Here is a 124,377-nt window from a genome sequence, read left to right as displayed (position 1 = left end):
GTGAATGCTGTGTGCGCATGCCTGGTTAAGCTCCGCTGGGAATTCATCAGCGTCCTGTCGCCCTTCTTACTGTCCTGACTTCTTCGGTGTCCCCAGCTTGGCACTTGGCAGGAGATTCTCGCTACTCAAGACAAGCTGAAACCAAGGACATGCCTGGAATTGCAGCTATCTGGGGAGTGAACATGTGGGAATCACAGTTCGAAGCCAGCCCAGGTAGGAAAGTCCTTGGGACCCCTTCAAACAGCTCACCACCCAAAGGCCAGATGTGCAGATGCGGCTCAAGCAGTAGGGTGTTAGAAGTGAGAAACATAGTATCTAAGAGACAGCACCCAAGCCCCGAGTTCAAATCCCAGGGCACATACTCAATAAAAGGAACAGATGAAGTCAGTGTTTTTCTCTGTCTTGTGGAGGAAGGGTGACTTCTCTAGATGTCTCCTAGGGCACTCTTCATTAGACACTCTGAAGGATTCTCCAGTAACAGTTTAAGGGAAATGCACCTGGGACATTAAAGTTGTAGCCATGGGGTGAAGATCACAGTCCACCCCAGGTAGCACAGGCTGTAGTCCATACCTACGGCCTTTATTGGCAGAAGTGGAGGCGCTGGTGGAGTGGACAGGAAGGGCATCATGCACACATGAGCTTTCCAAATGATCTCCTCACCAAAGAACCTCCCGGTGATAGGATGGGAGAAATACAGGGTGCATTCTTCAGATCTAAGTCACAGAAGAGCAACGCCTCCTCCTTTGTAGATGGATTCCAATCAACTACTCAGAAAAAAGCCAGAAGTGGTGCGGTAGAGTGCTAGCACAAAGAGACTCAGGGACAAAGTCCAGACCCTGAGTTCAAGGCCCAGGACTGGCCACAAAAATAGTGTGAGGGAGAAGGGAATACAGATGTTGATCATGGGATTGCTGGTTTGATTCAGAGAAACAAGTCAATGGGCCAAACTCTGGCTGTTATAAAAGATTAGAGCAGCAGACTGGATCAAAAAACAAGATCCACTCATTTGTTGTCTCTAATAAACTCATAGTCAAAGATCAATGCAAATCTGAGTGGAGGGGTGGAAAAGAATCTTCCATGCAAACATATCCTGTAAGAAAGGCAGGAGTCTCCACACTGTTATCTGATAAAAAGAGAGTTCATATGAAAATCAGAAGAGACAAGAAGGACATTGCATCTAAATTAAGGGAATTATCTATGAAGAAGACAGTACAGTGGTGAATATATATTCACCAAACACAAAGCACTTAAATATAGTAAACACTCACAGATTTATAGATGTTAGACCCTAACACTCTCGTTCAGATTTCCCAAGCCTATTTGAAGCTCTACACCTCGACCTACACTTGTTACCTTAGTTTTATTTGTTGGAAAAGGAAAGGTGATTTTTTTTTCTTTTTGGTCAGTCATGGGGCTTGAACTCTGGGCCTGGGCGCTGTCCCTCAGCTCTTCAGCTCAAGGCGAGCACTCTACCACTTGAGCCACAGTGCCACTTTCAGTTTTCTGAGTGGCTTATTGGAGATAAGAGTCTCATAGACTTTCCTGCCTGGGCTGGCTTTGAACCGTGTTTCTCAGATCTCAGCCTCCTGAGTAGCTAGGATGACAGGTGTGAGCCACCGGCGCCAGGCTGGAGAGGTGATTTTCTCCAGGGCTAATTCAAAAATGTGACAGTCAGTTCTCAGCCTCCCGAGTCAGTAACTAGGAGCCACCAGTACCTAGTTTCATGATCGCAGTGTTAAGCAACTTGAGAACTGTCACCCAAAGCGTGGAGAAGATTGAAATCTCCAGTCAGTCTTGGTCTCAACTCCTGCTGTGTGGAAAAATAGGGTTGTTGTTTGAACTGGTACCAAATAGGAATCCATTCCACATACCACCAGCCCTTTCCCTCCCCGAATTCCCTGGGCAAGAGGAAGGGGAAACTACCGTACATCAACTGGACAAAATTCCAAATACCATGACATCATGACACCATAAGAAAGGCTCCTGACATCTCTTCCGGTGAGTAAACCCCAAGTCCAGAAACCCTAATAAGTGATGTAAACAACTTCTTTAATCATTCTTCAATTAACAGTGATTCCCTCCCCCCTCAATTTCAGTCTTAGCCTCCAGGAGTATATAGTAATTTGATTTTTTTCAGGAGTAGTTAGGAAAATAGACTTTTTCAGGAAGGAATCTGTCTAAGGAACCTCAGTGGGTACATATGCCCGCAATCTTCCATGTTCCAGAACCAGGGCACGTGTGTCCTGATCCCCCCTTCTGATCCCCCATATCCTGGCTGCTCGAGGCTGCAGGCCCTTAGCTCAGCACCCCAGCTGAGGGCAGGTAAGGGGTGCGGGCCTCTGGTGCTGTGGGCTGACCCTCCCCTCTTCTCCTTTCCCCCCAGAAGCTACGGGGGGTGGTGTGGGGGGAGATGGGAGCTGCTGGTGGGGGGGTGAGCTTGGGCCAGGGAGGAGCTGGGGTTCCGTGTGCCCTCCACCCTGTGGCTGACTGGGGTGGTGGTTTTGCGGGGTGTGGGGTGCAGGTAGAGCCCCGTGCTCCCGGGACCTGTTCCCTGGAGACTTTGGGGTCACCGCCCTCCCCCCCCCCCCCGTGTCTTAGCCACCCACGCTCCCAGGGCCTGGTCCCCCGGTGATCGTGGCCACCCGTGGATCCCTGGGGCCTGGGGCACTGACACCCCGCTCACAAATGTCCCCTGTCCCTCCCTCCCCCCCATCCAGGCTCAGGTTCAAGCCCATGCCACCCCCTGTGGCGGGCAGCCCACCTGCAGAGATCTGGGCCCAGTGGCCACGTGGGAAGGGCGGCGCGGCGGGGAGAGGAGGACAGGAGGACAAGGATGGGGGTCTTTAATTGCGGTCCAAAGGCTGGGTGCGTGGATGGGCAGGAGGCTGCAGACCTCGCTCCCCGCCCCCCCCCGTGGCCCCGTGGTGCCAACTTGAGGCCGCCGCGCTCAGGGCCGCTGCTTCCTTCTCCTTCTCCTCCTCCTGGGCTGCTGCTGCCGGCCTCCCCTCAGCAGGCCGCCTCCCCGCTGGCCTGCGCCTCCTTCAGGTCGTCCGCTACCTGCTGCGCCTGCTGCGGAGAAACGCAGGGTGAGTGGGCACCCCAAATGCCCTCCCCGTCATGTCCCTCCCCCCACATCCACCCTCCATCTCCTTTTTCTGCCTCTTTCCTGGGGCCCCAAACCAGCCATCCCAGATGACCTGTCACCCCGAGGAGCCCCTGTGTGTCATCTGAACGGAGTAGCCATGACCTAGGGCACTGCGGGTGGCCATGGGAAAGCCTGCCTGGCCCCCCCAAACCTTGTCAGCCAGGCCTGACCTAGCCTCGGGCTCCCCACCTCATGTCAGATGTCTATGTCTAGTTGAGTGGCTTTCATGCAAGCCATACGATCTCCTTTGAACAACACCTGAAATACGGGCTGGGAAGGTGGCTCAGGGGTAGCGTGCTCGCCTAGCATGCATGGAGCCCTGGATTCCATTCCTCAGCACCACAGACACAGAAAAAGCCAGAAGTCACGCTCTGGTTCAAGTGGTACAGCGCTAGCCTTGAACAAAAAGCAGCTCAGGGACAGTGCCCTAGGCCCTGAGTTCAAGCCCCACAACCAACAGAAAAAGAAGATTCTCTCTGGTAAACAAACTCATTTGCTCCCAAACACACTCTGAGATAACGGAGCTGTACCACACTGCCCAGATCTCAAAGGGAAAAAGGCGGGAAGTTAGCCACGAGGATCTGAATTCACTAGGACGGAGGCATCCAACTGACCTGGCTTTCTGTTTGCTCGGCCAGCATTCTTCCCAGCCTCCTCACAGACTCTCCTGTCATTTTTGTTTGTTTGTTTGTTAGTCGTGGGGCCTGACCTCTGGGCCTGGGCACTGTCCCTTAGCTCTTCAGCTCAAGGCTAGTGCTCTACCATTTGAGCCACAGCGCCACTTCCGGCTTTTTTCTTATGTGGTACTGAGGAATCGAACCCAGGGCCTTGTGCATGCAAGGCAAGCGCTCTACCGCTGAGCCACCTTCCCAGCTCTCTCCTGTCATTTGTAAATGCCAGCACCAAAGACACCTGGTTAAAAGGTGCAGAGAAGCAGCTGAAATCCTAGACTAAAGCTCAGTCCTCGGCATCCTGGGAAACACAAGACAATAAGCTACCCCAAAAGCCAGCAGCTCAGAGAGATGTGAAGAAAGTCACTCTTCAGCCAAAAAAAAAAAAAAAGCTGGAAGTGGCGCTGTGGCTCAAGCAGTAGAGCACCAGGCTTGAGCAAAAGCAGCGCCCAGCCTCTGAGTTCAAGCCCCAGGACTGGCACACAAAACAGGATTGTAGAATTGTATAATGGGGACGTGCCGTCGTTTATTTAACCTGTCTCCTACAGAGAAAGTTCACTGCCTCCAGATGTTTGCTAAGTGAACGTTCCAGAGACTGTGTTTTGGTATGATGCAAATGCAAGCGTCACCTTTGCAAAAGCAGTCTGGGGCTGCGGGGTGATTTCAACAGCACTTCAGAAAGATGGCAACTAATTTACACCTCTGCCCAATCCTTGATGATAAAGAAGGCCATTTCCCACACCCAGTCACAGCTAGCTAGTGCCATTTTCCACACATGAGTAAAACGTGGGCGGTTCTGGGTGCTTGAATTCCCGTTTTCTTAAGTGCGAGTCATCGTGTGTTAGTTTTAATTGTTGGGTTGTCACTTTCCTGCCACAGTCCTCAGATCTTAAGCCTCCCGAGTCGCTGGGATCACAGGCCTGAGCCACCGGTGCCTGGCCCTCTAATCTTCAAAGTAAGAACACACCGGCCTCAGCGGTGACTTGGATTTCTTAGTTCTTCCTTCACAGGGGGGCTGCGTGGTTAAGGTAACCAGCAGAGCTTCCCACTCTGTCGATTGTGGGGCTTGAACTCAGGGCCTGGGCGCTGTCCCTCAGCTATTCAGCTCAAGGCAAGCGCTCTACCACTTGAGCCACAGCACCACTTCTGCTTTTCTGGTGGTTCATTGGAGATTAAGAGTCTCACTGACTTTCCTGCCTGGGCTGGCTTTGAACCACGACCCTCAGCTCTCAGCCTCCTGAGTAGCTGGGACTGCTTGGATGTTTTTGCTTACTTTATTCCTTGAAGCCGGGTTGCTCGTTATCGTTCAGGCTTGGGTGTGTGTGCACGCACATGCACAGGTGTGCCAGGTGGTGGGGAAGGGAATGGAGGGGCCGGGCTGGCCATCCTCAGCCCCGTCGGCTCTTACCTGCTGCTTGAGGGCCTCCAGAGACTCGAACTCCAGTCTGGCCAGCTTCATCTGGATGTGGCGGGGTTTGTCAGGGATGGCAAAGGCCAGGATGAACTTTAAGGCCAGGAGTGCGTGCTGAAAACAAGAAAGGCCACACGTCACTAAGAAACCCTGGGGACTCTCCCTCCAAACCTTCCTCTTCATAGCCTCTGTGGACATCCAGCGCCACCCACGCGGGTGAGCTACAGGAATCCACGTCACTGTGGCCCAGTCCGCCCCTGGTGGCTGTCTCTGCTTTCCTCTTTGGAGTTATAACCACAAACGGACACCCTGTACACTATGCTACTGCCAGTCCATTATAGACAAATCTAGCTCCTTCCACATTGTTCCCCAAGTTTTCGTCTTCTACCAGTGCCTTAATGAACAAGTTGACTGCAATCTGTGTGTGTGTGTGAGAGAGAGCGAGAGAGCGAGAGAGCGAGAGAGAGAGAGAGAGAGAGAGAGAGAGAGAGAGAGAGAGAGAGAGAGAGAGAGAGAGAAATAGAAACCTGAGGCTTGAACTCAGGGCCTGGGTGCTGTCCCTGATTATCTTTGTGCTCAAGGTGAGCGTTCTACCACTGTGTCACCTTGTTTTCTGGTGGTTTATTGGAGGTAAGAGTCTCACAGGGACTTTTCTGCCCAGGCTGGCTTTGAACCATGATCCTCAGATCTCAGCCTCCTGAGTTATAGGATGACAGGTGTGAGCCACCGGTGCCCTGCTCAGTTATGGGCTTTTTAAATATGACTGCATAAAAGTATAGCACTAAATAACATGACATTTGTAATTTAAAATACAAATGAACAGACAGGCACCAGTGGCTCACGCCTGTCATCCTAGCTTCTCAGGAGGCTGAGATCTGAGGATCGCGGTTCAAAGCCAGCTCGGGCAAGAAAGTCCGTGAGACTCTTATATCCAAGGAACCACCAGAAAACCGGAAGTGGTGCTGTGGCTCAAGTGGTAGAGCGCTCGCCTCAAGCTGAAGAGCTGAGGGACAGTGCCCAGGCCCAGAGTTCAAGCCCCACGACTGACAAAAAAAAGAAAAGAAAAGAAAAGAAAAAAAATTTGTTCCACTCAATAATCAAGTCGAGGCCAGCTAGGGCAAAAAAAGATGAGACTCCATGTCTAAGGAACCAGCAAAATGCCAGACTTGGAAGCATGGCTCAAGTGTTAAAGCGCCAGTTGAGCAAGCTGAGCAAGACTGAGACCCTGAGTACAAACCCTAATACTGACAAAAATATGTTTATTAATTCATGCGGATCTTATGTTGGCCTAGTACATATCCAATATCCCTGGAACCTAAATGAGTTGTGTACAAAAATACTCTACTATTCGTAAGGGAGTAAAATAAAAAGGTTTTGATGTAACAGACTTATTTAAAACCCATTAAATTTACATAAAAACTCCCAGCAATAGTCTTAAGTTGGTAATTATTGTGCATTATATATATATATATATATATATATATATATATATATATATATATATATATATATAGCTGAAAAAGTATCTTTAGAGATATTAGGACATAATCAAATTCCATTTCAGTATAATTATACTGTTCTCAAGGTACCAAAAAAATCTTCCTCGTGTTTATCCCATTCCATACTTTTATTAACATGAAGAAGGTAGTATAACTTTAATTAATTTGACACATTAGTAAACCCTTCACAGGTAACACTTAAAGTGCCAGGAAAGAAACTTCGTGAAAGTGTAGCTTTAAGACATACAAGAGAAAGTCAATGCTGAGAGTCAATCCAATACAATAATGGAGTGGAGTACACGCAAAATATAAAGTACCATAGTTCCAATGTAATTTATTTGTTCCTTGCAGCTGTTTAGTTTTTACTACTGTTCCAGCAACAAATATTGTCTTAATATATATTCTAATATATAGTTATATATAGTGTATATACTAAATATTAGTGTGTATATGTGTATATATCTAGATATATATATATAGATAGATAGATAGATAGATATAGATAGATAGATATACATATAGATATAGATATAGAGACAGAGAAAACGCCAGGAAAATGTTTGAATGGTGACCTGGCTCTAGACTGACATTTCCAATTCCATTTAGCTCTGAGTCTGCACATCCTCTTCCATATTAAATTAATGTCTAACATCCAAATGCCTCGCTCTGTCTGAAAAGCATCATTATGAACAAGAGAGTCTTTCTTGACATGTGCGTCGGGAGTGAGGATGGACAGAGTTGGCTGGAGGAAGGGGTGTTCATTTGTTTTCTGTTCGTGTCTGATTCTTTTTATTTTTTGTGTTGGTCATGGGGCCTGAACTCTGGGCCTGGGCGCTGGTCCCTTAGCTCTTCAGCTTAAGGCGAATGCTCTACCACTTGAGCCACAGAACTACTTCTGGTTTTCTGGTGGTTCCTTGGAGATAAGACTTTCATGGACTTTCCTGCCTGGGCTGGCTTTGAACCGTGATCCTTGGATCTCAGCCTCCTGAGTAGCTAGGATGACAGGCGTGAGCCACAGGCGCCCAGCTCCTGTCTGCTTCTTAAACGAGCTGGAGAGAGGCGTTATTATTCTCTTCAGGGTCAGAGTTTTCTGTGCCCTTCTTCCACAAAAATAGGCCTCAGCCTCTACTAGCCATACCCCGTCTGTGCACCTCCTCATGAGCTCAGGGTCCTGGGCACTGGGACAATATGACTCCTGCTCTCAAATACCGGAGGCCTAAGTATTGGGGCAGAAGATACAATGGCGGGAAGGAGCCCAGAGCAGGACCCCAAAGACGAAGTGGGGGGAAAGTGCCACTGCCAGCTGTGCCATGCCTCCAGCCTTGTTTTTTGCCGGTTACTGTTGAGACGGGGTCTTGCTTTCTGCCAAGTTATGCATGAGCCTGGTAGGCTTGAAAGCTTTTTCTGCCACGACTGGCACAGAACTATGGTCCACCTGATTACAGTCTCGCCAGGAGCTAGGATTACAGGTATGAGCCACCGGTGCCCAGCACAAAACAGATTACATATAAAAGCTGATGAATATTTGAAATTTGTTAACTTAGCAGAGCACCAGTAGCTCAAGCCCATAATCCTAGCTACTGTGGAGGCTAAGATCTGAGTTTCCCAGTTCAAAGCCAAGCCTGGCCAGGAAAAGTCTGTGAGACTTACATCTCCAATGAACCACCAGAAAACCAAAAGTGGTGCTGTGGCTCAATGTGGGTAGAGCGCTTGCCTTGAGCTGAAGAGCTCAGGGACAGCACCCAGGTCCTGAGTTCAAGCCCCACTGACACACACACACACACACACATACATACACACACACACAAATGTGACATTTAAACATAAACATAGCACCAAACAGAGGTATGAGCTGTAAGTGAACTGTCAGGCACAGGCAGTTGAGGGAGAAGAAAGCGGAGTTCAGGATCTTCTTGTCTGCCATTTGGGGCAAGATCTCCCAAGATGCAGCGTGAAGGAGTTGTTGCAGGATGACCAGCAGTAGTTCTGGTCGGCCACAGGGCTAGTGCTCTGTTTCTCTTTAAGCTCTTCCAGTAAAAGTCTCTGTAATCACATCCGCAGAGCACTTCGCAATTAGATTGCAAAGTCGTATCTGCGTTGCTTCTTGATCCACTGGGACTATCAATCACACATAACCAAACGGATGCCCTCAAGAGATGGCACAGACAGATGATCCAATTTACTCCTGGTATCCTGCCGTGAGACAGGACCCGGTCCTGACCGGAAGGCGGCCAGCTTTCTGCTAGCTACTCCAGACCTTTGCTGACCGATCTAACGGAGCCAGGAGTAGAATGGGTTGGTCCTTCGTTCACCTTCAAAAGCTTCACCTAACTAGCATTTGGGATGGTTAACCTTGGGTGTCAACCTGATCGGCCCTGGGGGTGCACACCTGCGGTATCACAGGGGAGGCGGAGCCAGGAGGACAAGTCCATGGATCACACAGAGATGCCGGGTCAGATGGAGCTATAGGACGACCCTGTCTCAAGAATAATAATCGTATAAACAAGGGCTAGGCACTCGGGGCTCACGCCTGTCAACCCAGCTACTCAGGAGGCTGAGATCTGAGGACCACAGTTCAAAACCAGCCTGGGCAGAGAAGTCTGTGACTTTTATCTCCAATTAACTACTCTGAAAAAAAGCCAGAAGTGGTGCTGTGGCTCAAGCGGTAGTATGCTAGCTTTAAGAAAGCAAAAGCAGCTGGGCACCGGTGGCTCATGCCTGTCATCCTAGCTACTCAGGCTGAGATCTGAGGATCGCAGTTCAAAGCCAGCCTGGGCAGGAAAATCTGTGAGACTCTTTTCTCCCATTAACCACCAGAAAACCAGAAGTAGGGCTGTGGCTCAAGCAGTAGAGCGCTAGCCTTGAGCTGAAGAGCTGAGGGACAGCGCCTAGGCCCAGAGTTCAAATCCCACAAAAGAAAAAAAAAAAAAAGAAAAGCAGTTCAGCAACAGCACCCGGGCCCTGTTGAGTTCTCAGAACTGGCCCAAAATAACAATAACAACAATAATAATAGTAGTAGCAGTAGTCATAAAACTAAATCCCAAGAAAGTTTTAGGAAGTATTTCTGTCACTCAGTCCTCTTAAGTCCTTTGACACCCCTCCCCTCCCCTCCCCCATCCCCACCCCATTTCCAAGTGCTTCTGTGACCTCCAGCAGGCCCAGCCAGAGACCCCAGGGCCTCACCACCTTCTCCCCCCAGGACCCTGTGCAGTGTCGATGTGTGATGGGGAGGGAGGGGGGGAAGAGGACAGGCAAAAGGGAACGTGGACTTCTAGCAATTTCCCGCAAGAAGTCACAGATGAGTTTTTCCACTCACCCAACATCCCCCTTGGGAGCTCCGTCCTTCTCAGTTTTTTCCCATGTTCCTTTGGCCTGGGTGTGATCAGAGCAACTTGGGGATCTTCTACACAGACAGACAGGGCCCACTCCCTGTCCCCCCTTTCAGTGACTAGAAATCGACAGTCACTCAGATCTCCCTAGCCTCCTTCCTCCGAATGCAGGCTGAAGGAGGAGTCCCTGCTCTTTGTACTAAAACCTGCATATGTAGTGTTAGTAATTCAACTCTGGGGGAAAAAAAAGTGTGCATCTACAACTCACTAGTATAGGTGAGTAGATTCATTCAGCACAGGTGCTGCTCAGCTATGACTCTGTCTTGAAGACAAAGCGAAATGACAGATTTCCCAGAACAACCAAGGCCTGACCTTCCCAGGGTGTCACCAGATCCAGTTTAAACGTTCTTTAAAGGACTGGTTCTGGCTACTTTCTATTCCCAGACTTCAGCAAGACCGATGTCATTTGATTATTAGCTTGTTAAGTTATTCCAGCCTTTTATAAACACGCTAGATGGGTTTGTTTTTCCTTGTTATTTTAAAACATGGAATGAGAAGTCACTGTCTTGTATGTCTACTTTTTTTCTTTTTTGTCAGTTGTAGGACTTGAACTCAGGGCCTGGGTGCTGCCCCTGAGCTTTTCTGCTCAAGGCAAGTGCTCTACCACTTTGAGCCACAGCGCCACTAAGTTTTCTGAGTGGTTTATTGGAGATAAGAGTCTCACGGACTTTCCTGCCTGGGCTGGCTTTGAACTACAATCCTCAGATCTCAGCTTCCTGAGTAGCTGGGATGACAGGCGGGAGCCACCGGTGCCTGGCTGTGTTATGTCTGCTTTTTAATTGGTATGCGAATACACAGAGCAGGTCTGAAAAGTGAAAATATAATGTAAGGTCTTCATAATTCTGCTGTTTCCATGGTAATTAGAAACGTCTAAGGCGCTGACAGCATCGTCAAAGCCCCGTGGTGTCTTACCCAATAAACAAGAAGTGATCAAGGGTCACCACAGACATGACCCCCGGTCGGCCCCCTGTCCACTCATCTGACAACCGCCTGAGATCTGTCGCCGGGGCCTCGCCACCAGGACAGAAGGAGAATCACAAGCGGTGAGTATGCCTATGTGGACATTCACAGGGAAGAGGCCTCTTGACATAGAAGCCACATGAGCGGATAAGCGAACGTGGAGAGCAAATACTGGCTTTGCCTTAAACTCCTCTGATTTAATGGGCTTTGAAAACCCTTTCCTAAGGATTTAGAAATCCCCGCTAACAGCAGCCAGGGTCTCTGGCTGGTCATTCTGGCCAGGCTTGGAACTGATCTCACATGAAATAGGAAAATACAGGCAGCCACTGACATAATAACACGGTGATCGGGGCCACGGGTTTCATCACCCCGAAGATCTCCCTCATCTTACACCCGCCAAAATGAATTCCAGTGCACTTTATTTACTGTGTTTGGGCAGGAAAGGATAAATAAAGCAAAACAGCTGCCTGACCCCTAACCCTCAGTCACGCCCTCCTCCTCTTAGCCACACCCACTGAGCTCAGCCCCAGCCACCTGGCTAATGGGAAGTTGAAAGCAGTTCAGCCACGCCCCCCTTATTAGCCATACCTGCCCAATCCCCAACCCTCGGCCACGCCCTCATCCTTAGCCACACCCACCGCCACGCCTCCAGAGCTCAGCCCCAGCCCCTCCCCCCACAACCTGTCCCCCCCAGTTCAATAGAAAGTCACTTACCCCCCTCTTTTAATCTGTAATAAACCTACCAACAAGGCTGCTCTGTGCTTTGTGTGGCAGGTGGTTGAAAGACTTGCTGGGACAGACACCAGACATTTCTCTCAACCTGCTATTCGTTCCTAAATCACGACACACTCTCTTCTCTTGAAAAGGTCGTGGCTGGCACCATCTTACATATGCATTCCTTTACATATCTCTAAATGGACCACCATCCTTCTCGTTTATACTTAAAAAAAAAAAAAGCCCACCAACCTAGCAAACTCACTCAGTTGTGCTTGTGAATCGTGACTGCTGAATAGGCTTATTTATTCCCACACCCCCCCACAGGCGTGTACGAGAAACCCAAATCACTGGACTTTGGGGCCAAGGGAACAGCAGTGGGATTTGATTGACAAGGTGCCTTTTGAATCTGGAATCACGCGAATGAATTCCAAATTCAAAGAACACATACATAACATTTAAATCGCGAAGATAATTTATTCCTGTCAGGGAAAGCCTTTCTAGTTGCCACATGCTGTCAGGAAACAAGAAGGCAACATGGTCAGGAGACAGCACCATACACAGACAAGCAAGGAGAATGAGGCCAATGACTGCTACCTGCTTACAAGGCGTAGAGAGAACCATATCTCTAATAAAACCAAGTTACAGCGGACACCCTGCTGGTTCCGGCCTGTCATCCTAGCGACTCAGGAGGCTCAGATCTGAGGATCACAATTCAAAGCCAGCCCTGGCTTTGAGTCCGTGAGACTCTTACTCCAATGAACCACCAGAAACTTGGAAGTGGCGCTGTGGCTCAAGTGGTAGAGCGCTAGCCTTGAGCTGAAGAGCTGAGGGACCGCGCCCAGGCCATGAATTCAAGCCCCGTAACTGACAAAAACAAAAAACAACAACCCCAAAACCTCCCACTAAGTTATATATATGAGACAAAGGAGCTGAAAAGAAATGCTTTGGTATAATTTTCAGGACTCTGTGCATGTTTGATGACAAGGAATTTACCAACCCCAACAACACATCTACCAATGAGGACATGAGCTGGGCAGACTGGCAGGGGACCGAGTCAGAAGCGGAGACAGCACACAGGCCCTGCTCCAAACACCAGAGGAGAGCTCCGATCTGAGGCCGCGAACAGGTACATCTTACAAACACAAACACACACTTGTGAAAACGTGGAATTGGTCTTTGGTTTTGGTTGGAAGATAAGAGTTTTTAACTAATAATATGTAAACTAAAATTTTCTTCGAGCATATTTAGCCCTCAGAAGCTTTCCTTTCTCTTCCTACTTAGCAACCTTTAGAAGGGCATATACTTCATTTTAATAACACTAGAACATTCTAGTAACATTCTAGTTGGGACGGGCAACCCATGTTATTTTTCTTAATTGGGAAGGATGGAGATTGGCGACATTCACCTTTTTACTTTAGCGGGGGCCTTGGAGTCCAAGTTTCCAATTTAATCCATTTTTGCATCATGGTACCTGTCTTGGGGTATGAATTCTGGGGCTGGGTGCTGTCCCTGAGCTTTTCTTTGCTCAAGGCAAGCGCTCTACCACTTGAGCCATAGTGCCACTTCCAGCTTTTTGAGGGTGCTTAACTGGATATCAGAGTCTCGAGGACTTTCTTGCCTGGCCTGGCTTCAAACCTGATCCTCAGACCTCAGCCTTCTAAGTAGCCAGGATTACAGGCGTGAGCCACTGGTACCCAATTCTGCTCAAGCTTTTTAGTAATAACGGGTGGGAAGAGAATTACAACAAAACGGAACAATCACAACTAGAAAGATGATGCACTGGTCCACCTGGTACCATTTCACCTAATTAGGATATGTATGTGTTACTTAGCCAAGAAATCAAAGGCAATTGGGCTTCGGGACAGGCTGTGTCAGTGCAGCAACAGCTAAGTGTCTCCAGAAGAGGGCGCTGGCTGACAAGGAGTCTGGGATCTTGTCAGTGTGAGAAAAACCTTCCTGAGGCAAAGGGTTAACCTGCAGGGGAAGGGGGAGAGTGGAGGAGGAGATCAGGCTAAAAAGCCAGCAGAAACATCTGCCTGCATGCAGGCTCAGCTCTCTCTAAAAGGGGAAGTGTGAGCTATCTCCTGGTTTCTCTAGAAACTCAGAGGGAGGGCTTTAAATGAAACGAATTTAAATTCTCTGGGTCACCACAATAGCCCACAAGTAGCAATTACATTAGGCAAAGAAAATGGAGGCTGCCCACTTTGGAAAGCAGTATGGAGGCTTCTCAAAAGACTCCACATGGAGCTCCCCTAAGACCCAGCAACTCCACTTTTGGCATTTACCCCCAACAATCACAAACCAGGCCATACCAAAGCTACCAGCACAACCATGTTTATCGCAGCATTAGTCACCATAGCTAAGATATGAAACCAACCCAGATGCCCCTCAGTAGATGAATGGATCAAGAAAATGTGATTGGAATTCCATCAGAAAGAATGACACTGCCCCCTTTGCTAGGAAATGGAAAGACTTGTAAAAAAACATTTATTAAGTGAAGTAAGCCAGGTCCAAAGAAACATAGGTCTCATATTTGCAATAACTAGTATATGTCTAGGATAAGCAGAAAAGGTCAAAAGTTATGTATATATGACCATGTAAGATGATGCCAAAAGAAATAAACCCCAAGATAGGGACACAAGAGGTCTTATCTTTGTTGCTGTTGTTTTTAATGTACTTACAATGTACTATGTGATTTTTTTTTTGGTTTCTTTTGTACATTCTTCCCCCATGGAACAACCTATTTTCACTGTAGTTTATTCCAGTGCCCTGCATCTTGTATATACATTTTTCTAATTTGGGGAGGGGAAGGGAAATAACAAAATGCTGAAACAAGGATACAGGTTGACCCATTGTAACAATGAGATGTACAAGACATGTTGAAAACAAACTTTACAATTTGGGGGGGGGGAGGAGTTGGGGAGGTGGGGAGGAAAGGGATGGTAGGGGAAAAACAAAGGAGGGGGTAACAATGCTCGTTAGGAAATGGACTCATTACCTTACTCATGTAACTGTAACCCCTCTGTACAGTTTCTTTACAATAATATATATATATATATATTAAAAAGAAAATGAAGGTTGGAGCTGTTAAGAGGACAAAATGGAAACGGATGTGGTAGTTTTACTGGGGACACAGAGCCCTCTGGGGTTTTACCACCTTACCTCATCTCTCTCAACACCCATCCCCTCAACATGACTGCCATTCTCCCCAAGAAAACCCCATCTCTGGTTCTGGCCTCTTTTAATTATGTCTGCCCCTGCCACATAAAGCCCCTGGATTTCACACTGTTCAACACGCCACTCGCTGTTCTAAGGGGTGGAAAATCTTGGGGACTTCAAAGCTGCTTCCGATTTTCTTGAAGAAAACTGGCTTTCTACCCTGAGATAGAGGGAGGAAAAACAAAGAAAAAGGAAGAAACCAAAAATGCTTTCTCACCTCCCTAACTCCTGAAAGAAAGAAAACAAGACAAGGTGGAGGCTGACTTGCACTTGATTTTCTGTATGTGAAAGGCTAGTTCAGCCCCGTGCTGTGGGCTCACACCCATCATCCTAGCTGAGTCCTCAGAGGGCTGAGATCTGGGGATCGCAGTTCAAAGCCAGCCGGGGCAAGAAAAGTTGGTGAGACTTTCAACCTCCCAGGAACCGCCAGAAAACCGGAAGTGGAACTGTGGCTCAAGTGGTAGAGCGCTAGCCTTGAGTAGATGAGGACAGTGTGCAGACCCTTGAGTTTAAGTCCCATGATCGACAAAAAATATAAATAACTAGGGAGGGGGGGAAGAAGGGAGGGTAGGAAAAGAAAAGACAGACAGAATGAGCTTAGGGGCAAGTTCAAGAGGAGGCGATGGATAATACCTAACTCGTGTAGGGGTGAGCAGGGGTACATGTGCTATAGTAACAGGAGATCTGCAGAGAGCAGACACCTGACTGAGGCCTTGAAAATAGACTGGGAGGAACACGGTATTTGTCTGTGGCTAGCTGGAGGTTTTACGACACTGCAGCTTCAAGAAAACAATGCGGCCAGAACTTGAAGCTGATGGGTTTTCTACCTCTTGAATTGTTCCCCTGGGCAAGTCTTTTCTGCAAACAGCCCTGTTGCAGACCAGTGCAAAAGGATCTTTTGGTAGTGTTGAGACTGGTCTTTTCCTGAGCTTTCTAGGGCAAAGGACAGGTCAGGTTAACTGCTGTCAGGACCTAAAAAGTGTCAAATAGCCAGGCATTGGTGATCACGCCTGTGATCCTAGCTACTCAGAAGGCTGAGATCTGAAGATCATGGTTCAAAGTCAGCCCAGGCAGGAAAGTCATAAGACTCAAACCTGCAATGAATCGATTGAGCTGTGGCTCAAGTGGTAGAGAGCTAGCCTTAGCACAAAAGCTCAGAGACAGCACCCAGGCCCTAATTCAAGCCCCGGGATGGGCATGCGCACACATGCACACACATGCCTGTGCACACGCGCGCGCGCACGCACACACACACACACACAGTTCCAAGTTATTTGCGAAAAACTAGATATCCTCAAAATCGAATTTAAAAAGAACATGTGCTAGCCACAATTTTCAAAGGCAAAAGAAAAATTTCCTGCCAAGAAAAGCAAAGGCAAGTTTTCTTTCAGCAAAGAAAAAAAAATCTCTCCCAGTAGTTCAAACAAAACAAACAAATACAAACCAAAAGAACCAGGCCTCTGGCTCAGAGGTCCCCAAGGACAGAAGCCCCCCGCCCCCCCCCCCCCCCGCCCCCGACTGACACCATCAGGACCAGTCACATTTCAAGCCAAATTTTTGCTCAAGTCAAGAATCACAGAAATTGTGCTTTCTTGCAACACTACGTCGTTCCACGAAGAACACCCCCAAAAGAGGCCCAGGTTTATTTTCTTTCAAGAAGAGTGAAAACTTAAAAAGACACTTCAGGAAGCGATGTGGAAACAGAAGCTGGAAGCTGTCCAGATTTTTTTGATTTCTTTTTTTTTTTTTATAATTGTCTCATCCTTTTCCAATCTGATAGCAATTTGTCTTCGTGGAGGCTTTCCAAAGGTTCTCACAGAAATGGTGGCTCTCTTATTTTAGCACACACAAAACACACACACACACACACACACGAATTTTAAAAAATCAGTTTTCATTCTGTTTAATTAAATTATGGTAATTTACAGGAACAAGAATGCCACCCATTTATAAACAAAGTTGGAGCTAAAACATCTCTTGGTTGGCGTGGTCTCCCCTGGACCCTCCACCTGACAGGCTGTGGGGGGAGTAAGGGGGGCCTGGGCTGGTCCCCTCCAGGTCCCCTCCAGGTCTTCTGGGACAGGAGATGACAAAGGAGCCCTCTAGGGAAATTCTGCTTGTTAAAGCATTCCAACACCGAGGCTGTGCTTGAGCAATGCCTGCTTGCTTTCAACCTGTAATAAATACCTCGCCAATGAAAGAATTGGTTGTTACTATCATTCATTGTTCCTACACCATTAGGATGAGACAGCGTAAATCTGGAGGGGGAAAAAAAAATCAAAGAGGAGGATAGCCCCTAGGAAGACTAGAAAAACCACCAAGACTAGAAGAAAATGAAAACAGGAAACTAGGCCTGGTATGGTAGCACACACCTGCAATCCCAGAATCAGAGGCTGAGGCAGGAACATTGGGAGTTCAAGGTAAAAAAGGAGACCACTTTGAGAAATTTAAATATCTATATATAGATAGTCTATCTACCTCTATCTATCTATCTATCTATCTATCTATCTATCTATCTATCTATCTATCTATCTATCTATCTATCTATCTATCTGTCTATCTATCTTTAATGCAAGAGACCCTGTATTTAAAAAGAAGATAGCCAGGAGCTAGTGGCTCACACCTGTCATCCTAGCTATTCAGGAGGCTGAGATCTGAGGATAGCCGTTTGAAACCAGCCTGGGTAGAAAAGTCCCCGAGACACTTAACTCCAATAAACCACTCAAAATCCAAAATCCAGAAGTGGTGCTACGGCTCAAAGTGGTAGAGCACTAACTACTAGCCTTGAGCACAGAGAGGCTCAGGGACAGAACTCAAGTCCTGAGGTAAACCCCCATAACCAGGGGGGGATGGCGGGGGGGGGGGAATCAATCAATCAATCAATCAAGATAATGATGTCATTTCGTAATTTCATTCAAATATTCCCCCAATTCACAAGTCAACCCCTCATTTAACCCTTCCAGAAACCCAGCACATACAAATCCCTGAGAAGCGGAGCTTGGCTAGGGGTCCCTTCCTAGGTCAAGTTGTAAACTCCCACTAATTTTAACAAAACCTTTTAATTAGGTAAGTTAGACCTAACTGGAGGTGTGTATGGGAGGAACACAATAACAAATACCAAAGACTTACATAACCTTGCTGTATGTATCTACTAACCTAATCCTCATAATAAGTAGAAGAAGTAGGTTCTGAAAAAGCCACAGAGCTGGTCAATGTTGGAGGAAGGCTTCGAACACGGAACCCATGTTCTTCTCCTCTGTGCCATACCAAAGACTACAGCTCACCTTCCCTTTGGATTTTCAGTGCTTTTGTCTAAGTGTTTTCATCATAGATGTTCATTATAGACCTGAAATTAGTGGAAGTGTAACTGCCACAAAGGGCAAGATATTTGCATGAGGGGGAGAAAAAAAAAGACTGTCGGGAAGCTCAGCACCTAGGAGAGGAGACACAGGTGCTGGCCAGCGCCAACAGTACCCCGCAGGCAGGGGCCGGGGATGGTCCGGCGCCCAGGAGGTGGGAAGCAGGGGAGGGAGAGGAAGTGTGTGTGATAGCCAATGGGGTGGAGGAGAAGCTGAGTTCCATGTAGGAGCAGATACTCGAGAGGCGGGGCAAATACTTGAGAGGCGGAGCAAATACTCGAGAGGCAGAGCAAACACTTGAGAGGTGGAGCAAACACTCGAGAGGCGGGACACCTGTGTGTATGGTGGGGGTGAGGGGGGGTCAAGGAGCGCCAGAAGAGGGCCAGATTAATGAAGGATGGATGACCCCATCCACAGGACACGAAGAGGAGTCAGTAGCGCCCTGGGAAAGAGCTGGATGCAAGTCTCAGTGAGAAGTGGCGGGAGCCTGAGCTGCACTGTGAAAACTACACGGATAGCACAAGAGCAAGTCAACGAGAGGTGAGTGAGTGAGTGCGGGCAGGATGGAAGGGGGAAGAGGCTGGAGCAAGATCAGGAAGGAGGGGGACACCGGTGTCACGGCCCAGGAGCCAAGAAGAGAGGAGGACTGTCATCAGCAATAGTGTGCACCCCCAAAACCGATCAGGTGATGCTGTGGGAGACCAGGCTGGGTGAGCAATGCCCCCCTGAGCCAGTGGAGATACATGAGCTGACCACTGGAAGATCACCATTCACCATGCTGGTGCGATCAATGGGATTGATGGTTCTCCACTTCCTCTTCCGGGCCAAACATGGTAGCTGTCACCTCTTGGGTCGGGCTACCGACGTTCCCCATTTCACATCAGAGGAAAGTGGTCTCCAGGAGGATAGCCTTAAAGAGACCCTGACCTGTCACATGTCACACGCGCACACACACACACACACACACACACACACACACACACACACACACACACACACGTTATCTAATATTTTATATTTGGAATATGGTAGGCCATTTGTATTTTTTAATTAGGTTTATTTTTTTTTTTTCTGTCGGTTATGGGGCTTGAACTTGGGGCCTGGGTGCTGTCTCTAAGCTCTTTTTGCTCACGGACTTTCCCGCCCAGGCTGGCTTTGAACCATGACCCTCAGATCTCAGCCTCCTGAGTGGCTAGGATTCCAGGCGTAGGCCACCAGTGCCCGGCTTAATTAAAGTTTTGGTGCTTGTTGCTGTTGTTGTTTGGTTGTTGTTTTCTGTTTTCGTTTTTTGTCAGTCATGGGGCTTGAACTCAGAGCCTGGGTACTGTCCCTAAGCTCATCTGGTTAAGGCTAGCACTCTACCACTTTGAGCCACAGCGCCACTTCCTTAATTAGGATTGTTAATGTAATCCTGCATTTACTACAGTGATCCTGTGCTTGAAAATAAGTGAACTCTGTCTCAAAAGGGCAGAGGAGGATTCCTTAATCTAAGTATTTGAACACCAATTTGATCTTGTCGACTGAACTTATGGCACTGCCAAGGTTTGATTATGTTTCACAAACAAAAAAAAAGCATTTTCAATGTTGTCCTCTCCCACATGGATAGACTGCTCTTTTGTTCCCATCCATAATAAACTTATTTTACAAATAAAAGCAGTTCACATGCCAGCAGTTTTTAAAGGCAACACTAGAGGGCAGGAAAGACACAAAATTTATGTCAACCAGTTCTCAACCTACAGTGAAGATCATCTTATTTTAACCTTTGATTAAACATTAAAAAAAGAAGAAGAAGAAGAAGACCTCAGTAATAAATTGAAGGTAGGGGCTGGGAAGGTGGCTCAGTGGTAGAGCACTTGCCTTGCATGCCTGAGGCCCTGGGTTCGATTCCTCAGCACCACATAAGCAAAAAGAAAAAAGCCAGAAGTGGCACTGTGGCTCAAGTGGTAGAGCGCTAGCCTTGAGCTGAAGAGCTGAGGGACAGCGCCCAGGCCCAGAGTTCAGGCCCCACGACTGGACCCAAAAAATAAATAAATAAATAAATTGAAGTTAGCTGGCTTGGGAAATATGACCCAAATGCTGCTTTAGCTGTGTGTGTGTGTGCGTGCACACACGTGCACATGTGCTGGTGGTCCTGGTGCTTGAACACAAGGACTGGGTGCTGTTACTGAGATTTTTTGTTCAAGGCGAGCACTCCACCACTTGAACTACAGCACCACTTCTGCCTGGTTTTGTTTTGTTTTGTTTTGTTTTGTTGGTACTTAATTGGAGATAAGGGTCTCAGACTTTCCTGCCCCCAGTTGGCTTTGAACTTCAGTCCTCAGATCTCATCCTCCTGAGTAACTAGGATTATAGGCGTGAGCCACCAGCACCCAGAAATTGATCCACTTTTAAGTTACTACAACACTAATACATTAACATCAACGTTATACAATTGTTCTACTTCCTATCATCTCTTTTCTTGGTAAGTTCTAAACATATGTGTTAATTTGGAGGAAAACTCTGACATTTTTCTATCAAGATGTTAAGATTCAACTCATTTCTGATGGCTTTCTGGTGTTTTGTTTTGGTTTGTCGGTCGTAGGGCTTGAACTCAGGGCCTGGGTGCTGTCCCTGAGCTCTTCAGTTCAAGGCGAGCGCTCTACCGCTGGAGCCTTAGCGCCACTTCCGGTTTTCTAGTAGTTGATTAAAGATAAGAGTCTCATGGCCTTTCCTGCCTGGGCTGGCTTTGAACCATGATCCTCAGATCTCAGCCTCCTGAGTAGCTAGGATTAGTTGGACCAGCCAGAATGCCTGATTGGAAGAAAAAAAAATCATAGCTGCATCCCAGTGACCTGGGAGGTAAATGGGAAGCAGGACTTGCCTGGGCTGGATCCTCACGTCTCTGCTGGCTTACCTGTACCTGGGTGTTAGGAAATGGCCGGTCATGGACCGTAGGGAAGAGCAAGCGCTCACCTCCACTGCCACCACAATCAGAATGAGGTCTGTCTTGGAGTCTGGAAAGGCTGCGTTCACTTGCGGTGACATTCCAATCAGGGCGCAGTTGGTGACCACAGAGATGACACTCATCGTTTCAAAGGCCAACTAAAGGAGGAGAAAAAGGTGTCATTAAAAACTGCTCTGGCCACTGCCATGGTCCCTCATCTTTTTATTTTTCCAGATTATCTAAACCCCGGAATGTGTGTATGGGAGCGGGGGGGCGGGGGGGGGGGAGGGAGGGGAGCATTTCTTAGTATATTTTAAACTTGGGTCTGTCGGGTGATGGTTTTCTTTAGCCTCAAAACACTCAACTGAGGGGTCTGGGAAGGTGGCTACAGTGGTAGAGTGCTTGCCTCGCATGTATGAGGCCCTGGGTTCAATTCCTCAGCACCACATACACAGAAAAAGCCGGAAGTGTCGCTGTGGCTCAAGTGATAGAGTGCTAGTCTTGGGAATGGAGCGGTTCAGGGACAGAGCCCATGCCTGGAGTTCAAGGCCCAGGACCCACAAAACAAAAACAAAAACAACACACAGAACTGAGCTAGGTGCTGGTGATCAACACCTGTCATCCTAGCTACTCAGGAGTCTGAGATATGAAGATCACGGGTCAAAGCCGGCTCAGGAAAGTCCCTGAGACTCTTGTCTCCAATGAGCCACTAAAAAACCGGAAGTGGAGCTGTGGCTCAAGTGGTAGAGCACTCGCCTTGAGCGGGAAAAGCTCAGGGACAGTGCCCAGGCCTTTTGTTCAAGCTCAAGGACCAGCACCAAAAAAAAAATAAATAAATAAAATAAAAAACCAAAAAAACACTGAACTGTTAGAGGAAGGTATTTCAGATCCTTGTGTCTTTGTGGATCTCGGGCCTGAACTCTGGGCCTGGGTGCTGTCCCTCAGCTCTTCAGATCAAGGCTAGCGCTCTACCACTTGAGCCACAGTGCCACTTCTGGCCTTTTCTGCTTATGTGGTGCTAAGGAATCGAACCCAGGGCCTCATGCATGTGAGGCAAGCGCTCTACCACTGAGCCACCTTCCCAGCCCAGATAAACATTACTTTATATGATCAGAGGCACTGCGTCTTCGGTTCCTCCCCTAGGAGGATCCTCCTTTGGTCTCACTGTGTGGGAGTGGCTAGATATCGTCTTTGAAGTCTGCAGAACTAGTATGTGAACTCAGGCTTTATGTTCTACCACCTGCCACCTACTACCAACCACGGGAGCCGCACCCCTCACCTTTGCTCCTGCAATTGTTTTTCAGATAAGAACTGTTTCCTGCTCTTCTGTGATAACAAGTGATAGAAAGTGGACCTGAGGTGGTTCCTTTGGACTTAGGTTCGGCTTGATCGGGGAGACCGTGTGGAATCCAGGCTCCCTGTAGAACACTGACCGGGCTAGCACTGGAGGAGAGGTGATTGCTGGACTGACTGATTGATTCCGCCTTCCCTGGGAGAGAGCTGAGTTGTCCCACAGCCTCTCGGTTCAGGGCGAGAGGAAGGTCTCCGCCCTACAGCAGTTCCTGTAGTCTCTGCCCACTCTGGGCAGGGACTGGAAAGCCAGCCTTAGTTAGCTCTGTCTTCCTTCCCTGGCACCCCAAGTCCCGGCCCTGTATTCTCTGGTGGCTGGAACAGGAAGGCGTCCTTATTTCCTGTGGGGAGGGAGTCTGTCGCTGGCTTCTTTCCAGAGAATTCTCAGGGTCGCTAGAGACTATACCTGGCCTCCTGAACACACACCGATTTTAAAATTCAAAAATGTTAATTTGCCAGGCACTGGTTGCTCCCACCTGTCATCCTAGCTATGCAGGAGGCTGAGATCTGAGGATTGCCGTTCAAAGCCAGCCTGGTCAGGAAAGGCCGTGAGACTCTTCTCTTCAATGAATCACCAGAAAACCAGAAGTGGTACTGTGGCTCAAGGAGTAGAGCACTTGCCTTGAGCTAAAGAGCTGAGGGACAGCACCCAGGCCCAGAGTTCAAGTCCCATGACCAAGAAAAAAAGTTACTTTCTAAAGTCATACATGCTTAAGGCAAGAATTAAAATCTAGTTTTCCTAGATCTCTTTTTGGAACTGTTTTCTTTTTCTTTTTTTTGGCCACGCCTGGGCTTGAACCCAGGGCCTGGGTGCTGTCCCTGAGCCTCCTTTTTCAAGGCTAACACTCTACCACTTGAGCACCATTTCCCAGTTTTCTGATGGTTCACTGGAGAAAAGAATCTCATGGACTTTCCTGCCCAGGCTGGCTTTGAACCGTGATCCTTCGATCTCAGCCTCCTGAGCTCTAGCTTAGGATGACATGTGTGAGCCACCAGCACCCAGCTTTTGTGATTGTTTTGGTTTGGGGGTTTTTTCTTTGGTCACAGATTTGAAGGCTTTTTCTTTCCCCCCCTTCACACAGTTACCTGCCACACACCAATGCTGGCTGAAGGCTCTGCGAATGGCCGTTTGAAGACCCTGCACATTTTCAAGGCATCGGAATTGACTTCCGTGAAGTTATTCAGCACAGCGAAGGTGGCGGCCAGGGGGTACACGCAGGAGAACAGACTCACATAGCCAAACTGCAGGAAGAGCTCCAAGTAATCATCAAAGGTGCCCTGGGAGGGAAGCCACAGAAGGTAGGCCTGGTTTTAATGTCACAGGCCAGGAAAACATTGGCTTCTACACATTAGGACAAACAAGCAAACTAATGAAAAACCCAGCTCTATGTATTTGTTTTCAGTCAGTGCTTTCTTTGCAACCAGGAATTTAATCACTGAGTCTCTGAAATAAAGAATGAAGGATGGACTTAGGTGCTAAGTCTCCTTGGGCCAAGCCATTGAAATTATTACCTTGTTCCTGAGGCAAAGAGGAGCAAAACGATACTAAATTGCTCTTAATCAAGGAAGAAGCAAAGAAGCAAAGATCCAGTCCCGCCTTTAGGGTTGGGGGTCCTGCCACCAGGAGTACCTGAGAATGTCAGGCCCTGACCTTTCCTTAAAAACTAGAGAGTGAAGACCTGCTCATCACCGTTGCTATAGCAACAGTAAACACTATCTACAAAACACCCTCTAGCTGGGCACTGGTGGCTCATGCCAGTTATCTCGGCTTCTCAGGAGGCTGACATCTGAGGGTCACGGTTCAAAGCCAGCCTGGGCAGGAAAGTCTGGGAGATTCTTAGCTCCAAGGGAACTGCCAGAAAACTGGAACTGGTGCTGTGGTTCAAAGTGGAGCACTAGCCTTGAGGAAGAGAGCCCAGAGGTAATGCCCAGGCCCCAAGTTCAAGACCCACAACTGACAGAAAAAAACAAAAACCCCTGCTGTCAAACACTCTGTTGATAGTTAAGATACTGGAAACTTCCCAACCAAGATCAGGAGCTAGACAGCTCTTCTATTGGACATAACCCCTAAAGGCTGTAGGGCAGTAAAATTAGGCGAGACAAAGAAATCAGAGAAAATACCCAGAAAAACATTCAAGCTATCTATAGTTACAGAAGGTGTAACCTTGTATATTTCAAATCCTGAAAAATAACCACCAAAAAAAAAAAAAAGAGAGAGATTCTGCTTAACAAATGACTTCGGTAAAGTTGCAGGATATGAGAACAATACACAAAAATAATAGTATTTCTCTCTACTAATAATGAAAACTGAAAATGACATTAAGACAATAAGTACATTCAAATAACACTGAACAGAACAGGTTATCGATTATTCCAAAGGAGTGAAGAGACTTATAAAACCGCACAACTACTGCTGAAAGAAATCACATCGGTGGGGGGAAAACAAAAAGAAGAAGTCTTGTCAGCAGATGGTGCTGGACCAGATAACCCACATGCGAAGATGAATCTGGACTCCTTCCTCAAACACGAACGTTGACTTGAAACAAAGCAAAGATCTATTATGAAAGTTAAAAATATGAAACCGTGGCTTCCTGAGGAGAGTGGACAGTTCACACTCTCCGCTGTGATTTCATGAGAAGTCACAGACACCAGAGTCATCAAACCTTTCTACATGTTGTCATGAGGAGACCTGAACACTAGAGTCATTGAACTTCTGTTCCGCCATCTCATGATGAGATCAGACACTGGGCATTATAAAACCCAGCCTCTGTGATCTCTTCAGGATATCTAGACACTGGAGCCATCAAACCTCTCTACTGCGATCTCCTGAGAACAGCCAGACACTGTGGTCACAACACCCCTTTCACTGTGATCTCCTGAGAACAGTTAAGACACGAGTCTCAACACCCCCTCACTGTGGTCTCATGAGAACAGTCAAACACTGGAGTCATAACACCCCTTCACTGTGACCTCCTGAGCAGTTTCGAGCAGTCCGATCCCCAATCTCTCCACTGCGGTCTAACCCACTGGAGTCACAAGGCCGTTATCACTAGAAGAGCTGTTCCCGGAGGAGATCTCTAGGAGAGAGTCCACGCTGGCCTCCCAAATCCTCTCCACTGTGAGCCAGGCCCATGGGAGTCCTGGTCAAACTCCACGCTGTGAGGTACTAGGCACAAACCTTCCTCAAGCGAGCGATCTCTTGAAGGGAACAAGGCACCAGAGCCACAAAAGCTGTCCACGGTGACCACAGGATTAGCTGCAGACACGGAAGTCACAAAGCCTTCCCACCCTGATCCCTCCCATGAGCAGTCTCAGATGCCTCCATCACCAATTATCCCCACTTGCAATCACCAAACCATCCCCCCCCCCCCCCCCCGCTCTAATCTCACGAGGACAGCCAGCCCCTGGCGTTTGGAGAAACAAAAATCATTTGAATACGAGGAATGCCGCTCATCTTCTGAGTGCTGGGGTTACCGGGGTGTGCGAGTGTGCTAGTGGTTTTCATTTCTAGTCAGTGAGCTTGTGCTAAGGGAAGGAACGAAGTGCGGAAGCCAAGTTGGGAAGCTCCTCCCTGGTTTTGTCACCCAAGGCGTGTCAACACGGGTTTCCTCAACACAGGAGTTGGGGTCCGATGTTTTCAGTCTCAGAGGAATTCTCGAGCTGAAGTGTGATGACACTAATGTCACGAAGGGAAGTCCGGGGTCGTGAGAGGCTGGAATTAAGGCCTCGGGTGGTGGCCATGTCCCCTTGCTGGCGTTGGGCGCGTGGCTGTGTGCGCGCTGCACAGATGGGTGTATGGTGGGAAGGACTGCACAGCGCTCACTGGGTCTGACAAAGGAGGGATGGATGATTTCGTTTCCAGTGGAGTGAAGGAAGAGAAAACAAATCTGGCCAAAAAATAACCTTTGCCAGCACAAGCAAGGAGAAGATGGATGCTCAAACCGTGACTTAAGACTGAGCTTTTAACTCACGGCAGCTCGGAAGAATGGCTTCCCTGAATGCACATGTCCCCCCTTGCATGCAGGTGTTTGCTCTATGTCTCCTTGGGACACACAGCTCTGCTGTCCTAGCTGGGCTGTGAGTTTAGGAAATGCTAGCTTAGGTGTGGAGATCTGAATCCAAACACCTGTCATCAACAAACACAAGACACCCTTCACAGAGGAGAAATGGACAAGAGAGCCAGGCACCGATGGCTCACGCCTGTTCATCCTAGCTGCTCAGGAGGCGGAGAGCTGAGGATCAAGGTTCAAAGCCAGCCAGGCCAGCAAAGTCTGTGAGACTCTCCAACGAACCAGCAAAGGAAAAACGAAAACGAAAAGCAAGCGGAGCCACGGCTCAGTAGTAGAGTGCTAGCTTTGAGTGAGAGTTCAGGGGCAGTGCCTAGGCCTTGAGTTGAAGCTCTACAACCCTCATAAAAAGAGAAAGACAGACAGACAGACAGACAGACAGACAGACAGACAGACAGACAGACAGACAGACAGACAGACAGACAGACGGATCCTGGAAGTATAATAAAGTAGAGCTCACTGCATGAACCACTGAAGGCTATGATTTTCCAGTAAGAACGCCCACAGCAAGAAGGCTCAGAAAGCAAGCAGCAAGCAACAGCCGTGAACCAAGCAGGATCCTTGTGCGGGCGGGTATGTGACATTGTGTTTGCAGAGACAATACATGCAATCGCACCACCTGACACTTTGTGAAGACGCAGCTCGGCTTTCGTGAGCTAGAATTTGCTTCAAATGCTATATGCCACCAAAGGGAGCATCTGAAGGTGCCAAAAATAACCTAGCCACTGTGTCTGCAAGGAAAGCGTTTTGATGTTTACAGTCGTGGTCAAGTAAAGACTAATCCTCAGATCGGCCTTTCAAGTTTTTTAGCCTTGGGACTCCATCTTCTGCTTGAGCAATCATCTCCGGTGACTTGAATTAAGATTGGCGGGCGCTTCTCGGCGGGGACCCTGTCTCTCTTTGAATTCCCACAACAGTCTCTGGGCATGTGCCCTTTGGTGGCACTGGGCACAATTTCAGATTCCCAGACCACAGCAACTTCGGCCCAGTTCCATCTTGTGAAATAATCTCATCGGAGAGCACAATGTGTGATCAACTCGGTGCATACTGCTCACTCACTAACCCAGCCCACTTACCAAGTAAGTTCCCATCTCCTTCTCTAGGATGACTTGCTCATATAGGGTGGCATCGATGTCTGCCTTCAGGGCCTGTACCTTCCTCTTCACCCGCACGCCATGCTTCCTTTGGAGCCAATAAGGGAGAAGAGACTCCACGATTTGGTTAAGGATCTGTGAGGTAATCAGGAGCGTGGCCAAGCTCTAAAGAGAAGTAGTTGCATCATGTTGGACGAGGTTACTTAATCAAACCGTCAAAGGATGACAATTATGCAATAAATAAAGAAGATCTTCAAAAACAGAGAGCGCTGTTATGTTACAAAAACTGGTATTAGAGCCAGGCACTGTGTGGCTCATACCTGTTAACCTATTCAGGAGGCTGAGATCTAAGGGTGGAGGTTCAAAGCCATCCAGGGCAGGAAAAGTCCATGAGACTCTCATCTCCAATTAACTGCAAAATATCAGAAGTGGAGCTGGGGCTCAAGTGGTATGGCACTAGCCTTGAGAAAAAGAGCTCAGGGACAGTGCCTAGGCCCCAAGTTCAAGCCCCAGTACCCAACACAAACACGCACACACACACACACACACACATACACGCACGCACGCGCACACACACACACACACACACACACACACACACACACACACACACACACACACACACACACACACACACACACACACACACACACAGAGCATCATTTTAGCCAGGCACCAGTGGCTCACACCTATAATCCCAGCTACTCAGGAGGATCTGGGATCATGGTTCAAAGCCAGCCTGGACAGGAAAGTCTGTGAGACTCTTTATCTCCAATGAAACACAACAAGCTGGAAGTGGAGATGTGGCTCAAGTGGTAGAGCACACAAAAGCTCAGGGACAGTCCACAGACCCTGAGGTCAAGCTCTAGAACTGGCATTCAAAAGAAAAAGAGAGCACTTTTGCTATTGGAATTGTTTTAATATAATTTGGGGTGATTCATAAAATTGATATTGCTGCCTTCTATGATCAAGTTTGGAAGTGGATTAGGTTGAATTATCTTTGCGGTACACAATATAGTCCCTAATTTTTTTAAATTGAGAATTGGGCTTCAAAATATGTAAGACTTAAAACATTTACAGAAATTGCCATGTGGCGTCAGTTACATTACTGAACCCAGAAATCCACAACTGGTGCGTTGCTGTTATTTGCCCTTACCTGGCGCAAAAGCTTCATATCCTTCAGGACAAAGGCAATGTAGAAGAGGGAGGCAAAGCAGTTTAGAAAGTTGAACTGCCAAAGGAAGAAGACAATGTTAGGGGCTGGGCAGGTGGCTCAGTGGTAGAGTGCTTGCCTAGCATGCATGAAGCCCTGGGTTCAATTCCTCAGTACTACATATACAGAAAAAGCCAGCAGTGGCACTGTGGCTCAAGTGGTAGAGAGCTAGCCTCGAGCAAAATGAAGCCCACGGACAGCGCCCAGGCCCTGAATTCAAGCCTCAGGACTGGCAAAAATAGTCATAATAACTCAAGCAAAAAGGGCTGGAAGTATGGCTCAAGTGGTAGAGCCCCATCTAACCCCAGTGCTGCACCCCCAAAATTTTTAAATACTATTTTTTTAATGTCTCTAATCACTAAACAGATTGTAGAAACCTAGAAGGATTTTTAATTAGATATTTTTATTCTTACTGTAAAGGTAATATACAGAGGGGTCCTGTAATAAGTAACATTTCTTTTTGGGACAATATCACCCCTTCCTTCACTCTCTTTCAGTTTCCTGGAAGGACTTTTGAACAGCAAAACATTCAAAAAAAAAAAAAAAAGGTCACTACAAGGAAAATAATGCAAAAAGTGTTTAGAAAATTGTTAGTTTTGGCAAATATAGGCCTGCAATACTGATTTTCCTATATTTTGAATTCTCTCTCCAACTACACGCTAAGCCTACCGAACACAAAGACACCGCACTATTTCACCGGCTCTGGCCTACGTGAGAAATCAGAAAGCAATTCTTCCTATTATTTCTAAAAACAGCAAGAACAAGCACACATGAGTTTCATAACCCAAGTGTAGATGAAAAAAACTCTTAACTTACCACCAACACTTTCAGAACGAGGTGATTCTGGTAGGCAGATTCCAATCTGTGATTCTCTAAAATATCAAAAGAGAAAGAGGGGCTGGGGAGGGTAATTTCTCACAGATAAGAAAACAATACGGCACTAGGGATGTAGCTAATGGTCGATCACAGGCATGAATGGCCTATGAAGGCCATAGTACAACTCTGGCCACATTCCCTTTCTCCACACACGTGTACACGCCGGCCCCGCCCCTGCTGAAGTTCTCAGTGCCAAACCCATTAGGCTTTTGGGTTTAGGAGACTGACTTAGAGTTCATGTGGCCTTCATCAGGAAGGTAATGTCAACTGATTTCTAAGAGGTTCGGGGACACGCATTTTGAACTGATAGATCTAGATCAGTCTGGCTCTATGCTTTGTAGATACTGCCAAGTCATTATCAAATGGTTAAATCATTTCTATCACACTGTTTCTCGGTGCCCTAAGGAGATACGATTGCTTAGGTCACTCAGAACGAAGTGTGAGCAGTGTCTGATAACCAAGATCTCTGATAAACCAGGACACAGAGATCTTGGGCTGGGGAGGGCAAGGGATTTCTCTTATGCCTCTCGGACAAGCCCAGAGGACAGACAGCAAGGCGCTCTGTGAGAACAGGAGCTGCGGGAGTCCCAAGACCTGGGCGAGGAAGACACAAGCACTGCCTGTTGGCTTACCCCACGAGGTTAAAAACTCGGCGGCGTATCGATAAAGGCGGTTCATGATCTCAATCACAATGGCGTAGATGATGCTAGGCACGTACAGCAAGGCGCTGGTCCACTCGGATCCGCTGTCCTCATGGATGCTCAGAGCCCAGTCCTCCATGTCGAAGTAGATCATCATGATGTACAGCGAGAAGTACAGACAGAGGCACACGAAGGGCAGGGAGACCAGGTAGATGCGCAGCTGTCTCTTGAAGCTGGAGTAGATGGGTTCCTCTCGGCCAGTGACGGCGTTGATACCCAGGACTCCGTGGAAGCCGGGCCGGGGCTCCTCAAACTGCCTCTTCATGACCAGCGTCCCCCACCTGTACGTCATGTTGGCACAGCCTCGCTTCCACACCTCCAGGATCACCGTGGACCAGATGAGGTTGAACGAGGCGAAGATCACGTACTTGTCATAGTCTTCCCACACGAACAGGTAGTAAGGCAGACCGATGATGGCCATGGGAAGCAAAGCAAAGGTGAAATATTCCAGGAATCCAAAATACAGTGCGATGGTCTCCCCGAAGTAGGCACGGATACTGTCTATGGCAGAAGGAAAAAGAAAAGGGGGAAGGGGGTTTAGTCATCTCAAGAAAATGGCTCCCCCCCCCTCCCCATTAATGCGATCGTTTAATACCCTTGCTTTCTAATAGATCTGTTGTGCATGCATTTGTGAACACTCTACCTGTCAGCAAGCCCGAGCACAGGGCAGCCCCTGAATCAGCTACTGAGGTTTCTGAGCCTGAGGTGCCCCCACTCACCAAGTCAATACCTTCTTCTCAAAGACTCACCTTACAGTGCTCTCTAATCCCTGACTAGGAGTCCTAGTTGTTCGCTTGTTTTCTGGTGCCCGTATGGAGCTTGAACTCGGGGGCCTGGGTGCTAGCCTTGAGCTATTTTGCTCAAGGTTAGCCGCTCTACCACGTGAGCCACTGCTCCGCTTGCAGCTTTTTTGGTGGTTCATTGAAGAGTCTCAAAAAGACTTCTGCCAAGATCCTCAGATCTCAGCCTCCTGAGTAGCTAGGATGACAGGTGTGAGCCACTGGCTCCCAGCTTGAACTCTTTCCTTCCCTTTCCCTTTAGAATCAGTCTTAGGACATGCTTGCTTTCTTTACCAGGCCTGAGGCCTGGACTCAGGGCCTGGGTACTGTCTCTGAGCTTCTCTGGATCAAGGTTAGTGCTCTACTCCTTGAGCCACAGCGCCGCTTCCAGCCTAGTTTATTGGAGATAATCTCATGGACTTTCCTGCCTAGGCTGGACTGAGGAAAGATGAATTGTCTATTTTAGACCCAAAGCCCTTTCCCCCCCTAAACTCAGCTTCTTTCCGATTTCAGAGGACTCATTGTGCTCTTTGCTCCTGGATGAGCTAGAAGGATCGATCGCTTATCTCAGTTCATTCCCTCTCGCTTCCGCAGATGGATCATGGATCATGTGATCTTCAAACAATCAATTTAACTGCGTGAAGTTAACAAATAGGTAATAACTCCAGCTGCTACCCCACCTTCAAGCCCTCACACCCCAGCCTGGTCCCATGCAGGCCGCTCGGAGACCAGGCACTCTGCATGTGGGAATGGTTGGCAAAGGTTAGGTGTTTATGATGTCTCTTGGGGTAGTTGGCTTGTGCCAGGTTCACAGGCCAGTGGCAAGTTACTTGGAAAACCTTCTGCCCAGGGCTTACATGAAACTATAGGTTAACATTATATGACTGTGGAGAATCCCGTGCTTTTGAATCGTTTTCCACTCCATTCACTGCACATTGAAGAACGCTGGTTGGTTGGTTGGGAGCTCAGGATAATGTGGATAAGGAATCTTCTTTCAGAAGGGCATGTTGGGCCAGGCAGCAGTGGCTCACGCCTGGCATCCTAGCTACTCAGGATCTGAGGATCGCAGTTCAAAGCCACCCAGGCAGGAAAGTCTGTAAGACTCTTCTCGCCAATGAACTACTTAGAAAACTACAAGCAGAGCTGTGGCTCAGAGTGAGAGAGTGAAAACGCGGTCTAGAATGGCCTCACAAAGCCCCAGTGATGTCACTGGCCTAGCATGACATCACAAAGGAAAAAAGGAAAAAGGAGGTCATCTAACCCTCTCCCAGGCAGCTAGTGAGCGCTGCCGAGCCGGGCACTGAATGCACATCTGCCCTGGGAGAGGAAGCCACCGCTGGACGGCAGCTTCCCACAGCAGGCCCTTCTCCCCTGGGAGACACAGCTGCGCAAGCACGCACGCACGCACGCACGCACGCATACCTATGGGCTGATACTTGAACGGGAGCCGCGTGTACCAGGTGTCCTCCAGCTTCTTGAGGGCTTCGTTGTCGTGCAGCGGGAACACCCGGACCACGATGCCGGAGGTGAGCAGTCTTCTTACTGAGGAGGGAACAACGGGCCAGACACACACCTGAGCCGGGCGTTACGCGCCCGCCGGCGACAGCCAAGTGCCACACGGGAGCGACCGTCACACGCGTGGATGTGGATGTTCCTTAGCTTTTCAGGGTGAAAATGTCCTTACTCAGAGTGTAAGTATCTTATTATTTTCTCTTTTCTCTGTGTGTGTGTGTGTGTGTGTGTGTGTGTGTGTATGTGTGTGTATGTGTGTACCAGAACTTGAGCTCAGGACCTAACACAATTGCTTAGCTTTTTTTGCTCAAGGCTCTTACCACTTGAGCCATACCTCCACTGCTGGCTTTGTGCTGCTTAACGGGGGAGGGGAAAGGAAATAACCAAAGCAAAATAGAGGCTGGCGGTGTGGCTCAAGGGATAGAGCACCTGTCCAGCAAGTGTAAGGTCCCCCAGCCCTGCCAAAATAAAAATAAAAATAAAAAAGGAGTAATTTTACATGTTACATTGCTCTGGAAATCTTTTTTTTACATAATATTATCTGATACTTTTCAGGGTTCATATAGAGGCTGGCTTGTAGCTCGGTACAAGCTCAATTTGGAGCTGGCCTAGCAAACACCAGGCCCTGGGTTCACTTCCCAGCACTGTAGGTAAATATAAGTAGACCAAGCACTGTCCTTTTAATAGCATCATAATAGGACCTGGTAGGGAGAAATTGTTCCCGATCATTGACTATGATGACTAATGCTAAAATTCTTACCTTCTGCTTACTCTTTCTTTATTAAATATGCTCAGAAGGCAGAATTGCTAAGGCCAAAGACATACTACTACAGCAAAAGTAGGAAAATGTGCCTTTGATTCTTTTGGATTCCAAATACTTTCCATCATGTTTTCTATCTTCTATAATCTAATGACAAAGACAAATCCACAACCAGGATATATTAAAAAAATCAAAGAAAGAAGCTAGGCATCTGTAATCTCAGCTACTCGGCAGGCTGAGGTCTGGAAGACAGAGGCTGAAATCCACCTTAGTAGGGAAGTCCATGAGACTCCTTTCTCCCGATTAAACAACAAAAATGCTGGACTGAGGTCAGGCAACCGAGCCAAGCAAGCTGAAAGCCCTGAGTTCAAGTCCTGGTACCAGCCCCCAAATGAAAATAAAATAATACGTAATATATAATACATAAACATATATAAACCTATAAAATAGTAAATAAAGAATATATGACATCTATAGGACATACATTTATATTAGATGTATTTTACATATATATATATAATTAAGATTTCCCATTTCAGCAGTCATTTGACTAGTATGGTTTGAACATTCATGCACCTATTGGGAAAAATCAAAGGAACTTGATCAGAGGCCGAATCTCCAGGCAATATTAAAGGGAAAGATGGGGCATCTCTCATTCTTCCTAATGACTTAAAGTAACTCGCTGGGTGGAAGGCGATGGTAGGAGGGCTCCGCAGACATGGAGGGTCAAACTTCAATGCCTCGGGCCCTATTAGCAGCGTGGGGTGGGTAAGAAGATGAAATCTACATTAGGGAAGAAGAATGCTTTAACTGTTCTCATCTACCTGTCAGGTTTGGGCTGACATTCGCAAGAGGAGGAAATAATCATCTCTGAAATAAATACCCAGACTACAGGCTGCTTCTCCCAAGTCAGCTACATGGAAAAGAAGGAAGATTGGACTGGGAAGGGTGGCTCAGTACAGTGCTTGCCTTGCACGCATGAGGCCCTGGGTTTGATTCCTCAGCACCACAGAAGCAGAAAAAAGCAGGAAGTTGTGCTATGGCTCAAGTGATAGAGCGCTCGCCTTGAGCTGAAGAGCTGAGGGACAGCGCCCAGGCCCAGAGTTCAGGCCCCACGACCAACAACAACAAACAAGGAAGACTTTAGTAGGTAGGGTTTGTGGTGATATCGCACCCTCTTTAATGACTGAAAAAAGTACTAAAAAAAAAACCAACCCTCAGGGAGTGTACCCAAGGCCCTGAGTTCAAGCCTCAGTACTGGCAAAAAAAAAAAAAAGATCAGTAGAAAGGGGAGAGAGAAGACATATAACCTAAATTGGATAGTCTCAGAGCCTGTGAGATCCACTTTCTGCTTTTTGAATCCTTTTGCTATAAAAGGTCGCCTTGGATTCTCCTGCAGCTCATACCTATGACTCACTGTACTTCCTAGCCTTCATCTGGGGTGCTCTGGGGTGCACCAGGCTGGCGCGGGGCCTGATGCTCTTTTTCAGGGCCCACGCCAAGTTTTTTACCACACAGCTGATGTGCACTATCCGAATGGTTCTTTTACTGTTCCCAAGATGTGTTTCAAAGGCCACTCCCCCTCTTACTCTAGAAGACTTTTCCAAGCAGACATGAAAAAAAAAAAATCAGCTTTACGGCTCTAAAAATAGGACCACGATCGGAGCCCTTGGACAAGAATCTAAGGCGGCAAGTCCTAAACTACAGGGCTGCTTGTCTCCGGCGTCAACAAAGCCCGGCTCTGCATTCAGCTTCTAAAAATAGAGGCTTTTTTTTCCCTTTCTTTTCTAAAATCCATCAACCTTCTTGTGTCCGCTAAGTATGTGATTATCTGGGAAGGAGCCTTTCCCTGGAGAGGAAGAGTCGCTGCCCAATGGGCCTATTTAAAGAAAGCCACAAACTGAAGCTGCGTTCCTCCCCGGGGCAGTGGTGAACCATCTGAGCAACTGGCCAAAGTAATCAAGATCTAATTCAAGGGAGACTCTCACTAACCCTGGTTTATGTGAGGACCCTAAGAATCAGATAGGGTAGCCCCAGTACTAACACGGTGCTGCTTTCTGCGACCGTCCACTAGAAGGGCCAGGGAAATGAAATCTCTCTTGGGGGACATCGCGCGCGCGCGCGCGCGCGCGCGTGCGTGCGTGCGTGCGTGCGTGCGTGTGTGTGTGTGTGTGTGTGTGTGTGTGTGCACGCACTCACACTGTGGCTAAAGAGTCCATACACAATCCTGATGCATGATACATAATTGAACTGTAAGTCATTTTTCTTACAAATGTTGATGACAAGATCGAATGTTTGAAAGATTGAATGATTGACTCTGCTGACTCTAACCCATTCCTTCTTGTGTACAAGAGACATTCAAAAGAAACCCACTCTACTGTTGTAAAATAAGAACTACATGATATCAAGGATATAATACTGAGGCATCTCAGGTCCTCTAATTAGTCCATCGTGCTATGATGATAACACAATACCTGAGGCAGGTTAACCTTATAAGGACACAGGTCTGTTGAGCTCACAGTCCTGGAGATTCCAATGTGTGGTACCAGTGTCAGCTGAGCTCTGGTGAGATCCTCAGGATGAATGGAAGGAACACAGGTAGCAAAGCAGGGAGCCAGAGGGGCCAGGCCCCACTGGAAGTGGTGCTGTGGCTCAAGTGGTAGAGCACTCGCCTTAAGCTGAAGAGCTGAGGGACAGCGCCCAGGCCCAGAGCCCAGAGCAGATGGCTCAAGCCTGTAATCCTAGCTACTCAGGAGGCTGAGATCTGAGGGTCGTGGTTCAAAGCCAGCCCAGGAAGAAAAATCTGTTAAGATTCTTATCTCCAATAAACCACCAGAAAACCAGAAGTGGCACTGTGGCTCAAAGAGGCAGAGTGCTAGTCTTGAGTGGAAAAAAGCGCAGGGATGGCACCCAGGCCTTGAGTTCAAACCCTGCCACCAACAAAAAGAACTAAATAAAAAATAATAAAAATTTAAAAATCACAGTAAACTTACCAAAACAAAGTCAGACAGGAAAATGGTACACAAGCCTAAGAAAATTCTATAAGAGCAAAAATGAAAAACCAGGTAAAACATGAACAGTGCCAATATGACTTAATAAATTATAAAGGTAACTGAAGAAAAATCTCCCTGGAATGATGGTAATCTGGGACCAACCGAGTAAGAGAGCTATGTCTAAGCAAAGACATGAAACCAGCTTACGTGTCATTAAGACAAGTAGATACCTGCAATGTAGACGGACAAGAATGATGAGCACTGACCTCTACCCGTCATTTCCATCAACAAGAACAGTAGCTTCGACCTGTACACTGCCCCTGAGCTGCTTTTGCTCAAGGCTAGTACTCTACCACTTGACCCACACCATCACTTCCGGGCTTTTTCTGTTTAGGTGGTACCGAGGAATTAAACCCAGGTCTTCATGCATGCTAGGCAAGCACTCTACCATGAAGCCACCTTCCCAGCCCTCAATGATTGTTTTTAATTGACACAACACATAACAGGAAAATATCCCTTTGTTTTACTATTCTCCAAATACATTTCCTGGGCTCCTCTTTATTATATAAGATACCCTTAGAGAAACATCATGCAGGTGATCAAAGAAATGGAAGAGCCTATGTACCATTCTGGACCTTAACTTGTTAATTTGACAATGTACTTGGATCATTCTAGGTTCTACATTAAGTTTAACTTATTCCTGTTCCAGGCCACACGGTGTTCTGCTGTATGGACGTTGTTATAGTGATGAGCACGTAAGGTTCTGTAATGTGTCTGAGCAAATCAAGCTGAGATGACAGGAAATACAGGATGGAGGAACAAAACAGAAAACTGACAAACTGAACCAATGCTACTGGTAAGACAAATGGCCTGTTTTCATGGGCAAGTCAATTTCGGGAGAGGAAAAAGGGGAGGGGGTGAGAAACTGTTCTATGCCAAGGAGACTTCGTAGATGTAACAACCAAAAGAGATGGACCTTCTTTGATTGGATCTTACTTTGAGTAAATAACATCTACAGTGTAGTTGCAGACAGGTCATGAAAGGTAAATGTGTACAGGCTCTGAGAAATCTGTCCCATGTCCACTGGGGTGAGAACCGGTAGTAGTATACTGGCTACTTACAGGAAACTAGATTAGGGACAGGACACAGAAGTTGCCGTGTTTATGATGTATTTTAAGCAGCAAAAAAAAAAAAAAAATGCTCTGAGGTCATGCCACTATCTGAGTTTGGAGCAAACTTGAATTATACGTTGTAGTAAACTCTGTCTACAAACTAGTATTCTCCTTGAAGGGGAATGACCAACCTAGCTATTCCTTCGCCCTCATGTGCTACATCAGGTGTCTTCAGCTTTTCTGTTTCATGTGTTCACCTCCAGTGAGATGGGAGGAAAAGAAAGCATTCTGGAAAACAGGGGTTTGGGGGTGGGGGGAGGGGGGTGGGGTTCTGGCCTCACAGAGCAAACTTTGCCTATTTTTTTTTTTCAAGCTCTGGCTTGAACTCAGGGCCTCTCGCTCACGCTGTACTGTTTCACTCAGGGCTGGCATTCTACCGTTTGAGCTGCATCTCCACTTCCAAATTTTTGCTGGTTAATTAAGAGGTTGAGACTCTCAGAGATTTTCCTGCCTACACTGGCTTCAAACTGCCATCTTCCAGCTCAGTCTCCTGAGTAGCCGGGATTACAGGCCTGTAATCCTGTTAACGTCCCTCATTTTAACAAAGTCATCCATATATGTGTTCACACTAAATTGTTAAGGGAGCTGTATTCTGTTAATAAATTAATAATGAGAATAAATGAATGAATAAATGAGAAGTGGTAAACCATACACAACAAAATCAGGATTTAAGGAGTTCATATAGTGAGGTACAAGGGCTAAAAAAAAAAAATGTGTTCATGAGAAGAAGAAATGATTGTAAAGTGGTGTACAGTTTTCAGTAAGACTGACCATCTGTTCCCATTAAGGCAAGAACAGTTGGAATGTGCATTCAACAAACTTGATGATGAAGTGACTTACATAACGATTTTCCGGGATACAACTTTGCCTGTGGATAACCAGGGATCATTCTTTCATCCCGAGCTCTGAGGTTTTCAAGTTCATGTTTGATAATGAACTGACATTCTGCCATCGTAAGGAAATCATCATTGTTATCTACAAATGAAACAAAATGTTCTAGTTATTTCCTCAGCACCCGTCAAGGTAAAGCAATAATAGCCCCCTGAAGATTATAGAAATAATGATATAATTAACCATTGGTATAAGAGGAGTAACCAAAGTATAAAACTGGGAACTTAGGCCAGGTGCTCATGGCTCATGCCTGTCATCCTACCTACTCAAAGAAGGCTGAGATCTAAGGATCACATTTTAAAGCCAGCCTGGGCAGGAAAGTCTGTGAGACTCTTATTTCCAATTAACCACTAGAAGGCCAAAAGTGGATCTGTGGTTCAAAGTGACAGAAAGCTAGCCTTTAGCAGAAAAGGTCAGGGAAAGTGTCCAGGCCCCATGACCAACCAAACAACAAATAAACAAAAATCAACCAATTAGATAAGGGTCTAAATAATTAAATATCACATAATATAGTCAAACATTCCAACAACACACACTTGCTTGATCTCACTTAGTACTGACAAGCACCAGGCACTGGGTCTCTGATGCTTTTGCTCATTAGCTGGTGCTCTACCACTTGAGCCATGCTTCCAACCCCTCAAGTCTATTTCCCATTGCTCTCTACTGCATTTTCTAGATCTTGCATTTAAAAACATGATTTTAAAAAACTGCTCACCTCTATCATTTAAATTTTTATTAACTTGGAGGTGATGAATTCAAATTAATAATTTTTACCTAAAGCAGAAACATTTAAGTTGACTTTGGTAGGAAAATCTCCTTCCAGCTCTCATGTTTGATTTTATTCCCTTCCTGAGTTGAACATAAAGAAGAGAACTAGCTAGGCACTGGTGGCTCACACCTATAATCCTAGCTATTAAGAAGGCTGAGATCTGAGGATCCCAGTTCAAAGCCAGCCCAGGCAGAAAAGTCTGTGAGACTCTTATCTCCAATAAACCACCAGAAAACTGGAAATGGCGCTGTGGCTCAAGTGGTAGAGCGCTAGCCTTGAGCTGAAGAGCTCAGGGACAGCGCCCAGACCCAATGACCAACCAGAAAAAAGGAAGTAGTAGCTGTGAAAAGAAAAGTCACTTTGGGACAGGTGAACTTGCCCCTGTTCAGTTCATTAGGTCACTGAGGTATACAAGTCCAGAGTCAAGAAGTCTGATCGACCAATCATGCCTACTAATTCTGAAAGCCCTGAAGGGCGGCTAGGATGGAAGCAAGCATCCACCATGACACAGCTACCCCAGCTTTCCCGGTGCCTTCTAGAAAACATTCCCTTCTTGAACGGAACCCACTACCCTCACACATCCAGTTAGAGCCAGGAAATGAGGTTTGTAGGACACCGAACTACTACTGTGTTTCTTACTATTATCAAATCAGTGAATATTCATCATTATACAAATTAGAATAGAGTAATACACATCGAGCTGGGTGTACCAGGGACTCATGCCTGTCATCCTAGCTACCCAGGAGGCTGGGATCTGAGAATCACAATTCAAAGCTAGCCTAGTCAGAAAAGCACATGAGACTCTTAACTCCAATTAACAACCGAAGAGCTGGAAATGGAGCTGTGGCTCAAGTGGTAGAGTGCCAGCCTTGAACAAAATGCTAAATGTGAGTGCCCAGGCCCTGAGTTCAAGTCCCAGTACTGGCACACGTGCATGCGTGGACACACGCATACAAAATATAAACAGTTAACACGTGTCTTGCCTAATTTGTGTTCTTCTATTCCAGAAGTGGCAAAGTATGGCCAATGGGCCCAGATGTGGCCTGCCATGTGGTTTCATAAAGTTTTATTGGAACAGAATCTTGTCCGCTTACTTAGCTAAGGCGACATGTAGCTTTCCTTTTTGCTTTAAGTAGCAGTGGTATCACCCAGAAGCCATATGATACCAAAAGCCTAAAATGATTACTAGTTGCCTCTTTTCCTGAAAATGCTGAACCCTGATCAAAAGCTTTGTTATAGCAAATGGGACGCTGAGGGGGGAGGGCCATGGGGTGGTTACCGTGGAAGCCTTTGAAGTTGTGCCGGGTTCCATACGTGAAGGCCCGCATGGCGTTGTCATTGCACTCCTTCACCAGGCCCACGGCCTCGGCCCCCAGCAGCAACCTGATGGTGGAGGCACCAACGAGATACAAATTCTGGTTTTCCAGGGTTTCTTTCTCATATTTGTTTAACAGTGGGCGGAACAACAGCTGGGCACCTGCCAAAACGAAGGAGGGAGTGTCAATTTAGAAAGACAGGCAAAACCTGAGGAAAGTCACGGTTTTCTAAGCAAAATGCAACGTTTCCGCTTTCATCAGCCTGGGCTGGGAAGGTGGCTCAGTGGTAGAGCGCTTGCCTTGCATGCATGAGACCCTGGGTTCGATTCCTCAGCACCACATAAGCAGAAAAAGCCGGAAGGGGCGCTGTGGCTCAAGTGACAGAGTGCTCGCCTTGAGCTGAAGAGCTGAGGGACAGCGCCCAGGCCCAGAGTTCAGGCCCACAACCTACAAAAAAAATTACAGTGGCTGGGAATGTGGCTTAGTGGTGGTAGAGTGCTTGCCTAGCATGCATGAAGCCCTAGGTTTGATTCCTCATTTACCACATACATAGAAAAAGCCTGAAGTGGCACTGTGGCTCAGAGTGGTAGCCTTGAGCAAAAGAAGCTATGATGCCCAGGCCTTGAGTTCCAGCCTGGCACCAGTGGCTGACACCTGTCATCCTAGCTACTCAGGAAACAGATCTGAGGATCACGGTTCAAAGCCAACCTGGGCAGGAAAGTTAATGAGACTCTTATCTCCAATTAACCACCAGAAAACCAGAAAAGTGATGTGGCTCAAGCAGTAGAACACTCACTTTAAGCTGAAGAGCTCAGGGACAGCGCCCAGGCCCAGAGTTCAAGCCCATGACCCCCCTCCCCAAAAAATTGTATAGTTATTATATCTATATCAATTTGAACTTATCACCCCCAACTTATTAAACATGGAATGGGAAGAGGGAACAGTTCTTTAGCATAAATGTAAGATCTAGAAAATGCATTAGTGAGTGACAGGTCTTACCTGTAATCCAACCCTACTCAAGAGGCTGAGATCTGAGGATCACTGTTGCAGGCCAGCCCAGGCAGAAAAGTCCCCATGAGACTTTTATCTCCTATTAACCACTCAGAAACCAGAAGTGGCCACTATGGCTCAAGTGGTAGAGCACTAGCCTTGAGCACAAAGAAGCTGAGGGACAGCACTCAGGCCCTGAGTTCAAGTCCCACAACTGACCAAAAAAAAAAAAAATGTATGGAAATGTCACAACACTCCTGTACAATTTTTTGTAAAAGAAAAAAAAAATTGAAAAAGCCTAAGTGTAGTTCGAGGTGCTGTTTTGTGTAATTTTACAAAAACACTCATGGCTGTAAAACACCCTTTAGCTGCTCGACCTGCCCTAGGTTCTTCTGAGATTCAGAAGTGTACCAACCAAGCCAGGGACCAGCGGCTCATGGTCCTAGTTACTGGGCGATCTGAGACTGAGACCTGAGGATTGCAGTTCAAAGCCAGCCCAGGTAGGAAAGTCTCCAATGAACCACCAGAAAACCACAAGTGGAGTTGTGGCTCATGTGGTTGAGCGATTGCTTTGAGCAAAAAAAAAAAAAAAAAAAGAGGCACAGCTCCCAGATCCTGAGTTCAAGCCCAATACTGGCTTTTTTTTTTTAAAAAAAAAGGGGGGGTGGGGTGGGCTGGGAAGGTGGCTCAGTGGTAGAGCACTTTCTTTGCATGCATGAGGCCCTGGGTTTGATTCCTCAGCACCTCATAAGCAGAAAAGCCAGAAGTGGCGCTGTGGCTCAAGTGGCAGAGCGCTCGCCTTGAGTTGAAGAGCTGAGGGACAGTGCCCAGGCCCAGAGTTCAGGGCCCACGACCAACATAAAAAATAAACAAAAATAAGATAAAAAAAAAGGGGGGGGCGGGGACACCAAGCCTACCTGTCCTGAGTCATTCCTGCCATTCCAGAGAGCAGGGTAAAGCGTGCACCCACGCTGTTTTCCTCATGGACGGTAGCAGGTCTCTGATTCACAGTGGTCCCTTGTCGGCACATGCAGAGCGGGGGTTGGCTCTGAGCTATGCTGTCACCCGAATTTCTCCCTACCCAGCTGCCATGTTTATAAGCAGAGGCCTATTTCTCCCTCGGCTCTGGGACTGACACGGAGACCACTGGGGGGCACACACCTGGGCCCCAACAGTACCCCAAGTCCCGCACCAGGCCCAGGGTTCCGAGCTGACAGGTGAGCGAGGATTTTCCCCGTGATGATGTCCTCAATAGATAATAGAGTCAGGCAGTACACGTGTGGACATACACAGGCCTGTGTAAATGCACGGTGGGTCCGAGGGTGAATCATCATCGGCTCACTCACCTCCGTCTTTCTTTTTAGTGATGATTCTGTTTTTCAGCCACTCTTTAGTCTCTTCTTTGACATCCTGAGCGAGTTCGATGACCACCAGAGGTGTGAAGGGACTCTCAGAAGTATCCAGAGCTGACAAAGTGACTCTCATCTTTGGTAAGCTTGCTGTGTGTGTGGTAAAACAAAAGATAAAAGTGGGTTCGTCTTAAAGAAATACGCTGTGGCCGGGTGCCGGTGGCTCATGCCTGTAAATCCTTAGCTTCTCAGAAGGCTGAGATCTTAGGACTGCAGCTTGAAAGCCAGTCTGGTTAGCAAAATCCATGAGACTCTTTATCTCCACTAAACCACTCAGTGGAGAGGAGGACAGAGTGGTAAGGTGCTAGCCTTCAGCACGAAGAGGCTCAGGGACAGTGCCCAAGGTCCTGAGTTCAAGCCCCAGGGACCAGCAGTAAAAAGAATTAAAAGATACACCGTGGAATGACTTGTGTTTTCTCTTGGTAACATCTCATTGGAGAAATGGAGGGAAGGTGAGAGAGAAGGAAGGAGGGGAGGAGGGGAAGAGGGAAGGAGGAGAGAAGAAGTGGGAAGGAGGAAAAGAAGGAAGGGAGGAAGGGAAGAAGGGAGAAAGAGAGGGAGGGAGTCAGGAAAGGAGGGAGGGAGTCATCGACTGGTAATAAGAGGAGATCTACTATAGTGCACAAAGCGCAGCCAAAGGTTCAGGAGACCCGTTAGGAAGTCCTTACAGTAATCTGGCCAGAGTGGAAGGAGCCAGATGCTGGGTACGGAACTAACTTCTAGGCTCAGATCACTGTAGGAAGGTAAGTTAACATGCATGAAAACGAGTAACAGAAACAAGCACATACTAAATCCCAATAAATGAAGTTCGCTGAACAAACATTTAAAAAGGAATTATAATTATTATTCCCAAGAACTGGAGACTGGGGCAAGCCTAGAAATCCCACTCAAGGGGTAGAAGAGAGGGTAGTTCAAGGTCAGCCTGTGCAAACGCTGAGCAAGACACCCAGGTGTGGCAGAGCATACATAAGGACGAGGTAAAGGTGCAAGGCTCTCTCTGAAAAATAACCAAGAGGAAAACCAAAACAGAAAAATCTTAAACCAGGCTTTGCTCGTTCACACCTGCAATCCTAGCTAGTCGGGGGAGGATCAGGAGGATCAAAGTTCCAAGTCAGCTGGGCAGAACAAGATCTGTGAGGCTCTCGTCTCCAAATCATAACCAGCAAAAAGCCATCCTGGAAGCATGGTTCAAGTGGTAGAGTGCCCACTGGGGGCAAGAAGGCTGAGCAAAAGCCTAAGGCTTTGAGCTGAAGCCATAGTACTGTCCCCTCTCCCCACACTGCCCTAAGGAGAAAAAAAAAAAAAGCCAGCACAAAAAGGCTCAAGGTGTAGCACACAAACAGTACAGTGCCTTCCTAGTAAAGTGCAAAGCCCTGAATTCAAAACCCAGTACAACGGAGAAAACAGAAAATCTTAAAAGAGCACTCCAGCCATAAAAGACAAGAATGCAGCAGTAGTTAGACTGCAAGAAGAGGCCTTTGCAGGGAAAAACCAAGGGGAGCTCTTGTGTCCTTAAATGAGATTGTATCTTCCGGGTTCCAAGAGGAACCAAAGATGCCACAATAGGTCTGGGAAGGCATCCACCTGCTTTGCTCTGCCACACAATGGTGCAGCGAAGTTCCTCTTCACCCTTCCCATTTTCCTATGCCCACCGCAGCTACACCTGGGACTCCTCCCCGTGGATCCTCCCACCCGTGGATCCTCCCACCTGATCCCATGCTCCTCCATCTCTCTCTGGTCCTGGGGGTGTGGCGGCCACTGCAGGCAGGTGGCCAGCTCTACACGATCAGGGCCAGGGCCAGGCAACCTTACCCAACCAAGCGGGAGAGCGAATGAAGAAGCCACTGTCCTAAGGCTCACATTACGAAATGAGACTCTTCTTCTAAGACGCAGAGGCTTAAATCTACTGGAGATAGTCCAAGTCGCTGCAGTTTTCCCCACCGAGTAAAAAAGTCCTGAGTTACCACAAAGCGCTCCCTGAAGATGTGCAGAGTCAAGAGTTCCAAATACAATGACAGAATGAAAACTGTATGACGGAACTGGTTGGCTTCAGCCAACATCACACGTTTTGGAAAACAACTACTAAAATAGAGATGGGGTGCTGGTGGCTCTGTCATCCGAGCCGCTCGGGAGGCTGAGATCTAGAGGGTCAAGGTTCAAAGCCAGCCTAGGTAGGAAAAGTCCATGAGACTCTCTTATCTTTGAGACACGACCAAAAGAGCCTTTTGAAGTGGAGCTCTGACTCAAGTGGTAGAGCGCCAGCTTGGAGCCAAAGCAGCTCAGAGACAGGTCCTGAGGTGGGGGGGGGGGTGGGGGGGAGTAACAGAGCATTCAAACAAATTGTAAAAAACAAACAAAACCACTCAGCCGCCAAAAGAGGAAGTCTCAAGCCGCAATCACAGCAACTGAATATAGCAGATTATAGGGACTCACAAGAGACCCACCCAGACCATCTGTAATCTGTAGATTGAGTTTGGCAACATAGTTGGGCACTGAGCAAAGGTCACTGTCAGGAGAGGTCACTGAATTGGGGGCTTCTAGAAACACACACTGCTGTAATGTGGGTCCCCACTGTACCACCCCCAAAGGTGCCTGTGTTAAAGGCTTGGTCCCAGGTGGTGGAGGTGGGAGGCGGGGCTGAGCGGCAGGTTTGGCAGGTGATGGGGGGAGGGGAGGGGGTGCACTGGAGGTAAAGTTGTGGACTTGCCTAACCAGGTTGGCCTCAAACCTCGATCCTCAGATCTCAGCCTCCTGAGTAGCTAGGATGACAGTCGGTGGCGCCCGACTTGGACTGTATTCTTGCTTGCTGGTGCGGAACCAAGCAGTTCGTGAGCCCTTCTCCAGGCCGTGTTTTCCTCCCTCCCCAGGGGGCCCTGGCAGGAAGGGAACAGAAAAGCCTGGCTTCCTAATTCACATCTGAATATTATAAACTGAATTTGAGAACTCTAGAAGAGGTGTACCTAGTGATCCATGACTCACAGAAAAGAGGCTTGTTGTATTAGTCAGCTCTGCGGCACTGTGACAGAATAACCAGGGGCAGTTAACTTGTAAAGAAGAAAGGTTTCAGCCCAGCCCATACTTACTATTTGAAAAATAGGAAATCGCACCACAGAAAAATGAACCACCCAATCTGAAGTCCAAGCAATCCCAGGCTCTCTGCGTGGCCTCTCTCCTGGAGCTCGGGAAACTCTTTCAGGTCTCTCCAACACTCATGCCCAATCGCTACACTTCTGCCTTCTCCCTACGCAGTCTCCCGCTCCAACTGCTTGCTTTTTCTCATCCCTTCAGGGATGCGCTTGCTGGTCGGGAGTACTTGTATTCTAACCCAGCGATTCTCAGTGAGCACAGGTAATCTGCAGACTTTGGACTTACTTATTCTTCCTGGCTTCATACTTCCTGTTTTCAAGACTCCACAAAGTACAATGGTGAACCGATTCACGCACACCACCGCTGAGGAAGTGGCCGCCACTGCCCATGTGTGTGTCACGTGTGCATGCCAACCTTCCAATGGTGAAAATCTTAATTGGGCAGCCAGCCACATCCTTAGTCTACTAGAACGTAGTCTCAAAAGGAATACCAAGCGCAGTAAACATTTACCATGTTTTTAAGATAAAAGCAGGATATTCAACAAAATATATGAGCCAGGTGCCTGTGGCTCACACCTGTAATCCCAGCTACTTAGGAGGCTGGGATCTGAGGATTGGGGTAGGGCGCTAGCCTGGGCAGGAAAGTCCCTGTGCGACTCTTACCTGCAATGAACCACCAAAAAGCCACAAATGGAGCTGTGGCTCACATGGTAGAGCACCAGCCTTGAGTGAAATCCGTGAAGGACAGTATTGGGGCCCTGAGTTCAAGTCCAAGTGTCAGCACAAAAAAACAAAAATTATATATATATATATATATATATATATATGCAAATAAAGTGTCTACCCCAGAGGATTGCCTGAGACGCAGGCAAACCTGAGAATGGAAAAATGACTACAGGGGCCAGCCCAGCAGCCCTACCCGCCTCTTCCCTGCTGAGCTCCAACAAGCTAACCCAGTGTCTCTAATCTCAAGACTTAGCTCCTTCTGGCTGAAATAGTGATTGCTGAGTAGAAATGTTCCAGGTATGGACAGGTGGCCCGGGTTGAGGGAGTTCCTCAGAAACAGACCTTTTCCGTTTAAAAACTTGCACAGGTTGGTCACACATCCAACAATGTCACCGCTCTTCCCCCCACAGCTCCAGATACAGAGAGTTGGCATTTGGCACTCTGAAGAGATTTCATCGTCAACTAATATCCCGGAAAGAGTTCAGAAGTATGGGTTATGTGGATCATTCCTTCTGTAACTCCTTGATTTGGGAAATGGTAAGTTAATGATCTATAAATGTCCCTATGTAATTTACTCAGTCTGCCACTGATACAAGAAAGAAAAACATCCTCATCAGGTACAGTGGCTCCTGCCTAGAATCCCACCTACGTGGGAGGCTGGAATCAGGAGGACTATAGTTTGAGGTCAGCCTGGGCAAAAAGTTCACAAGACTCCATCTCAACCAGTGAGCAAAAAAAAAAAAAAAAAGCTGGGCACCATCAGGTCATCCTGTTATCCCAGCTTTGTGGGAGGGGTCAATGGAATGATAGGTTCTAGACTGGATCCTAGACAGTAACCAGAAGAAAAAAAAATGGTAGGGCTGGGAAGGTGGCTCAGTGGTAGAGCGCTTGCCTTGCATGCCTGAGGCCCTGGGTTCGATTCCTCAGCACCACATAAGCAAAAAGAAAAAAGCCGGAAGTGGCGCTGTGGCTCAAGTGGTAGAGCACTAGCCTTGAGCTGAAGAGCTGAGGGACAGTGCTCAGGCCCAGAGTTCAGGCCCCACAACCAAAAAAAAAAAAAAAAAAAAAAAAAAAAATGGTGACATGGGAATGTGGTATGCGGATTTAGCAGGCCAATACTAATGTTATTTTCCGGGTTTCAACCCTTTTACCATGGTTACATAGGATGTTAACATTGGAGAAGTTGAGTACTCTGTGTGCTATATATATAGCTAAAAGTGATTTTGAAATCTTTTTTTTTAGTATCTTTTCCAGCTAGGTACAGTAAGTGACTCACATCTGTAATCCTAGCTACTCAGAAGGCTGAGATCTAGAGAATTGTGGTTAGAAGCTGGATGGGGGAAGGGGGGATGGAGAGAGAGAGAGAGAGAGAGAGAGAGAGGAGAGGGAGGGAGGGAGGGAGGGAGGGAGGGAGGATGCAGAAAAGTCCATGAGAGACTCCATCTGCAGTCAACCACTATAAAGACAGGCTGGAGGTATGGTTCAAGTGGTGGAGCGCCTGCTGGGAGCAAGCCAGGTAGAAGGAGGGAACGTACACATTGCCACACCAGAAAAAAAGAGAAGGAAAAAAAAAAGATCAGCTGCCCAGGTGGGGCTTAGCTTCTTTGTGAGAGTACTCCCTTTCATCCCTCCACCCCCCACCCCTCCACACCTCCACCCCAAGCTCTCCACAGACACCCCCCCCACATGCACCTTTGACCCCGGAGGGCCAGGGGGGCCCCCCCTCCACCCCCTCACCCTCCACCCCCACCCTTTCTCTCGCCTCCCATCCCCTCACCCCCCCACCTCCCACTCCTCCATCCTGCACCCTTCCACACCACCACCCCCCATCCCCAGACCTCCACTCCCCCACCCCTCCACCCCTGCACCCCTCCACCCCTGCACCCCCCAAATGCACACCCCCTCCACTCCCCACCCCCACCCTCCCACCCCCTGACCCTTCCCCCTGCACCCCACCCTTCCATCCCTCCACTCCCCACCCCTCCACCCCGCACCCCTCCACTCTACACCCCTGCACCCCCCAAACCCCACCCCTCCACTCCCCACCCCTCACCCCTGACCCTCCTGCACCTCACCCCTCCACTCCCCACCCCTCCACCCCACACCCCTCCACCCCTGCACCCCCCAAACCCCACCCCCTCCACTCCCCACCCCACCACCCCGCACCCCTCCACCCCTGCACCCCCCAAACCCCACCCCCTCCACTCTCCACCCCTCCACCTCACACTCCTCCACCCCTGCACCCTCCAAACCCCACCCCCTCCACTCCCCACCCCACCACCCCACACCCCTCCACCCCTGCACCCCCCAAACCCCACCCCATCTACTCTCCACCCCTCCACCTCACACTCCTCCACCCCTGCACCCTCCAAACCCCACCCCCTGACTCCTCCCCCTGCACCCCTCCGCCCTCCATCCCTCCACTCCCCACCCCTCCACCCCTGCACCCCCCAAACTCCACCCCCTCCATTCCCCACCCCTCCACCCCGCACCCCTCCACCCCTGAACCCCCCAAACCCCACCCCTCCACTCCCCAAACCCCACCCCCACTCCCTAACCCCTCCCTCTGCACCCCTCCCCTCCCCACCCCTCCACCCCGCACCCCAAGCTCTCCACACACACACACACACACACACACACATACACACACACTCACCTTTGACCCCGGAGGGCTCCCGCCCCACTCCCCCCCCCCACCCTCGCCCCGATCACGCCGGGAAGGGCGCGGCCGGGAGGACAGCCCGGAGGCGTCTCCCCGCCAAACCCGAGGCCCGCGGCCCGCCCCTCCCGCTCACCGGCGCCGCGGGCTCCACGCCGTCCGCGCCGTCCGCGAGGGGCGAGGGCCGGGGAAGCCGGGGAAGCCGGGGAGACGCGCAGGCCGGGCGACCGGCTCCGGCCCGGGCCTCTCACGGCGAGCGGGGCGTGGCGCGCGTGGCGTGGAGGGGCGGAGCCCCGAGGGCCGTCACTCCGGGCAGAGGCGGGACCACGGTGGGAAAGGCGAGTTTCCATTGGTCTGTCTGACGGGACAGGGGCGGGACAAGTCCGGCGTGGGGGCGGAGCCTCGAGAGCTGTCACTCCAGGTGGAGCCGGGCCGAGTTCCCATTGGTCTGTCTTACGGGCGCAGAGGCGGGACAAGTCCGGAGGGGGTGTAGAGGAAACAAAAACAGGAGGCGGGTCTAACTGGGCGGCCGCCTGAGAAGGGCGTGGCGCCGGTGGAACATTCGCAGCCAATGGGGAGAGCGGGTGGGTGGGGAAATGGGCGGGGCCTCGCTTTATTGGTAACGAAGGGAGAGGGGCGGGACCGGAAGGAGGGAGGCGGGCTTAGCAGGGGCTGGTCTGTCACTCAGAGCAGGTGTGTGGAGGAATGTACTTCTTCACAGTCCTTCTTTTCCATCCTCCTCCTAGATCCAAACTCGATTTTCGGGTCACTTTGAAGGGTGTTAAGAACAAGCCCTACTTTATTTTATTTTATTTATTTTTGTAAAATCAAAACCTGGATGTATTTTTATCATTTTCAGAGAAAGAACTGCTGGCACCGATCCCAGATGTCCACATTCAGGACAGAAATTAAGGCAATTAAGGTCCCATGGAGAATTGCTGATAACAACATAAACGGTGGGTCTCACAATCTGCCTTGGTAAGCTACCATTATAAAAGACAATATAGAAAATAGAAAATCAGAAGGTCCTGGTTTTCAATGGCTGCTAGCCACATTGTCAGGGAATTAAAATAAAGCAAGTGAAAACGAGGCAAGGACCCAAGATAAAACCAACTGACAGGGTATCTTCTGCCTGAAACATAAAACCTGATTGTTTTAAAAAATGACACAATGTCCATAGGAAACATATTAATGACATTGAATCCAATATTTTAGCCAAAAGCTAAAATGAAAATCAATTAAAGCCTTTTCTGCAAGTTACGTAGATTTCTGATTTGTAATATCCATAAAAATGTAATTTGGTGAATAATTCGCTTAGAGGTATCGCAGAAGATAGAAAGGGATGGAAATGGCTAAAGCACATTCTCTGCGTGTATGAAATCCATAGTAGGACCTATTATTGTACAGGGGCCAGGGGCTCATGTCATCCTAGCTACTGGAGAGGCTGAGATCTGAGGATTGTGGTTCAAAGCCAGCCCGGACAGGAATGTCCCTGAGACTCTAATCTCCAATAAACCACTCAAAACCGGAAGTGGCGCTGTGGCTCAAGTGGTAGAGCACTCACCTTGAGCTGAAGAGCTGATGGACAGCGCCTGGGCCCAGAGTTCAAGCCCCATGACAAATTAATACATAAATAAACAAATCATGATATGGTACATATGATATGATATGTATTGTATAATATATACCAATGATATGTATATATATGTGATATGATACGTATTGTACAATATATATGAATATTATATATGATGTGTGCATATTTATAATACATATTGCATGATATGTGTCAATGTTGTATCATAAATATATATGCATACATGCTATGATACATATAATATGATATATATCAATGATATATCATGTGATATGTGCATATATGTGATATGATGCATATCATACAATATATACCAATGATGTCACATATATGTGCATATATGTTATCTATATCGCAAGATATGCGTCAATGATATATCATAGATATATATGCATATATGATATGATATATAGTATATGATATATATCAATGGTATATCATATGATATATTCACATATTATATATCATATTCCTATATGATGTATAGTATATGTACATGGTACAGAGTGCTGAAGAAACACAGGTTGAACTGAGTTGCCTTTGCTGGTTATTTTCTGAGGGTCACATTCACTGTTCCTTTTCCTCCATTCTCCTTACTTGCTGTCCTGTGAGGCTGGCCGCAGTGGACTGGAGAAATGGATTTCCTTGTCTTCTGGCGGGAGACTGGGTCCAGATCCTGGGGCACTGGCCAGAGATTGGAGGAAGGCCACCCCGTTGTTCCTTGGCTGTGTTTGTGCTGACTCACGATGACTTGGCCACCCCCCCCCCGACACTGGGCCATCTCCTCCATAGCAGACTAAACTTTGGGCTTGTAATAATAGGGGGTTCTCCAAAATGAGTCATTTTTCCAGTGCCCTCCCTCGCCTTGGCCCACTCCTTTGTGACTAGTCTGTTGTTAAAAACTCTGCTCCAGTTGACATTCATGTCCGTTTTCAGCCTCGGGAAGGCAGCCAGGACATAAAATACAAAGTGCTTGTCTGGGTACAAGTGTCTCATGTCCTGTCACCCTAGCTGCTCAGGAGGCTGAGATCGGAGGATCATGGTTTGAAGCCCACACAGGCCCAGAACACCAGGCTTGAGTGGAAAAAGATAAGGGATAGTGCCCAGGCCCCGAGATCAACACTCCAGAACATACACACACACACACACACACACACACACACACACACACACACACAGAGTTAACAAGCCAGATTACAGAGTATTCATTCATAACACTAGCTTTCCAACTTGCACTTCAACTAAGGAGATGAATGGACAGATAGCTGACTTACACAAGCCAGAAATAGACATTTGTTGAAATCATTCGATGTATAGTCCTCTCTGATCACAACTTTCAAAAAAGATGGTCAGCTCTTTTAAATGTATTTTATACAATGTTAATACAAATTGGAGCATTAGCTGGGCACTAGTGGCCCATACCTATAATCCCAGCTGCTCAGGAAGTTAAGATCTGAAGATGGTAGCTCAAAGTCAGCCTGGGCAGGAAAGTCTGTCAGACTCTTATCTCCAAGGAGCCACCAAAAAGGCCCAAAATGGAGCTGTGGTTCAAGGGATAGATCACTAGCCTTGAGCAAAACCCCACAAGGACAGTGCACAGGCCCAGCCTGAGTTCCAGACCCCAAGACAGGCACAAAAAAGAAAAAGAAGAAGAAATCTCTTCTGTCATTTCAATGTGAGTTTTTTTTGGGGGGGGTCCAGTCGTGGGGCCTGGGCGCTGTCCCTCAGCTCTTCAGCTCAAGGCTAGTGCTCTACCACTTGAGCCACAGTGCCACTTCTGGCTTGTTTTCTTATGTGGTGCTGAGGAATCGAACCCAGGGCCTCAAGCATGCAAGGCAAGTGCTCTACCACTGAGCCACCTTCCCAGCCCTAATGTGATTTTTTTTAAGCTATCAACAATCAAAGCAATGTAATACATGTCCTGGTTAAATATAATGATATTCAATCTGCTCAATGCATATGAATGGAATATGGGGACCAGTCTTTATCCTACTTTCGTATTCAAGAAAGATATGAAATGCTTATTTAAATGGAACTGTATATATATATATATATTTTTTTTTTTTTATTTTTTTTTTTTTAAAGGCAAAACTCCAAACTCAAAAGGATCCAGGAAGCAGTCTGGTTGGTAATGTGTCCAGGGCCTGATTTTCAGGGCACAACTGGGCGCAGCGGCTGCGCACCTGCGCCCTCCAGTGGGCAGTTGGAGAGGTGCTTCTCCATAACTACTTTGGGGGTTAATATATATTTTATATAATTATATATTATACATTAACATATTATATATTATACAATTATATACTATATACTATGTATTAATATATCACATATAATATTATAACATAATAAATATATGTTATATTATATGTTATATAATTATATTATAATCCTATATTACATATTAATCATGCATTAATATTTATTATATTGATATATACTTATGTATTATATATGATATAATTAATATATCCTATAATTATATATAATATAGTATGCATTATATAGTTATTTAATACATAATATATAACTATGTAATACATAATTGGCAATTATGTATTACATAGTTATATATTTATATATTATGTATTACATAAATATATAACTGTAATACATAATATATAAATATGTAAATATAAACATAAATATATAATATATAATATATAACTTCATAATACATAATATATAACTATATAATACATAATATATAACTATGTTATATTATAACATAAATATAAATATATGTAAATGTAAATATAAATATATAATACATACTGTATATAACTATATAATACATAATATACATATAACTATATAATACATAATATGCATATAACCATATAATACATAATATATATAAATATATAAATATAAATATATATTACATAATATATATAACTATATAACAAATAATATGCATCTAACTATATAATACATAATATATAACTATATAATACATAATATAGAACATACTATATTATGTAATATAAAAAAATTATAGAACATATTATATATCACCATATTTCACAAATTTAAGGTTGCCGTTTAACAAATTCTTCCCTGACATAGCAGCTAAAAGACCCAACATATTAATTATCTCACACATTTTCTTGGGGTGTTTTTTTTTTTCTTTTTGGTCTGACACCGGGACTTGAACTCGGTATCTGATGCTTTTGCTTCTTGGCTGGTGCTCTACCCCCTGAACCACAAGTCCAACCTGTCTCACCTAGTTTCTGAGAGCTGGGTAAGTGACTGAACCATTAGGATCCTGCAGGCTCTTGGAATCTTCCCTAGTCTGGTTATCATCTGAATCATCAGGTGCTGCCTTTGTGTGCTAGTGGCACAGCGACTGTATCTACACAGAAGGACTGAAAGAGAAGGGGGGGCGTAGACAAGCTGTAATGCTTCTGAATCTCCTCATTTCCACTCACACCGTCATTCCGTCTCTGTTCTATGAAATGCAAGTCAAGGGCTGGGAAGGTGGCTTAGTGGTAGAGTGCTTGCCTAGCATGCACGAAGCCCTGGGTTCGATTCCTCAGTTCCACATACACAGAAAAAGTCGGAAGTGGCACTGTGGCTCAAGTGGTAAGAGTGCTAGCCTTGTTCAAAAGAAGCCCAGGGACAGTGTGCCCAGGCTGTGAGTTCAAACCCCAGGACTGGCCCAAACAAAAAACTGGAAGTGGTGCTGTGGTTCAAAGTGGTAGAGCGCTAGCCTTGAGCAAAAGAGCTTAAGGACAGTGCTCAGGCCCTGAGTTCAAGCCCCGCGACTGACCACAAATAATAATAATAAAATAAAAATACGTTTAAATAATTTAAACACATTTCCTCATGGGTGGGGATAGGAGGGAAAAACTAGGAGAGGGTGAGGGAGAAGGGATGGCATTTTCCTAAAAGAAATGTACTCTGTACCTAGCTCAGGAAACTTGAACCCCTTTATACATCATCTTTATGATAATTTTATAAATTTAGTAATAAAGAATGTATTTCCCATGGCCACATCGCAGAGGTAATTAACATCCGAAGTAATGACCTTAAAAGTTTGTCATTAGATTCTGAACAATCGAACGGATGATTAAAGAGAATGAAATGGTTCTCAATAGGATTTCATGCTTAGGGTGTTTTGAATTCCAGTGCTTTTGATGGACTGTCACGGTTGATTGTCTAATTCCCCAGTCATGCGAGTAAACAGAGGGTTTGCTGGGTTTGGGTGATCAGGGCATAATAAATTATTTGAGAGTGTATTAAACCAAAATCTGAGGCGTGGGACAAAGTATAGGCCAATGCTAACAGGATGATATAATCACAGAAGGCTGGAGGTGGAGGTATGGCTCAAGCCTAGGCCCTGAGTTCAAGCCCCAGGACCAGCAAAAAAACAAATATTGTCATAAAGGTGATGTACTGAGAGAAATTAGTGACTACCGGCTTGTGGTCATGAGTCATGGTGATTATATCATCCTGTTAGCAGATCTCTGCCTCCTGAGTAGCTAGGATGATAGGTGTGAGCCACCAGTGCCCGGCTGCTTTTAACACTTCCCAGTCCTGGGCCTTGAACTCAGGGCACTGTCCCTGAGCTTCTTTTGCTCAAGGCTAGCGCTCTACCACTTGAGCCACAGCGCCACTTCCAGCTTTTTCTGTGTATGTGGTACTGAAGAATGGAACCCAGGGCTTCATGCATGCTGGGCAAGCACTCTACCACTGAGCCACCTTCCCAGCCCTGCCAGGCACCAGTGGTTCACACCTGTCTTCCTAGCTACTCAGGAGGCTGAGATCTGAGGATCGCAGTTCAAAGCCAGCCCAGGCAGAGAAGTCCCTGTGAGACTCTTATTTCCAATGAATCACTCAAAAACTGCAAGTGGAGCTGTGGCTCAAGTGGTAGAGCGCTAGGCTTGAGCACAAAGAACTCAGGCTCAGGCCGTGAGTTCAAGCCCCACAACCAACAAAAAAAAAAAGAAGGAAAGAAGGAAGGAAGGAAGGAAGGAAGGAAGGAAGGAAGGAAGGAAGGAAGGAAGGAGGGAAGGAAGGAGGGAAGGAAGGAAGGAAGGAAGGAAGGAAGGAAGGAAGGAAGGAAGGAAGAATAAGAAAGAAAGAGAGAAAGAATATTGGCACAGGATTGAAGCCAGAATTTGGGGAGTCCTTTTAGACTCCAGCTGCCCACCTCCTACACCAGTGAAACCTCTCTTGTGTTGCCTGTTTCAGTTGTTGGGAGCTATGTCATCCTACTTGGACCAAGTTCCAACTGGCTGTTTGCAACAGTAGCAAATCAAGTGGAACATCTACCTACCTTGGGCACTTGAAAAGCAAAAGATCTCAAAAGGTGATAGGGCTTGAACCTACCTAGCAACTTGGGCATCCAGCCAAGTGTGAGAAGCTACCTTTCCCAATTCCCTTCGTGCTACATCTGGGTCCAACCCGCTGGGCCAGCCACCCTAATGGAAACTCTCCACTCCATGGAGGAACAGGGGGAAAAAAAGGAAAGGGAAAAAAACAAAAGCACTCAACTAATAAGGTCAAATAATAGGGCTGGGCAGGTGGCTCAGTGGTAGAGCGCTTGCCTAGCATGCAGGAGGCCCTGGGTTCGATTCCTCAGCACCACATAAGCAGAAAAAGCCGGAAGTGGCGCTGTGGCTCAAGTGGTAGAGCGCTAGCCTTGAGCAAAAGAAGCTCAGGGACAGTGCCCAGGCCCTGAGTTCAAGTCCTGGGGCTGGTCTCCTCCCCCAAAAAATCTCTTAGTCTGAGAGATGGGCAATCTTTCATGAGTGTTTATTTCTCCGTGTGTGTGTGTGTGTGTGTGTGTGTGTGTGTGTGTGTGTGTGTGTGTGTGTGTGTGTGTGTCTTGTCTTTGTGTCTGTGTTGGTATATGTCTCTGTCAGTCCTGGGGCTTGAACTCAAGGCCTGGACTCTCCCTGAGTTTTTGTGCTTATTGCTACTACTACTGTGCTACTTGAGCCACAGCTCTACTTTCATCTTTTTTTTTTTTCTTTTTTGTCAGTCGTGGGGCTTGAATTCTGGGCTTGGGCACTGTCCTTCAGCTCTTCAGCTCAAGACTAACACTCTACCACTTGAGCCACAGCACCCCTTCGGGTTTTCTGGTGGTTTATTGGAGATAAGAGTCTCACGGACTTTCCTGCCCAGGCTGGCTTTGAACCACAATCCTCAGATCTCAGCCTCCTGAGTAGCGAGCATGACAGGTCTGAGCCAACAGCACCAGAATTATTCCTCTAGATTTTGTCTTCAGAATGGAAGCCATGTTTACAAGGGAGTGTGGACAGGTCAAGTTCACGGATTATAGATGTGAGCCACCACTGCCCAGCTGTTGGTTTCTTTAATCTCTTAACACTGGAAAGACAGTTTTGATTTCTAATGATGCCACATCTCTGCTAATTCATGTATTGGCTGTCTCCACATTCAAAACTATATCAAGCTAAACAATAAAAAGTTATGACTTCTCCATCATCTGTTTATCCTCAGATCACACACCATAGTGGGTGTATGAGGAGACTCCTGAAATAATCCTTTTCTCTCTGTAACTGTTGTTCCCACATTTGAAATACAGTGAAGCTCATTTGTCTTGATCTGTTTTTCCATTTTAGGATTCTATTTTAATGTCTTGAATATGTAAGACAGCAACATGTTACCAAGGTTAAAAACTGTATATAAGAGATGGATGCTGCTGGCTCACGCCTGTCATCCTAGCTACTCAGGAGGCTGAGATCTGAGAATCGAGGTTCAGAGCCAGCTCAGGCAGGAAAAGTCCATGAGACTCTTTTTTGTTGTTGTTGTTGGTTGTGGGACTTGAACTCTGGGCCTGGGCGCTGTCCCTCAGCCCTTCAGCTCAAGGTGAGCGCTCTACCACTTGAGCCACAGCACCACTTCTCGTTTTCTAGTGGTTTATTGGAGATAAGAGTCTCACGGAGTTTCCTGCCCAGGATGGCTTTGAACCAGGACCCTCAGATCTCAGCCTCCTGAGTAACATGGATAATAGGCAGGAGTCACCAGCACCAGGCTTGTGAGACTCATTTCCAATGAACCACCAAACCAGAAGTGGAGCTATGGCTCAAAGTTAGCCTTGAGCAAAAACAAACAAACCAAAAAAACCCCATAATTCAGGGACAGTGCCCAGGCCCTGAATTCAAGCTCCATGGCCAACCAAGAAAAAAAAATATAATAGTAATAATAACAATAATAAAATTGCATAGAAAGGTAACCAAGGTCACAGAACTGTCATTTCTACCCCTCCGTCCTTCATTTCTTGGTTTGAGATGGCAGTATGCATACCAAGATACACATAATGAGAGTCTCAGAAAGCAAGAAGGGGTGGGAGAGAAGGTAGGGGAAGGGAGGCAATATGTCTTTAAAAAAAAAAAAAAAGCCTTGGTTGAATTCAATTTAAAGCGCCTTGATCTGCCATCTGGACATGTCAGTCAAACTGCTGGAAGCTGAAAAGAGATTCTTCCACACAGAGAAGCAACCTTTTGTGTCTAACGAGAGTCCCAGTAAGATTGACAACTGACTTACAATCAGAAAGCATGGAAGCCAATAGGCGATGAGAGCACAGGTCGATGTGCTGAAGGAGAAAACAACAAGAAGAACCAAAACAAAAGACCCTGTAAGCCACACTGGGCATGAAAGAGTAAATTTGTAATCCTAGCAAAGTGAAGAGAGGAAGATCATGTGTTTGAGGCCATCGTGAGATACACAGCAAGACCCTGCCTCAAAAACGATAGCTTAATTAATTTAAATTAAATAAAGTGGAAGGAAGACTAAGAAGGCTGGGTACCAATGGCTCACACCTGGAATCCTAGCTACTCAGGAGGCTGAGATCTGAGTATCACAGTTCGAAGCCAGCCTGGAGAAGGAAAATCTGTGATATTCTCATCTCCAGTTAACTAACAAAAAGCCAGAAGAGGAGTTATGGTTCAAGTAGTAGAGCACTAGCCTTGAGCAAAAACACTCAGGACAATGCCCAGGCACAGAGTTCAAGCCCTGGGACAAGAGTGTGCACATGCACACGCGCATGCACACACACACACATACACACATGCGTGTGTGCCCACATACACAACAATTATTTTAAATGCTACATAACAGAAACGAGACACAAAGAACTATCTATTCTATGATTCTATTTATACCAAAATGTCCAGAGGAAGCTAACTAAATATCTTGCCGAGGTTTCTTGTCAGTTGTGGGGCTTGAACTCAGGGCCTGGGCACTGTCCCTCAGCTCTGGAGCTCAAGATGAGCGCTCTACCACTTGATCCACAGTACCACTTCCAGTTTTCGGGTGGTTCCTTGGAGATAGCTCCAGTAGTTGATTATAGTTTCTCAAGATCTTTCTTTTCACCCATTTAGATACAGATCATTCTGAGACGGAGGACTCCCACAACCCACCTGAGGCTAGAATGGCACAAGAGAAATGGGACAGAGGTAAGGGATGGAGTATTCACCAGGTACAGTAAGAACTCCAGGTAGGAGGTGAGCAGGGTTAGGAATAGTATAGGTAGGTAAAAAGACTTGTGGATGCTAGAGGAGGTGAGAGGGGGTGGGGGGAAAGGTTGTTGGAAGAAAACAGCTGTGAAAACCATGGAAGTAACTGAACACATAGGCAAGGATATCAAGTTTGGTGATTCAGAAACACACACACACACACACACACACACACACACACACACACACACACAGCGCTAAGGAGAGCTGGGCACTGGTGGCTCACACCTGTCATCCTAGCTATTCAGCAGGCTGAGATCTGAGGATCGGGGTTCAAAGCCAGCTTGGGCAGGAAAGTTTGTGAGACTCTTATCTCCAGTGAAGCACCAGAAAAACCAGAAGTGGCGCTGTGGCTCAAGTGGTAGAGCGCTAGCCTTGAGCTGAAGAGCTGAGGGACAGCGCCCAGGCCCAGAGTTCAAGCTACAGGACCAGTGAAAGAAAGCAAAAAAAGGAAGGGAAAGGAAGGGGAGGGGAAGGGAAGAGAGGAAGGAAAAAAGAAAGAAAAAGAAGGAAGGGAAAAAGAAAGAAGGAAAAGGAAGGAAGGAAGGAACAGAGGGGAGGGGGAGGGGGGAAGGAAAAAAGGAAAAGGAAGGAAGGAGGGAAAAAAAGGAAAAGGAAGGAAGGAAGGAAGGAAGGAAGGAAGGAAGGAAGGAAGGGAGAATGAAAGAGAAAAGCAAAGCAAACAATAGGCCTCTCTTACTCTCTCTTGCTCTCTCTTGCTCTCTCTTGGTCCTTCTGCTATTGAATGAAATTGCAAGAAGGGTCTCTGGCCACATGCCTTATTTCTCATAGCTTTCAGGATGTGAGAAATAAAATATCTGTTTCTTATCAGTTAGTCTTAAATGTGGATCAAGCTGGACAGTGATAACTGATCCTTTTATTTTGTCGTTCTGGTTTTAGAGCTGGTATTTCGGGCCTTGTACTGTCACTTAGCTTTTTTTCTCAAGGCTGATGATCTACCACTTGAGTCACATTGCCACTTCTTGCTTTTTTTGCTAATTAATTGGAGTTATTAAGAGTCTCACACACTTCTCTGCCTGGGCTGGCTTTGAACCAGGATTCTTAGCTGTCAGCTATCTTCAAGAGTTGGCTTTGAACCCTGATCTTCAGATCTCAGCCTCCTGAGTGGCTAGTAGTATAGGCGTGAGCCACCAGCACCTGGCTTACATGGTAATATTTGAGTGTGATTCTGTAACTACAGAATGGCGTGACCATATGTCTCAAAATGTTGATAATTTATAATTAGCAATTTGAAAAAGGGCTCTAGGGACATTTTGGCTTTTGCCTGAATTCAAGTACCTCATCCTCATAGGCCTCTGGGAAAAGGAGAGAATGTGTCAGTTACTTGAGATTTTGTTATACGATCATTTGAAGATTCCACCTCTCTAGCTCTGATCTCGTTAAGGCTACAGATGGAGTAGCTTGGGTATCAGCTGTGGGTTATGGATTAAGTGATCCAATTGTATATTCTCTATACACAGCTGGTATACACACACACACACACACACACACACACACACACACACACACACACACACACACAGCAAAACCAGTTCTGACCGCGTGCCATCTGAAATCTAGACTTCCAGTGAGAGGTAAGTCTGAGAAAAGGGAAGCATCTCTTATGTAATTCCAAGACAGCTCTACTGGTAAAGTTGCAAATCACTTAACCTGTGTGACAGTTCTGAATTCTAATTTCACCTGTCACTGGAACTATACCCCCAGCACTTCTGTTTTTATTTTACTTTTGAGATTGGGTTTTGGTTCTATCACGTTCTATCTATGACCCCCCTCCCTCCTCCAACCCTAAGCCCTTTTGGTGTTTATGTATGCCACTTCTGGGGTTTGAACTCAGGGCTTGGGAATTCTCACTCAAGGAGACACTCTACCATTTGAGCCATTCCTCCTCTACCAGCTGTTTGAGGGTAGATTGGAGATAAGATTCTCCCCAACTTTTCTGCCTGGGTTGACTTTGAACCTTGATCCTTAGATCTCAGCTTCCTGAGTAGCTAGGATTGCAGGCGTGAGCCACCAGCACCCACCTTTATGTATTATTATTATTATTTGCCAATCCTGGGGCTTGAACTCTGGGCCTGGGTGCTGTCCCTGAGTTCTTTAGCTCAAGGCTAGCGCTCTACCACTTGAGCCACAGCACCACATCTGGCTTTTTTCTGTTATGTGGTACTGAGGAATCGAACCCAGGGCAAGCGCTCTGCCACTGAGCTACTTTCCCAGGCCCCTCTATTTTCATTTTTTTTTTTTAAAGTCATTTGTTGAGACAAGGTCTGTTACTAACACTGGTGGCCTGGAAACACACGATCCTCTTCCCATCCGTTCCTACAGAACTCCTCCTTGCTCACACACCCTGCTCTCCCTCTCCACAGGCTGAAATCAAATGAGTTGATTCCACACATGTTCTGGTGACTCAGTGATCATTCAGAAAACAGACCCCCCCCCAAAGTACTTTCTTTAAGAGATGATTTTCAAACAAACCTAACCACCAGATGTGGCTCAAGTGCCAGAGCATCAGCCTTGTGTGAGGGGAAAGAAATCAGTAAATACAGGGACAGGTGCCCAGGCCCTGAGTTCAAGCCCCAGGCACGGCGCATGCGCACCCCCTTCCCCCTTGGCCTGACCATCAACAATAGCAGGATGGAAGCATTCATAGTCATTTAGTCTCCCACCTGACCCCCCTCACGACGCACGCGCAGTTGAGTGCTGGTCAACCCCCCCCCCCCCCCCCGTGCCTCAGCTTCGGCCCCGCCCACTAAGTGACCACGCATGCGCAGTCGGCCCCCTCGTCCATTCGGCCCCGCCTACTAAGCGACTACGCATGCGCCGTTGAGGGAAGCCGCGAGCGGGGCGGGGACTCCGGAGGCTGACGTTTCCGGCGCCGCCTCCGTCCCACCCAATGCGTGTGCGTGGGGGCGGGGGGAGGAGGGGGCGGGGAGGGGGCGACGACGCATGCGCGGATTGCGCGGCCTTAAGGGCGGCCGCGGCGGCCCGGGCGGGCCCAGTCGGCCTGTCAGCCGGCTTCCGGACGCTTTCCCTCCGCGGCCATGGCGGCGGAAGAGGAGGAGGTGGATTCGGTGGACGCCGGGGAGGGGTGAGCTCTCGTCTCTCCGAGGGGGGCAGCCTGGGAGGGGGGGGGGTTCGGGGTGTGTGTGTGTGGGGGGCTTCTCGGCGTGTGTGCGCGTGCGCGCGCGCGGGGGCCGGGCCTGTTCCCCCCCCCATTCCCCACTCCCCCACCCCAGCTCGTGAACCGCGCAGCCTTCCCCCCCCTCCGACCCCGGGTCACACCTCCTGACCCCCTGACCCCGGGTCACCCCCCCACACACACACCCCTGCACCTGACGTCCAGGCACCGGAAGTGGCCGCCGCCGGCCGGGTCCTGAGCGCTGTCCAGCCCGGGGCCTACGGCGGGGCCTGGAGCCACAGCGGGGGGGGGGGAGGGGGGAGGGGAGCGGGGGGGGAGCGTGGGGGGTGGGGGGGAGAGCTTCCTGGTGTGGGGGGGAGCAGGCAGGGGGGAGGGGAGTGGGGGGGTGGGGGGGTGATCCCGGGGGGGGCAGCGAAGGGAGACCTTCCTGGTATGGGGGGGAGCAGGCAGGGGGGAGGGGGAGCAGGGAGGGGGGAGGGGGATCCCTTAGGGAAATGGGGGGCTCTTCCTGGGTGGGGGGGGACAGCGATTGGGGTTCTTCCTGGGGGGTGGGGGGGGAGGGTGATCCCTTGGGAGGGAAGAGCTTCCCAGGGGGAGTGGATTGGGGGGGCTCTTCCTTAAGGGGAGGGACAGCAAGGTAGGTGGGGGGGGCATCCTGGAGCAGAAGAGGAAGGGGCTGAGGAAAGACCTGGGGCCTGGGGCTGGCCAGGGGACCAGAAAACTTTGTCCTCACAGGGGAGGAGTTGTGGGTGCTTCATCTGATTCAGTGGTGTTTGGGGGGGGGGGTCCTGGCATGGATGGTCAGATGCCCTGTCCTCCTCCCAAGCTACTGCTTCCTCAGGGAGCGGGGAGATCTGTGGCTCTTGAACAGGTGGCGGGGCAGGGAAGTCTAGGAGACTCCCTTGAGGAGGTGTTACTGAAATGGTAAGAGCGCTAAGCCTTGAGCAGAAAAACAAACACGGCAGCCACAAAACAGGAAACAAGAAACCCTACCCAAGTTGGGACACCTACCCAAGCCCGGTGTTCAAACCCCAGGACTGGCATTTAAAAAAAGCTGGGGCTGGGAAGGTGGCTCCGTGGTAGAGGGCTCTCCTAGCACGCATGAAGCCCCAGGATCGATTCCTCAGTACCACATCCACAGAAAAAGCCAGCAGTGGTGCTGTGGCTCAGGTGGTAGAGTGCTAGCCTTCGAGTAAAAGAAGGTCAGTGAAGTGTCCAGGCCCAGAGTTCAAGTCCCAGGACTGGCAAAAAAAAAACAAAAACAAAAACTACTCAAAGTGATCACTCACCTTTCAAAAGTTGCTCTTCTTATTTGCCTGTTCTGCCCTGCTTTGCTGGTTCTTCCTGTTTGTACTTTGTGGGGTCAGCTGATTTGGCTTTACAGAAGAAGAGAGAAAAAGAAGTAGAGAGGGAGGATCTGCCTTTGGGGTCTGGGCAGAAGATACTTTCAGGAAACTTTGTGGACAGAGGGGGACAGATGTCTAGTTGTAAAGCTTTCTGTAGACAGGGTTTTAAATGATTCTTTTCTATCTGGAACTGACTTCATGCACTTGTGAACCAAAGAACAGCAGTTCATTGGTAGAAAAATTCAATTTATCATGAAGGTTATTGCTTCACTTATTGCTCTTTATACTGGAAAGTACATTTCTATACGTCTTCCTTATAAGTACTTTGGCTACTTTCTTATATTGAAAGCATTGGAAGGAAGAAGGAATTGGCATGGGAAAATTAGAGCGTGATCTATTTCAAAGTACACTCTACCCATGAAATTTTCATAATGAAAACCCTTTGTGCTTGCTAATTAAAATACAGTTTTTTAAAATTAGACAATTTAAACTTTATTAGCTTCAGAAATGTAGCTATGTGCTAAATTAGAGACTCACACCTATAATCCTAGTTACTGAGGAGGCTGAGCTCTGAGGACGAGATTTGTAGCCAGCCTGGGCAGAAAAGCCCAGGAGAAAACTCTTTATGTTCAGTTAACTAGCAAAAAACCAGAGGTGGAGGTGTGGCTCAAGTGGGAGAGCATTACCTTTGAGCAAGGAAAAAAAAAATCTAGGGAAGAGAGCCAGGCCCTGAGTTGCAGACATAGTACGCACACGGACACACACACACACATATGAAGATAAATATTTTGGCAATAGTTCTACTTCTGTTGAGTAAAACCTTTTGAGAGAAACAGGATCTCAGTGATAAAATAGGGAGTGTCTTGATCTCAGTGATAAAATAGGGGGTGTTTATGGAGACTGGGGTGTTTGGAAAAATACCCGGAGGAGGAATATTAGGAACTAGGTTCCCCTGATCTTATGTTTGTGGGTCCACTGTTTGGGTGTTGATGAATTTCCTTGTCATGCTTGTTATGAGACACTTGACAATCATGATGTCAGAGGCTGCCCAAATGTCAGCTTGCGTTCCCAATAGGTTTGTCAGACATTTTTTGGCTCTGAGACTCTTCAACAGGCAGATTCTTTTAGTCTTGCTGATGTTTGGGGGCCTGAGATTTCAGAGCACAACCCCAAAAAGGAATTTAAGGGTGATGGCTGGACGCCATTGATAGCAGCCTGTAGAAAATCATGTATTAGCTGACCAGCCATTATCTCCAGACTGAAGCAAGCTTCCTGGCACTCTTGGCAATACATGTGAAGCAGTGTCCGTTCTCCACTCTGGTATGGCCTTGAGAAGTGTACCAAGTGCTGGGCGCTGGTGGCTCACGCCTGTCATCCTAGCTTCTCACTCAGGAGGCTGAGATCTGAGGATCGTGGTTCAAAGCCAGCCTGGGCAGGAAAGTCTGGGAGACTCGTCAATGAACCACCAGAAAACCAGAAGTAGTGGTGTGGCTCAAGTGGTAGAGCGCTCGCCTTGAGCTGAAGAGCTCAGGGACAGTGGCCAGGCCCAGAGTTCAAGCCCCATGACTGACAAAAATAAACACAAAAGTGTCCTAAGCAAGCAACCAGGCTACGCTCCTGCTGAGGGCTTCCCAGAATGTGGCCATTTTAGACCTGATGTCCACCCTGTGTGGTAGATATGACGATCTCTTTTTGCTCTTGGGACTGCATCCAGCAAAGCAGAAGGGACTATATTGGAGCCCCGAGGTGTCTGATTTTAGTCTTAAACCATCCCTCCCCCCAACCCCATTTTCCTGCTGCTTCTCACTTGGATTGGGACTGAGGGGATACTTGACTCTTAGGTTGAATCCTGGTCCCTAGCCTTAAGACAGTTGAAGGTGTAGGTGATGCCAGGGTTTGGAAATGGTCTAAGTGTTCCTACGCACTTGGCTTCCCTGGTTGAAATTTAATCCCCATTGCGAAGTGTTAAAGAGGTGGAACTTCATCTGACCCATAGGACCTTTGGAAGAGCTTTGGAGATAAGCTCATTAGCATGGAGCCACAATGATTAAATCCTTATAGTTTTCTAAGGAAAGGGACAGACCGACAGACAGACAGAAGATCTGTCTATACTACATACTCTGGAGCACCATATTGTACGTCATAGCATGGCCTGTGCCAATCTGGGACTTCACCAAGCCAAAAGTCCAATGCTAGCTGTGATCAAGATATCTCCTTTCCTTCTATCTTCGTCTCTCTTATTGGTAGCAGAAAACAGACTAATATAAGACAGGGAGATGACGTCAACAAAGCAAAACACTTACCATAATAGTTACTGGGCAGCTTTTTGGAACATAGGATTCTTGTCTTTTCTTTGGTGGCTCTTCCGAGAGGATGGACATGAGGTGGGTGGAGATGGGCCAGAATGTTGAAGGATGTGACACTGATCAAGATGTATCACATTGGGCACCCATAGCTCATGCCTGTCAGCCTAGCTACTCTGGAGGCTGAGATCTGAGGATCATGGTTCAAAACCAGCCCAGGCAGGAAAGTCCATGAGACTCATCTCCAATGAACCACCAGAAAACCAGAAGTGGAGCTGTGTGGCTCAAAGTGCTAGAGTGCTAGCCTTGAACATAAAAGCTCAGGGACAAGGCCCAGACCCCGAGTTCAAGCCCTACAACTGACCAAAAGAAAATAAAAAAGATGCATCATAAACTGTTATATATGGTGCTGCCTTTGTACAACTACTGAAAGATAATCATAAAGAAAAAGAGAATACGAGATGCACATGCTGGAGAGCTACTTGTGCTTTCTACATCCAACGCTTTTCAGTTGGGATACCATTGAGAAAACTCACTGTGACAGGAGTTAGGGGTAGGCTTGTATGGATTGCTGCAAGTTTGTCCCAGAGAAGTATTAAGTACCAGTAGGGCTTAGAGGAATCACTTGTCAATTCTGCAACTGCGCAATTCCTCTAAGCCCTACTGGAATACTGGAGTTGATTTGTCTCTGGCAAAAGTATAAGCACTCTCCTAAAATGTCTGTGGAGAGGACTGAACCTCTCTGTCTTCTGTCCTCCACTGATGGTAATTGTTGATCAGATGGCAGCGCTTGACTGCAGCTGTAACGGGTTCTCCTGCCAAACCCTCTGTGAAAACATAATTCTTTCCCCTTGGCTTCCTTCAGTCAGAACAATTACATTCTTTTGGGTACCCAGAATCACAACTGTGGCATTGTTGTTCGACTCCCCTCCATCCATGAGCATCAAATCTGTTGGCAAAGTCCCATGGATTCTAAGTTGACAGCCTCTTTCCCTGTGTCGCTGATCATCTCCCTCATTCCCTCTTGTGGATTATTACACGCGTAGTAGCATGCTCCTTTCATGAATGGCTTTCCCATTTCCAAGAGAACAGTGTGTGTGTGTGTGTGCGCGCGCGCGCGTGCATGTGCGCACATGCATGCATGCAATTACACACACACACACACAGGTGTTTTACTTTATCTTGTGTCCTCAGCCTGAGGCCAGAGCCCTTCTGTAAGCAGTTTTCTAGTTTTGGAATCTTCCTGATCACTGGACTCTTTAGCAACTCTAGCCAAGTCCTCTCTTCCTTGTTTCCTAAATGTGTTCCTGTCTCCCTCCCATTTCCCCATAGCTTGCTTCACAGATGTAATTACTCTTCTCTAAAAGTCCATGGTATTGTTCTGAACTCTTCCCTGCACCCCCCCCCCTTTTTTTTTTGTTTTCTGAGAACAAGGTTTCCCTGACCAGTTCTTTTACCTCCCAAGTGCTGGGATTCCAAGTGTTTCCTACCACACCCAGCCTTAAACTTCCTTTATGGCCTTTCATTAGTATTTACTAATATAGCTATTTATATATGTATTCTGTCAGACAAAGTTGTTTTTGTTGGTTTGGTTTTGTTGTCAGTTGTGGGGACTTGAACTCAGGGCCTGAGCACTGTCCCTAAACATTTTTTTTTTGGTCAAGTCTAATCCTCTACCCCTTTGAGCCACAGAAGCTAAGAGTCTCACAGACTCTCCTGCCCAGACTGGCTTCGAACAGCAATCCTCAGATATTAGCCTCCTGAATAGCTAGGATGACAGGGGTGAGCCACCTGTGCCCAGCGAAGACAAAGCTTTTTGTCTAACTCAAGTGACTGGTAGAACCTTGAAGGGATTTAAAAAATAGTAAAAGCTTTGATCCTATTTTCTTAACTACTTCAATTATTGTAAATTATCCCAACAAACATCAAGATCAAAAACTCAGTAGGTGGTTATGTATTTTTCAGCGATGCGACTTAGATTATTATTTTATCTCATCCTAAGACAGCCAGAAAAGTTTAAATTTGAACAGGACAATACTTAGAACTCTGAACTTAAGTTACACCGGGAGGTTGGGAATAGCCGCCTATTTCATGACCTTAGCTAAACCTCCTCCCGCCTCACTGTTCTGCCTGCTTTCCAAAATGCCAATCACAGAGCAGAGAGTGCGGATTTCAGTTCTGTGACGAAGGAAGAACGTGTGAACCAAAGATGGTAAAGTTCCAAGGGCCTACTTAACAAATAATACTTTTTTTTAAAAGCCCACTGGATAGTCATCTTTCCAAATTATAGATGTCTCTGAACAAGTCTTTAAAGATTTGACCCGTAAGACTTCTAAAGCTAGACTGAAACCTTACACTGTTGTTGGTTTTTTTTTTTTTAAAGCCTTGACTAATTGTTAGGTGTTTAGTCTCACCTCATGATTCTGCAATTTCCCAATCCCGATTGTGAGTGACTTCTTCCTTGTAAATCATGTGTAGCCCCGTTCTGATGACAAGCACTTATAATCCTAGCTACTTATGAGGCTGAGATCTGAGGATTGGGGTTTGAAGCCTTACTGGAGGAGGAAAGTCTGTGAGACTCTTACCTGGCAAAAAAAAAACAAAAAAACAAAAAAACCTAGAGGTGGTAAAGTGCCCTGGATTTAAGCACACAAAAATCATGCCTAGAGATGAGTTTCTAAAAAGTTAACTATTCAATTTAAGATCTAGTATTATTTTATTTTAAGAATTCTTTGTCTTTCTCCCTCCCTCCCTCCCTCCATTTCTCTCTCTCTCTCTCTCTCTCTATCTATCTCTCTTTCTCTGCTCCTCCCTCTCTATTCTTTCCTTTCTTTCGTCTTCCTTGTACTGAGGTTGAATCTAGGGCATTGGGCTTGCTGGTAAGTACTCTACCACTTGAACTAGTTATTAATGTGTTCAGATATATTAGAATGTCTGCTTTGTCCTTAATCTAGTGATCATAATAACCTGAATCACTTACTTAGCCCAAATAAACTGGTCTATTGTTCACTTTAGTTGTGGCTACAGGATGCATGTGCTTTATTCCTTCCCCCCCCCCCCCCACTTTTCCAAGAACAGGATTTAAGAATTCAGGTCCCAAGAAAGAATGTCTTTAATTTAGGTTACAATTTTGGAAGTTGGAAGTTTCAATTCTTCATTAGTAGAGGAATTATGTCAGAGATATATATTTTTTTCACATCTCTTAATCTGAAGATTTGCAATGAAAATCAAAAAGTCATGCCTCTTAAAACTAAGAGAAAAATCTATGCTTTGTTTAGAGAGAGAGTAATAATACACATTTTTTTTCCTCTTGATAATACCAGGAATGGCGACTAACTTATTTTATTTTGGAAGTAGCATATATTTAGGAATAGGAGAGGGGTTTTTTGTGTGTGTGATATTTCCGTATATACCCACAGTGAACTTTGAACAACTTCCCCTCCCTCCATCTTATTCCCATTCTTCTCTTTCCTGGAATGGAGGCAATTTTAAACAAAACTGTAATCTACTGAAATCATCTTTACTTATAACCTAATTAGAAAATGTTATTTTAAGCAGCCAAGAGTATGTGGAAATTGGCCAGACTTGGTGTATATTTTCCTCAGAATCCTTTGAAACCTCTTTCACGGTTTCACAATATTTCTAGATTGTGTAATTCAGGTTTAGTAATACTATAGATAGTCAGATGTCTCTGAGAACAAAACAGGAATTACCAGGAACCTTACAGGCTCGTGGCCTGGGGGACAAGGAGAATGTTAACGATATTCAAAAAACAAAAATTAGAAAGTTCAGGGCAAACATAGATATCTAACAGGATACTTAAAATGAGATCTTTAGGTAAATATACTCTATGAACATGTGAAGCACATCTTACTTGGTTTTTCTTAGAATTACCAGCTTCTATATTAGTCTTTTAAAACTACTTAACTGGCCTGGGAAGGTGGCTCAGTGGTAGAGTGCTTGCCTAGCATGCATGAAGCCCTGGGTTCGATTCCTCAGTTCTACAAACACAGAAAAAGCCAGAAGTGGCGCTGTGGCTCAACAGTAGAGTGCTAGCCTTGAGCCAAAGCAGCTCAGGGACAGCGCCCAGGCCCTGAGTTCAAGCCCCAGGGCTGGCAAAACAAAACAAAGGAAAAAAACAAAAAATAAAAACAACCTACCTAACCCTCTAGTGGCTATAGATTGAAACTCCTTCTGCTTTTCCACTATTTGCGTTAGGACTGGAATCTTCTGCCTTGCTAATGAGATTAAGGCCTCTTAGAAAACATTTTGGCACACATCTGCCAGCAAACAGTGCTTCCTGGTATTGTGGCTATTTACTTTGGGGAAGTGACAGTCCCTGTGGGCACATGGCTTCTTCTTTATATAATGATTGATACCTGTTGGTCTTCTGAAGCCAGGATATCAGTGATAGATGGTGTTACTTGCTGATGATCTGCTTAAATACTAGAGGTTTTGCTTTCCTGTTTATAGGCCGAAGCCCTGTATCTAGTTGAATGGTTTGCAGCCCGGCCTGGGGACCTTTTACTCTATGCTGTCTGCACACATGGTTGGCTGACTCCGTCTTAGTTCCAGTAGCCTACATGTCAGGCCTAGGGAATGCTGGGTAATAATGGTGTCTGGCAGAGATGGGCCTGGTAAGAAGGGGCAGAGGGTCTCTCTTTAAGACAAGAAGTCGGAGTGGATAGGTCAGTCTTCGACTGTCAGACTCTTGCTTTTCACTTTCTAGAAGTGTGCCTTGGAGGCATTACGTAACTGGCTTTTTGAAACATCTTTCACTTTCTAGAGCTGTCTCCTTACTTTTCATTTTCTAGACGTGTTCCTTTGAGCCAGTTACATAAGGAATACTTCTAGAAAATAAAAAGTGTTGGAGATGGGGGTGTATGTTAATATACATATATATATATAGAGAGAGAGAGAGTTTCAGATGGGTGTAAATGGATATATATATATATATATACATATACATACATATATATAAGATATGTCTCCATCTTAAATTCTATAGAGTGTCTGTCCAACAGAAGTAAACGTAGAAGTTTCTATAGAACATTTTCTATCTGGCCAAAGTAAGCCTGGACAAAGACAAGACATAGTTAGAACTTAGGGGAAAAAGTGCTATCTTTGCAGCTTTCATTAAGGATGAAAATGAGATATTTCACTATGCTTTATTAAGTAGAAGTTTTTCAGTTTATGCTTTGGGGGGGGAGGGGGAATCTCACTTACAAAAATGGTCCACTTTAGAGCGCTAGCCTTGAGCAAAAAAGCTCAGGGACAGCACCCAGGCCCTGCGTTCAGGCCCTAGGACCGATACAAAGGGAAACTAAAACCTGTCCACTTTATTGAAAAGGCTACTATGAAAGCATTGAAGGGAGTTGGTGCTTCTTGTGGCTGAAGAGCTCTCGTTTTTAATGCAATTACTGAACTTCTAAACGGGTCATTAGGAGGCGAAATCCATAGACAGACCATGAAAGTGGAGTGGCATTGTGAATAGTAACTCAGTGGAGGTAGGTGGGTAATTCCTACACAATAGGCTTGTATGTAACTTCTTAAATTCTAGTAGCCACACACAGTTGGTAATTCAGAGTCTGAATTAGTTTTTGGACATAACGAGGGGTTTTGTTGGTTTTGTTTTCGGTCTTGTACCAATCCTGGGGCTTGAAAACAGGGCCTGGGCCACTGTCTCTGAGCTAGTTTGCTCCAGGCTGGTGCTCTACCACTTAGGAGCCACTGTTCCAAACCTGTGGCCTTTTTGGTAGATAATTGGAGATAAGAGTCTCCGTGTCCATCTCAGATGTCAGCCTCGTGAATCTCTAGGTCGACCAGCATGACCCACCAGCACACAGCCTGGATGTGAGGTGTTTTGTTTGTTGTTGTTTAAAACACCCATGCAAAAATGGCATTGTTCTATTCTGTGCTCCAACTCATCTTGTGATGTCATTTAGAGTAATAGGAGATGATAGTTCATTTCACTTTCACCTTTTTTTTTTTTTTTTTTTGGTACTGATCTCTGTCTCACAAATCACTAGGCATTGAGGGGGTATTTGCCTTAGGAAAACAAAACGACTGAGTTATAAGTCATTTCCTGCTGCTATTAGGAGATGATTCTAGAGTCACACAGGAGCTCCAGGTACAGGACAGTTGACTTACAGAAAGCAATCACGACAACAAAAAGAGAACTCCTGTCTCCAAACCACTTTTTTTTTAATTTAAGTTAATTTTATTTGTGAACATACTGTACAGAGGGGTTACAATTACATGGGCAGGATAATGCGTACATTTCTTACCAAGCATTGCAGCCTCCTCCTTTGGTGTACCCTTCACATCCCTTCCCAGCCTCCCCCCTCCCCCCACTTTTTTTTTTTTTAAAGGGGGAGGCCAACAGGGAGAGAGGACCAGGGTCATCCCTGCTGGACTCTGGCAGTGTTTAAAAAGTAATTTAAAACTTAATTAAAAAAAAATCAATGGAAAGTTCTGGAGTAAATTGAAAACTCAGTTGCTAAAGTCTCAGCAACTTTTTCCAGAGTTGTTAACACTTACAAGTGGACTAATATGAATGTGTCTAATAGTCTTACACCTTGATAATAAGGTACATGAAACGTGTGGCAAATGCTATTATTTTGCTTTTTTAAAACATAGAGAAAACACTGATGTCTGTAGGTGACCTTTGCTTCACAAACTGTCTCTATAACATAACCTCCTGGCTTTCACCAGAGCATCTGCTTAGAGTCCTGTCCTGTGAGCAGGTGTATGTAGACACACAAATGGTCTGAATATCCTAGGAAGTTCTTTTGTTGAAAGGCTTGAGATAAGACAAAAGTTGACTAGGAAACAAAACACTGTCTACAAATCCGGCATAGTGGTGCACTCCTATAATCCCAGCCCTAAGGAGAGAGAATCCGAATCGGGAAAATCTTGAGTTCAGGGCCAGCTTAGCCATTGTAGCCAGACCCTGCTGCCTCAAGAAAAACAAAAACAAAGAAATAAGAAACTGTAGATATTAGATTATTGGTAATTCTGATCACCTTATTTGATTGCTCGTACTATTGGTTAGCCTTTCCAAAACCATCTCTTTGTCTCAGTGTTGGTTCTTTTTGTTGTTATATTTTGGGGGTTCAGGCCCTTGCCTATACCATCCCTGTTAAAGAACCTGGTGTAAGCCTTTAATCCTTAGCTATTCAGCAGACTGAGACCTGAGGACCACAATTCAAAGCTAGCCTGGGCAAGAAAGTCCATGAGATTCTTCTCTCCAATGAACCACCAGAAAACTGGGAGTGACACTGTGGTTCAAGTGATAGAGCGCTGGCCTTGAGCTGAAGAGCTGAGCTCAGGACAGCGCCCAGGCCCCGAGTTCAAGCACCCCACGACCAACAACAGCAGCAAAAAAGAACCTGTTGTATTTTAATTCTTTTATTGCTGGTCCCTGGGGCTTGAACTCAGGGCCTTGGGCACTGTCCCTGAGCCTCTTTGTGCTCAAGACTAGTGCTCTGCCACTTTTGAGCCAAAACACCACTTCTGGTTTTTGTGGTGGTTCATTGGCAATCAGAGTCTCATGGACTTTCCTGCTTAAGCTGGCTTTGAACCACGATCCTCAGATCTCAGCCTCCTGAGTAGCTACGATGGCAGGCAGGAGAGGCACTGGCGGCCAGTAGCCCGTTTTGTTTTTAAATATTCCTCGGCTAGATCTTGTCTCTCTCTATCCTTCCTGCCAACGCTTTGGTTCAGGCCCAGCTTTCTTGTGTGGAATCTGTGGTTTTTGGTCCTGTTTCCTTTTCCAATTCAGTTCTCGTTCACAGGAAGTTCTCACTTTAAATAATACCACCCTGTGCCCAGTCCCCGCCAACTTTCAGATGGCGGTTAAGGTTTTCTGTTTCTGCCGGGCCAGGAGTTGACAAATGCTCTTTCCCTGGCTGTGTGTGTAATTCGTCACCTCGCATCTTGCCTGCCTGTTGCCTCTTTGTTTCTCAATGTCTATGTTTGTTTGTTTGTTTTTGCTGTTGTTGGTTCTGGGGCTCGAACTCAGGGCCTGGGCGCTATCCCTGAGACTTTTCGCTCAAGGCTAGCACTCTACCACTTGGAGCCACAACTCCACCTCTGGTTTTCTGGGGGTTCATTGGAGATAAGAGTCTCAGGCTTTCCTGCTTGGGCTGACTCTGAACCGTGATCCTCAGATCTCAGCCTCCTGAGTAGCTAGGATGACAGGTGTGAGCCACCAGCACCTGACTATTTCTGGGTTTTTTTTTTGTTGTTGTTGTTTTTAACAGATGTCACCATCATTTTTTTTTTCACAAATGGTTTGCTGGAACACAAACCTATTTTGATTCTCTATTTAATTTGTTCTAGAACAGCTCTTTGCATTTCTCTTAGAAGTATGTTGTTGTTTGTTTTTGATTTTGAGGTTTTGTGTGTGTGTGTGTGTGTGTGTGTGTGTGTGTGTGTGTGTGTGTATACACATGTGTGTGCCAATACTGGGGCTTGAACTCAAGGTCCGGGCACTGTCCCCAAGTTTTTTTTCCTCTCAAGATTGGCATTCAACCACTTGAGCCACAGGTCCACATCTGGCTTTTTGGTAGTTAATTGGTAGTGAAGAGTCTCATAGATGTTCCTGCCCAGGCTGGCTTTGAACTTTTATCTTCAGATCTCAGCCTTTTGAGTAGCTAGGATTACAGGCGTGAGCCACTAGCTCCTGGCAAGGATTTTTCTTTTAAAAGTCAGACTTTTAATAATAGCTCTCTGTCAACAGCCACCCTTCATACCTGTCATTTCTCCCTGTGAGCCTCTCCTTCAAATGAACCTTTCACCTTTTCTACTTCTACCTGATAAAGAGACTTGTTTTGCACTGGGTGGAATACCTCGAGTTCCTATTATTAACTATTCGTATTTATTCTGCTTCAATTCAACCTCTCCTTCATTATTTGGAGTCTGAGCACCCATGAAGATAAGAAGGGATTTTGCAGTCAGGCTGAGTTTGAACATACCACAATGCTTTGCGTCTTAAGTGACTTTGGCCATGCTCAGCTGGTGTCACCCAGTCTCTGGGTTACCTCTGCTGCTTTGCTTTGCTTTGCTTTGCTTTTCGTTGGTCATGGGGCCTGAACTTGGCCTGGGCGCTGTCCCTCAGCTCTTCAGCTCAAGGCGAGCACTCTACCACTTCAGCCACAGCGCCACTTCTGGCTTTTTCTGCTTATGTGGCACTGAGGAATCGAACCCAGAGCCTCATGCATACAAGGCAAGCACTCCACCACTAAGCCACCTTCCCAGCCCGAGTCTCTGCTGCTTTTCTGCTCCGTCATGTCATAGCCCGAAGCTGAGTGAAGGGCAAAACTCACTTCTTTTTTTGCCTTTTGTTTTTGGCACTGTAGGTCAGGATGGCTAACGGGTTGGCTTCCCACCTGGTGTCCTACATCATCGACACACCTCAAAGAAGCCGAAGAGAAAATGTTAAAATGTAAGGTTTTCTTCTTGTATATTCATCTGACCTGTTAACTAAAAATCGCTCGATAAATAGACATTGCCTTCCCGCTGGAGATAAGTCCGTGATGTGTTAGCAAAATAAAAAGTCCACAGAAGAAACTTCTCTCCTTTGTCCCCAGGACTCTGACATCCCTGTTAAACTCTTGAATAAGTAAGCCCTCCTACCCCCCCACCCCCCCCACCCCCGCTCAAGAAGCTTTGTTGTATAGGTTGTAGCTACTGCATAATGGAAAACTAGGTTCATATGTGAATTTATTTGAAAAGAGTATCAGTCAACCCCACTACAGGTTACAAGAAATACTTCTTCAAAGATGACTACTTCCCAAACAAAAGTATCAGGGAAAGAGTAACATTATTTCTATATGTGCAAATCGCTTTGATGTCTGGTGTAATAAAAGACATAGGGTCCTTATATCTACTTCTACACCCGGTCTGTTGGGGACTTTTGTGTCATGTGACCTGGAACACTGTTCACCCATCAGAAGAAGAGTGCAAAAAGACAAATAGAGTGGTATTATTTTATTTATTTATTCGTTTTATTCTGGTCAGTTGTAGGTCTTGAACTCAGGGCCTCGGTGCTGTCCCTGAGCTCTTTTTATTCGAGGCTAGTGCTCTACCACTTTGAGCCACAGCACCACTTCCTGTATTTCAGTGGTTAATTGGAGAGATTAAATGTCTCTCAGAGCCTTTTCTGCCTGGGCTGGCTTTGAACCACAGTCCTCAGATCTCAGCCTTCTGAGTAGCTAGGATGACAGGTGTGAGCCACCAGCGCCCAGCTGCTATTCTAGAGTGTTTGGGTTGTAGAAAGTATGCTGGACTGGAATCAGGCCTCGATCTGCCCACAGGTCTAACAGGATGTCGGCCAAGTCACTTTGCTCAGCTTCCCATCCCTTACCTTAGGAGGAAGGTAGGACAGGCCTTCGAATTCCTCCAGTGCTCCCATGCTAGGTTTCTTTTATTCTGCGTGGGAGCCTTCATTTTTGTTTCTGATGGGAACTGAAATGTATCCAAAGGGGGATCGGGACGTTGTTGTTTTTAACACTTTCGTTCTGCCGATCCAGTTGAAAGGAACGGATTCCATAGAGTGGTTCACGGACATGGTTGTGTGGATGTCTGTGCAGGCGTTTGCTCTTGTCCGCTACTCCTCTTCTTTACCATGAATGAACGTTCTTCTTCATGCACTTGGTAGCTTAAGAGGAAGAGACCAGGGCTGGGAAGGTGGCTTAGTGGTAGAGTGCTTGCCTAGCATCCATGAAGTCCTGGGTTCGATTCCTCAGTACCACATACCCAGAAAAAGCCAGAAGTGGTGCTGTGGCTCAAGTGGTAGAGTGTTAACCTGGAGCAAAAGAAGCTCAGGGACAGTGCCCAGGCCCTGAGTTCAAGCCCCAGGAAATGACCAGACAGATAAATTTCAATATATTCCTTAGGAGGGAATAAGTAGCCCACTTACAAGGATTTTTAACATGAAAATGCATTTCAACTTGTTCCATAAACTAGAATAACCTTATTCTCTACAAAAGTGCCAAAGTTGTCATAGTGGTTTACCCCAGTGAAAACCGTATTGTCAGGAGGGTGAGAAAAAGGTACTAGTGCTCAGTACATGCATATAGCATACACAGATTCCCGACTAAGGTCCTAGAGTGGCAGAGCAAGAGTTGGTCCCTGCTCCCATACCAGGTGACCAATACAGTAAGCTCTGAAATAGATACAAATCTTCCTTGTGGGAAGAAATGCTCAGTTCCCTGTGTGCAGACTGCTGAACAGCTTGGCTTAATACTAATACTAAGTTCTCCTCCTCTCCTAACCCATGTATATTTCTGCTCTGTTGGGATCATGATCTAGCAATGGTGTGAATGAATGCTGTTCCCGGGTGACTCAGAACTTGAGATTCTGGCTAGTGCAGGTTTTATCCACTGCAGCTCAGTACTCGGGAATATTTAAGGGCTAGGTAGATCTAAAGTGTAACTTTTCATTGATCAAATTAAGTCAGATGCCATGCAACCTAAGGTTTCTCTGTTCTTGCTTTTTTAAAGGGGTGATCAAGACACAGTGTCCTCATAAACTAACATGTTGAAGTGAAACCCCTTTGTACAACTACTTAATAAAAGGAAGACTTAATTTAACAAGTAAATAAAAAGTAATCAGGTGTCACTGGCTCATGCCTGTCATCCTAGCTGCTCAGGAGGCTGAGATCTAAGGATCACAGTTCAAAGCCAGCCCAGACTGGAAAGACCATGAGACTCTTATCACCAATTAACTACCTTCCCCCACCCCCCCAAAAAAAAGGCAGAAATGGAGCTGTGGCTCAAGTGGTGTAGGGCACCAGCCTTGAGCAAAAGAGCTCAGTGTCAGCAGCCAGGCCCTGAGTTCAAGCCCCAGGACCAGCACTAAATAATAAATAATTAAACTAGAAAAGAAGTTATTAGATCTACAAAATGGTGATTATTTGCATTTTGTAGACCATTGTTGAACTTGAACTCAGGTGATGTGCATCTCCTGCTGGGGAGTTCCTACCATCCTATATAGCCCCTCTTTATCTACTAAGCCTTGAAATGACTTGAGATTTTAGGTCCTGTGTTTACTGGGGGTACCATGAAACCTTCCCTAAACCCATTCTTGCTCCACGTCTGATTTCTAGTCTTCAGTGCTTCGTCTACAAAATCAGGGTGCTATTCTTTTGTTACTGTCTGCAGTGCCAGGTCAGTGACAGATCGATAGGATGGAAAGACAGGAGGAGGTAATAATGACATTGCCACATATTCTGATACTTGAGGCTTAGCTAAGGTAAGTGTTTGCACGTAGATACCAAGCGTGGCCGTCTAGCTCGCTGTATAATAGACACACACATGTTTTTAGGACTGCCATAATAAGAGCTCAGGTCCTATGACTGGTTTCTAGAATACCCACCATCGGTTGCTCCACGAGGAATCCTCTGCTCAGAAGGGGTGACACTGACTTCGAACCTCTTTCCTCTGTTTTCATCAGGCGTCCCCTGCACCTACAAAAAGGAATTTGTTCGCATATCAAATGGAAATCGAGTATGGACACTGAAGTTTTCTCATAGTATTTCAAAGACTCCTCTGGTCCTCCTGCATGGTTTCGGAGGAGGTCTCGGACTCTGGGCCCTGAATTTCGAAGATCTTTGCACCGACAGGCCTGTGTACGCTTTCGACCTGTTGGGCTTTGGGCGAAGCAGCAGACCCAGGTTTGACAGTGATGCAGAAGAGGTGGAGAACCAGTTTGTGGAATCCATTGAAGAGTGGAGGCACGCCTTGGGATTGGACAGAATGATCGTGCTTGGGCACAACCTGGGGGGGTTCTTGGCTGCTGCGTATGCACTGAAGTACCCATCAAGGTATGTGGGGGTGGCATGGCGGGGCCATAGAGGGTCTCCAAGGACTCGTCCGTGGGCTCCATATTCAGTGATTCTGAGATAACCATTCTCTTAGTATACTACCCAGTAAACCAAAGTAGCCCTCCCAGCCAACCTGATAGCTAATACAGTGATACAGGTGGAAAAGCTTGATAAAGATCTGTCACTTATGGGGCTGGGAAGGTGGCTCAGTGGTAGAGCGCTTGCCTTGCATGCACGAGGCCCTGGGTTCGACTCCTCAGCACCACATAAGCAAAAAAGAAAAAACCGGAAGTGGCGCCGTGGCTCCAGTGGTAGAGCATTAGCCTTGAGCTGAAGAGCTGAGGGACAGCGCGCAGGCCCAGAGTTCAGGCCCCACGACCGGACCCAAAAAAAAAAAAAAAGATCTGTCACTTAGAACGGGTTAGCATTTAATGTATATAATTTGGAGCCACAAGTAAAGATTATTGTGGTATTACCGTGTTACTATGATTATGATGATTACTGTTCTTACTAGTTTTCGACCTATACATCCAGCATGCTTTTCCTGACCTTTTTCTATGTTATAGGAAGCTGGACTGGGAAGCACCTGGTTAGAAGTGAGAAGCTCTCGGACAAAAGAGCTATCTCTGTCCTGTAAAACAAATCTCTAAACTTTAGGTGTTTTTCATAGTGTACCCTTTTTGTGGTTTGTTAACCGTCTGCTTCCTTAACCTTTCTCAGCATGGAACTGTGTGTGTGTGTGTGTGTGTGTGTGTGTGTGTGTGTGTGTGTGTGTGTGTGTGTGTGTGTGTGTGTGTGTGTGTGTGTGTGTGTGTGTGCGTGCGTGTGTGTGTGTGCGCACCAGTCCTAGGGCTTGAACTCATGGCCTGGGCACTGTCCCTGAGCTTTTGTGCTCAAGACCTAGTGCTCTTCTACTTGAGCCACAGCTCCATTTCTTTTTTGAGTAGTTTATTGGAGATTAAGAGTCTCACAGACTTTCCTGCCTTTGAACCTCGATCCTCATATCTTAGCCTCCTAAGCAGCTAGGATGACAGGCGTGAGCCACTGGTGTCCTGCTCATTACAGAACAGTTTGCAGACCTCAGGTTAGACTGTTGACCTTAGAATCTGTTGTGACTTAGTTCCTTTTTTTGTCGGTTGTGGGCCTTGAACTCTGGGCCTGGGCGCTGTCCCTCAACTCTTCAGCTCAAGGCAAGTGCTCTACCACTTGAGCCACAGCGCCATTTCCGGTTTCCTGATGGTTTATTGGAGATAGGAATTTCACGGAGTTTCCTGCCTGGGCTGGCTTTGAACCATGATCCTCAGATCTCAGCCTCCTGAGTAGCTAGGATGACAGGGCCTGAGCCACCAGCACCTGGCTCGAATTGGTTCCTTTCTTGATCTCATTTGTCAAGTGCCAGCACATCGGAGTGCTGAGAAAATTCACCTGTGTTTTTGGTCGTGTTATGGAAAGCAAAGAGTGAACATCCGCATTTTCCACTGTCAGTGTGTTTACCGCTGGACTCATTTTGGAATCTAGGGTGGGCGTTGACATTGCGTCCTCTTGAGATGAGTGGCCACTTTCAAAGCTCCTGGCTTGGTACCACCCTGTGGCATGACTCCAGTCACAGATTTTACAACGTGCTGTGTGATACAGTAGCTTTATGTACTAGAAGTTGTGGTGTGTGGTGTTCTCCATCACAACCTCTTCTCCACAGGATCACCGTCTAAACTTCAGCTTTCATACCTGCTTTCTGTGGAGAGCTCTTATTTGGTACAGGCTAGCCCGTAATAGTCTTGTCAAGTGAGAACTCTTCAAGAGAAAACCCTGTATTTTCTCCTCCTCGTGGGCATGTTAGGATTTTGCTCATCGTATCTTATCCTAGTCTTAGTGACAAACACTATTTGTAGGGAGAGGAGGAGAAGGAAGAGGGGAAGATGACAGATGTTTGTGGGCATGAGCTTGGCATCGGGCATGTATTATGGCTGTCTGTATCATGTCTTCAGGTTATCTCTAGAGACGGGAGCTGGGACTCGGCGGGTTAGACCCTGGATATGAGACCTCCACATCGTCCTGGGCTCCTGACCCTTCATAACTACCTGCTGATGAAATCAGTTGGGGGGATTTCCACTTGCAGTCATTGCTGCAAATGGAGTAAGGAAATGGGATGTAGGGGTGCCTTCAGTTATTCAGAACATCACAGTGTGTGAAGGACAACAGTACCAGGCATCAAATCATTGGACGGCCTACATTTGAATGGATCCAATGCCAAACACTAAACTTACACACTGTGTCAGAGCCTAGAACCCCTAAGTATCAGCACTAACTACGTGGATATGAGCATGCTCACGCTCATCAGGATGTTTAAGTTCCTTTGGTTGCTGGCAAATCATTGTACTCTACAGACTCTGTTAGGGAGTCAGGCCTATGTCCTTTTTCCTTTTTAAATTTCTATTATTTTCTTTTTTTTCCTCCCAAGCCTCTAGTCCCGACTGTGTAACACTTTATTTATTTATTTATTTTTGGCTGTACTGGGGAGATGCATCTCCACAACCACCACCGCAAAAAGCTGGACATGGTGATTTCACACCTGTCTTATTAACTAAAATGGGAAGCCATACATAAGAGGGTTACAGTCCAGGCGGGAAGAAGCAAGACTCTATCTGATAAATAACCAGAGTAAATGGCACTTGAGGCCTATAGCTCAGTGCTAGAGGGCCTGCCAAGCGAGCATGGAGGCCCTGAGTTCAAACCCCAGTACAGCCCTCCCCATCCCCCCCCACAAAAAAAAGATCAAACAACCCCCAAAGAAAGTGCAGACCAAGTTCTAATGGAGGAGGTTGTAGTAAGTCGTCACCAACCAAAGTGTTCAGCTACTTCCGTCTTGAAGAGTTCCCCCGTGGCTTCACCTCACTTGCTCCCGTGGAGAGGAAAAGCTCTTCCCCCACGCCCCGGGTGTTTGGAACAGTCACCAGGAGCTTTCTGGGGTCCATTCATCTGCAGAGCACCTTCCTTGTACACCGAGTTCTTCCCCTTCATTCTTCCTCATTCCTTTCCTTGTTGGGTAACAAAGTCCTATGGATCTCCTGGGACATTTGGTTTCTGAGACTGACGGTTCTTTTGTCCAGCCACCATGTAGACAGTGAAGTTTCCTATCTCAACCCACTGCCTTTCCTTTAAAAGCTGGAGCTCGGGAGCCGGGCCTCAGTGGCTCACATCCATCATCCTAGCTACTCAGAAGGCTGAGATCTGTGCGTCATCGTTCAAAGCCCGCCTGGGCAGCAAAGTCCATGAGACTCTTGATCTCCAATTAACCGCTACAAAGCCGGACGTGGCACTGTGGCTCTAAGTGGTGCAGAGCTAGCCTTACAGCGCAAAAGGCAGACTCGCAGGACTGATTGGAGAAAGAAATGGGCCTGTCTGTGTTTCAAAACTCATGGGCTGCTCCCTAGGTCCTGTTCTGCCGGTTTTCTTGTTTTCCCCGTAGTTTAAATCTGGACAGTTTCTGAGAGGCTGACTCACGCATGCTCCCTTACTAGACTCATTCCTAACCCTGAATTCCTGACTTCACAATCCCTTACAGTGGCCTCTGACATATTATTATCCTAGGAATATTAGGTTTGGGGAATGATAATAGGACACAAGCACATTAAGCCCAGGCAATTCCTCATAACAAGTGAGCTTCCCAGTTCTTTCAAGGAAAGGTAAAAAGCTGGCCTGCGTGCTTGGCACAGATTCCCAGCTCTCGTCCACAGGTCTCAGTGCTGTGAAATCTCCAGGGATCATAGGTAAAAATGAAGCTTAACCTCTACCTTTATGTTGCTTCTGCTATTTTCTTCGTGTGTGTGTGTGTGTGTGTGTGTGTGTGTGTGTGTGTGTGTGTGTGTGTGTGTGTGTGTGTGTGTGTGTGTGTGTGTGTGTGTGTGTGTGTGCTGGGACAGAGACTTGAACTCAGCACATGGCCACTCTCAAGGCGAGTGCTCTACCCCTTGAGCCACAGCTCCACTTCTGGCTTTTTGGTGGTTCATTGGAGCTAAGAGTCTCACAGACTTTTCTTGAACCACAATCCTCAGATCTCAGCCTCCTGAGTCATTAGGTTTGTTTTTTTCTTTATCAGGAACAAATTTCATGGAAGAATTAAAGCTATGAGTAACAATGAGATAATGGAATATGACATTGGAATTAAAGCTCTTAATAATAGGACAATTATCTATGAGGTTGGAATACATCTGGTTGGTTAGTAAAGAAATTTGGGAGAGGATGAGTAGATGGTGATGTTAATAGTTCATGATGTCAAAAGCAGGGTAGAAGCTGGGCACTGGTGTTCACGCTTGTCATCCCAGCTACTCAGGAGGCTGAGATCTGAGGATCACGGTTCAAAGCCAGCCAACGGCAGGAAAATCCATGATACGCCTTATCTCCATTGAACCACCAGAAAACCGGAAGTGGCTCAAAGTGGTAGAGTGCTAGCTTTGAACAAAAAGAGCTCAGAGACAGCACCTAGAACCTGAGTTCAAGCCCCATAACTGACCAGAAAAAAAGTAGGGTAGATAGATATGCTGTATCTCACCAAATTCCATTTTCCCCAAGCTAAAGGATTTATTAGTCTTGTACAGCCCCATGCTACATTAGTCTCGTGTTTGTGAAAAGGTTTATTTATTTATTTATTGGGTCTTGGGGCTTGAACTCTAGACCTAGGCTCTGTCCCTGAGTTCTACAGTTCAAGGCAAGCACTCTACCACTTGACCCACAGCACCTCTTCTGGTTTTCTGGGATAAAGAGTCTCACGGCCTTTCCTGCCCAGGCTGGCTCTGAACCGTGATCCTCAGCTCTCAGCCTCCTGAGTAGCTAGGATGACAGGCGTGAGCCAACGCCTCCCAGCAAAAGGTTTTATTTTAAAAGTCCATCTGAATCTATTTTAAATCCTCATGTTTTTAGAATGATTGATTCATAGGTAATAGACTTTTTTCTTACCTTTTTTTTTTTTTTTTTTTTGTTCTGGGGCTTGAACTGAACACCTAGGCACTGTCCCTGAGCTTCTTTGGCTCAAGGCTAGCACTCTACTACCTGAGCCACAACACCACTCCCTGCCTCTTTCTGTGCAGGTGGTATTGAGGAATCAAACCCAGGGCTTCATGCTTGCTAGGCAAGCACTCTACCACTAAGCCACCTTCCCAGCCAGCCGGGTGAGAGACTATTATGAGTATCCAACGCTCCTTTATGGGTGTGATATTGACCTTGAGTCAGCTGTGATGTCAACTTCCAGGAAGGTGGAATTTTTCTGAGTGGCCATGGATCTGTTGCCCGCTGTTATGTTTTCCTTTCGAACATAACATTTAGATGATTTGTGTGTGTGTCTGTGTGTCTGTATGGGTACATGCATGCTCATGTGCTGAACTCAGGACCTGGGCACTGTCCCTAAGCTTTTGTGCTCAAGGCGAGTGCTCTGCCACTTGAGCCACAGCTCCACTTTTTTTTTTGGGGGGGGGGTAGTTAATTGGAGATGAGAGTCTCATGGACTTTCCTGCCTAGGCTGGCTTCGAGCCCTGATCCTCAGATCTCAGCCTCCAGAGTAGCTAGGAAGACCAGCGTGAGCCCCCAGTACCTGGTCACAGTTCGATATTTTTATAAATAAAGCTCTGTGTTACGCACTACTCAAGATCTCTTGAATCTCAAGTGATGTGTACCCCGTGAGCCTGAGTCTACATTTACCTATAGATTCTTAGAAATGTTTAATAATGATTCGAAATACCACATAAACGAGCTCTTTATGCTAAAGGATCTAAATCTGTTCTCTTCCCCTCACAGGGTTAGTCACCTCATTTTAGTAGAGCCCTGGGGTTTTCCCGAGCGACCAGACCTGGCCGATCAAGACAGACCGATCCCTGTTTGGATCCGAGCCTTAGGAGCGGCCCTGACCCCCTTCAACCCCTTAGCCGGCCTCAGGATCGCAGGGCCCTTCGGTAAGTGCTTCCATGGGACAAGCAGAGCGCTTCACGGGTGACAGAGATTCCCTCACTTAAGAGCAGATAATAGACTTAAGCTGAAAGGAGACATCACGGGGGAACCGCACTTGCTACACAGAACCTGCCCAGTCTGCGAATCCAGGTGGCTTGGTAGCACCATTGCGTGTTGGAATGCTCTTCTCGCCCTGATGATCTCATTCCACCCCGCCTGGGGAGCTCTGGCTCACTGCCCTGGCCAGCATCAGCAGGGCAGAGTGTCATAGCACAGCTCTGGGAGAGGTCAGAGTGCAAAGTGCCAACCTCTTCCGGGCTCTCCTAAGTGGCGCCACCACCAAAGCAGTGCACTGTCTCAGTCACACGCGTCACACCAAGTTGCCGGTGGAGTGCTGTGATCGCTGGACGCCAGCAAAGAAAGAAAACCTTGCTGGGTAGCGTGGGGGATGCCTTTAATCCCAGCACTTGGGAGGCTGAGACAGGAGGATTGGGGGTCTCTATGCCAGCTTGGGTTATAGCAAGGCTGCCGAGAGAGAGAGAAGAGAGAGAGAGAGAGAGAGAGAGAGGCTTTGTCTACTAGAAATATTTAAAGAATGTATTTTCTTGTTTTACTGGTCACTTGGAGAGTTGAAGACAGTAGTAGCTTCCAGGGTGTGTGCGTATGTGTATATTCATATAGTTCCACCTGAACAAGCTCTGAACTTCCTGCACCATTTAGTGCCGAGTTGCTATTAACTATCAGGGAAAACATGGCGGTTTTATTTCCTGCTACACAGGGTTAAGTCTGGTGCAGCGCTTAAGGCCTGATTTCAAGCGGAAGTACTCTTCCATGTTCGACGATGACACTGTGACAGAATACATCTACCACTGTAACGTGCAGACCCCCAGGTAGGCGCCGGCACCCGGGGGTGTGTTTTGATGCCTGTTCCAAGGCTTGAACTCAGGGCCTGGGCGCCGTCCCTGAGCTCTTTTGCTCAAGGCGAGCACTCTACCACTGAGCCACAGCATCACTTCTGCTTTTCTGGTGGTCCATTGGAGATGAAAATCTCACAGACTTTCCTGCCCCCGCTGGCTTTGAACCGTGATCCTCACAGTTCCGCCTCCTGAGTAGCTAGGATTATAGGCGTGAGCCACCAGTGCCCGGCCCAGGCAATTCATGTGTATGTACCAGTATTGGGGCTTGAACTCAGGACCTGACCACAGTCCCCTAGCTTTTTTTTTTTTCACTCCAGGCTAGCGCTCTGAGCCTCAGCGCCACTTCCGGCTTTTTCTGCTTACGTGGTGCTGAGGAATCGAACCCAGGGCCTCATGCATGCGAGGCAAGCACTCTACCACTGAGTCACCTTCCCAGCCCCTGGTTGGCCCATTTTTTTGCTCTGGTTCTTTTCCTGGTAAGGTCCACTGTGTGCATCTGGGGTGGCCTTGGACTGCCGTCTTCCCTGTGCTTTCCCAGTAGCTGAGATTACAAGTGCGAACTACCACATGCAGCTGGTTCATTGAGATGGGGGAAATCTCACTGATTTGTCTGCCTGCTCAGGCCTTGAAGTACCAACCTCTTACTTCCTGAGTGGCCAGGACGACAGGTGTGAGGTTCTGTGGGTGGCCGTGTGTGGACAAGAGGTCGGGCTGCGGCCTGGACTCCCCCCCCCCCCCAAAGTCACGCGCAGTGTGTACTTTCCTCCTTCCAAGTGGCGAGAGTGCTTTCAAGAACATGACAATCCCCTACGGGTGGGCCAAGAGGCCGATGCTGCAGCGGATTGGCAAAATGGACGCCGCCATTCCCGTCTCCGTCATCTTCGGCGCCCGGTCCTGCATCGACGGCAACTCGGGCACCAGCATCCAGTCGCTGCGGCCACACTCACACGTGAAGACCATCGTGAGTGCGCGCCCCTCGGGGGCGGGGCGGGGGCGGGGCCTGCAAGGAGACCACAGTGAGTGCACGCCCCCTCGGGGGGCGGGGCGGGGGCGGGGCCTGCAAGGAGACCACAGTGAGTGCGCGCCCCTCGGGGGCGGGGCGGGGGCGGGGCCTGCAAGGAGACCACAGTGAGTGCACGCCCCTCGGGGGCGGGGCGGGGGCGGGGCCTGCAAGGAGACCACAGTGAGTGCGCGCCCCCTCGGGGGCGGGGCCTGCAAGGAGACCACAGTGAGTGCACGCCCCTCGGGGGCGGGGCGGGGGCGGGGCCTGCAAGGAGACCACAGTGAGTGCACGCCCCTCGGGGGCGGGGCGGGGGCGGGGCCTGCAAGGAGACCACAGTGAGTGCACGCCCCTCGGGGGCGGGGCGGGGGCGGGGCCTGCAAGACCATAGTGAGTGCACGCCCCCTCGGGGGCGGGGCCTGCAAGACCATAGTGAGTGCACGCCCCTCGGGGGCGGGGCGGGGGCGGGGCCTGCAAGGAGACCACAGTGAGTGCGCGCCCCCTCGGGGGCAGGGCCTGCAAGACCATAGTGAGTGCGCGCCCCCTTGGGGGCGGGGCCTGCAAGACCATAGTGAGTGCGCGCCCCCTTGGGGGCGGGGGTGGGGCCTGCAAGGAGACCACAGTGAGTGCACGCCCCCTCGGGGGCGGGGCCTGCAAGACCATAGTGAGTGCACGCCCCCTCGGGGGCGGGGCGGGGGCGGGGCCTGCAAGGGTCCAGTGCCGGGATTACAGACAGGCGCTACCTGCCCAGCTCGGGGCAGCTTTGACCCACACCTGTCCAGTCCCCTTTCTGAGGGGACCTTCTGCACTCTCTGTGGAAAGGCCAGGTTAGGGGAGGGAGGGGAGGAGGGGGACAGGTGCAGAATCAGTTCTCGAACCCCACCCCTGACTTTGCCCATTTTCTCTGCTGTCTCGCCAGGTCTCGCTTTCCATTTGTTTAGGGGCTCTGTGTGTGGGTTCTAGGTCTTGAACACAGATCCTGGGCCCTGTCCCCGAGCTTGGTCACTCAAAGCTAGCATGCCGCCACTTGAACCACCTCCACTTCTGGTTTTCTGGTGGTTTATTGGAGATAAGAGTCTCCTAGACTTCCCTGCCCAGGCTGGCTTTGAACCTCGATCCTCAGATCTCAGCCTCCTGAGTAGCTAGGATGGCAGGCATGAGCCACCAGCGCCCGGCTTTTCCAGTATCTTTAGAGGCTCATGTATCTTGCGTGGTAGTGACGCTTTTCCTCGCTGACCACGTCTGCTCTCTCTCACCCAGGCTATTCTTGGAGCAGGGCATTATGTCTACGCAGATCAACCTGAAGAGTTCAACCAGAAAGTGAAGGAGATCTGCAACACGGTGGACTGAGCACGCAGCCGCAGGTGCAGTGGCAGCCTCTGTGCGAGCAGGTGGTGGGTGGCCCCCCCACCAAATCTCTCCAGCGTCATCCACAGTCATGCTGGAGAGCGAGGAAGGCACCCAAGCCCCGCGCCCCTGCCTGTCCTTGCACACGTTTTCCTCCTGGAGTCGTTTGCACACACAAACCATTAGTGCCTTCCGGAAGAATGGCTTCCTTCTCTCCTCCTCGACCTGGAATACACAAGTCTTCAAACTTAGTAGCTTTAAATAAAAGGTGGTGTGTCCTTTTTGATGTACTGAACCATTGTAATCGCCCAACTGACTTTTCTCATTTCTACCTAACTTTGGCAGTTGGGTGCCTACATTTATATTGCCAACTTAACCAAATGATTTCTGGGTCTGTTCGGATACATTCTGTAAAAGATGCACTCTTATTTTCTTTGCTTGGTTCAACCCTGTCTAATAATGGATTCAGTTAACTCCGGCCCCTGTGCGCTTTATGTAGAAATGTGTCTGTGTTTCCAATACGTCACCTCGGGTTTGAAATGGAGTGATTTGAAAACAAAGGAGTCAAGCTGGGTGCCGGTGGCTCACGCCTGTCATCCTAGCTACTCAGGAGGCTGAGATCTGAGGATCCTGGTTCAAACCCAGCTCAGGTGGGGAATTCCATGAGACTCTTACCTCCAATGAATCACCACTAAGGCGGAAGTGGCGCTGTGGCTCAAGTGGTAGAGCGCTCGCCTTGAGCTGAAGAGCTGAGGGACAGCGCCCAGGCCCTGAGTTCAAGCCCCACGACTGATACTTAAAAAAAGAGTCACAGCTTTACTTTTTCTGTTTTTCATCTTCAAAGCTGGCTACCTAGATAGCACCTGGGGACATTTGTGTGACTTAACTCAGTGCTTCTAAGACAGTGCCACGACTCCGTGACTCAAGTCCTAAGAAGCCTTCACTACACATCTGTACCCTTTTCCCTCCGCATGAATGCTGTTCTTTTCCAGGACCAAGGATGCAGCGAACACGACTTCCTCCTTCAAGCGGATCTGAACCACTATTGGCTTTTCCAGTAAGCAAAGTCATGTTGTATTTTTATGAACATCTGACTCTCTTATACAACGAAACCAGGGTTTCATTCTTACCACTAAACTATTTTAAAAAAAAAATGGTGCTACTATGAGCCAGGACACCAAAAATGAATTAACCACTGTGTTTCCTTTTGTACTGATCGACTCATTTATTACTTGCTTATAGTTACGTCACAGCCATTCTGTCTCTTGTGGGTTCCTGCCATGAGGGTGTTAGCACTGTCTTTGCCGTTTTACAAAATGAGGCACCAGTAGTTCATACCTGTCATCCTAGCTACTCAGGAGGCTGAGATCGGAGGATCACAGTTCGAAGCCACCCCAAGCAGGAAAGTCTGTGAGACTCTTAAGTCTAATTAACTAGAAAAAAAGTCAGAAGTAGAACTTTGACTCTACTGATAGAGCACCAACCTGGAATAAAAAAGCTAAGAGACAGCACCCAGGCCTGGGTAAAAGCCCAAGTTACCAGCACACACAAAACAAACGTATCACTTAGAGTTTGTTTCAGAATGATATTTAGAGGTCACTTTTTAAACGCCTTCCTTCATAAATATTTTTTACATTAGAAGGGCCAAACCAGCCAGGTGCCAGTGGCTCCCACCTGTCATCCTAGCTACTCAGGAGGCTGAGATCGAAGGCTTGCAGTTCAGAGCCAGTCCAGGTAGCAAAGTCCATGAGATTCTTACCTCCCAACAAACCACTGCGAGGAAAAACAAAAAACCACAAGTGGTGCTGTGGCTCAAGTGGTAAGAGGGCTTGAGCAAAGTAGTAGCCTTAAGCAAAAGAAGCTCAGGGACTGAGCCCAGACCCTGAGTTCAAGCCCCAAAAAATTGCCAACGTTTATCACAAAAGGACTCGTTAAGCCGGGCGCTGGTGGCTCTCGCCTGTGACCCTAGCTGCTCAGGAGGCTGAGATCTGAGGATCACAGTCCAAAGCCAGCCTGGGCTGGAAAGTCTGTAAAACATCTCCAATGAACCACCAGAAAACCAGGAGTGGCGCTGTGGCTCAAGTGGTAGAGCACTCGCCTTGAGCTGAAGAGCCCAGGGACAGCACCCAGGCCCAGAGTTCAAGCCCCACGACCAACAAAAAAAATTAAAGTAGGGGGGAGCTCATTATCACTATAATAGATGAAGGACTTCTATACTTTGGGGAGCAATTAGGCAAGCTAGGAATCAACAGTTCTCAGAAAAGAAAATTCGTATGGTTCTAAAGCATCTTGGGATATATCTAATAAGAGAAATGCAAACTAGTGAGACTGGAGAAAGCCCAAGTTAGACAATCCATGAAACCCACTACAAAGTCCATATCTGGTGGATGAGATCTGTTCATAACTAACACAGCTAGGAGTTTGATCCTTCAGCCTGACAGTTCTAACATAGAAGTATGGTATAATCAAAAGGTGTTTGCTACAACACTTTATGACAACTATTAGGACTAGAAACGCCCCCAAGTCTATTGTGAGGAGAGTAAGGGAAAAACTGGTATTATCCGTTCAGTGGAATACTACATAGCAGTGGAAAAGGTTGAGGAATACACACACACACACATATATATATATATATATATATATATATATATATATATATATATATATCTGTCTTCAAGGATCAGTCACAGAAGGAAAATGAAAGGTGCAAGGTAGAAATGATGTGTGAATTGGTGTATAAGAAAGGAAGCAAGTAGCTCACCTCTGTCTTAGTTATTCAGGATGCTGAGATTGATCGATTGCAATTTAAAGCCAGCCCGGACAGAAAAGTAGTTGTGACTCTTTACCCATAGGTGGGGGTGTGGCTCAAGTGGTAGAGCACCAGCCTTGAGTGAGAAAAGCTAAGGGGCAGCGCCCAGGTCCCGAGTTCAAGCTCCAGTACTGGAAAAGTGGGAAGATGATGCTCTATTAATAAAAGGATTCATTTAGTAGGGAGCTGGGCACGGATGACAACTAGATGTGGACCTTGTGTATCTATGACCCTATCAATGTTGTCTGAAATTAAAAGCAATTCTTCCAACCGAACTGGGCTGATTTTTCATACCAAGTACACCTCACCGCACCTATAGAATATGTTCATAGTGACTTTGAAGTCCTGCCGTCATCTTCACACTCCTGATGTAAGGAGCCCCCCCCCCCCCCCCCCGTGTCCCACAAACCACCAAGAAACCTTACCCTCCATTCCTTTCCCAACTAGCACCAGCGTCGACATCATTTTGTAACCGTTGTGAGTGAATTTTGGGATGGCTGACACAACAAGTATTTTATGACTGTCTGTGGAGTCAAAAATCCAGAAGAGAAGCCGGGCGCTGGTGGCTCACGCCTGTCATCCTAGCTACTCAGGAGGCTGAGATCTGAGGATCGAAGTTCAAAGGCAGCCCGGGCAGGAAAGGCCATGGACCTATCACCTCCAAGGAACCACCTAAACACAGGCAGTGGAGCTGTGACTCAAGGTGGTAAATGTGTGAGCCTTGAGCCCAAGAGCTGAGGGACAGCACCCAGGCCCTGAGTTCAAGCCCCATGACCAACACATACATACGCACAAAGTATGCTCTATCCAAGTATCAACTCCGAAGTCTTTAGGTTTTGTTCATTCTCTAGTATACTCAGGATTTTCTTGTTAATGTCTCAGTAATTTTTCCTTCTTTTCCTTCCTCCCTTCTTTCCTTGTTTTTTTTTCCTTCCCTTTCTTTGATTTCTCTTTCTGTGCCAGTACTTAAGAGTCTGGGTACTCAGCTGTTTCGCTCAATGCTGGTGCTCGACCGCGTGAGCTATACCTCTACTTCCTGCTTTTTGCTGATTTGTTGAAGATAAGAATCTCACAGGACTTCTCTGCCCAGGCTGGCTTCCAACCAAGATTCTCAGATCTCAGCCTGCTGAGTAGGTAGGATGACAGATGTGAGCCACCAGCACCCAGAGGAAGAGTTCTTTTAGTGGGATTATCAAATGTCTTATGTTAAGAGAGGACAAAAGAATACAAGTCTATAAAGCATGCATTTTTCACCTGTGCTTTTTAAAAGTAAAAGGAATACTCAAATCTTGAAGCGGGTTGATGGACCAGAGGCCGCTTCCAGATGATTGGGAAATACACATACGTCATTTTACAACTTGAGGTTCAATAATAAGGATGTATTTTACTTTTTTAAAAAATATTTTTGCCATCTAAAACTCGTTTTTCTTGAGCTCAAGAGCCCATGTTTTTTTTTTAAATTGTAAATTAAATCAACTCAGAAAGTTAATTAACTTGAAGGTGTTGAAATAATTAAATTGATAAGAAAACTCATTGAAGTTTTATAAAGCACCGAGACTACTGTGGGTATATAAATTCTGTGTACGGAGGAAATTATCTGCCTAATAGGAGGAGACAGGAATGGGAAATTAATGTATGTAGAAATGTGTGTGTGTTGAGACAGAGACAGAGAGAAGTTCTTTTATGAATACATAATCAGAATAGTACTCTCCACTTTTAATTTCTTTCCAATTTTAACCAAACTCAGGTATCCATGGCTCACACCTGTCAGCCTAGCTACTTGGGAGGCTGAGATTTGAGGATCATGGTTTGAGGCCAGTTGAGACAGGGAAAATCTCTTGAGTCTCTTTATCTCCAGTGACCCACACACACAAAAAAAAGTCAGAAGCGGAGCTGTTGCTCCATTGTAGAGCGCTCACCTTGAGCAAAATAGTTAAATATTTTAACCACAGAGAGATCGAGAGATTCATGTAACCTGTGTCAGCCTGTTGCTAGTTGGAGCTTATTTGGAGGTGTAGCCCAGCAACTGTTCTTAGCTTTTTCACTCCAAGCTAGCACTCTACCGCTCGAGTCCCACCTCCATTTCCTGCTTTTTTGGCTGGTGAATTGGAGATAAGAGCCCCTGAGATTTTCCTGCCCAGGCTGGCTTTGAACCATGATCCTCAGACTCAGACACACTTCAGACTGGCGTGAGCCACTATATGCCCAGCTGAATCTTTGTCTTCCCACCCATGTGGCCCTCGTCTGTCCTCATGAATATTAATCATGGCACATTCATAAGGTTCATACATATTCATGACTTCCTCATAAGGATGGCCTCCCCCGCCCCCAGGGGAGTGTCTAGGTACTGGGGGCTTGAAACCAGAGCTTTGCGCTCTCAATTTTCCTTTTAAAGTCAAGGCTGGTGCTCTACCACTTGAGCCACACCTCTCTTTCCAAGGATGCTATTGTGCTTTCCCTCTTGTAGGATCAGTTGCCCCCAAAAGAGACAGAGAAGAGAGAGAAATCTTTGCCCTCCTCCTCCGATCTCCACCCACTACCCCTCACTCTACCCAGCTCTTTAGCTTTGCTTTCAGCTGTAAGTGCTAGAACCGTTTTCTGGGACTCTCTCTCTCTCTCTCCTTCCCTCCCTCTCCCTCTCTCTCTCCCTTCCCCCCTCTCTTCCCCCTCCACACAGCTCTTCTCGGTGAGTGGGCACAACTGTAGATTTTAATTCACACACATCAAAGATGCAGAGTTTGCCTTTGGCTGGAAGGAGGGGGGGGGAAAGAACAAGGAAAGACAGAGAGCCTTCAGATGATCAATTAACTTCCATTCTTCTCAGAGAGATCTGACAGGAAAGAAAAATGATCCGGCTAAAAAAAGCAAGCCTTCTTAGAAGCTTCTAGAATGCGAAGGACTCTCTCTCTCTCTCTCTCTCTCTCTCTCTCCTATTGGGCCCCACTGGAGATGGAGGGGGTGGTGGTGATTATCCGAAAAATCCCAGAAGGTTCTGACAGAGATTTCTTCAGCTGGGCAAAGCTCTTGATGGTTCCTGGGCCCCTGAGAGCCAAGGAAAGTTCTAGATTACATCGTCTGTCTTCACACTTCTGAGTGTTGAGACTCTGGTGGGGCAGGGACTCCCAGGCAGTGATTTACAGTGGCACTGAATTTGAACTGGGTGCTTGTGATCTTAGCTACTCCGGAGGCTGAGTTCAGAGGAGGAAGATTCGAAGCCAGCCCTGAGCAGACCCGTCCAAAACTCGGAGCCTCTGAACTCCTGTTAACCACCAAAAAGCCGGAAGTGGAGGTGGGGCTCAAGTGGTAGACTTAAGCAGAAAAAAAGCCAAGCAAGAGCACCAAGCCTGCCGGGGATTGGTAGCACCCAGGAGACTGAGATCTGAGGATCCAGGTTCAAGGCCAGCCTGGACAGGAACGTTGATGAGACTCTTACTTCCAATTAATCACAGAAAACGTGTCTATGGAGCAAAACAAAACAAAAGCTTTAAAACAATTGTGCCAGTCCTGGGACTTTGAATCTTGATCCTCAGATCTCAACCTCCTGAGTCGCTGGGATGACAGGCGTGAGCCACCAGCCCTGGGCCTTATTCTTTTATTTTTAGTTTTTTGATCAGTCATGGGGCTTGAACTCGGGGCCCGGGGCGCTGTCCCTGAGCCCTATTTTTTTGCTCAAGGCTAATGCTCTACCACTCTGAGCCACAGCTTGCAGTTTTCTGGTGATTCATTGGAGATCAGAGTCTCATGGACTTTCCTGCCCGGGCTGGCTTTGAACCTCCATCCTCTAGATCTCAGCCTCCTGAATCACTAGGATGACAGGTGTGAGCCACCAGCGTCTAGCTGCAAAGAACACTTGTGAAATGCCAGACGTTTGTCTGCGGGCATCAGGGTACAAAGAGGTGAATGAGAATGAAGTGTTAATTACTCAAACACAGTAATTAATTGGGGAGGCCGGCATGGAAGCCACCGGGATTGTGGTTGACTATGGAAAGTGTGAAGAGATCAAACAAAGAAAAAAGGGCATGAAATGAATGAACTCGCTAATAATCTTCTCCCGTTAATGACATTCTTTTATGTTTTAGCAGGAAGTGTCTGGGTGGTATTGCAAATCAGCAGGGAGGGAAACAAATGTAATCTTTTTTTTTTTTTCCCCTCCTCGCTGAAATCTTCATTTCTGTCCTGCAAGTCCTTCGTTCTGCCTGCTAATGAGAGATGGGATTTTTTTCCTTTCATCAATTCTAGTCTTTTCCTCTTGGCTTGGGATCTACAGCCAGCATGGCAGAGGTAAGCATGGTAGTAACCATGTCTTGATGGGAGTTTGTGGGTGGGGAGGGGGTGCAGGGATTTGGTTTCTGATCGTGGTGCATAACACCACGTTCTGAAGTAGGCATTGTATCACCACACACACACACACACACACACACACACACACACACACACACACACACACACACACACACACACACAAGAAACAGTCCCCCATCCCAACCCCAGAGAAAATCGGTCATTAGCTCACCCTGCCATTGCCCAAGCAATTTTCTGACATCCTTTGACAACGTACAGAATTCGAATTCAGATGCAGCCTTTCCATTCCATGCCACGCCACACATTTATTGTATGCATCTGTCACACCTGCCTGTATTCATAGTTCGTTCCCAGCGCCCTTGTTAACTCCCTTAAAAATATCTGATTGAATTTCATGGGGGAAGAAAATGCCATGGATTAAATATACGTTGTGTTAGAGAAACTTCCCGTTTTATCCCAGCCGGGGGGCTGTCAGCAGAGCCTTCTGCGTGCTCACGAACAGAGCTGGAGATTTAATGTTTGAAGATTTCTTTCTCCCCATCCATCCCTTCCCCTCCCTCCTCCCCTTTCTTGTGTATGTGCAGTATTGGGGATTGAACTCAGCACCTGGGTGCTGTCCCTGAGTTTTTGCACATAAAACTATCCGCTCTACCACTTGAGCCACCACGTCCACCTCTAGCTTTTTTGCTAATTCATCAGCAATAACAGTCTCATAGACTCCTGACCAGGCTGGCCTCGAACCATGATCCTCAGATCTCAGCCTCCAGCGTAGCTAGAATGACAGGCATGAGCCACCATCCCTTAAATTCTGTCATGCATTCAGGGAAAGGAAGCGAAGGGAAACTTGGTTCCAAGAGAAGGGAAACTTGTGTCAAGTTGCATAGCTTTTTTTTTTTTTTTAATTTCCAGTCCTGGGGCTTGAACTCGGGGCCTGGGCGCTGTCCCTGAGCTTCTTTGTGCTCAAGACTAGTGCTCCACCACTTGAGCCACAGCACCAGCTCCAGCTTTTTTTCCCCTCTGTGTATGTAGTACTGAGGATTCGAACCCAGGGCTTCATGCATGCTAGGCAAGCACTCTTACCACTAAGCCACCTTCCCAGCCCAAGTTGGATAGCTTACAAGGGCCCCCTTCAGCTTTGGTGATGGACCAAAGCAGCTGGCTTCTGTGTGTCTCTGTGGGTGCGGCTTCAACCGCTCGCTGGGTCTCTTGAGCTGCTGTTCATGCTTCTGGGATGAGGTACTGACTTCTGGCTTCAATAGGACGGGTGCCCTTTTGGCTGAGACGGGAACAGGGAACAGTTAAGCAAGAGGCCAGATTTGAGGAAGGGCTCAACTCCAAGAATCAAGCACATCCACCAATGAGCTAGGCTCCTCGATGTGTGGAAAAAGTTGACCTTCCTCCCCATTAAAAAACATCAAGGGCGAGCCAAAGCGATGTGGCAAGATGGAAACAGTGTGGAGACTTTACTTTCAATCTACCAAGGAAATGATCAGCACGTTGAGTTTCCACCTCTTTCCCTTTTCCCCCTGCCATCCAGGGAACTCAGATTGAGATGTTAAGTAAACCCTGTGGGCCTTGCGTTAATTCCTTGAAGCCTAGACCTTGAAATCTGCCATTTAAAAAAAAAATGATCCCAATACACTCTATGTAGGAGAACATTCTACAGCCACTACCATTGTTCTCCACTCACCTTCCGGACCCTATCTCTTACGGAGTCAGGCGGGGAGCAAAATCGCATCTTGGGAAGTGGGTCCCTGGCTCACGTTGGTTGTGTTCAGCCTTGAGTGGGGAAGAAAGCCCTTGAAGACCTGAGTTCGAGTCCCAGTCCTGGCAGAAAATCATACAGCAGCACTAAGAGCAGCAGCTAGGAGCTGTCTGATCATCTCTTCCCTTGTTGGCGTTTGGCTTCATTGCAGCATCTTTCCCAGATCTGACCGGTAGGGGGCGCTCTCTCTCTCTCTCTCTCTCTCTCTCTCTCTCTCTCTCTCTCTCTCTCTCTCTCTCTCTCTCTCTCTCTCTCTCTCTCCTCCCTTCCTCCCTCCCTCCCTCCCTCCTCCTCCTGATAACACAAAGCTTCTACCACAGATCCTGCTGTACCCTCCCTATATAAACCCGTGTCTGGGTCCCAGTTCTTCCTGGCTTGGTTTATGTATTAATTAATTAGATTTTATGATCAGATTATTGATGAGCGAGCAGGGTTCATCACACACATCTCCATAGGCCCCGGAGGTTGATCTACACCGTAGGAACCGGCCCAGGGAATCCTCCTCTAGCTTCTCTGTGTAAGGGTAGGTCCGAGTGTACCCCCTTTCCCACACTTGTCAGGCCTGGGGGCCCACCGGCACCTGGCTCATAGTTGACATGCCTGACATCGCCACACCCCAACTAGTATTTACCAGGTAAAACCAGTATACCCACTCTACAGGCAGATCAGCTTGGGGTGGGGAAGGGAAATGGTTGCCCAAGCAGCCGGGCAGCTCATGTGGGTGGTGTCCACCTCCTCCCAGCCTCTTCTCTGAACGCATGCGCACTGTCCCTTGCCGGCCCCCAGGTCTGACGAGCCTGTGCTCTGAGAATGGCCTGTCCTCTTCAGACTTTTGATGGCCCTGGGATCATGGCCAAGGGCGTCGGCCTCATTGACTCAGTAGCCTGAGAGCCGATATAAGCAGGTCCTGCCATTAATGAGACAGACAGACAGACAGACAGACAGACAGACAGACAGACAGACAGACAGAATTTCTTAAAGATTTATTAAAGTATAAGCTGGGCACCAGTGGCTCATGCCAGTCAAGCTAGCTACTCAGGAGGCTAGATCTGGAGGATCGTGGTTGCAAAGCCAGCCCAGGCAGGAAAGTCCCTGAGACTCTATCTCCAATGAATCCTCCCCCCCCCCACCCTTCCAAACCCTCAGGGAAAACAGAGGTGGAGCTGTGGCTCAGGTAGTAGAGTGTGTAGCCTGGAGCAGAAAAGCTCAGGGACAGTGCCCAAGGCCCTGAGTTCAAGCCTCACAACTGGAAAAAAAAAAAAAAAAAAGGTAGGGCAAGGGCTGGGAAGGTGGCTCAGTGGTAGAGTGTTTGCCTTGCATGCATGAAGCCCTGGGTTCCAGTCCTCAGCAACACATACACAGAAAAGCTGGCAGTGGTGCTGTGGCTCAAGTGGTAGAGCGCTAGAGCCTTGAGCAAAAATAGAGCTCAGGGAGACAGCACCCAGGCCCTGAGTTCAAGCCCCAGGAGTGTCAAAGACACACACACACAAAAAAAAAAACCCAATGAAGTATCTTAGGAATTTTCCAACTAGACTTTAGGGCAAGAGCCACAGACACCCAATCAATGAACAATGTCGACTGACCAAGACTCCATCTCTGGGCTGCAAGAGAAGAAAGGTTAATCCCTAAATAGAGGGAGAGTTGGAGCTAGGATTCCCACACCCTCCCCCCACCACCACCAGTGGGGAGGTCCAGTAGCTTGCACAAAACAGCCATGGTGAGGAACTTCTCTCTGTCCCAGCCCAGGGAGTTGGGTTTTGCCAGGCAAAAAAAAAAAAAAAAGAGAGAGAAATAAATAAATAAAAACCTGCAAGTCATTCTGCTAGTGACTCCGGCTCTCGCCGCAGATCTCCAGAGACGAGGTAGCAAGAAAAGGGGTATGAGGAGAGGAAAAAAAGGGGGCAGGCCTCTCCCAGCATTGTGTCTGAGGGCTGAACTTTTCCAGCAAGATTTCGGAGCAGTCTGACCTTAAAGAGCAAGCGGTGCACGCCCCCAAGCTTAGGAAACAATGTATGGCGGATAGTGATATTCTTTCCTCTGCTCAGAGAACAAATCAGGAAGCCACTGTCTGCAGTCCCAAGCAACTGAAAGAAAAAAAATAAATAATAATAATAAATTTGCTGTGGAACAACAGCACAAGATGGGCTGGGAAAAGATGGAGAATGATGGAAAGTTGGGGAGGAGGAGGTCTGGCATTGAGCGAGGTGCATTGTTTCCCCATCCCTTTGGACACATACTTTAAGAATAAATCAATCAGCCGGGCACCGGTGGCTCACGCCTGCCGTCCTAAGCTACTCAGGAGGCTGAGATCTGAGGCTCAAGGTTCAAAACCAGCCTGGGCAGGAAAGGCTGTGAGACTCTTTATCTCCGGTGAACCACCAGAAAACCAGAAGTGGCGCTGTGGCTCAAGTGGTAGAGCGCCCGCCGCCTTGATCTAAAATGCCGAGGGGCAGCGCCCAGGCCCAGAGTTCAAGCCCTACACCCGACAAGAAAAGAAAAAGAAGGCTGTGTGCTATCTGTTGTATGGGCCAGAGACCTGGTGAATGTGCTACAGAACACCGAGACAGAGTAACTCTGGGCTCTCCATTGCCAGCTTGGCTTTGTACCTGAGCGCACAGCCATGCGAACTTACTGGTCAGCATATTTCTCCTCTAAGTTCTCTCCTCCATCCCCCATCCCGTTCCAGCCCATAAATATCTTATTTTGTTTTCCTGCCAACCTCCCCCCACTCCACCCCTGCCCGGCCTAATAGGACTAATGCTTCCTGAGGTGCCGCCCAAAGCTACATTAGTCGCAGATGTTTGATTGATTTCAAACAAAGAGCCTGACCACCAATCTCTGTCGGTATGATCTCTCTTCCGGCCACTTTGCTTACAGAGTTAGCTCTGAAATGCAATTAAGGGTTTCTTTTTTTTTTTTCTTTCTCAAAGTACGTTTTCAGGAAGATGCAGAATTGATGAGAGAGGGCTGGGGGTAACCTCTAGATGATTCTAGTTCCGGGGAATTGAGATGGGCCTGTCCCACACCTGGACCCACACCCAACGTTTTAGCTTCTCCAAAAATAAACACTCTACGCTGCTCAGAACCCTGAAAGGGATGGGCGCCAGTGGCTCACGCCTGTCATCCTAGCTACTCAGGAGACTGAGGTCTGAGGATCGTGGTTCAAAGCCGGCCCGGACAGGGAAGTCCATGAGACTCTTATCTCCAGAAAACCGGAGCTGTGGCTCAAGTGGTAGAGCACTTACCTTGAGCTGAAGAGCTGAGGGACAGCGCCCAGGCCCAGAGTTCAGGCCCCACAACCAAGGGGGAAAAAAACGCACACGTAAGTGTTCAAGCCCCAGTGACTGACAAAAAGCAATAAACAAAACCCCTTGTCTCTAAAAATTCATCCTTTGTCATGAGTGTGTGCGTGTGTGCGTGCCAGTTCCTGGGGCTTGAACTTAGGGCCTGGGTGCTGTCCCTGAGCTTGTTTTTGCACTCAAGATTGGTTGAACTACATGTGGCTCCACTTCCAGCTTCCCCCCACCCCTTTTTTTGGGGGGCTCATTCGAGAGAAGATACTTCAGAGACTTTCTCGCCTTGGCTTGGCTTTGAACCATGAGCCTCCGATCTCAGCCTCCTGGGACGCTTAAAGCCGTGTCTTCTCGTAGCTGCTTGTGTTCTTGAGATCATCAGGGCTGAGGCCAGCGTGCCAGAGTTGGCGCTATGCTTCTCAGCCTGCTAGGATCCCAGCATGTACTAGTGCTGTGACCACCACAGAGGAGGAGGAGGAGGAGGTAGGAGGTAGGGGTGAAGCATGGAGGTAGGGGTGAAGCTGGTAGTTCAAGCAGAGGCCAGGAACTGGGACTATTTTAGAACTGCCCCCAGTTTATGGGAAGAAAGGGGAAAGGGGAAAAAAATAGTACATGCCAGGCACTGGTGGCTCATGCCTATAATTCTAGCTACTCAGGAGGCTGAGATCGGAGGATCGAGGTTTGAGGTGAGCCTGGGTGGGAAAGTCTGTGAGATTCTTATCTCCAAGGAACTACCAAAAACCTGGAGCTGTGTGGCTCAAAGTGGTAGAGCGCTGGCCTTAAGCAAGGAAAAGCTTCGGGACAACGCCCAGGTCCTGAAATCAAGACCCTCACAACCCACAACAACAAAAAGATAATATTAATTATTATGCAAAGCTGGGTGTCCGTAGCTCAGGCCTGTTAACCTAGCTACTTAGGAGGATGAGATTCTGAGGATCCCAGATCAAAGCCAAGCTGGGCAGGAAGGTGTGTCTGAGATCTTTCTATGTTCAATTAACTAGCAAAAAGCTAACAGTGGAGATATGGTTCAAATGGTAAGAGTGCTACCCTTGGGGGGAAAAAAAATTAAGGAAAGCTCCATTCCCCTTCTCTTTTTGCTTTTCTGGATTTGATGTTCAACCATCTGCCTTTCTAGACAGAGAAAAGAGGAGGCTAGTTCACTGTCCGATTGTTTTTTGCTAGACCTACAATTTACGTTTCCAGGAGAGTGATTCATAAAGGAGCATTTACAGCTGAAGTTGTAGATCTGTTTTTAGAAATTATTAGCAGGCATTAAACAGAAACAGACCTTATTAATAATTCACCAGGAAAAAAAAAAGACATGGTGCCAGACCAGCAATAATAATCTTTAATGCCGGAATGAGTATTCCATTTATTTAGGTGGTTCCCCCCCCCCCCCTTCAACCTAACAAAGATCCAGATCTTCTCTATAAACTGAAGGAAAATAAAAAAGACAAGAGAAAAGATTTATTGGCTGAGCACAGGAGACGATTCCATTTCTGTAGTAGAAATGCAGGACTAATTCTTGCCATCAACACTTAGAAATGAAGCCGGGCACTGGTGGCTCACGCCTGTCATCCCAGCTACTCAGGAGGCTGAGATCTAGAGGATCATGGTTCAAATCCAGCCTGGGCAGGAAAGTCCGTGAGACTCTTATCTCCAATGAACCACCAAAAAAACCAGAAGTGGCACTGTGGCTCATAGCGGTAGAGCACTGGCCTTGAGTAAAAGAGCTCAGGGACAGTGCCCAGGCCCTGAGTTCAAGACCCAGGACTGGTACACACACATTTTTTTTAAAAAATCTACCTTGAGATGCCCTAATGACTTTCTACCAATTGATGCAACCCCCAAACATACTTCTTTTGGGGGTGGGGCTTGAACTAAGGGCCTGAGCACGGTCCCTCAGCTCTTCAGCTCAAGGCGAGCGCTCTACCTTTTGAGCCACAGCTCCATTTACAGTTTTCTGGTAATTCATTGGAGATAAGAGTCTCACAGACTTTCCTGCCCGGGCTGGCTTTGAACCACGATCCTCAGATCTCGGCCTCCTGAGTAGCTAGGAAGACAGGCGTGAGCCACCGGCGCCCGGCCTTGTATTCCTGTTTTTATGACATTGTTCTAATCACATGGAAGTTGGCAGTTTCTTGGGACCGTCTAATTCCTAAAAAAAATTCCATCTGATTAAAATTTAAGATAGATTAAAATGGATTCACAAGGAGCACAAAATTAGATTAACAGCGCATACTTGCATGGCTCTTCACTGAGTTTAAAACAAGTCGAACTTTAGCAGGCATTTAAATTAGTCTGATGGGAGACAGCAGTGGTTCACACCCGTCATCTGTCATCCTCGCTACGAAGGAGGTTGAGATCTAGAGGATCCCGGTTCAAAGCCAGCCAGGGCAGGAAAGTCCATGAGACTCTTACCCTCAATGAACCACCAGAAAACCAGAAGTGGCGCTGTGGCTCAAAGTGGTAGAGTGCTCACCTTGAGCTGAAGAGTGCAGGGACAGCACCCAGGCCCTGAGTTCAAGACCCAGGACCAGTACACACACACACACACACACACACACACACACACACACACTCACACACACACACACACACACACTCCATAAGAACAGTTTGTTTTGTTGTGTTTTGTTTTCTCAGGGTCTGGGCACTGTCCCTGAGTTTCTTTTGCTCAAGGCTAGCGCTCTACCACTTGAGCCACTGCTTCAATTCCAGCTTTGTTCTGTGATGAATTGGAGATCAGAGTCTCACAGACTTTCTTGCCTGGGCTGGATTTGAACCATGATCCTCAGATCTCAGCCTCCTGAGTAGCTGACAGGTGTGAGCCACCGGCGCCCAGCTAAAATATTTATTTTTATTTGCTTTAGAATTATGAGAATAATTATGATTAGCCAGGGTCTTGGTACTCAGCTCAGCCTGGCCTTGAAGTCTAGATCCTCCGGGCTTCAGCTTCCAAAGTACCGGGACTACAGGAACACCCCACTCTACTTGGCTCTGAATCTAACACCCTGTCCAGTTAATATTTGCAGAATACTTCAGATCTAGAGATGGCCAGGAGCACATTGTAGGGAGTAATTCACGCTTTTTCTTTAGGCACAGAGAAAGTTTCTCAGGGGAAGCTAGCTGCAATGATTCTTCTCCTTTTTTTTTTTTTAAATTTCAAATTCCACTTCAGTGGGAAGCAAACTTTCTCATTTCCCATTTCAGCTCACTGAATAATTCATCTTAAAAGAGGAGTTGCAATCCTGAGCAATTAGCAGCCCGTTCCGGGACTCAATCTACCCACGCCCTCTCTCGTTCATTTTCCAGCCTGTAGCTATGTTGCTGGGAAATCTAACCTCAGCCCTGGAGGCTTGATTGTTGTGTTTGGTTTTTGTTTACTGGTTGTGGGGCTTGAACTCAGGGCCTGGGTGCTATCCCTGAAGCTCTTTTGCTCAAGGCTAGTGCTCTAATACTTTGAGCCTTGGTACCATTTCTGGTTTCTGAGTGGTTTGTTGGAAATCAGAGTCTCAGAGGGACTTTCCTGGCCGGGCTGCCTTCGAACAAATGATCCTCAGATCTCAGTCTCCTGAGTAGCCAAGATTAGAGGTGTGTACCACCAGCTCCTGGCTATAAGTCCATCTCTTTTCGGATAATGTCCCCCTCCCTTCCCTCCTTCTCTCTCTTTTTCTTCCCATTGTCACCCACAAGTTGTACAGTTCATTTTCTACATTGTGTCCAATGACAGCTTCTGCTGCGTTCTTCAGCCTCTGTCCTTCCATTCTGTGCCTCCTCTTCCCCTCCCAGAGACAGAGAAAAAGAAAAGACACAAAAAGAAGCAAGAGAGAAAACAAAAACAGCAACAAATAATTAATTGGAAATTCAGAATCTCCTGGGTTTTCTTTTTCCTCTTCCCTGGGGGTTGGCTTTGAACTGTGATCCTCTCGATCTCAGCCTCCTGAGTAGCTAGGATGACAGGCTTGCTTACGGGAGCCTGGCATTCATTCATTCATTCATCATTCATTCATTCCTTCCTAAACTTCCTTGGCCACAGGATCTCAGCTCTGTCCATGGTGCTGAATCTTCAAACCATTTTCCCACCCTCCACCCCCACCGCCATTTTCCTTTTTTTGGGGGAGGGGGGCTGGGTTCTGTTCCTGAACTTTCTCCACTCAAGGCTAGTAGTGTCTACCACTTGAAGCCGAGGAACAACTTCTGGCTTTTTCAGAGTAGTTCATTGGCGATCAAGTCTCACGGAGTTTCCTGCCTAGCCTGGCCTCAAACCTCCATCCTCAGATCTCAGACTCCTGAGTAGCTAGGATGACAAATGTGAGCCACCAGTGTCCAGCCTTTAAACAAAAACACAAAACCCAACACTAAGTACATCACTCGCTCACATGGGTTAAGATATGGCACACTCTGTCCCAGGCATCTCTAAGCTCACAGACAGGAGCACTGTGGGATTACTCAATCACCACCACCCCACCTCGAAGAAGGAGTTATGGCAGGACCATGAAGAGCTGCTATACAGTCCTCAAAGCTCCAGGAGGTCCAGGCTCACACCTGACCCCTCTTGGCTACTCAGGAGGCTGAGATCTGAGGATCGTGGTTTGAGGCCAGCCTGGAGCAGGAAAATTGCAGGGAGACTCTGATCTCCAATGAAGCATCAAAAAGCTGAAAGTGAGGCTGTGGTTCTAGTAGTAAAGTGCCAGCCTTGAACAGTAAAGCTCAGGGACAGCACCCGGGCCCTAAGTTCCAATATTTATGGATTTATTTGTAAATATATTTATATAAGTATATAAACTATTTTAAAGATATGAATACATTTGATATAAATATTTTAAAATATGCAAAATATATAAATATAGATTTCCATTTATATATTTATATTCATGTATAATATATAACATATAAATATTTGTATGTATTATATAAAATATATAAATATAATATATGTAAATATATGAGGCCAGGTGCCAGTGGCTCACATCTGTCATCCTAGTTACCCAGGAGGCTGAGATCTAGAGGATCACAGTTCAAAGCCAGCCTGGGCAGGAAAGTCCATGAGACTCTGATCGCCAATAAAGCACCAGAAAACTAGAAGTGGTGCTGTGGCTCAAGTGGTAGAGCGCTCGCCTTGAACAAAAGAGCTGAGGGACAGTGCCCAGGCCCAGAGTTCAAACCCCATGTCTGCCAAAAGAATAATATATACATATATATATATATATATATATACTATATATTTTAATATATTTATATAGTCTATATTTTATATATAAATACATGTGTATATATTAAATATATTTTATATATTTATATATGTCTATTTTAATGGAAGCATACTAGAAATATAGATGAATATATAATATGTAAATATATACAAATATTATAACAAATATATGAATATTTGTGCATGCATGTGCATGCACACACATCTATATATCTATATCTATATGTCTTTTGTTTGTTTGTTTGTTTGTTTGGGTTCGGTCATGGGGCCTGAACTCTGGGCCTGGGCGCTGTCCCTCAGCTCTTCAGCTCAAGGCTAGCGCTCTACCACTTGAGCCACAGCACCACTTCCGGCTTTTTTCTTTTTGCTTATGTGGTACTGAGGAATCGAACCCAGGGCCTCATGCATGCAAGGCAAGTGCTCTACCACTGAGCCACCTTCCCTGCCCCGTCTATATATCTTCTGTGAAGTATATCAAGCAGACTTTGCTCCTGGATTCATGATCTCTAGCCGGGACTATAGGAAGTCTCCCTTCTGGTCTTCCACCCTCTGAGTTCCTGCTCAGGTGGCCTCCTCCCCCTTACCCACCCCTGCCCGCTGCCCCCCCCCCGCCCTGCCCCCCCCCACCTCCCTGTGCAAGCCAGGTCTTGTATTAGCAACCGACTGCTGGCTGCCACCAGACTCCAACAACATAATCTATCCAGGAGGGGGGGAAAAAAAAAGAAAGAAAGAAATGCGTGCAAATGACTAAATCAATAACCACGGCTAACCTTGGCTTCCCAGCCTCCTCTCTGCAGAGTGGAATCTCTCTTCACCTCAGCGAAGCAGGTAAAGGGGTGCACTTCATGGCCATTGTCCCCCGCCCCAGTATTGTCCTTGTGGATTAGGGGGCCCCCTCACCCCTCCCTTCCTTCCCCTTTTTGTTTTCTCCATTTCCACATGCATAGGAAGTAAGCAGAAGAAGTTGGCAGTTGGGGGTGGTGCTGAAACCCCAGCTGTTTTGGGGTGGGGTGGGGTGGGGGAGGGGAGAATCGTCATACACACCCCACAGCCCCCCCACCCCACCCCCAGGCTCCTGCTTTTGCCAGGCCATCATCAATTCCAGGAAAGACAAAAACAAAAAAACCAGTAGAAAGTGTCTTTTTTTTTTGTGGAAAGTTCCCCGGTGGTCAGTCATCCTAGCTACTCAGGAGGCTGAGATCTGAGGATTCGAGGTTCAAAGCCAGCCCAGGCCAGGAAAGTCCGTGAGACTCTTCTCTCCCATAAACCACTCCAAAAAAAAAGCCAGAAGTGGTGCTGTGGCTCAAGTGGGAGAGCGCCACCCTTGAGTGAAAAAAAAAAGCAAAAGATTTATCAAAAGCAACAAAAGGCTAGAGGCCTGAACTAAGAGGTAGAGTGCTTTCCTCAAAAGACCAAGGCCCTGAGTTCAACTCCCAGTTCCCTATTTTCCTCCCTGAATCCCTCAAAGAACACTCTCAGTATCTGCTGATGGCAATACTAAAACCTGCGTGGTATTGCATGCATGGTGAAGTCTGCACATACTACTACAACCATTCTACAGAAAGGTAATTACTATTACTATTATTATTAATAATAATTATTATTATGCTATTATTATTATTGTTGTTATTTTGTCAGTCGTGGGGCCTGAACTCAGGGCTTGGGCGCTGTCCCTCAGCTCTTCAGTTCAAGGCAAGCGCTCTACCACTTGAGCCACAGCGCCACTTCCAGCTTTCTCTGCTTATGTGGTGCTGAGGAATCGAACCCAGGGCCTCATGCATGCGAGGCAAGCGCTCTACCACTGAGCCACCTTCCCTGCCCTATGCTAGCATTATTATGCTAGTCCCGGGACTTGAACTCAGTTCCTGGACACTGTTCCTGAGGGTTTTTTTTGTTTTGTTTTGTTTTGTTTGCTTAAGGCTGGTGCTCTACCACTTGAGCCACAGCTCCACTTCTGGTTTTCTGGTGGTTCATTGGAGTTGAGAGTCTCATGGACTTTTCCTGCCCAGGCTGGCTTTGAACCTCAATCCTCAGATCTCAGCCTCCTCAGTAGCTGGGCTTACAGGTGTGAGCCCTTTGGTGCCTGATTGGTCATTGTTATGCTGACCACAGGACCTGGGTGGGCCTCTTCCTTCCTGGAAGCTGCCCTAGACTAGAGAATAGAAGAGTCTGGAACCTAATGAGCCAGCCCCAAGGCCTGTACATTACCCAGTCTGAAGGAAATGATAGAAATGCAGTATTGATTAACTGTGATTTTTTTTTTTTAATACAGAGCCACTCTGCTGTTCGGCTTCTCCTCCCTTCCCCCTTTCTCATTAATGTATTAAGAAGCTGAACAAGCAATAAGACTAAATGGACTCTGGAAATCCAGCAGAATTTCCATGCAGGGTGGGCTGATTTCCAGCTATCACTTCCTGGCAGAAATCTAAACCCGTGATCTTTCATTCCAATCCACATTTGAGCTACAACTTCTGAGTACTTTTATTTTGTGTGTCTGTCAGGACTGGGGCTTGGACTCAGGGACTGAGCTTTGTTTCTGAGCTCCTGTGTGTGTGTGTGTGTGTGTATGTGTGTGTGTGCAGGTCCCAGGATTTGAACGCATTACCTGAGCTTTGTCCTTGAGTTTTTTGGTTTTTTTTTTTTTTTTTTTTGCTCAAGGCTAGTGCTCTACCGCTTGAGCCACAGCGCCACTTCCAGCATTTTTTGGTGGCTCATCCGAGAAAGAGTCTCCTGGACTTTTCCTGCCCAGGCTGGATTCAAACCTCAATCTTCAGATCTCAGCCACCTGAGTAGCTTGGATTACAGGTGTGAGCCACCACACTGGGCTGAGAATACTTTATTCCAATCTCCCTCCCTCCCTCCCTCCCTCCCTCCCTCTCTCCCTCCCTCCCTCCCTCCCTTCCTCTTTCCCTCTCTCCCTCCCTTCCTTCTTTCCTTCCTTCCTTCCTTCCTTCCTTCCTTCCTTCCTTCCTTCCTTCCTTCCTGGGAGAGCAGGTGTATCTGTGAATAATTAAGGCTTTGGGTCACAAGGAGGGGCCTACCCTTTTTGCTGATAGAGACATAGTAGTAAGACCTGCTACCCGTGGCTCACGCCTATCATCCTGACTACTCAGGAGGCTGAGACCTAAGGATCGCAGTTCAAATTCAGCCTGGGCAGGAAAGTCCATGAGGCTGATCTCCAAGGAACCACTCAGAAAACCGGACGTGGTGCTGTGGCTCAAGTGGTAGAGCACTCAGTTTGAGCGGAAGAGCTGAGGGACAGCGCCCGGGCCCTGAGTTCAAGCCCCAGGACTGTCACACACAAAAATCACAAAAGATAATGAGGGTAGGTGGAGTCTGGGAAAGAAGAAATCTTTGGCTATGGGTAGGTGAAGGAGATGGCTAACACTGACAAGGATTTGGGGGTGAGGGGCAGACAGGAGCTTCACGTACCCCATCTCTAGAACAAGTGCACTCTTTGGGTACCGGCCTTCCCTTTGAATTCTGCCTGCTGTGGCCTCTGCATTGTGTCTATCCTTAGCTAACAGAGAAAATGCCAGACAGGGTTTTTGGCGTGTGTGTGTGTGTGTGTGTGTGTGTGTGTGTGTGTGTGTGTGTGCGTGTGTGCATGTGTGTGTGTGTAATATATATGGACCTCAATGTCTTCGTTTTGCCAAATAAAGAAACTGGGTTAGATGATCTCAAGAGCTTTGATGATCTAGCAGTTTCTGATTCTTTCTGTCTGTCTCTGTCTCTGTCTCTCTCATTTCCAAATCATTTTACTCTTTTGTTTTTTCTGTTTTTTTCTTTTGTCAGTCCTAGAGCTGGAACTCAGGGCCTGGGCACTGCCCGGTGACCCTGTTTGTGCTCAACTGCTCTCTACCACTTTGAGCCACAACCCCGCTGATGGTTTTCTGGGGGCTCATTTCGAGTTAAGTTTCAGCCTCGACTTTGGCTTTTGGACAGCGATCCTCCCATCTCAGCCTCCTGAGTAGCTGGGATGACAGGTGGGAGCCACCGGCACCCGGCTTGTGTCTTGGTTCTTTTCTTTCCGCTGCACATGCAGGTGCATGCACACGCGCATACACACACACACACACACACACACACACACACACACACACACACACACACACCATCTTCTCCCAGCTCTGGAATTCCTCCAGACCCAGTCAGTCTGGCCTACAGTCCTCTTGTCTCTTTAAGGTGACTTGGTATTTCTCTGTGTGCATCCATTTTGTTGCTATCGGGTTTCTCTAGACCAGAGGGCTGTCCTGATTCCTGATTTTTGGAACTCTCTCTCTCTCTCTCTGGCACATCTTTCTGGCACCTTCCTGATTGATCTCTTCCATGACCCCTCCAAACTTGCAGTCAGAACCAACGCCCCCCACTCCCTCTTCCTGCCTTCAGAGGCTCCCTGAAGTCTGACCTTAACTCTGCTCACCTACAGAGAGGCTCAGGGACACTTTGATTTGCTTCCAGATATTTTCCTCATACTCCAATTGCGTGTCCAGTGTGGAAGAAAAATGGACGTGTGTGTGTGTGTGTGTGTGTGTGTGTGTGTGTGTGTGTGTGTGTGTGTGTGTGTGTGTGTGTGTAGCTGGCCACTGGGGGGCTAATACCTTGTCATCCTAGCTATATTCAGGAGGCTGAGATCTAGAGGATCGTGGTTCCCAGTCAGCCGGGGCAGGAAAATCGGTGAGACTCTTATCTCCAAGTATCTACCCCCTCCCCTCAAAAAAAAAAAAAAAAAACAGAAGTGGAGCTGTGGCTCAAAGTGGTTGAGCACCAGCCTTGAGCAAAAGTGCTCAGGGACAGCTCACAGGCCCCAAGTTCAAGCCCCAGGACTGGCGCACACACACACACACACACACACACACACACACACACAGGGCCAAGAGTCTCTTTTTCTTTCCACTTATGCCTTAAACTCAACTTCTTGCGATTGACTTTTTCTTTTTCCTTTTATCTTATTTTTCTTTTCAATAGAGACCTTTCTTACTTTCATAAAAACAAGAAAAATAAAAAATTGGCCATGGCAGAGCTATTGCAGAACTATTCAAAGCTGCAGACCTGGGTGATTAGTAGGAGTTCCAGCCCGTTTTTATGGGGCTTGAACTCAGGACCTACATGCTGTCCCTGAACTCTTCAGCTCCAGGCTGATGCTCCACCACTTGAGCCACACACAGCACCACTTCGGATGTTCTGGTGGTTTATTGGAGATAAGAGTCTCACAGACTTTCCTGCCTGGGCTGCCTTTAGAACCTCGATCCTCTAGATCTCAGCCTCCTGAGTAGCGAGGATGACAGGCGTGAGCCACCAGATGCCTGGTAGCAACAATTAATTTGAAAGCAGCTTTTGGAAGCAAGGGGATTTGGGCCACATCCTCAAAGTGCCTCTTATTTTTGTCACTGCAGACAGAGGTCATCTCAACAAACGTGTACCAGGTTTTTGAAAACATCTGCAGATTGCCACCAGTCTCCTTCATTTCCTGATGGTGAAGTACCAGAAACCCAGTCATTGTAGTCCCCCCCCTTCTTCCCCCACCCCTGCAAATTCCAAAATCAAGACTGCCTGGGAAAGCAGGTCTGGGGTCTACAGACACAGAGAATGCACACACAGAGCTATTGAGAATGTCAGCGGAAATCAATCATTCACCCACAGCTGCTTAGCCAACCCAGGCTGATTCTAAACACTTGTCACTCGACATTTGCCAATAGTAAGCCAAGGAGAAAGAGGGATCTGGAAGAAGGAAAGGAACAGAAAATTCCAAATCGCCCAGCTTTGCAGCTCTGAATTATTCTGCAATAGCTCTGCCACCGCCGATTTTCATTGTACTTATTTTGACGTTTTTTCCAAACTCCAGCAAAAAAAAGGAGCAGTAGAGCTGGGGCGCTGGTGGCTCACGCCTGTAATCCCAGCTACTCAGGAGGCTGAGATCTGAAGGTCATGGTTCAAAGCCAGCCCGGGCAGGAAAGGCCCAATGAGCCACCAGGAAACCGGAAGTGGTGCTGTGGCTCAAGTGGTAGAGCGCTAGCCTTGAGCTGAAGAGCTGAGGGACAGTGCCCAGGCCCAGAGTTCAGGCCCCATGACTGATAAAAGAAAGAAACTGGAGATATGCCTCAAGTGGTAAAGCACCTACCAGACAAGGTATTGAGTTCAATTCCCAGTACTGCCAAAATAAAAAAAAATACGATTCAATCACCAGTCAAATAGTACAATGTGACCCATTTGTGTGTAAAGGATATTCATGGTGCATCAACATGCTTTGCATTCATCATTTACAGCAGCAAAAACTAGGGAGCAACCGAAATGTCAAATAGGGTTAGCTGGGAACAGGAGCTCATGCCTATAATCCCAGCACTTGGAAGACAGAGGCCGCAGAGTCTCTGGTTCAAGGCCATTCCATACTTTAAATAGAACCAGGCCGGCCTGGGTTATTAAAAAAAAAAAAAGACTAAATGAATGGCTAGTAATAGTGATACATTAAATTATTAATTCACACAATAAAATACCATTCAGTCATTAAAAACACTGACAAAAAATAATTGAGAGTGGGGTAATGTTTAGATGCCATAGCGGTGGCTCACGCCTGTCATCCTAGCTACTCAGGAGGCTGAGATCTGAGGATCATGGTTCAAAGCCAGCCTGGGCAGGAAAGTCCATGAGACGCTTCTCTCCAATGAACCACTCAGAAAACCAGAAGTGGTGCTGTAGCTCAATGTGGTGGAGTGCTAGCCTTGAACAAAAGAGCTCAGGGATAGCACCTAGGCCCTGAGTTCAAGCCCCCATGACTCTGAAACCAGAATGTACATTGCTATATAGTTTTTCTTTATTTTGTGTGTGTTTGTCCTGGGATTTAAACTCAGGGCCTGGGTGCTGTTCCTTAGTGTTTTGTTTTGTTTTCCACTCAAGGTTGGCACTCGACCACTTGAGTCACAGCTCTACTTCTTGCTTTTGGCTAGTTAACTGGAGTTGAAGAGTCTCACAGACTTTCCTACCCTGCCTGGCTTCAGACTGCAATCCTCAGATCTCAGCCTCCTGAGTTAAGTAGTGAGGATGACAGGCGTGAGCCACCAGCACCCGCCTTCATTTTAAAAAAATTAATTAATTTTGACGTATTAAAATATATATGCCTAGGGAAAAGTCAGAGAATCTTATAGCTAGGAGGGAGAAAGGAAAAAACCAAAAACAATGACTCATCAGAAATCCCATCAAAACATCTAATTTATTGTTGTTATGTTGTTGTTGTTATTATTATTATTATTAAGGTGATGTACAGGGGGAGCTGTGGCTAGGTTTTTTAGATGAACTGGATTAATGATGTATTAGATGTAGGGATGTGGAAAAGAAGAAGCCCAGCCATTTTCAAGTTCAAGCCCCAGAACTAGAAAACAAAACAAAGCTCTGGAGAAAATAGGAATAGAAGGAACATTTCTTAAAACAATAAAAGCCATTTATGACAGACCAATAGGCAATATTATACCAAATGGGGACAAACTACAACCAATTCTCCTAAAATCAGGAAAAAGGTAAGGATGCCCACTGTCTCCACTCCTCTTCAATATGGTCCTGGAACCCTTAGCCAGGGCAATAAGGCAAGAAAAAGACTAAAGGGATTCACATAAGGAAGAAAAAAGTTAAACTATCCCTATTTGCAGATGACATGATTTTATACCTTAGCCAGCCCAAAAGCTCCACTCCCAAACTCCTAGAACTTATAAACCACTTGGGCAAAGTAGCAGGATACAAATTCAACCCACAAAAATCAGTTGCCTTTCTGTTCTCCACCAGTGTACAAGCAGAAAGGGAAATCAAGGAAACAATGCCATTTACAATAACCTCAAAAAAATCTACAAATTAACCTAGCCAAGGAGGTAAAGGACCTATTTAGTGAACATTATAAAAGCCCAAAGAGAAAGAAATCAAAGAGGAACACCAGGAAATGGAAAGATCCAAGAAGCAAGATTGTGAAAATGGCCATACTGCCAAAAATGATATACACAGTCCATACAACTCCCATCAAAATCCCAATGACGTTCTTTCCTGAAATAGAGAAAACAATCCACAAATTCATATGGAACATCAAAAGACCTAGAAAAGCCAAAACAATTCCAGGTAAAAGAAACGATGCAGGACGGATCACGATACCGAATTTCAAGCTCTACTATAAAGCCATAATAACAAAGACAGCTTGGTATCACCATACACTAACATCAACTCAAAATGGATTAAAGACTGTCACATCAAACCTGAATCTCTGAAACTACTGCAGGACAGAGTAGGAGAGACACTTGAATTTATAGATACAGGCAGGAACTTCCTGAACAGAGTCCCAGGATCACAACAAACTAGAGAGAGACTCAACAAATGGAATTACCTTAAAAGAAAAAGTTTCCGCACAGCTGGAGCTATAGAAACCAAGCTAGAGAGACAACAAACTAACTGGGAAAAGTATTTACCAGCAATATAACAGACCAAGGCCTAATATCATTATATACAGGGAACTCAAGAAACGAATCCCTCCCAAACCTAACAAACCAATCATGAAATGGGCAAGGGCACTAAAGAGAGACTTCTCAGAAGAAGAGCTAAAAATGGCAAAGAAACCCATGAGGAAATGTTCACCATCCCTGGTTGTGAAGGAAATGCAAATAAAGACAACCCTGAGATACCACCTTACCCCAGTCAGAATGGCCCACATCCACAAATCAGCCAACGACAAATGCTGGAGGGGATGCGGAGAAAGAGGAACCCTATTACTCTGCTGGTGGGAATGGACACTAATACAACCACTTTGGAAAGCAGTCTGGAGGGTCCTCAGAAAGCTAAGTATTGACCCAGTCATACCACTTCTAGGCATCTACCCTGAACAACAGGAACCAGTCTACAAGGACACATGCACCTCCATGTTTATTGCAGCACTGTTCACAATAGCCAGGATAGGTAAGCAACCCAGATGCCCCTCCACAGATGAGTGGATCCAAAAACTGTGGTTACGTATATACAATGGAATATTACACAGCCATTAGAAAGGATAAAATAATGGCATTTGCAGGGAAATGGATGGAACGAGAAGAAATCATTTTGATCGAGGTAAGCCAAGCGCAGAGAAACAAACGGCACATGGTCTTCCTGATAGGTGGGTGCTAAAGCCAAAATGCAAGACTCAAGAAACCAAGGACATCTGCTTAATTGGCCCTATCATTTCTAAATGACTGTATGTTCTTGACCTCATATATGGTGTATATATATGCACACACCTAAGGAAGCTAGGAGGAGGGCGCAGAATCAGAGGGAATCAGGGGGAAATATCCAACAGAGAGGCCCATCCGCTGCATTGGACATTGATGAAAATGAACTAAGCAACTCAAGGGCATCGTTGGGAGGGAGGGATAGGAAGGGAAAGAGGGAACAGCTTACACTAAGCAAAGGGAAAGAAATGTATGTAATACCCGACGTGGAAGAAAGAGCTGTATCGTCCAAGCTTACAGACTTCACAAACCTTCTAGACCAAGATAATGACAGTTCACCTTGTGAAGGCTAAAATGCGTTTGTGACTTTCACTCTCACTGTTGCACACTACTGTGAAATTTGTGAAATTTATGTAATCGCTTAATCTCAATTAAAAAAAAAAGTACTAGAGGGCTGGGAAGGTGGTTCAGTGGTAGAGCGCTTGCCTTGCATGCCTGAGGCTCTGGGTTCGAGTCCTCAGCACCACAGAAGCAGAAAAAGCCAGAAGTGGCGCTGTGGCTCAAGTGGTAGAGCGCTAGCCTTGAGCTGAAGAGCTGAGGGACAGCGCCCAGGCCCAGAGTTCAGGCCCCACGACCGGACCAAAAATAAGTAAATAAATAAATAAAAATTTAATGTAAAAAAATGTAATTTAACCTGGAAACCACCCCAGACCCTTTGGCTTAGGGCAGAATGTACAGGCTGTTGACACCCTAAAAGCCAAGTAGTGACGTTGTCAATTGTGGGACTTGAACTCATGGGCGCTGGGCTGCTGAGCCTCTTTGTGTTCAAGGCTTAGCGCTCTACGACTTTGAGCCACAGTGCCACTTTTGGTGTTTGGAGATAAGAGTCTCATGGAGACTTTGCTGCCCAGGCTGGTCTCGAACTGAGATCCTCAGATCTCAGCCTCCTGGGGAGCTAGGAGGACAGACATGAGCCACCGACGCCCAGTCATCGTAATCTTTTTTATTCAACTACACGATGTGAATATTCCTCAATGATGTTTCAGTCCTTGTTTCGCAGGACACCTCGTCACCAGTTAAAGTCCCGGAGAGGGCTTTATCTCCAAGGAATCACCAGAAAACCGGAAGCGGAGCTGGGACTCCAAGCGGTAGAGTGCTAGCCTTGAGCCAAAGAGCTCAGGGACAGCAGCCCAGGCTATGAGTTCGAGTCCCCAGGATTGATCAAAGGTGGGGGGCAAGGAGGGAAATTTAAAAAGTCCTTGCTCAGAACTGATTCCAAAGCCATGAACAAACATAAGAAGAGACACGTAACCATAAAGAAGTCACCACTGAACCTGTACTATGTCTCGTCCGACTGCACCTACCCAGCAGAGGGGACCCCCCTAAAAAGTGTTAGCATTCTCGGGCTGGGAAGGTGGCTCAGTGGTAGAGTGCTTGCCTCACATGCACAAAGCCCTGGGTTCGATTCCTCAGCACCCCATCAGCAGAAAAAGCCAGAAGTGGTGCTGTGGCTCAAGTGGTAGAGCACTAGCCTTGAGCTGAAGAGCTCAGAGTTCAAGCCCCAGGACCAACACACTACACACACACACACACACACACACACACACACACACACACACACACACACACACACACACACACACACACAGAGTTATCTTCAAATGGTTACACAAAATGGGTTTCTATTTAGCATGTCTACTTATATAAATATTTACAAATAGACCTTATCCATATTCATATATAAGAATAAACATTTTATATATTTATATTTTATATGTGTGTCTGTCATCTGTCTGTTATTCTAGCTATTCAGGAGGCTGAGAACTGAGGATCATGGTTCAAAAGCAACATGGACAGAATGGCCTATGAGATTCTGCTCTCCAATTAATCATCTAAAAAAAAAAGGCCAGAAGTGGAGCTGTGATTCAAATGGTAAAGCACTAGCTTTGAGCAAAAAAAAAAAAAAAAAGTGAATAGCACCAGTATTCCAAGAGAAGAAATCTTAAGCAATTAGAATAAAAATTCAAGAAACAAGTCGGAGCCGAGGGAGATTAGAAACACTGGTTTTGTAAAAGTTAATAAAACATATAATTGACTCTCATTAGATTTATTCACATTACAAAAGGGGCTTGCTAATGAGAAAAGGTCTTTATTCTCCAAATTTCAGATCATGAATTCATTTTCTCCCTTCCTTGCTGGTGTGGGCCCCCCCCTTTTTTTTTTAACGGCTTGGTTAAAACCCTTATTAATCCTAAATTAAGTATCCATGACAATTAATCCCCCAAGAGCCAAAGAAAGTTACTACTCCTACCTTCCTTCATTTTCTCCATGACCAATGAGTTATTTTCTTCCCCTAGTGCTAACTTGTAAGCTGTGATTAATGCCAAAGAAATACTCAGTCAGGTGCCCGTGGCTCACGCCTATAATCCCAGCTACTCAGGAGGCTATGATACAAGGATCGTGGTTCGAAGCCAGCCTGTGCAGGAAAGTCCGTGAGACTCTTATCTCCAATGAACCACCAGAAAACTGGAAGTGGCGCTGTGGCTCAAGTGGTAGAGCACTCGCCTTGAGCTGAAGAGCTCAGAGACAGTGCCCAGGCCCAGAGTTCAAGCCCCAGTACCAACAAAAAAATTGCTCTTGTGAACTTCTAATTGAAGATTATATTGTAAAACTAAGAAAACCAAGACTTATTAGCTTGCACATGTCAATGGCAACTTTTTTGTGGTTGGTGTTAGAGGTTGTGGAGCTGGAACTCAGGGCCTGGGCACTGTCCCTGAGCTGCTTTGTGCTTAAGGTTAGCACTCTACCCCTTGAGCCACAGCACCACTTCAGGCTTTTGAGTGATTAACTGGCGATAAAGGTCTCATGGACTTTCCTGCCAGGGCTGGCTTTGAGCCACAAGCCTCAGATCTCAGCCTCCCGAGTAGCTAGGATGACAGGCGTGAGCCACCAGTTCCTGGCTTCTGTGATACTCTCGTCTCCAATTAACTACTCAGAGGTGGAGCTGTAGCTCAAGTGGTAGAGTGTTTGTCCTTGAGCAAAAAAGCTCAGAGACAGAGCTCAGGCCCTGAGTTCAGGCCCCAGAACCAGCATGAAAGGAAGGAAGGAAAGGAAGGAAGGAAGGAAGGAGGGAGGGAGGGAGGGAGGGAGGGAGGGAAGGAAGGGAAGGGAAGGAAAGGGAAGGGAAGGGAAGGGAAGGGAAGGAAAATAGAGAAGGAGGAAGGAAGGAGAAGGAGGAAAGAAGGAAATAAAGAAAAAAAGGAAGAGAAAAGAAGAGGAAGGAAGGAAAGGAGGGAGGGGGAAGGAAAGAAAGAAAGGGAGGGATGGAGAAAGAAGGAAGGAAAGAGTGAGGGAGGAAAGAAGGAAGGAGGAAAGAGAAGGAAAGAAGAAAAGGAAGAGGAAGGAAAAGAAAGGAAGGAAGGGAGAGAGGAAGGAAATGAGGGAGGGGACAAAAAGGAAGAAAGGAAGGGAGGAAAGGAGAAAGAAAGAATTCAGGAAGGAAAGAGAGAGGGAGGAAGGGAAGAGGAAAGAAAGGCAGAAACAAAAAAGAACAAAAGGAAGAGGGAAGAAAAGAAAGAAGAAAAAACAGAAGGGAGGAGGGAAAGAAGAAAGGCAGACTCGATCACCGTTATAATAACCATTTTAAAGAGATGCAATAAGAAGAAAGGGAAAAAAGGGAGGGGGGAAGGAACAGAAGTTACTGTCCCCCTTATTGGAAGAGCTCAGGAACCATTTTTCCAGCCGCAGTCAGCACCCAATAAATATTTATCCAGTCACATTTGCTCTGCTCTATCGGTGTCTTCTATGTACGTCTCCAACTGGGAACGCATGCTCTGCAGTTCTGTTTCTGCGCCAATCTCCATCCTAGCCTTTCTCTTTATATTTTCTTTTTATTATGCATATATATATATATATTTAATTTTTTTAGGAACCTTCTGGGGCTTGAATGCACATGGAGAAATGCATCTAAGCATTAGGAAGCGCAGGGAAAGGTATGAGGAGAAAGAATCAGCATGGTGGAAATGCTTTTGTTGAATTGCTTTCCCCACACAGATCAGAGACAGTGGCTCTCAGCAAATATGGCTCGATTCTTGGGCGAGACCAATGTGAAATCGCTTCAGATGGGAGAGGAAATCAGAGAGCCATGTTTTTCCTTTCCCAGAAGCAAATTGGCAGAGATGAGTAATTAAAGTTAAAAGCAAAATGTCTGAGTCATACTTCCTGGCTTCCTGGCTTTTTTTGGGGGGGGGGAGAAGGGTGATTTTTATTTGTTTGTTTGTTGTTTTTGGTCAGTTGTGGGGCTTGAACTCACTGCCTAAGTGCTGTCCCCGAACTCTTCAGCTCAAGGCTAGGGTGCTCTACCATTTGAGCCACAGCACCACTTTGAGTTTTCTGGTGGTTCATTGGAGAGAAGAGTCTCATAGACTTTCCTGCCCAGGCTGGCTTTGAACTGAGATCCTCAGATCTCAGCCTCCTGAGTGGCTAGGCACCAAAGTTTTGTTTTTTTTTTTTCTGCCAATGTAGGATATACGTGTCTGAGGAAGGAGGAGAAATTGATTGAATCCTAGGTTGCTAAAACCCTGTGGGAATGTGAACATCGCTGTCCATTTTCTAGAAGGTAAATGGAATAGAAACTTTCAATTCTTGGTTTCACCAGGACCAATGGCCAAAGGAGCCTCCATTTGGCTTTAGTAATTGAGCCTCAAATTTTATTTTTTAACTTCAGCAGAAAAAAAATAGTCCTAATCTGGTGAGAAAAAGCATCAGTTCCTTCGTCCCCATCTATTATTATTATTATTATTATTGTTATTATATTCATTTTTAATGCTGGTCCTGAGGCTTGAACTCAGGGCCTGGGTGCTGTCCCTGAGCTTTTCTGCTCAAGGCTAGCACTCTACCACGTAAACCAGGCTTGAACTCAGGGCCTGGGTGCTGTCCCTGAGCTTTTCTGCTCAAGGCTAGCACTCTACCACGTAAACCACAGCGCCACTTCCGGTTTTCTGGTGGTTCATTGGAGATAAGAGTCTCACGGACTTTCCTGCCCAGGCTGGCTTTGAACCATGATCCTCAGATTTCAGCTTTCCTGAATAGCTAGAATGACAGGTGTGAGCCACAGGCCCGCTCAGCTGCACCTCCTTCTGAAAGCTGAGGTCTACACCTCAGGAACGAACACTTAATTCGATGATCCATCCTGAGTATTGACCCTGCTGTCTCTAACATATGCATGTGGCCAATTGCTCAGTCTATATCCATGTCAGAATCGCTCTGCTCACTTCCTAGATAAAGATCATCCTCCACCCTGACCCCTGTCATTGTAGACTCTTACAGGAATTGCAATGATCACATTATAAAATAGCCACTGATTAAGTTATTATGACTAAGGAAGCATGGGTGACGCAGGAAAGTGGCATCATTTTTTTCTTCATCTCTCATACAAGCTCTTTTTTTTTTTTTTTAATTTTCCTGGAGCTAGTCATGACTTCAATTTCTTTTTCTCCACTTCCATTATTTTCTGGGTGTTTCTATTGTTTATTTTCCCCCCTCGCTGGCTTCCAAGGTATTTTCTTTTCATTGTAGAGGTGGGGTACAGAGGGGTTTCAGTTACATAAGTGAGGTACAGTCTTATTTCCCAATGTCTTTGTAAATAACATTTTCCCTATGATCAGGTATATCTGCTGTCTGTGGCTTTCTGCCTCTCTTCATAGTTTTCCATCCTTCTTTTTATATTCTGGACTGATTCCTCTACTATTCTGTATTGTATGGCTAGCTTATTAGAACGGCCTTCTTGTTTTCTTTTTTCCTTTTGTCAGTCGTGGGGCTTGAACTCAGGGCCTGGGTGCTGTCCCTCAGCTCTTCAGCTCAAGGCAAGCGCTCTACCACTTGAGCCACAGCGCCATGTCTGGTTTTCTGGTGGTTCATTGGAGATCAGAGTCTCACCCACTTCCCTGCCCGGGCTGGCTTCGAACTGTGATCCTCAGATCTCAGCCTCCTGAGTAATTAGGATGACAGGTGTGAGCCACCAGCGTCCGGCTTTCCCTCCTTTCTTTTGCTTGAGTATATCCTTCTAGAACTTTCCCAGTAGTGTTTGCTGAAGAAGCAAACAAAATTTTTTTTCCTGACATCGTTCCATCTAAAAATAGTTGCTTTCAAATTTGATTAATAACTTGAAAATATAGATTCCTTGGTTTCAAATTATTTATCCTCATTCTTTTCAATTGGCCACTCCATTGTCATTTGGCCGCCATGATGCTCTTCATAAATTCAAGGCCATTATACTCCTCTGTCCTTGGTAGGGGATGGATATTTTTTTTCCTTCTCTGGAAACTTTAATAAACTTTTTATTTATTCCTAATGTACCCTTCCCCCCATTTATGTATGTACGTATGTATTTATTTATTTCCCTTTTACCAGTCATGGGACTTGAACTCAGGGCCTTGGACACTGTCCCTGAGCTTCTTTTGCTCAAGGCTAGCTCTCTACCACTTGAGCCACAGCATCACTTCTGGCTTTTTCTGTGGATGTGGTACAGAGGACTTGAACCCAGGGCTTCATGCATGCTAGGCAAGCACTCTACCACTAAGCCACCTTCCCAGCCCCCTAATTATTTTTCTTCTTTTTTTTTTTTTCAGGTAAGGGGTAGGTTTATTCAGTAGACCTGCTGGGACCAGGCAAGGTTGGCACTCCACGCGGCTGGCAAAAGAGCGTCTGGCCCCCGGTTAGGCCCTAGATAGGGTAGGGGGCAGGGGGAAAAGTGTGTCCAGGTAAAGGGAAGTGGGATCAGGTGGGAGAAAGGTGTGACCTCAGCGGATGCGGATGTGACCTCTTCCAGGTGTCCCAGTTGCCTAGGTAACGCAGGGACTGGGCCAGGTCTGTTCACCGTCCAGGAATGGGCCTTACATTCCAGCCTTTTGATCATTATGAAAAAGGGCGAAGATTCTCTCTGGCTACTTCCTGCCGGCAAGGGGCGTCGTGGGGGTAAAAGGCTGGGATGTGGTCTACGTTGGGAGAAGGCGGCAGGCTGCAGCTGTCACTTGGGTGTTGAGTCCTTCGATGAAGTCAGGAGAAGTCTCATGAGCATTGAGGGGCTGGAAAAAAAAATACTAGAGAGCAAATAAATGGCAAGAGGAAGGACTTGGGGCTGGAAATGTTGGTAGAAATGTCCCTAGCTACTTCTGACATCTGGCGACTAGGTAGAGAAGTCAGGTGACGAAGGCAAGAATATAAATTCCTGTTGTTAATAGGTAGACAGGTCTAGACATTGCATGGGCAGGCTTCTTACTTCTACTGACCTCCTCTAATTTTTTTTTCTTAAAGGGACAATATCAAAGTGCTAGCGATGATGAGGAAAAATGGAAATGCTTAGGCTTTGCTGGTGGAAGTGTAAAATCCTGAAACATCTATAGAAAATACCAAAGGGAACAGAAATTTCCATATAACCCCAGCAGCGGCACCCCCTGGTTATATAATTAAGAGAATAAAACATATGTTCTGGTCAGGCACCGGTGTGGCTCACACCTGTAATCCTAATCTCAGGAGGCTGAGATCTGAGGATCACAGTTCAAAGCCAGCCTGGGCACGAAAGTCCGTGAGACTCTTATCTCCCATAAACCACTAGAAAACCAGACATGGCGCTGTGGCTCAAGTGGTAGAGTGCTCACCTTGAGCTGAAGAGCTGAGGGACAGTGTCCAGGCCCTGAGTTCGAGTCCCAGGAGGGACTCAGAGAGAGAGACAGAGAGAGAGACAGAGAGAGAGAGAGAGAGAGAGAGAGAGAGAGAGAGAGAGAGAGAGAGAAAACTGAGCTCAATCCTAGAGCTGATTTAAACCTCCATCCTGCACATTTCAATTTAGAAATTCAGATGCTCTTAGCAGGAATCATTTACCAGGCTCCGTGATCTTGATATGTCCCCCAGAAACCACCCCGGGGTCCTCCTCTCTTTCTATTTGGTCTCCCTCCTCCTTCTTCCCCCCGCACCCCCCTTTCTCAGACTGGGCTGTGTTGGGTGAATCTGGCTGCACACCAAGTTTTTACTGAACATCTGGCAATTCTTTGCCCCCCCTTTTCTTTCTTTCTTTTCTATTGTTCTTCTCTGAGTTTAGAGAGAGAAAAAAAAACCCACAAATAACTGCTCAACCCCATTTCCCCTTTTGATTTTTTTTTTTCAAACCTCCTTACAACTTTCACATGGATTTATTTCTAGGTGTTTCTGACTCATTTAAACCTTACTCATCAAAGGACCTCTTAGGGTGTGTGTGTGTGTGTGTGTGTGTGTGTGTGTGTGTGTGTGTGTGTGTGTGTGTGTGTGTGTGTGTGTGTGTGTGTGTGTGTGTGTGTGTGTGTGTGTGTGTGTGTATGTGTGTGTGTGTGTGTGTTTAAAGTTTTTAATGAGCCATTTGCTACCCGGAATGTTTAAGACAATCTTTCAAGTCAGCAGCATCTTTCAATCTTTTTTTTTTCTCTCCTTTCCAGGAAGGCAGATCATTAACGGAACAAAAGATGAGGAATGAAGAAACCACAGTACCCACACTCACACCCCTATTTCCGTGTTCCCCCCCACACAAAACACGACCCAAGAAAAAACTGATGATCAGCTGGGGCACGGGTGGCTCCCGCCTGTCATCCTAGCTACTCAGGAGGCTGAGATCTAGAGGATCGCGATTCAAAGCCAGCCTGGGCAGGAAAGTCCGTGAGACTCTTATCTCCAAGGAACCACCCAAAACCAGAAGTAGAGCTGTGGATCAGGTAGTAGAGCGCCAGTCTTAAACAGAAGAGCTCAGGGACAGCGCCCGAGTCCTGAGTTCAAGGCCCACCACTGAAAACAAAAACAAAAGAAAGCTGAATGGCCCTTGCGTTCTGGTTCTGGAAGGAAGGAAGGAAGGAAGAAAGGAAGAAAGGAAGGAACAAAGGAAGGAAGGGAGGGAGGGAGGGAGGGAGGGAAGAAGAGAAGGAAGAAAGGAAAGGCAGAAGGAAGTAAAGAATAAAGGAAGAAAGGAAAGAAAAAAGGAATGGAGGGCTGGGCGCTGGTGGCTCACGCCTGTAATCCTAGCTACTCAGGAGGCTGAGATCTGAGGATCGTGGTTCAGAGCCAGCCCGGGCAGGAGAGACCGTGAGACTCCTATCTCCAATAAACCACCAGAAAACCGGAAGTGGCGCTGTAGCTCAAGTGGTAGAGCGCTCGCCTTGAGCTGAAGAGCTGAGGGACAGCGCCCAGGCCCAGAGTTCAAGCCCCATGACTGGCAAAAAAAAAAA

General features: G+C 47.0%; 2 protein-coding genes across 7 annotated transcripts; one reads left to right on the top strand and one right to left on the bottom strand.

Annotated features, from left to right (window-relative positions):
• Positions 1 to 2,826: 2,826 nt before the first annotated feature.
• Ano10 (anoctamin 10) lies at positions 2,827 to 49,914 on the bottom strand. The gene is made up of 13 exons (XM_070017610.1): positions 49,793 to 49,914; positions 43,123 to 43,275; positions 40,750 to 40,947; positions 38,651 to 38,785; positions 32,796 to 32,915; positions 30,526 to 31,095; positions 29,834 to 29,889; positions 28,961 to 29,035; positions 27,787 to 27,969; positions 23,730 to 23,921; positions 21,323 to 21,451; positions 5,225 to 5,341; positions 2,827 to 3,069 (listed from the first exon to the last, which is right to left on the bottom strand). Exons 2-13 carry the CDS (start codon positions 43,259 to 43,261, stop codon positions 3,007 to 3,009), a joined length of 1,977 nt encoding a protein of 658 aa, XP_069873711.1. The 5' UTR covers positions 43,262 to 43,275; positions 49,793 to 49,914; the 3' UTR covers positions 2,827 to 3,006.
• Positions 43,177 to 89,774, top strand: Abhd5 (abhydrolase domain containing 5, lysophosphatidic acid acyltransferase). Of its 6 annotated transcripts, XM_070017612.1 has the most exons (10): positions 43,177 to 43,266; positions 47,408 to 47,534; positions 50,516 to 50,612; positions 59,602 to 59,676; positions 79,002 to 79,371; positions 85,159 to 85,313; positions 86,087 to 86,198; positions 87,000 to 87,186; positions 88,486 to 88,589; positions 89,565 to 89,774. In XM_070017612.1, exons 2-9 carry the CDS (start codon positions 47,487 to 47,489, stop codon positions 88,573 to 88,575), a joined length of 1,134 nt encoding a protein of 377 aa, XP_069873713.1. In that variant the 5' UTR covers positions 43,177 to 43,266; positions 47,408 to 47,486; the 3' UTR covers positions 88,576 to 88,589; positions 89,565 to 89,774. The 6 variants fall into 6 exon arrangements, with proteins under 6 accessions (XP_069873713.1, XP_069873712.1, XP_069873717.1 ...); XM_070017611.1 differs by having other exon boundaries at positions 88,486 to 89,774; XM_070017616.1 differs by lacking the exons at positions 43,177 to 43,266; positions 47,408 to 47,534; positions 50,516 to 50,612 and adding an exon at positions 53,448 to 53,464 and having other exon boundaries at positions 88,486 to 89,774.
• The last annotated feature ends 34,603 nt before the right edge of the window (positions 89,775 to 124,377 follow it).

The sequence above is a fragment of the Dipodomys merriami genome, unplaced genomic scaffold (genome assembly GCF_024711535.1).
Source record: "Dipodomys merriami isolate MVZ:Mamm:240054 unplaced genomic scaffold, mDipMer1.0.p SCAF_125, whole genome shotgun sequence".
Lineage (NCBI taxonomy): Eukaryota > Metazoa > Chordata > Mammalia > Rodentia > Heteromyidae > Dipodomys > Dipodomys merriami.
This window is presented reverse-complemented; position numbering and strand designations above follow the sequence as displayed.

Excerpts from the sequence above, each read along its gene's own strand:
- Ano10 (XM_070017610.1), bottom strand. The coding sequence starts at position 43,261 with ATGAGAGTCACTTTGTCAGCTCTGGATACTTCTGAGAGTCCCTTCACA. Across the intron at positions 21,452-23,729 it reads CCAGCATTGGTGTGTGGCAG|TTGGCCTTTGAAACGATGAG; the intron begins GTAACTGTGTGA and ends CTCCTCCTTTAG. Across the intron at positions 5,342-21,322 it reads TGATTGTGGTGGCAGTGGAG|CACGCACTCCTGGCCTTAAA; the intron begins GTGAGCGCTTGC and ends TCTTGTTTTCAG.
- Abhd5 (XM_070017612.1), top strand. The coding sequence starts at position 47,487 with ATGGGTTATGTGGATCATTCCTTCTGTAACTCCTTGATTTGGGAAATG. Across the intron at positions 86,199-86,999 it reads TGTAACGTGCAGACCCCCAG|TGGCGAGAGTGCTTTCAAGA; the intron begins GTAGGCGCCGGC and ends CCTCCTTCCAAG. Across the intron at positions 87,187-88,485 it reads ACTCACACGTGAAGACCATC|GCTATTCTTGGAGCAGGGCA; the intron begins GTGAGTGCGCGC and ends TCTCTCACCCAG.